The sequence below is a fragment of the Dasypus novemcinctus genome, chromosome 14 (genome assembly GCF_030445035.2).
Source record: "Dasypus novemcinctus isolate mDasNov1 chromosome 14, mDasNov1.1.hap2, whole genome shotgun sequence".
NCBI classification, from domain to species: Eukaryota; Metazoa; Chordata; class Mammalia; order Cingulata; family Dasypodidae; genus Dasypus; species Dasypus novemcinctus.
Genome location: NC_080686.1, coordinates 19,521,436 through 19,665,614, shown reverse-complemented (window position 1 = coordinate 19,665,614; position 144,179 = coordinate 19,521,436). Strand labels below are relative to the sequence as shown.

The 144,179-nt window shown below is 39.2% G+C and overlaps 1 protein-coding gene across 1 annotated transcript; it reads right to left on the bottom strand.

Moving 5' to 3' along the window:
• Nucleotides 1–73,232: 73,232 nt before the first annotated feature.
• Nucleotides 73,233–73,595, bottom strand: LOC101447460 (large ribosomal subunit protein eL27-like). Its single transcript, XM_071207786.1, has one exon. The coding sequence runs from the start codon at nucleotides 73,593–73,595 to the stop codon at nucleotides 73,233–73,235; it is 363 nt and encodes a 120-aa protein (XP_071063887.1).
• Between the last annotated feature and the right edge of the window lie 70,584 nt (nucleotides 73,596–144,179).

The window sequence follows — 144,179 nt, the reverse complement described above, 5'->3', positions numbered from 1 at the left end:
TGTGTAGGGTCCTGTGATTATTAGGCTAATATGTCAACTTGGCCAGGTAATTGTGCCCAGTTGTTTGGTTAAACAAGCACTGGGCTAATAGTAATCAAAGGACATTTATGGACTTCAGTCATCAGTGAGTTTATTGCATAGATGGCTGTTTGTATCTATAATCAACCAAGGAGACTGCCATCAGCAATGAGTGATGCTTTACGCAATTAATTGAATGCCTTAAAAGGGGGAAGTAATTTCATCATTCAGGGAGAATATTCCAGCTTGACTTCAAACAGCCAACATCTCCTGGTAACTCATCAAGGACCTTCATTGGAGTCCCTGGTTTGCAGCCTGCCTGCGGAATTTCGACTTGTGCATGCCCACGGTCATGTAAAAGAACTTTATAAAATTCCAAACTATTTAAAGATATCTCCTATTGATTCTGTTTCCCTAGAGAACCCTGACTAATGTAGGCTCTGTCTGTATTTTCTGAGCCTGCATCCTGTCATGTGCTTTTACTTGCTTATGACATTAGGAATGCCCCCTATACTCCCTATGGAATAGACTTTCTCCTCCTCTCTGGTACCTCTATTGTATGTCTTAAAGCAGGTAATTATTTTCCCAGGCTACTTGACTGACTTGTTTCATACAGTGCTCTAACTGTCCACATACTGCTTCTGTATAAAGGTGAATTCTTGGAGGGTGAGCTGGAGAGGATTTTCCTGTTTTAGTCTTTCAGGCTACCACCCTATAGATTGGCACCAACATTCAGGCACCACAGTACGTGCATAGGAGTTACTCTGCGTCCTCTAGCACTAGGCCAGGAAACCAGGCTCCACATCTCACTGGGGAGTAGGTGGGAAGGGGGCAGCAATGGCACCACAAGCTTTTCCTACTGTAAAGCTGCATTTTAAATTTGGCACGTGTCCAGTTACTGCAACCATTCAACTGGTTCTAGAGTTCTGAGGAAGATGACTTTATCATTTGTTGCGAGGTGTTCAAACATTCTGTGGGGAACGGCACCCTGGAGCATCTCACACCACCATTTTGGTCAACTGGAAGCCATGAAGTCTCTCTGGAGACATTCAGTTGGGAGTAATCTCCTCTCTCCCCACTTCCTTACACTTGGCTTCTTTCTAAGAGAAGTGCTTGTCACACTCTTTTTATTTAATTTTTGGAAATGTCTCTCTGTGCCACTCAAAAGTTTCTGAAAGCATAACCATGTTAAAAGCTTATTACATTGAACTGAATAAATAAAATAGAATTTTGACTTCCAACTGAAACCTAATGCATAGTCTTCCTTTGAATACAAGGTAGAAAAGAATTTTTGTTGACTATTTATAATTATTTTACACCATAGGTAGAGTCAGTCTTAGTCATGTTATATTCAATTACTTAGAAAAATTCTATTTAGATATGATATCTTGAACTGTAGAATTGATTTCTGCCCTGAACTTATGAACAGCAAGTAGATTTCTTTACCCCTTCTGCCTCACCATTTTGCGTGGAATGGATCTGCCTTGTCCCAAAAATAATTAATGAAACTAACTTCTATGGTTTTGAGAAATTATATCAAGTATGTCAAAGGGTACTTTAAAAAAGGACTGACTGAAAATATTCTCTCATCAGCTCTAGATGACAGAAAGAAATCATGATTCATTATCATCTTGAGTGTAACAGTACTTGAAATCCTTATTGGAAAAGATACTCAGGATTTGACCAGCCAATGCCTCTGATTAAGAAGTTTCAGGCAGAGATGAAATAGCAAAACTTTTTTCTAGTTTTTCTTTAACTAAAAAAAACCTCAGACTATTAAACCACAATATATTCTATTTAGAAATATTTGAATGCAGTGTCCATTTATCATTTTTTTTAATTAGAGGAGTTTTAGATTTAAAGAAAAACAATCATGCAGAAAATCCGGAATTCCCACATAACTTCCCCTCCACACACAGTTTTTTCTATTAACACTTTGCACTGGTGTGGTACTGTTGTTACAAATGATGAAAAAATATTATTATAACTGTACTGTTAACTATAGTCCCTGGCTTATATTAGGGTTCCCTTTTTGTGTTATATAGTCCAATGGGTTTGCTTTAAATTTTTATTCTAGTAACCTAAATACAACCTAAAATTTCCCCTTCTAACCACATTCAAATATATAATTCGGTGCTATTAATTCCATCACAGCGCTGTGCAACTATTACCACCAAACCTTTTCCATCAACCCAAATAAAAACTATGTATAATTTAAGCATTAACTCCTCATTCTCTAGCCCAACCCAGCCCCTAGTTCCTTTATTAATTTTGCTCTATTTCTTAAAAATTTTTAAAAATATAAGTAATATTAACAATTGTCACATGCAATTTATCTATAGTTTTCCACCTGTCCTGATCACTGCAGCCTTTTGTTTGCTTCTCAGCAAACTGAGCTCTGACATCCAGTCACTGGCAAGTCTAAGCAGCAAGATCCAGGGTAAGCTGCAAATTCGCTTTTCTGTGTTAAATCTCCAACACATACTTCCAAAATCTAATCGCTGAAAATGCAATTAAACTATGAAAATATGTAATTCAAATATACCCAGTTATATTGATGAAGTTTTAATTACATAGCGTACTAAACTCTGCATACAAAATTTAGGAAAAGCCGCTCCATTTTGCTTCACTATTGTTTTACAGGGAATAAATTGAAGAGAACCAATTTAGGAAAATAATTGTTTATAACAAGTAAAATCCACTGGTGGGGCTTTGTCGAGAACTTTGTCTGACAGAAAACCCACCATGATTAAAGGCTTTGTAGGAGGCAAGGACCAGTATCACAGCTGCGGGAACAAACCTTTGCTGTGAGCAGGCTAAGGCTGTGGGAGCTTAACGCCCCAGGGAGGCTGCTATTAGGGAAAAGCCTCACCGTTGTTAGGGCACAGGGCTCATTTCACAGCTTTCCTACCTTCTCCTTCTATAAGAAAACAACATGACTAAGTTAAAGAAATACAAACTCACCTTAAATGTTAACTGTCAAAGAAAATCAATGACAAATGTAAAGTGATGTCGAGCAACTGAATAGAGTTTTGCTTCCTTCTCTCACTCTCTTTCTCTGTTATGGATTCAGTCACGTCTCCCACAAAAATACCTTCAAGTTCTAACCCTCTTTCTGTAGGTGTGAACTCGTTTATGAGTAGGATCTTTGGAGATGTTACTAGTTAAGGGGAGGCGAAACTGAAACAAGTTGGGCCTTAAACCAATATGAGTATATTCCTTATGAGCAGAAGAAATTTGAGCACAAGGAAGATAAAACAGAATTCTTTTTCAGTACTGTAACACTGCTCACTGGCTTCGCCTACAAACTCAGAATATAGACTTCAATACCGCTTCTCACAGAGTTTCCAGCCTCGGACCTGCTTTGGACGAGTTGAATTCAGACTTGTTAACCCCACAATTGTGTGATCGATCAATCGATCGATCGATAGATAGATAATAGATAGAGAGATAGATAGACGATAGATAGATGATAGATGAGAGGGATAGGTAGATGATAGATAATAGGTAATAGAGATAGATATGATAGGTGATAGATGATAGATTGATTGATAGATGATAGATAGATAAAGGAAAGAGATAGATAAATAGGGAGAGAGAAAGGTAATGGATCGACACATATCCCATTGGTTCTGTTTCTCTGGAGAGCCCTGACTAATTCTGTCCCTCCTTCCCTCCCTTTATCCCTCCATTCCTTCTTTCCTTCCTTCCTTCCTTCCTTTCTTTTCCATTTTCTGGGGATCAATGCATGTCCATTAAAAAAAAACAAATTTCCTCCATTGTGTCAAACTCTTTTCTCAAGGATATTTCTCTGGCATATGTTTTTTTTTTTCATTTTAAAAACAGTTTATTGAAGTATATCATTCATACATGAACGTATATAAACAATAAGTGTATAGGAAAAGCTGTGAATTTACAAAACAAATATGTATGACATAATAAAGGGCTCCTATACATCACCCTACCACAAATACTTTGCATTGTTGTGAAACTTTTGTAAGAAATTATGAAACAACATTGTCAAAGTATTACTAACAACTGTAGTCCATAGCTTACATTTGGTGTATTTTCCCAAACCCACAATATTATTTTTTGGTTCATAAACCACATAATTTATCTAAAGTGTACATCAGTGGCATTTGGTATAATCATCAAGTTGTGTATTCATCACTTCAATCAATATTAGATCATTTTCATTGCTCAAAAAACAAAACAAAACACACACAAAACCAAACCACTATCTTTCCTGTATTAGTCAGCCAAAGGGGTACTGAAGCAAAATACCAGAAATTGGTTGGTTTTTATAAAGGGTGTTTATTTGGGGTAGGAGCTTACAGATGCCAGGCCATAAAGCATACGTTACTTCCCTCACCAAAGTCTATTTCCACGTGTTGGATCAAGAGGGCTGCCAACATCTGTGAGGGTTCAGGCTTCCTGGGTTCTTTCCTTCCTTAGGCTTCTTTTTCCTGGGCTCAGGGTTACTCTCTTCCTGGGGCTTGCCTCTCTTTCCTCTGCGAGCTTACTTCCTGGGGCTACAGCTTAAGGCTTCAGTATCAAACTCCGACATCAAAACTCCAACATCAAAAACCCCTCTACTCTGTCCCTTGTCATGCCTTTTATCTGTGAGTCTCCACGCCCTAATGATGTGGCACAATCAAAGCCTTAATCATAACTTAATCATGCCCGGGTACAGACCAGATGACAAACATAATCGAATACCTATTTTTGGAATTCATAACCATATCAAACTGTTAAAATACCCATATGCTAGCACTACTAATTACAAATCTATGATATGCTTTCACCATTTCTATTCATTTCCAAACATTTACAAACAATTTTTTACCAATATTGCAGATTAAACCTCAGCTTTCCATTCTCTAATCACATTCTTTTCTCTGGTAACTTATATTTTTGCTCTTAATGCCATGCATTTGCTCATTCTATTTGGTTCATAATAGTGAAATAAGACAATATTTGTCCTTTCTTGCCTGGCTTGCTTCACTCAACAGCATGTCCTCCATGTTAATCCATGTTGTCATATGCTTCATGACTTCATTTTTTCTTACAGTTGAATAATACTTCATCATGTGTATACACCACAGTTTGTTTATCCATTTCTCAGTTGATGGACACTTGAGTGGCTTCCATCCTTTGGCAATTATGAATAACGTTGCTATGAACATCAATGTGCAGTTGTCTGTTCATGGCACTCCTCCCAGTTCTTCTGGTTAGATACCTAGTAGTGGTATTCTGGCATATGTTTAAACAGACTAGATTCCAAAAGAAAATGAATGGAGTCCTTGCTATCAGGAAGTGAAGAATAAAAGAAAGATGACATACGCATTTGTAATGATAGAGCATGATTTAAAATTCCCAAGGAAAAGAAAGAAATTTAAGAGACTAATTCACCCTGTGTCAGATGACCCCATTAAGCCCCTTAAACAAGTAACCCTTCCTTATTACATTTTCTAAAGAGTTTTCTCAACATTATAGTTTCAACCACATACCTGACAATCTCCCATGTTCTTCTGCTCTCCCCAAACCCTCCCTCCAATTCCACAGATCATCTGACCCATCTTCCGACCCTAGCCCTTCTCAAGCCTGCAAAGCCCCACCCAATAGTTTCCCTATGTCCCCATCTTATCTCTAGGGAGTGGGTGAGTGCTCATCTTGTCAGAGTGTGTTATTTCACTGGGTGGAGACCCATACAATGAGTGAGAAAGTGTACCCCCATCCTGGGGAGGTCTGATGTTCTCAAACATAGGAAGGGTGTTTCAAAACAGAATTGGTAGCTCCCAATGGGGGAGGACAGTCTAGTGTGGAAAGCCCTCAGCATTGCTGCAAGTATCTGTGAATCTGGTCCTTCAAGCAGTGAAGTTTGTTTGTCACTGTGGGCCCTGAAGGGAAGGGGTGAGTAGAATAGAATATTTGGAAGCAGGGGTAACTGGGGGGTAATGGAAGTGTTCCACAAGATTGTGCAATGATGGATATAGGACATGTTAAATTTCACCAAAAATTTATAAAAGTATATAGTCTAAAATGTAAACCATAATGTAACTGAAAATTTAGAAAATGTACAGTCTAAAATATAAACCATAATGGAAACCAAAATGGAAACATGTTTGGTAGCTATGTTTCAATATCTCTGCATCAGCTGCAGCAAATATAACAAGAACATGTAAAAAGATCCTTGCTGGGGTAGAGGGGAAAGGGTTTGATGTTGGGTATATGGGAGTCCCCTATATTGTATATGTGAATTAAAATTTTTTTAAAAAAAGTGTGTAGAAACTGAGGAAGGAATGAAAGAAATTGCCTTGTCACTATACATACAGGGCAACACCTGTTACAGTGATAAAGGCAAACATTGGGAAAAAAAACAAAGTTTCATCATATTTTTCATCTTTTAATACCCCAATTTATTTTTTACTTTACTTTAGCTTTTCTAAATTAGTATGTATTCTATTTCTAATCTTTAAACCTATCATTACTATTTCATTTTCCTACTAATTGAATTTGGCAACATATTAGGCTTCATTTTTGAAGAAGTTTTGGATCACAGAGGGGTTCAACAATGGCAGGGGAGGAACACTGATGTGGGGTGTCATTGATGGGGGACACATGGTTGGGAAGGAGTTCTCCAGGGCATGTATGTAGGGTATATAAAAATGTGTGATTATTCATTGGGTATTTTCATAGTAGTTAGAGTTACAAATGACAACTGAGGGAGTGGTGAGTTCCTAGCCAGGGGAGCTCTGTCACATTCTCCAATGGAACAGCAACAATCCCCCAGGTGCAAGGGCAAAGACCAGTGAAGAAGGATGAGCCCTTGATACTGATGACTATGCTTATGACCCTGTGTGCTTGAAATTCCATCTAGGCCTAGAGCTGCAGGGTGCCTAAGAGTTACCTCCTGAGAGTGTCCATGTTGTTCAAATGTGGCCACTCTCGAAGTCAAACTCAGCATGTAAATGCATTACCTTCCCCCCAGCATGGGACATGACTCCCAGGGATGAGCCTCCCTGGCACCGAGGGATTACTACCAATCTAGCTGCTGATACAACTAGAAAAAGACCTTGAATAAAAGGGGGAAATGGTAAAGACAAATGAGTTTATATGACTAAGAGACTTCAAAAAAAGTCAGGTAGTCATCAGAGAGGTCGTGTTTATGCACACCCCATCAGGATCCCAGAGATAGCCAAAGTAGATACAACTCCAGGTACTGGTACATCTGTGGGCTATGGAGACACACAGGTTCTACAGTCATGGCAGATGGCTCTGGAGTTCAGTGCCTTGTCAGTGGGCCCTACTTTGGAATAATTTGTGTTCCTGAGTGTGATGGAGATGGACTTAGATGTGACCTTTCTACACATGCCTCCTCTGCCACTTTTACTGAGCCTGTGGTTGACACTGGGGTTGGTGTATACTCAGGAGACTTAAACCTCTGGACGAGCCATATGCCAGCTGGGCTCTGAGCTTCAGCAGAGTTGTAGCACCTACTCACCGGTTTGTTGGACTTACCCAGGTCAGTTAACAGGGAGGTGAAAATGGTCAACTGCCACACTAGGGAACCAAGAGTGCCTATAACTGCAAGCAGGAGAATTACATCCATCAGTCATGTGGGAACTAAGCCCCCTCTCGATTTAGAGGTGGAGTGGACATCACCATCCCAGGGTCCACAGGATGGAGAAATAAAATATGGATTAGAGTGGATTTATTGATATTCTACTATAGAACTGATTCTAGCAATGGAAGAATTTGTATCATTGATATGGAGACAGTGACCCCCGTAGTTGCTGAGGGCAGAGTTAGAGAATAAGAGAGGTGATGTGGGGGCATTTTCGGGACTTGGAGTTGTCCTAAATGATATTGCAGGGACAGATCCTGGACATTATATATCCTGTCATAAGCCACTGAATGGATGGGGGAGAGCATAAACTACAATGGAAAGTATAATCCAGTGGTGCAGCAGTGCTCCAAAATCTATCTACCAAATGCAGTGAATGTGCCACAATGATGAAAGAGGCTGTTGATGTGGGGGGAGTGGGATGGGGTGTGTGGTATATGGGTACCTCTTATATTTTTTAATGTAACATTTTTTGTTACCTATGCATCTTTTTTAAAAAGACACTTAAAAATAAAATGTATAAAAAACAAGGATAAGAAAACAAAAGCAAAAACAAAAAAACAAAAAAAAGAGACTAATTGATAATTGCCTTAATATACTCCCAAGAATAATACCATCTATCATCTATTATCTAACAGGAACTTTTATTTAAATTAAATTAATTGGTTGTGTAGGGAAAGAAGATATTTGGGTGAGCTGGGAGAGAAGATTTAAAAGATAGAGCGAGGGCCACACTATAGGAAGAGGAGGGCCATGTTTGATGGATAGAATAATGGATGTGGCATCTAAGAACAGGACCCTGCAACACCAGGTCTTGGTCTGTGCTTTGACCTGAGCCTCGCTCAACTTCCTTATTCATTAAAGACAGTCACCTTAGGAGGACTGAATGAGGTATTACATGTGAAAGCATTTTGTCAATCACACATACATTATTGTGAATAAATGACTAGCAAAAAAATGATTTTATTTAAATATTGTGGTAGGTTGAATTATGTACCCCAGAAAAACATGTTCTTAATCTTAATCCATCCCTGTAGGTGTGAAACTATTGTAAAGAGGACCTTTTGAAGACATTATTTTTAGTTAAGTTGCAGCCCAACCAAATAATATTGGGCTTTAATCCTATTACTGAGGTTTTATGAGGAGAAAGCCCCATGGAAGAACAGAAACCAGAAGCCATCAGAACTCAGAAGAGACAGGAAAAGACATTGCCATATGATACAAAAGCCAAGGACCCATACATGACTGGCAGTCTGCTCCAAAATGCCACAGTCTTTGGGGAGAAAACATAATTTTGCTTACATTTTGATTTAGGACTTCTTGCCTCCAAACTGTGAGTCAAAAAATTCCTGTTGTTTAAGCCAAACTATTTTATGGTATTTGTTTTAGCTGCTGGAAAATTAAGACAATTTTTGGTACCTGAATGTGGGTGCTGCTGTTGCTGTTACAAATACCTGAAAATGTGAAGAGGTCTTTGGAATTGGGTAATGGATAGAGGGTGGAAGAATTGTGTGTTGCCTGATAGAAAAAGCCCAGATTGCTTTGAAGATATCTGTTGGTAGAAGTATGGATGTTAAAGGCAACTCTGAGGAGGTCTTAGAAGGAAATAATGAATGTGTTTTTGGAAACTGGAAAAAAGATGATCCTGGTTATAAAGTGGCAGAGAACTTGGTGAAATTGTGTTCTGATGTCAGATGGAAGGCAGAACCTGAAAGCAATGAACTTGGATATTATTAAGCTGGGGAGATTTCCAAGCCAAGTGCAGCCTGGTCTCCTTATAGCATATAGTCAAATATGAGAGGAAAGGGATAAGTTGAGAATTGAACTCTTAAGAACAAAGGAACCAGAAATTGATGATTTTGAAAATTTTCTGTCTATCCAGATAGTGTGATCTGAGATTAAGGCCGGAAGCAGCTTTATCAGGGACTGCACTGAGCTCTCAGTAAATGAGTCCCTAGAGAAGAGGTCTTGATGTAAAGGTTTAACTGAACAGTCTTTTGCTAAAGAGGTATGGCTGAATATAAAGCCAGTCAGCCTTTTTAGAGAATGCCAGAATTGGAAAGGTAGTAATCCAGGAAGGATATGTGGAAAGTTTTTTGTCTGATGGTATGGACCCCTTGAACTGCAAACAAAGCCAACAAGGTTTTTCCAAAATTTGGATGAGTAGAACCACTGCCAACCTGGACTGAAAGGGATAGAGATGGGACAAATGGAAGTAAAAGTAAAGTCAAGGGCAGAACCATGTAAGAAAAAGTCTGGACCAAAGAGATCTCCTTGGGCCAAGATAGCAAGCCCACAATATGTATGGAAAGGGTTGGACCCCTTGGAGTGTTCAGGCCATCTGCCCCCAGCAACTGGAGGGAGCGGGCCTTGCACCCCATTGTTCAGAGAATGCCACCACTTGAATACTCAGAGAGGATGGGGCTTGTGCCCAGTGTTTGTAGAGAGCCCAGTCACCATCACAGCACTGGGGGAGGGTGGGGCCTAAGCCCCTGCCTTCTTGGAGAGCCTGGTTGCCATTCCAGAGCTCAGAGATGGTGGGACCTTTACCCAGTCATTGTTCACGGAGGAGCATGGCTATTCCACAATCCCTTGGAAGGGGTAGCTCCATCAGGTCCAGAAGACAAAACATGGATTGACAGATGCCTCCCAGAACTTGAGATCTAACAGAGTTTTCCCTATTGGGTTTTGGACTTGTTTGGGACCTGTGACCCCATTTTCCTTTCAATTTCTCCTTTCTGGAAAGGAAATGTTTATCCCATCCCTGTCCAGCATTGCATTTGGGAAGCAGAGAATTTGTTTTCTAGGTTTCACAGGTCTACAGAGAAAAGAATTTTGTCCCATTAGGGACCACACTCATACCTAGATTTTGATGAGACACCTTAGCATTGTTACTGAAATGACTTTTGGCTTTGGGGATGTTATGATGGAATGAATGCATTAAGCATGTGGGAAGAACATGTCTTTTGAGGGTCCAGAGGGAGGACTGTGGTAGGTTAAATTATGTATCCCAGAAAAACATGTTCTTATTCCATTCCTGTGGATGTGAGACCATGGTAAATAGGATTTTTTGAATTAAGGTGTGCCCCAACCAAATGAGGTGTGCCTTTAATCCTATTACTTGAGGCTTTATGAAAAGAAAGCCACTTGAAGGAGTAGAGGTTGGAAGTCAACAGAACCCAGAAGAGAAAGGAAGGACATGACCATATGATAGCAAAGCTGAGGACCCAAGGATGGCCAGCAGCCAGCCCCAGAATGCCACAGTCATTGGGTGAAATCATCACCCGGCTGACACCTCGATTTTGGACTTCTCCTAACATCAAAACTATGAGTCAATAAATTCCTCTTGCTTAAGTCAGCCCATTGCATGCTATTTGTGTTAGCAGATGGGAAAATAAGACATATATATATATATAGCCATATTTCTTATAACTTATCATTTTTATATCCTCAGAACCTGGCATGTAGTAGACATGAAAAAAATGTCTCTGGAATTGTTGAATGAATAAATAAGTGAATTAAGTAAATTCTGGAGGTAAACTATGCAAGTGCCAAGACTCACATCTTATAAGCTATTAAGCATGTTACACAAGTGTATTCCTTCTAGATAAATAATTTTACCCTTACTTCTTTCTCACTCTTTCCCCATTAGACCCCATTTTGACTGTAGTTTCATCTACAATAAAGAATCACAGTTTTGAAGAGCAGAAACGTAAAATTCAGGAATCAGTCTTTTCAAGTCCACACACTTAAATTTAATGATACCCATAAAAATGTCTTCCCTAAAGAAGTGCAAAGTTTTTTGCTACTTTCAAAATAAGCAGTCTGTTTCTCCCTTGTTACACATTCTCAGCTAAGTAGAGATATCTCACTCCTCAGCAGTTATATAATTTTCCTTACAAATCATCTTTTGCTATTCTTGTGAGTGGGTGTTTACATGTTGAATTATTATGGCATAAAATTCAATTTTTTTCTGATAAACCTATTTGTTTGTTATAGTAGGAAGAGTCAAAACTTATATCACTTCCAGTCCAAGTATAATAAAACCTGACCATGAGGGATATTGCATAATGCATGTTTTCTGAATGCAGTTCTCTCCCTTGCATCCAAAACTGTGGGGGTACAACTGATCCCTTTAATGTTTGAGAACCATTGCCATAAAATACACTTAGAGGAGTTTTTAAATTACAGATTGCAGGATCATTTCTGATTCTACAGGTCTAGGGTGGGTCCTGATAATTTTCATTTCTAACAAGCTTTAGGTATTGCTGATGCTTTGGTTCCAAGATGACACTTTAAGAACCATGGTTCTAGAGAAAGTGAAAAGAAAGACACTAGAATACATACCAAATGTCTTTCCAAATATCTTCCTGATGGAGGATAAGTCCGGATGGAGGAAGAGGTGGGCAGAGGCTATGAGTGTTACGCTAAGGAATGTTCCTCCAGTAAAAGGAAGCCTGAGGGGTGGAGAATAAGTGTTCTGTTCAATAGCCATGCCCTAACGTTGGCACCCAGGCATCCTGCAAGCCTGGGACCACCAGGCACCAGCACTGTGTTGAGGACAGTAGACCCACACAGTGCACTGGTGGCCATGCTGCCAGGGCTGGCTTTGCTGAAGCGGGCACCAACAAGGAAACCAGGATGAAATACACAAAAGAACAGTTCCTCAACTTGCGTGACACATGGAAACCCCTAGGATTAATGGGCAAGACAGTAAAGGGAATGGGAGGCAAGGCACGATGTCCCACGGTGGCATAGGTAAGAGCCACAGCCCATGCAATTTGAGGATGAATGTTCATATGATGGCACTGGGGCCCACAGATGAGTGGAACATTTGGGTTTCAATAAAATATAGGCATTCAGTCTCTTGTCCTTTATAAGGTAGCCATCTCTTTCTAGAACCAAGATCACATTTCAGTATTCCTTTTATTTCTGTTGTATCAATTAATCCAGGGCTTTACCCGGAGCCAAGACCCTCATCTTCCCCAAACCTTAAACTGGTCATGTGATTTTTCAACTTAAAAAGTTTCCATAGTCTTGAATCTCCACAGACTAATTTCTTTTTTTTTTTTTTTTTTTTATTTATTTACTTATTTAATTCCCCCCCCCTCCCCTGGTTGTCTGTTCTTGGTGTCTGTTTGCTGCATCTTGTTTCTTTGTCCGCTTCTGTTGTCAGCGGCTTTGTCCGCTTCTGTTGTCGTCAGCGGCACGGCAAGTGTGGGCGGCACCATTCCTGGGTAGGCTGCACTTTCTTTTCACGCTGGGCGGCTTTTCCTCACGGGCGCACTCCTTGTGCGTGGGGCTCCCCCACGCGGGGGACACCCTTGCGTGGCGCGGCACTCCTTGCGCGCATCAGCACTGCGCATGGCCAGCTCCACACGGGTCAAGGAGGCTTGGGGTTTGAACCGCGGACCTCCCATATGGTAGACGGACGCCCTAACCACTAGGCCAAAGTCCGTTTCCCCACAGACTAATTTCTAAGCCTTTTTGTTTGGCATGTAAGAAACCAGTCTATGGTAGATCCTTGCCACTCAAATTGTTGTCCTTGGACCAGCCTCAACATTGTCTGAGCCCTTAGTAGAAGTGCAGATTCTTGGGCCTAACCCCAGACTTACAGCAGAACCTGACTTTCATCGAGAGCCCAGCTGATTTCTGTGCCCATCGCAGGTGGGGAAGTTCTACCCCAGAGGGCTGGCTTCCTTTCTTTCTCCTCAGTTATGTTTTAGCTATAAGCGGTTGGCAAAGTCCCACCCAGGTCACAAACTTTGGTGACAGTGGAAACAGGGGTATTGACTCTTTGCCAGGTGCAAAACCTGCTTCCACACCAAAACGCGATTCTCAGAAATGTTTGTGCCTTTTCTAAAGCTCTTAGCACCAAAGGGCCAATAACAGAATGCTCAGAGAGAATCACCGTTGGAAGCGAGAATGAGAACATGACTCTTGCTCACTAACAGTAACTGCAACACTGCAATGCCGCTCCCCAGTCCCTGATTTGAACACCTGTGCCTTGGGCCCTCCACTATCCCAAAGAGCCTTTTCAGTGAACATTGATTGCCTCCAAGTGCCGGGAGCAGTTCTGCGGCTTTACCTAGGACAGTGTTTACAAGAAAGGACAGCTGTAAATTTTACCACCTGCTGCAGAACGTAGGGATGATGTTGAAGGCAGAACACAAACACTGTGAAACTGCACGAGGTTTTGGTGTTGAATTATTTACATTATGCCGCCCTTGTAAAAGGAAGATATTCTTCCCATCGTGCAGTTCGACAGAGCTGTGCAGCCGAGGGAAGATGTGTGTTTTAGGGAAGGCAGGCTCTGGAGGAAACCAGACCAGATGTTCTTCCACTCTCTAATTTTTTACACAAAGGACTTAAATGATTATCAAGGGAAACTTTAAAGGCGACAAGTCACAAAAAGTGAAATGCATGGTCTGAGGGATGTGGGTGCCTGTGCATTTGTGTGCTTGTATGTTACCCGTTTTTGTGCTGCCTCAGTGCCTTTGGCAGTTAGGGCTAAGAGTATGTGAAATCTGCGTATCCTCACGCTGCATCAGCCAGTGGGAACCAGTGGGTCCCCATGATGGGTAGTGGCCTAATTATATTGCTTCTTACTTCCCTCTGCCAAAAAGACTTTGAATTCACACAAAGTGACCCCCTAGCAATTATCGCACATTTCTTGACAAAATTCTACCGCTGGTGTCCCTTCTGACATGATGGTTCTCTCAGTGGGTTCCATGGTGTTCCTGCCCATGCAGGCCTCTGATGATCAGCACTGTCATGCCACAATATCTTTGATGACCCAGTTTTTGCTCGGAGTCCTCTGTTCTCCAGAGGACCCAATCCACTGGGGTTGAGCAGACAAATCCAGTCAACAGGTGCCGACCTCATTCAGAAGTTCTCTCTCCTTCCCAACACTGATTTTTTTAAAATAAGTTTGGCTCCTTGAGCTTGACGCTTTCCTTCATTGAGTTTGCTCTTGGGGTGTATCTCAGCCCAGGTACAAACACACGTTGGGACACTCTACTTGACACATGCCCTGATGTGTCTTCCAACTTGTCTGGCCTTGAAAGAAAATTCCAGTGACTCGAATGTCGCCTTCAGGTTTTCAGTTCTCTTTTGGAAACAGTAACAGATAGAATTGAGTTTACTGTATTACGGGAATGACTTCGAAAATAGACAATGAAGCGCAAGTGATGGGTCTTAGCAAATTTTCAGTATTACATTTTTTCATTTGAAACATATTCTCCAAATCAGAAATCTGAATTGATTACTCCATATTAAATTTTTGGAAGTATATCTAATTGAAATGAAAATGATAGTACGAAAGCAGCAATGTAATGAAATTCCCATAAGAACATATCACCGTTAATACCATTGCCAAAATTTATCCTGTGGCCCTTTTGCTCATAAAATTACATTCATTGCACCATGAACTTTAAAATCTGGTGAGTCTACTGATGAAGTTATATGAGAGAAAATGAAAGATATGTGAGAAAAGAGAAAGGAGAAGGGATACAGAGCAATCTGCATGACAGATCAGGGTTTTCTCTGGGCTGCTCTGTAATTTGCTCACAGGACTGGCATTCTCATTCCCTTTTAGAACCGCAGGTGTTGATCCTGCCTAAATGGCATAACAGGATGCCCTTGGGAATGTCCTTGGGGCCGAATAGCATTTCCTATCATTATATCATTGGGCAAAACCTTTATTGATTTGGTCATTCATTTAATGGGCATTTCTAAAGCACCTACTATACCCAAAGCACTATGAGGAAAAATAAGAGACAGTCCTTCCTTGCAGGAGTTTAGGGTCTTGTGGGAAAATGAGGACATGTACTTACATAACTTGAGTATAAAAATTAAGTGGCATTTAAATGATATAACATGGCTTTGAGTTCAGAAAGGGACATTGTTTCTACCTGGGGAATCGGGAGAGCCTTTGTGGAGATGCTAACATTTGAGCTAGGTGTCAAAGAGCGGGTAGGAGCTGCACATTTGCAAATGGGAAGACAAGTTCTGCCAACATATCGGCACATCAAAGTATAAGGTAGCTGGCTGGCAGGAAAAGAGTTGAAAATTAGTCTGGGTAGGTAGTTGATAAGAGATCACAGGTTCAGAGTTAAACTGGAACTTTGTTGGGATGAATTCAGAAGACATGGAAGGTTTCTGAGAAGGAAAGTGGCTCACATATGTTGTTAGCTGCAGGCCTTGGTAAATGCGTCCGCTGTGAGTGTGCGGCCTGGTGACCTGCAAGGGGCAGGCACCTCCCTGTCATTCCAGAGTGGCATCAACGATTTCATCACTGTCATTCTTACTTTACTTTTATTTCCAAAACTCTAAATGTTGCCTCGACTTTAAAAGTGCAAGTTAAAGGGCAGCATGCATTACCATGTTCCTTTATATTAAGGGAAATAAACAGTTTTTATTGAAATTTTAAATTTTTGCCCTTCCTTAACTTAACCAGTGAAAGTCCTAATACTTTTCATGTATTTTCCTAAGAAGCCTCTCCTTGTCTTTGATCATTCAGGTTGTCCTTCTCTGTATTTTCCCCACAGCCACTAAACATTCATTAAGCGTGCTGGCCTGACCTCCACTATATCTGTGGGGTTGACAGAACCCATGGAATCATTTTACCCAAATTCAGTTTTAGTTTTGGAAAGCTCTTTCTTTCCATGACATTTCCAACAGATGATCATCTGCCTTAGATTCAAGTGAGGGGGCCTACGGTTGTACATGAGCTCACCACTGTGAGATATTCCGATTCTTAAATAACATTTCTTTTATCTTGAGTCCAAATTTACTTCTTCATATTGCCCTCTTGTTTCCAATTTTGTCCTCTGGAGCTGCCCACCACCATTCCAGTCTATTCTTTTGCACAAATATCCTTATTCCACTATACCTCCACCCACACACACACACACACACACACACAGAAAATGACTTTAAATACCTGAAAACAGTTACATGCTTCCATCTTCTTTTAGGCTGACCAGCCCAGCTTTGTTACCTGCTACTTATACAAGAAAATTTATAGATATCCTGCAATGCCTTGTCCTCCAGGTAACCTCTAGTTGGTCAATTTCTTCCTCAAAATATAGCACCCAGAATTAAACATATTCCACTGTGGTTTTATCACTGTAAGAAAGGCTCATAATATAGGTACACTATTCCTTTAATTCAGACTACTTTTACCTCAAAGTGCTGACTCACATTATGGGAAAAAAAAGAACAACAGAAGATGCAGAAAGTTATATATTTTAAAGGAAGCCCTGCATAAATGCATAATTTTTATGGCTTCAGTTCTAAGCATGTTTCTACGTTTTATATTGACATAAAATGTCTACCAATGATTTCATTGTCGACATTGAATTATTAAGGACTAGCCCTAATGACCTAAATGTCTTCTTTTTAAAATACTTTAAAGAAAATGTTAATTTTTATGAAGCTCTAACATTTTTCTGTTTAGTTAGAGATTTTGATTCTCTTTTTTGCTACATTTTCAGGAACTGAGAAAGAACTACTTAACATTTTCCCTCCATCCTTTCTTTCCTTCTCCCTTTTTCCTTCTTTCCCTTGGATTACACATAATCTGAATTCTTTTTTTATGAGGTTTGTTGGGGTATGGATATTCTGCAGAGCCATAATAATAGGTTGTTTTTTTTTTCAGATCTCCCACTTCAAAATTCCAGACACTATTACCAACACTGTAAGATGTTATTGATTTGCAATACCTTTCCAGACTCATGTAGTTTATCATGCATAAATGGGGAATGGCAAAAATTTTCAAAACGAAATTCAAGTCGAAAGTTTCCTGCTGGTCATTACTCTTTCACAAGTCAATTGCTGGCTAAAAGTGTCCATTTCTTTTTAACTGGACCAAAGGAGGAGAGGAGCTAAAGTTTATGTTCATATACTGTCATATGTGAGGTTTTTCAAACAGAAACTCACTTCTCCACTTCTGAAATTAAAGGTAAAATGAACTTGGGGCTTATTGGAGTCTTCTTGTAGTTCTTCTAGCAAACAGTAAGTGGTAGGATAATTAGAAATTCCTAATATCTCACTGGCAGGCAAGATTAGCTAGGTAAGCTAAGCAGAAAGGGGTGGGCCCTTGTGGCCATCTTTTCAAATGCAAACAACCACCTGCTTTATGAGTCTGTTGAGGAGTCTGTGTAAATCAGGTGGCTGGTTTTCACCGTCATTTCAATTTCTGAATCTGGGCTTGAATCTTGGAACTTGACTATGGACAAGATCATGTTCCAGTTTTAACTACTGGCTGTGTCTTTGGTCAGACCTTTAGTTGGCATATTTTTTAAAATATTTCTTCTCTTTCCCTGGTCCTCGAGTCTGTCCCTCAACCCCAACCCAAAAGACTGCATTAATTTATGATGAATTTGGATGTGGGTTAGATTTTATTGATATTTACAAAATTCTTTAGGCTTCCACTTCTGACAGTATAATGAAATAGGTCTACTAAATGATGTCCCACTACAAAATTAATAATAGTGAATAAAATGCATCACTGAACGGTGAGAAAATAACAAAACTCCCCACAAGGATAGATTTCCCCTCGGGATAAATTCTAGTTTCTTCACTTGAGTTTTATGGTTAATACTAATGGTTTTCCCAAATGTCTCATAATATTTGGTAGTCTTTTTGTAGTATTAGAAGGAAGGCTTGATTAGAATAGGTGACTAGCCTCTGTTCCTCTGAATTGTTTAGGTCCTTTGCTCCAAAGTTCTTTTCCCTGAGTGAGTACACTAAGTGATGGCTCACTGCTGTATTTGGCCTGTCATTTGGGTCATGTTTTATTTAGCCCTTGGCATGTCATATTGTCTGCTTTCTTCCTTCTAAAATGTTCCCCTAACTACAGGTCCACTTTGAGATCTTTCCTTCTTTACTAGAACCATAGGTATGTATTCTGCTTTTAAACTTAGTATTTCTCATTTTAGTAGATTCGGTGTAGGAGAAGTAGACAGGAGCACTCAACCTCCTTTATTTAATCTCCATAGCAAATCTTGTTTTATTTTGACACTCCAGAAGAGAGTGGTTTTATTTAGAAAGCATAATGTAAGACGGATGGTGAGTGGAAGAAAAAAATCCTGGATTGCAGTTGTTAAATGACTAAAGAAAAAAAAATCTTGGAAAATATGATGGTTTTAAAATAGTTTCACCAGGTGTTGATACTCCTCCTTTCAAGAAGGGAAGCCTAATTCCCATTCCCTTGAGAGTGAGTGGGACTTAGAGACTTTCTTTTAACAAAGAGAATACCACTAAAGTGACAGCACATGTGACTTCGAAGATTAGGTCGTACATGGCAATACAACTTTCTTCTCACTCTGTCTTAGATTACTGACTCTGGGGGAAGTTAGCTGCAGAAACCCTATGCAGAGATCCCAGGGCCAAGGATCTGAGGATTCCAGTCAACAACCTGCAGGGAGCTGAGGCCATCAACTAACAGCCCTGTGTGTGAACATTCCTGAAAACAGGTTTTCCAAACCCTGTCAATCATTAGATGACAGCAGCCATGGCCAACTTCTTGCACAGGCCCTCACTAGAGACCCTGGGCTAGGACCCCCAAACTAAGCTGCTTTGGGATTCCTGAATCTCAAAAACTGTGTGATATTTAATAAATTATTTTATGCCACTAAATTTTGAGGTAATTTGATATGCAGGAATAGATAACTAATAGGTAGGAATTGAAGAGAAGTGGAAATATTTTGAATAACTGGCAGGAAATTAGCCAAACAGAATATTTTAAATCAAGGGTGAGCAATGTGATACCACTAATAAATAATAATGTGTATCAAGCAGTAGATATCCAAGTCTTATTCACACACAAATATTCATTTATGAATATGCACCTCTAGAAAGATCTAACAATTCACAAATTTACATAAAATTTCGTGAAAGGATTCTTGTACTCCCTGAAAGAAAACATTTAGACCCATTTACTATATCCAATGTGCTTTCCACTGATATGCAATGTTACATTTGCGGAGACAGGAAGTGACCTTCCACTGGGCCGTGTCCAGAATCTGGCTAGTTTCTCTGTCATTAGTTGTAATAATTGTTGAAAATAAACACCTTTTTCTTTAAGTTGCCAAAACTGAGTTTTAAATTTATCTCTTGCTAAGCCAGGAAGCATAAGCAGAATTATTTCAACTTTTATTAATACTATTTTAAGGCACTTGTTCTTAATGAAGAGAGAAAATAAAACATTAAATCATTTCTTAGTACTACACAAACATGAAAAATTACCATCACCACATCCCCTTATTTCAGACAGAATACGGATTTTTATGCGTTTTATAAAAATTTGTCATTAAAGTCACAAAAAAGCTTTCACTTTTAATGCTTGTCAGGATGATAAAAAGATCTATCAGCACAGTGGAAAAGAGCAAAAAGGCAAGCTTTATGAAGCCTTCACCCCTTCATCTAGAATCAAGGAACTTTTCTAATTTATAGCGGCACTTGGCTCTGAAATATAGAAAAATATTCCACATCCAGTCATTTTTATTGCAATATTTATGATCTTATTTTTCTCTCACTTTTCATCAATTCTTTTGTCTTTTGTGCAACAGGCAAGTATAGGATATAATAGGGCTGCTTTTTTTTTTTTTTTTGAGAACTAGTAGATATCACCAGATATCTGCTACCAAACTGTTTCTTCAGCATTGATGGCTCAATCAATTCTTAGCTTAGAGCTGAGTACTGGTAACCTGAGGCTCTCGAAGTGATTTAAATTGATAACAAGGTTTGCTCAGTTCAGATACTCTACACAAGCAGTTAAGTGATTTGAGCTTGGAAAACAATTTCTTGTTTATGTATTGTGAATCTATTACTCATCAGTTCTCTTAGTGAAATGTTCATACATACAAAGCTGCTTTTCGTGGTTGGTTTTTTTGTAGTTTTAAATAACAGTGCTGACATTTACTAGTCATCTATAAACTTGTTCATGATTTTTATCATACAAATAAAGTGATAAATTGGCCGTGATCAGGTAAATATGAGCTAGAGAAGTAGTCCATTGCGATTTTGCAAATGTTTTATTTGTTTGATCATTGATTTGTTTTCAGGGGTAGACAGGAGTAGAAAGAGACTCACATCTAACTTTTTTAAAGAGAAGTTGTAGGTTTACACAAAAAGCATGCAGAAAATACAGAAGTCTCATATACCACCCCCACACACTGTGTTCCTTATTATTAATACTTTGTTAGAAACAATATTATTATAATTGTACTATTAAATGTATAGTCCATAGTTTATATTATCATTCTCTGTGTTGTACAGTTCTACATTATTGTGTTGTTGTGGTTTTTAATTTTTATTCTGGCAACACATATCCAACCTAAAATTTTCCATTTTAACCACTTTCAAATACACAATTCAGTGGTGTTAATTTATATTCACAATGTTGTGCCACCATTACCGCTGTCTATTACCGTATTTAACTTTGGTTTCTATAAACCTACTTCTACTTCACTGACGCTATGGATATCAACAGATTTTAATAAAAGATGTACTTGGTGGATTATTAATCATATACTTGCCGGTGGAATCCAAGCCGGGTCCATGCACACGTGGCTATATAGATTCCATTAACTTTTGGATAACCCAGAAAACTCTGCCTGGATAATTTATGTTGTTTACTTGTTTGCTTGTTTTTATAATTATTCTAAGAATTAGGTAAATTAAATAGTGTAAATGAAGAAGCTCTGAACTAGGAACCTGAGTCCCTGGGTAGTGTGAATGCTAACTCCATCTAGAACTTCTGGTAAACTCTTCCTCTCATTCATTCATTGAGCAGATACCTATTGGAAGTTTAATATGTACCAAGCACTGTTGTAGGCATTGAGGATATAATGTAAACCAGGCAGATGAAGTTCCTACTCTCATTTTAGGATAAAACCTCTCTTTGTTCCAATATTCTTGTACTCATTTGAAAATGGCATTGGTATTTCCTACTCCAGTAGGGGGCTTGGAAGGTAAAAATGAGATGGAGTATATGAAAACACATTGGAAAAAAGAAAACACGATGCAAATGCAAGGTATGGTCTTATCTCTAGAGGTGTGCCAACTCTTTGTAAGTCATCTTGCAAAGGCACCCTTAAATAATACCACACACTGGTTGGCATCAGCAACGGGGATTGATTGTCTCATGGGTTTTTGGCTAGAAGACCAACATCAAAGTCCTGACAGGGCTTGCGTTCTCCCAGGAGATGGTAGCATTTGGGCTGTCCCGCCTGCATCACATGCTCATCTCTGTCTCTGTGGTGTCTGCTCCTCTGGTTTCCACTCACTTCTCGTTTCTACTGGCTGCATCTGAATTTTCTCTCTTATAAGGTCTCCAGTTAGACGGCGAAGGCCCAGCCTGCTTCAATTTGGCCTCACCTCGCTAGGATCTTGAAAGATCCTATTCACAAATGAGTCCACACCTTAACTATCAACACTTTCAAAAGTCCTATTTACAAATAGGTTCACACTCACAAGACTCGGGGTTAGGACTTGAACACATCTTTTGTGGGGGACATGATTCAATCCACAGCAAGTGGCAATTCTCTCTCCCCTTCCAGACTTCCACAGCCTCCAGGAAAGGTAAATAAACAGCCCAGTCTTTAACCATAACCACAATTTTAAAAATAAGTCACATATCCTTATGCCTCCGTCTTATCCCTTCCCTGCAAAACTACTTACCTCCACTTTATCAGATTTCAGCCATGTAGGTATCAGCTCACAACCTTCTTCTCCCCCTACAATTTCCTGTAAGCCTATCATCCAGTCTCTAGCTCTCTGAAACAGCTCGATTTGCTTAATTCATATCAGAGAGGTCATGTAATATTTGTCTTTCAATGTCTGGCTCACTTCACTCAACATAATGTCCTCAAGATTCATCCATATTATCCCATGTGTTAGTATTGTATTCCTTCTTACATCTGAGTAGTATTCCATGGTATGTATATACCACATTTTGTTTATCCATTCCTCTGTTGATGGGCATTTGGGTTGGTTCCAAGTTTTCGCAATAGTGAATAATGCCGCTGTGAACATTGGTGTGCATATGTTGGTTTGTGACCTTGTTTTCAGTTCTTATGGGTATATACTCAGCAGTGGAATTGCTGGGTCATATGGCAAATCTATAGCTAGTTTTTTGAGGAAACACCAAACTGTCCTCCAGAATGGCTGGATCCTTCTGCATTCCCACCAGCAGTGGATGAGGGTTCCCATTCCTCCAACACTTATACTCCTCTGTTTTTGTAATGGCTGCCAGTCTGATGGGTGTAAGATGGTATCTCACTGTAGTTTTGATTCTCATTTCCCTAATAGCTAGTGATGTTGAGCATCTTATCATGTGCTTTTTAGCCATTTGTATTTCTTCATTGGAGAAGCACCTGTTCAAATATCTTGCCCATTTTTAAAATGGATTGTTTGTCTTTTTATTTTTGAGATATAGGATTTCTTTATATATGCTGGATATTGGTTACCAAATATTTCCTCCCTTTGGGTAGGTTGTCTTTTCATTTTCTTGATAAACTCCTTTGAGATGCAAAAGGCTTTAATTTTGAGGAGGTCCCATTTATCTATTTTTTCTTTCACTGCTTATGCTTTGCGTATGAAGTTCATGAAGCCACTTCATATTACAAGGTCCTGTAGATGCTTCCTTACATTGTTTTCCAAGGTCTTTATGGTCTTGGCTGTTATATTTTGGTCTTTGATGCATGTTCAGTTGATTTTTGTATAAGGCGTGAGATGGTAGTCCTCTTTTATTCTTTTGCATATGGATATCCAGTTCTCCAAGCACCATTTGTTTAAGAGGCCATTCTCTCCCAGTTGAGTGGGCTTGGTGGCCTTGTCAAATATCAGATGACTGCGTAGGCAAGGATCTATATCAGAACTCTCAGTTTGGTTCCATTGGTCTGTATGTCTATCCTTGTGCCAATACCATGCCATTTTGACCACTGTAGCTTTGTAGTATGTTTTAAAGTCAGGTAGTGTGATTCCTCCAATTCCATTTTTCTTTTTCAATAGGTTTTCAGGTATTCAGGGCCTCTTTCCTTTCCAAAAAATTTCGTAGTTAGTTCTCCTAGTTCATTAAAATGCTATGTTGATTTTTATTGGGATTGCATTATACCTGTAGATCAGTTTGGGTAAGATAGACATCTTAATGATGTTTAGTCTTCCTATCCATGAACAGGGGATATTCTTCCATTCATTTAAGTCTTCTTTGATTTCCTTTGTTGTGTAGTTTTCTGTGTATACATTTTTATATCTTTAGTTAAATTTATTCCTAGATACTTGATTTTTAAAATTTACTATTGGAAATGGTATTTTTTCTTGATTTCCTCCTCAGAATTGCTCGTTATTGGTGTACAGAAATGTTACTGATTTTGTGCATTGATCTTATAGCTTGTGAATTTCCTGAACTCATTTATAAGTTCTAGAAGCTTTGGGTAGGGCTTTGCAGGCTTGAGGGGGGTTAGGATTGGGAGAATGGGTCAGATGGTCCATGGAATTGGGGGGAGATTTTGGGGGGGCAGGTGAACATGGGAGATTGTTGAGTACATGGTTGAAACTAAAATGTTGAGAAAACTCTTTAGAAAATATAATAAGAAAGAGTTATTTGTTTAAGATGTTTGTTGGGGGAGCATCTGACATAGTGTGCACCTCAGGCAGGCTTCTAGGAAGTGTGTTAGTGCTTATCTTCTCATAGTGTGTTAAATCATTGGGTGGACACCCATACAATGAGTGGGAAGGTGCTGTACCCCCATCCTGGGGAGGCCTGATGTTCTTAAACAAAGGGAAGGCTGTCTCTTGAGAGCATGGGTGGCTCCCAAGTAAGGAGGACAGTCTAGTGTGTCAAACCCTTAGCATTGTTGCAAATATCTATGAATCTGGTCCTTCAAGCAGTGAAGCTTGGGTGTGACTGTGGGCCCTAAGGGGAGGGGGAGAGAGGATAGAATAGTTGGAAGAGGGGGTAACTGGGATGCAATTGAAGTGTTCCACAAGATCATGCAGTGATGGATATAAGCCATGTTAAATTTCACCAAAAATTTATAAAAGCGTATAGTCTAACATAAACCATAATGTAAACCATAATGTTACTAAAAATTTAGGAAAGTGTACAGTCTAAAATATAGTGTAAAGCAAAATAGGACCATTGTTAGTAGCTATGTTTCAATATCTGTACATCAGCTGTAGTAAATATAACATCCACATGTAAAAAGAACTTGCTGGGGAAGGGGGAAAAGGGTTTGATGTTGGGTACATTAGAGTTCCCTATATTGTATAGGTGACTTTACTGTGATCTAAAATTTTTTTGAAGACAAAATTAAAAATTAAAAAGAAAGGATGTAAACACTGAGGAAGGAAGGGAAGAGATTGCCTTGCCACTATATATACAGGGTGTTATGGTTAGGCTAATGTGTCAACTCGTCCAGATAATTGTGCCCAGTTGTTTGGTTAAGCAAGCACTGGGCTAACTGTAATACAAGGACATTTATGGACTTTAGTCACTATTGATTTTAATACAGTGGTAAATCCTAGATAGCTGATTACAATTACATCAATCAGGGAAATTGCCATCATCAATGAGTGATGCTTTATCCAATCAGTTGAATGCCTTAAAAGGGGAAGTGGTTCCAGCATTGAGTGAGAATTTCCCAGCTCATCTTTGGACAGCCAACATCTCCCAGAACTCGTCAAGAACCTTCATTGGACATTGATCGGAGCCCCTGGTTGCAACCTGCCAACGGAACCTGGACTTGTGCATCCACGGCTGCATGACAGATTCTTATAAAATCACGTACTGTTGACAGATATCTCTTATTCATTCTGTTTCCCTAGAGATTCCTAACTGTTACACAGGGCTGCACTTATTACAGTGATAAAAGGCAAAATTTCAAAGTTTTATGCTATTTTTCATTTTTTAATACCCCAATTTATTTTTTACTTTATTTTAGTTTTTTTGAATTAATATGTATTCTATTTCTAATTGTTAAACCTATCATAACTATTTCATTCTCCTACTAATTGAATTTGGCAATGTATTAGGCTTCATTTTTTAAGGAGTTTTGGATCACAGAAGGGTTCACCTATGGCAGGGGGGGAGCACTGGCATGGGGTGTCATTGGTGGGGTACACATGGTTGGGTGGGACTTCTCCAGGACATGTAAATAGGGTATATAAAAATGTTTGGATATTCATTGGGTATTGTCATGGTAGGTAGAGTTACACATGACAACTGAGGGAGTGCTGAGTTCCAAACCGGGAAGCTCTGTCACATCCCACAATGGAACATCAACAATCCCCCAAGTGCAAGGGCAAAGACCAGAGAAGAAGGATGCACCAATGATGGGCCCTTGATCCTGATGACCACACTTATCAGTCTGTGTGTTCGAAATTTCACCTAGGCCTAGAGCTGCAGGGTGCCTAAGAATTACCTCCTGAGATCCTCCATGTTGCTCACATGTGGGGGTGGGAATGGCATGTAAGGGAACCTCTTATATGTTTTAATGTAACATTTTTTGTGTTCTATGTATCTTTAAAAAAAAAGACAAAATTTTAAAAATTTATGTCACATAGACATTTTCACAGAATGGTAACACTTTCAGGGTGGACTCCTAGGGGTGTCAGATGTTTGGGTTATTCTGTAGCTTCCATCTATGTTTTTGACAATGAGGTTGGGGAGCAGAGGAGGGCAATTACCTGGGTACGGGCCAGGCCCCCTGGTGCCTGTGTAGTGGTGTGCTGGCCATATGAAGACCACACTTTCGGTCCAGTCCATTCCGGGTTCCTGCAGGTGTGAACCCATTTGTAAACAGGACCTTTCGCCATGCTGTTATTAGTGACTGTGTGGATTCTCTTGTGAACAGGATCTTCGAAGATCCCATTTAGATGAGGCCAAGCTGAATCAGAGTGGGTCTTAATCCAAATGACTGGAGACCTTCTAAGCCTGAGAAAACTTAGATGCAGCCAGTCGGAGAAAGCCACTGACAAATCACCAAGGGGACAGATCACCATGTGACAGTGGCAGAGATGCAAGCCAAGGGACCCCAAGGATTGTGGCAAGCCAGCACCAACATGCTACAGACTCCCGGAGAAATCATGGCCTTTTGAGACCTTGATGTTGGACTTCCTGCCTCCAAAATCTTGAGACAATCAATTCCCATCATTTAAGCCAGCTCATTATGTGGTATTTGTCATAGCAGTCCTGGAAAGCTAAGACCAAAAAAACAAAAACGAAAACAAAACAAAGCAAAACACATGCAGCCCTTTACCTAGAAGGAATTCTTAAATAGTCCATTAGAATGAACTCTTGGATATATATCAAAGGACAACTTACAAAGTATAAAAATCATCTCATGGAAAGTACCAACTTTCTCTATCTTGAGCAAATAGTTTTAAAACAGGAAGAACAAAATATGGTCTTATATATATGGTAAAGCATACCTATGACAGAAAAATTAGGAAATATATACAATAAAAGAAAGGAAAAAAATCATCCCTATGCCCAACATTGGAAACACGATCATGGAAAATATGCTCTTTCTTCTCTGTGTGATTGTTTTTAACACTGCAGTGAGCATACCATAAATTTAATTGTGTATCCTGTGATTTTTACTTAATGTTAAACACAAGAGAAAAACGTTTCCTATTTCTCCTCTTCAAAACTGTAAGGAAATAAAAGCAACATCTTTGCATGCAGCATTTATCTTTGGTCTTGAGAATTCTTTGATTAATGTAGAGGAGAACAGCTGGGAGACCATGTTGCTGCCACAGCTCCAAATGCAAATTGCAAAGGCAATGTCAAATCCATGCTTGTCCTTTTGAGTTTATTCCTAAGCTTCTGCATGTATACTTATATAGTATTAAATATTAGCTTAGAACCTCAGGTTTTTGCACCTATTTAGAAAATCGCTTGCTTGGTTAAATAGAGCTGTGAATTTTAGGACATAATGAGCCCATTTTCCCATGTTGTATATTAACAATTCCATTTTTTTACATAAAGTGCTCACAAAACAGGCATTTTGAATTCCTGAAATAATTTTGCTAAAATCATCATTTAGATTTCTTAACCAATTAGTCTCAAAGAAATTGTTGAAAGAAAAGGAAATAAATCAATGCTTATTTGTTCCTGAAAGGAGAGCAGGGGCCTGAAACTTGGGAGAATTCTTTTTCCTCTCTCATTTCCCAATTTTGTTTATGATTTATCTAGTTAAAGACATTTTTAGTAGATGTTTGCTTAGAGATGACAATGGTTGTATGGCTTTCATTTATTATAATCCAGGTATAACCAGTGAGTCAAGAACTTGTTGAAAAATATAACCTTGCAGACTTAGGTAGTACTAAAATACAATTTTATTTGATCCTGGCCTAGCAACTAGGTCTGCAGATAATGTCATTAAGCCACACCCAAGGAAAAGAAAAGAGGTGACCCAAAACTAGTGACATTCCAACGGAGTCATAAAAAACAACAACAACAACAATCTCATGGAAATTTTGCACAACATTGGAAAAAAGGTATTCTTAAAAAGATGTTAAAGTTGGGGTGGCAGACTTGGCCCAGTGGTTAGGGCATCTGTCTACCACCTGGGAGGTCCGCAGTTCAAACCCCAGGCCTCCTTGACACATGTGGAGCTGGTCCTTGCACAGTGCTGATGCGCGCAAGGAGTGCCGTGCCACGCAGGGGTGTCCCCCGCATAGGGGAGCCCCATGCGCAAGAAGTGTATCCCATAAGGAGAGCCGCCCAGTGCGAAAGAAAGTGCAGCCTGCCCAGGAATGGTGCCGCACACACGGAGAGCTGACACAACAAGATGACGCAACAAAAAGAAACACAGATTCCCGTGCCGCTGACAACAACAGAAGCGCACAAAGAAGAACACTCAGCAAATAGACACAGAGAACAGACAACCGGGGTGGGGGTGGAAGGGGAGAGAAATAAATAAATAAATCTTTTTTTTTTTTTTAAAGATGTTAAAGTTATTTCCAATGAAAAAGTATAGAATATAAACTAAAAAACAACCTTCAACTCTGACTCTCTGTTGGTCTCTGATGGTGGAAAAATACTCAGAACCGCAGAACACTGGGTCAACCACAAGTTTCCTTGCTCATCTGGCGTTGTAGGGGATATGCAGCTATAGTCTTCGTGAGCTGATAACCATGGAGAAATAGCTGCTAAACACTCCACAACAATAGATCTAAAACGTGATTTATAAAAAGAAGTAAAATGTAGCCTGCACTAAAATTAAGTGGGAGAAGAGAGCGAGCACAGAGCAGGAAAGCAGGGGAATATGTTTTTAGTGTGGACGTTGGAGGGAGAAGAAAGTGCTGTGATGTCATTGCAGTGAATTTGTGCAATGGTTTAGTTCTTTGCTTAATGCCATTAAGTCTATGTCCTGAATTAATGACATTAAGTGGGGCCTGGGGTATATTAAAATAGTAATAAATATTCACTGTGGAGAATTTAGAAAATGCAAACATATAGAAAAAAGAAAGTTAAAACCATTTATAATTCCACCAAGCAAACATGATACTAGGTCAGCCTGAATATGAATATGGGATTTTGGAATGTGTGTGTGTGTGTGAGAAAGAGAGAGAGAAGCAGACAGACCGATGGACAGACAGATGTACCAACAGACTAAGGAGGATTTGATGTGCTTCTTTCCTTGACTGTGCGTATAAACGCTTTTTGTTATTGTTCATAATTGGGAAATCAATATATTCCACTTACTCCACAAAATATTAGTATTTTCTTATATTAAAAAGAATAATAATTCTATTTCTGGAGCAGACGTGGCTCAAGCAGTTGAGTGCCCTGCTTCCACTTGGGAGGTGCTGGTTTCAGTTCCCAGTGTCTGATAAAAAAGAAAACACACATAAATAAACAAGCAAAACAAATGGAAAAACCAACTCTGGGAAGCCAATGTGGCTCAGAGATTGAGTGGCAGTTTCTCACATACAAGGTTCTGGGTTCAATACCCGGCCTGGCACCTCAAAACAATGTATATATATTCTATTGCAAGGAGATGCCATGGTTTATTTAACCATTCCCATTTGACATTTAAGTTTTCTCCCATCTTTTCTCTCTCTTGAACAAAAGTGTGGTAAACGTCATTGCATAAAACCTTTTCCAAATCTTCTATTTGCTTATAAAAGTTATTAGAAATGTAATTACTATGATAAATGGCATAAAAACTAACTTTTTTCATCTTTAATGGTACTTTATTACATTTTACACTATTGTCTCTTTTATTTCACAAAGAATGGATACTAACTATAGAAAAATGAGAAAATATAGATAAATGAAGAAAAAAAATTTCATAATCAAAATTCTAAAATCCAGTGATAATCACCTTATTTTGGCTTATAGACTTTGAGCCCCCCTTTTTTTTTTTTAAGAATTATGGAGTTGTCTGCTCTCTGTGTCCATTCACTGTTTGTTCTTCTGTGACCGCTTCTGTCCTTATCAGCGGCACTGGGAATCTGTGTTTCTTTTTGTTGCGTCATCTTGTTGTGTCAGCTCTCCGTGTGTGTGGCGGCCATTACTGGGCAGGCTGCACTTTCTTTCGCCCTGGGCAGCTCTCCTTACGGGGCGCACTCCTTACACATGGGGCTCCCCTACATGGGGGACAACCCTGCGTGGCAGGGCACTCCTTGTGCGCATCAGCACTGCGCATGAACCAGCTTCGCACAGATCAGGGAGGCCCCGGGTTTGAATCACGGACCTCCCATGTGGTAGACAGATGCCTTATCCACTGAGCCAAGTCCGCTTTTCTGTAATATTTTAAAACTTGATAATATGCATAAAGGATTTCTTATATAAAACACTTTTGTGTCATTATTTTTAACAGCTGGGCAGTATTTTATACTGTTAAATGTACTCTAATTTCAATTGACCACCTAGATAATTTTCCCCTTTTGCTATATATGTACGTATATATACATATATACATAGTGCTACGAAGATCTCATACCTATTTGTATTTTATCAGTCAGCTCCTAGGATAAATTCCTAAGAAAGTAATTGCTGGGCCAGGAGGTATGTGCTTTTGAGATCTTTTGATATATTTGCCTAAACGGCCTCTAGAAAAATTGTATAAATTTCTATTCCCACCAAAAGTGTGTTTTTCTACATCAACTGTATCACCACTTTTTCTAAAATTTGTCAGTGGAATAGGTGAAAGACATTTTCTCTGAAATATTAATTTGCAATTATTTGGTTACCAAAGGATGAACATTTGTTATGTGTTTAATGACCATTTCTACAATTGATATTTTCAAATTACTTTCCTTTATTCATATTTTCTATTGGAATTTATCCTTTAACTTTGTAGAAAGTGTACATATATATATATACACATGCATGTATTATTAACTCACTGGTGGAAATACACATTGCAAATATCTTCCAACTTATCTTGACCTTTTAAGTTTGTTCTGATGTCTTTTGTCATACGATAGTTTTGAGTTTTAATGTAGGAACAATTATCTATCTTATCCTTTGTGGCTGTGCTTTAGGCCTTGTTTAAAACTTTCTCTCTGCCTGACTTTACTGCTATAGTTTCCACCGTCTTTGATATTACTTCCAATAGCAACCACTTCTACGATTTTTTTTCTGAAGGTATTGTTGAGATTTGAAATTGGGGATGCCTTGGATCCTATTATTTGAATTCCTTTTTCTAAGGAATTAGTTGCTAAGAGGAACACATAGCACTGTCTAAAACATCTTTGCTAATATTTCTCACATCTGGTATGAAAGATAAAATTTAGAGTCTTCATGTAAACATGCTAGAGAATCTGAGAGTAATGTCAGTGGAATGCGTATGTGCTGGCTTTCCCACATTTGAAAAGGTCGTCCGGGAGTAAAGACTATTGGAGAAGAGGCACCGCACTGTGAAGATTACAAGTCAGCCCCATCGTATAACCGATGAAGATAAGGAGATACAGTAAGTCAAATCTCTTGCTCAAGTTCACATGGCTAGTCAGCAGCAACACTAGCACACAAGTCCAAAACAGTACTTCCAATCCAAAGTTGCTTTGTCTAAAAAGCAGGCAGTGCAAACCTTTGTTCTATTCTGAAATCTAGCTAAGAGGTGTGAGACTCTTGTGTTAAGAAGTTGGTTTCCTCATTATCATGCAAGTACTTAGATCCCCCAAAAATGATGGCCTTCTAATCTCCAGTGCTTTCTCTTAGAAATCAAAACTCAAAGTATAATGAAAGATTAAAAAATTCTCTCTACTTAGCAGAACAGTTAGGTTGATTGAAATATATTTGCCAAGAGGACAAGTCATTAGAGACTTTTTGCATTTATGTTGGCAATTAAATATTAATTTATTTTGTTTCAAGACTTACCATGTGTCAAAAGATGAAATTTAAAATATTTTTTTTCTAATAAGACAAGTCTGTTTTTGATAAATGCAAAAGTGGGATTTGTCCAAAGCTTAGGACAGATAATATTAAAAATGAAGTTAAACCCTGTGAAAATAATACAAATGGATGAAAACATTGCTAGCCCAATATCTCACAAGTAGCAAAAAGCCTTGGGGAAAGGAATTGTAGTAATATTTTCAGGGACTAACTCTAACCTCCATTATGATTGGTTGGGTTTAAATTTTCAAATAATTCTACTCTTAAATATATCAAGTGTTCTTATCCCAACAAGATTTATTTAAGTGTTCTGAGTGATAGAAAATATCAGAACAAATTATTTAATTTTTTTAGTTAATTATCAATATGAATGCAAAATTTCCATTTCCTTCATTTGTAGAAAAAATATTTGCAATACTGACTTTCATTAAGTCTCCAACCCAAGCTCAGTTATTTCCCCTACACTATTCTAAACTATTTTTAGAAGTGTTTCCTGTCTCTTGATTAAAAGAAGAAGATGTTGGAAAATTTCCATGAAAACATTCTTTTCTCCTTTATGTTCCCAAAAATGAAAACATCTTTCAGACTCTTTTTTGAAGGAAGAAAACTTTTAAAAATCCTGTTATAATACTTTCTCCACATTGCTAACTCCAAACAAACAACAAAAGCAAAGAATAATAAATATAGCCTAGTATTTTTTTCTCTATGTTAGTGAAAACATTTATGTTATCCCAGGCCTAAAATTACCGCATTTAAAGCTCAGAATGAAATGCTGCATATATAAAAATCAAGTCAACTGCCAACTCAATGGCTCAGACTTTATATTTTTATTATTTTTTTTTATTTTTTAAGAAGCTTTAGATTACATAAATGTTACATTAAATGTTTAGATTACATAAATGTTACATTAAAAATTCCAATATGACCGGCCTCCTCTGCCTTCCACACTTTCCCACATTAACGTCTTTCATTAGTGTGGTACATTTGTTACAGTTGATGAACACATATTGAAGCATTACTGCTAACCATGGACTACAGTTTACATTATAGTTTATACTCTGTCCCACATAATTTTGTAGATTATGGCAAAATATATAATGGCCTGTATCCGTCACTGCAATGTCAGACAGGACAATTCCAATGCCCCCATATTATACCTATTCTTCCCTTTTCCTCCCCTCAGAACCTCTGGTGGCCACTGCCTTTACATCAATGGTGAAAGTTCTCCCATTGCTAGAATAATAAGTCCATAATAGAATAATAATGCCTACTTTAGTCTATTGCTCATTTCCCAATCCTGAAGATTCTGGGATGGTGATGTCTGCTCTGCTCCTAACTGAGAGGAGGCTTAAATCCCCTGGGCACATGGATGGAACTATCTTGTTTGCAGTTACAGACACTCTCTATTCCTTGGGATGGATACTGTCTGTCACCATTTCCTTGTTAGTTGTCCTGAGTGAGTCCAATTAACTGGAGAGTAGGTGTTCAAAATCAGGGCCCAGATGGCACTTGAATAGACCAAAGATTTAAGTCTCTGGGACATATATTTAACAAGTATGGTGCTTATTATAGGTTCAAATAAAAGGGGCAGAAGAGCCCCAATGGCTCACTTTAGAATCTTCTTCCTATGAAATAAAATTTATACTATCTCCACTTGAATCATGAGGAGAACATTTGAGTTAGCCAAAGCTAATACAAGAATTGAAAGAGAGCATGTGTTTATTATTTATTTATTTATTTTCCAGGAGGTACCAGGGATTGAACCCAGGACCTTGCACATGGGAAGTAGGAGCTCAACCATTGAATTACATCTGCTCCACTACTTTTCTTTCTTTCTTTATTTTAGTTATCAAGGCCAGGGATTGAACCTGTGATCTTGTATTTGAGAAGCTGGCACTCAACCACTGAGCCACATCAGCTCCCCTGAGTTGTTGTTTTCATTTTTTGTTTGTTTGTTTGTTTGTGTTTAAGAAGGCCCCAGGAACCCAACCCAGGATTTCCCATGTGGGAGACAAATCCACTTCCTTCACTCCATTTTTTTTCAAGGAAGGCTACTTCTAGTCATGTGAAGTTAATTTCAAAAGTAAGGCAATTATCTGGTTTAGCAAGAAAAGCAAAAGTGTGACTCAATTATCCAGATATTTCAGTGGAAGTGGTTGAATCATCTGCATATTTATCTGAATTCATCACATTTTTAGGATGAGTAGATATCAAAAGTTAGCAAGGTCTAGAAAAAGACAAGTATTTTTCTTTACTTTCCACAAACACAATCATTTGGAAATAAGGTGAGATCCCACAGGAACCAATTGCTGAGAAAAAGAGAGAGGATTACAAGAAATAAAATAAGAGACAAAATTTGCAGTTAAATCTCAAAGCCCATGGAAGATGCAGCACATTTATCTTGGAAAGAATGCAACAAAAATGAACAAGACCCAAGATATCAGACAACTTCAGCTTGTAAAACAGATTGACATCTGAGTTTTACTCTTTTTTGGAGCAGTCTTTATATGTGCTTTTATTTTCTTTGCAGTTTAAAGTATAATTCTTCCCTATGAAAGCCAAACTGCAGCTTGAATCAAGCCCGATATTTAACTATACCCGGGGTTTAGGAATAAAACTTGTCTTCATTTTGGAGATTGTGTTAACAATGATTCTTTCATTTCTATTCAGAAGTTTCTAAAGCCATCCTTAAAATAGTTCCATAAAAAGTTAGGGATTTTGTTGATCTTTCCATGCATGTAAGGCTGGGCAACAAATTCCAGAGTTATGGATGCACTGTCATGGGCAGAAGGCAAGCCTAAATGCTTCTGTGTTGCTTTGGTTCACAGTATGATCACAGTCCTCATGCTACACTAACCTGCAGTGCAGATGTCCTAACCCCTTTTGTAAAATTAAGTTTGCCTCATTTGTATTTCAAGATAAATTTCTGCAGACTAGGTAAGTTTTTCTGAAGACCAGTGTACCAAATTAAACATTTTTTGAAAATTGGTCTGAAATGTTTTCTTACATATTTTCAGTATTTTGTATTTCAGTTTATTTTCTAGTTTTAGCCAAAAAGTGTCTCTTTTTGTCACTGAACTCACGTGTCATTCATAATTTGTTTTCGTACAAAAATAAACTTGCTAAAAAGTCAAGGACAGGCTTTCTAGGGTTGATTTCAGATGAGATGTATTTAAGTTTAGAGCTCTTCCTCAGTATTTAATTTTTCCAATATTAGATTGCTTTTAATACACATGGTGTTGCATTTATATCTGCTGGTTTAAATTCTGTCATTTTAATTCTAGCCTTTAGTGTGGCAAATTATGTTTTACATTCAATTTAGCTTTGGTAATTTGGAGTATCTGGTAATAGCTAGAAAATAATTCTGTAATTGAGTTTTGTATTCTGTATGGATTATTCCTTATCTATAATGTGCGGCCAACACAGCTTCATTTTCCAGAGACCTTTATGCAAAATAAAGGTTCTCATCATTAGGTGCAAAACAAAACAAAGCAAAAGCAAGCAAGGAAAAAAAAAAAAAAAAAGCTATCCAAACCGCACACAAAATGCAATCTCCTAATTGTTTAGAAAAGTGTTTAAAATTTCATTGGCGTTTTGACGTGAGGCTTCAGCATTGCAGACCTGGCGAATTAGTCTTTTCAGGAAGATAAGTGCCATGCCTTATTAAAAGATGAAATGTTTATCTTGGAGGAAGTCTTCCTTTAATATCCTGCCCAGTGGGTCTGGAAGTTCTTGCAAGCAAAAGCTTTCTGGTGAGATGACAGCCGTCATAGGCAATCTGAAATGAATCACCCAAGGTTTGCTTTTTTGCAGAACATCATTCATCTTTTCTCTCAAACTCCCACCCCATCCACCCCCATTCCCTTCTCTCCTAGAGAGCTGCTTTGGGAACAAGGGAAAGAGCCATCATGCAAGTATGTAACCAACAGAGTTTCCTAATCAGTGAGCTATTTCCAGGCATTAAATCACTCACTTTGGGATTATATCATTCACTTATTGTAGTCATGGACCTGAGCTGTGATTTACAAAATGAAATGCTACATTTATGGGCCCACTGGGAAAAGCAGGGAATAAAGGCACTGCGGTTTCTGAGGTCCCCTAGAAAGCCAATATAATGACAGTGTGCAAAATTAAAATAAAATTAGTAAAATTCTCTTTCCAAAATGTTGACGGCAAAAGGCAAGTTTCCTAACTGTAGGACAGGATGTCTGATCACACAGTAGAAAGAAACTTGGGTGTTCTTTCCAGCTCTTCTCTGGGACTTCGGGCAAATCATTTATCCTTTCTGAACCTGTCTGTACGTATGTAAAATGTAAATAATATTGTATGTACTAACCGGCCTCTAAGGACCAAGTTAAATAATGTGCCTGAAGGCTCGTTCTTAACCATCAAGTACTATATAACTGTGGCATACGATTAGAGAATCCCATTAAAATATAGGTGTTATTGAAATATGGACTTTCTTCCATAATAAAAATTGTTTCCAAACCCCTTTAGCTCCAGTAATATTCAGTATATGGACTGAACTTGGGTGCAGGTAGTTAGGAGGTGACCCCAGAAAACACTATTGAGGAAGTGGAAGAAGTATCAGGAGAGAAGTTCAATAAGTGGCTAGTAACGCACTGCTTTCTGAGATGGGCAACTGGGGCCCTCTACAAATCTGCTGCAACAGCCCTGAGAATCGCCCTGGCCCCCTGAGAAAGGCGGAGGGCTGCCAGAGGGAATTTTTCTGATCCCCATGCATTGCCATCAGCACCACTACTTCCAGGCTGGTTACTGGAGACGAGCCTCAGGGGGTCTGGAGGGTGCGCGCAGGCGGAGAAGGCGCTGTCCACCTGCCGGGGCCTCCACTCAGAACCGCGGCAAGGAGCGGCCAGGGAGCGGCCGGGCGTCTCCCGGGTCCGCCTCGGCCACAGGTCAGCACTGTGAAACGTGGTGGCAATTTTCAGAGAGCCCGCTAAGAAAACAGGACCTGAGATGTCCGCTGTCAGTCCACCTCCCCCGCTTCCTTTTTCAACACGAAGTCATTACAGTTCCAAACCGAAGAGAATAAAGTCACCAAAGAGAGAAAGGAACAAAAAGCAATAACTGAAAGGGAGACCATTTTCACCCTCCCCTCTCCCCCATTTTCTTTCACTTTGCTTCAGGTGAAGGGAAGAGTTTTTATTTGTTCAAGCAGTCTTAAAGAGAAAATTAAGGGGAGGCTTGCGAATACACATAGGGTCCGAGAAAATACAAGAAGAAAACAGAGTGCCATGCCTAGTTTTGTCAAGTGAATGGAAATTAGAGTTTGCCAAATTCTAGGGGCTCGCGAGGCATCTGTTTATTTGACATGATTCTGTTATGTGTCGCTTCTCATAGGTTTTCAGGCAAAATCTAAAAATCCTTTTCTTACTAGTCACACATAGGAAGTCTGCCAGGCGTTTACTGTCCAATGTGTTTTAACTTCCGCAAACAGACAGGTCCTAACGGACCCATCAGATGATGGAAAGTTAGGGTAAGTCACTTGATGTGAATGAGAGCTGTTGCTCGTTGAGGAAGATGGGAAGCTGTCACCCTACTCAACAACCTTGGGGCCTTTAGAACACTTTGCCAAGAACGCTCGTATGGAAAACTTAATGTTCCCATTTTCTCCCAGGACAGAAATACTTAGTGATGGAATTTTTCCTTTTCAACTATACTTCTTGCCTCCCAGAATCCAAGATGGAATTTCTACATACACATAAAGGCAGTGGCCACCAGAGGGCCTGAGGGGAGGGAGAGAGAATATGTGTAACATGAGGCATTGTTGGAACATTGGAATTGCCCTACATGTCCTTGCAATGGTGGGTACAGGTCCTTATATATTTTGTCCAAACCTATAAAATTGGGTAGTGCAAAGTGTAAACCATAATGTAAACACAGTTAGTAACAGTACTTCAATATGTGTTCATCAATTGTAACAAATACACCACCCTAATGAAAAATGTGGTTAGTGAGGCAAAGTGTGGGAGGAGGAGGGGTAAATAAGAATCCCCTATATTTTTGATCTAACATTTATGTAATCTAAAGCTTCTTTTTAAAAAATAATAATCAAAGAAATTTCTACATACAATTTCTTTCAAAATTGTTAAGATGAAATAATGGACTGAATGATCATTCTTTTTTCTCTCAAATCCTTACTAAATTCTTTCTAATATCTTGGGGTTTGTGCTATTGTTTGGGTTTTGTTTTGCTTTTATCTGTTTGTTCGCTTGTTTTTACACATATGTTTCCTTAATCTATACTGGAATTTTGTGGGAATACAAGCACAGCATAAAAGACAGAAAACAAAGTTCCTATTTTTCTTTGGGCATTCCTTACATATTGTCTAAAATATAGACCTACACTACTATAAAACATAGAATTCCTTCTCAATTTTAAAAGTCTTAAGGACTGAATCAATAAAAATAAATGTTTTATAGATTTTCTTACATATTGTTTTAAGAACCACATTTCGATAAACACTTCAAATCTGTTTTCTTTAGCTTCAAAATGAAAACAGGGAGTTCGTGTGTGTAAATGCATCTAAAAATAAACTGCAAACAGTATCAGTCTTTATCAACATGCCCAATTCAGCCACAGCAACTGCATGACATTTGGTCTCCTACCTACAGAGGAACCATCTTGTTTAAATAGAAAGAGCACAGAACTCAAAATACTTGCAATTTTCAAGAACAGCAATGATTACATCACTTTACTCCTACAATCAATCTGGGAGTAGACAGTGCAAGTAGATGGCACTGTTCCAACAAGTTCAGCAGCTGCCCCCTTTGAAAATGTGTAACAACTCCAAAAGTGTGAAACATAATGAAAAAGATTTGCACTGCTACTGCTCTAATTGCTCTACTGAAAAGCACTTGCTTTGATTTTCAGTTATATTTTTTCTCCCTCTTTTTTTAAATGTTATGTTCAAAAAATATAAGAGGACCCCATTTACTGCCCACTCCCTTCACTCCACTCCTCCCACATCAAAAACCTCTTTCATCATAGTGGCACATTCATTGCATTTGGTGAATATATTTTGAAGCACTGCTGCACCACTCGGATAATGGTTTACATTGTAGTTAACACTTTACCCCAGTCCACCCAGTGGGCCATGGCAGGACATACAATGTCCAGCATCTGTACCTGCAGTACCACCCAGGACAACTCCAAATCCAGAAAATGCCCCTACGTCATATCTCTTCTTTCCTCTCCCTACCCTCAGCAGCTACTGTGGCCACTTTCTCCACATCAATGCTACAATTCCTTCCATTGCTAATCCCAATAGTTCCATGGTAGAATATCAGTAAGTCCACTCTAATTCTTATTCAATTCCTCCATCCTTTGGACCCTGGCATGGTTAGGTCCACTCCACCTCTATATTGAGAGGGGGCTTAGATTCCACATGGAGGATGGATGCAATTCTCCTGCTTGCAGTTGTAGGCACTCTTGGCTCCCATGTATGGTGGTTGACCTTCTTTACCTCCCTGGTAGCTGGCAGGGGTAAGTCTAATAAAAACCAAGAGTAGGAGATGCAAGTCTGCTGAGGCTCAAGGCCTGGCTGTCACATGGGCAGTCCAGAGAGTCAGGTCTCCTGAGTATACACCAACCCCAGCACCAACCACAGGTCCAGTAAAAGTGACAAAAGAAGCATGTGTAGAAAGGTCACATCTGAGTCCAATTCCATCACACTCAGGAACACAAACTCCAAAGTAGGGTCAACTGACATGGTACTGAACAGGGTCCCAGAGATAACCAAAGTAGATACAACCCCAGGAACTGGTTCTCCTGAGGATTCCAGAGACCCACAGGTTCTATGGTCATGGCAGATGACTCTGAATTTATTTCTTTTAAATCTCCAGAATCAAGATCTGAGGCTAAACATTGGGTTTGCTGAAGATATCACTGTGTAACTAACTGTCATGTGCACTTCAGAAAAAAGAAGTTGTATCCCCTTTCCTTACTGAATAAGGGGAGGGATTGGTAACTACATAATCTTAGGTTGTTTTGAAGATACTCATTTTAGAATTTTAGTATTTAGTAGCAGAATTAGCCCCCTGGGTGTATGTGGTTGTTTTTGTTTCTTTGTTTTGTTTTTTTTTGTTTTGTTTTGTTTTATTTGTGTGGGGTTTTTTTTGTTTTTTTTTTTTTTTGCTGGGGAACAGGGGAGAGTGTAAGGTATCTAAAGTGAAGTTAATCTACAAAATTAAGTTGCAATAAACATAAGCAGAGTTTTCATATTGTGCTATGATGGACCCATTCTTAAGATTTTAAAAATCCAGCTTCCTTTCCATTCATAGTGTTTAAAAAATTTCCTGCAGAAACAGACCAGATCATCCTACTCTACAATAATAATGCTTTACATTTGTACAGCACTCCAGAGTTTACAAAGTGCTTTAAACTATATGTTATTTCACTTTCTCACTATAGAAACTGGTCCGTTCCTGTAGGTGTGAACTATTTTAGGTAGGACCAGTTGATTAGATTACATCAGTCAGGTATGACCCAGAGTGGGTCTTAATCCTCTTATTTGAGTCCTTTACAAACAGATGAATAAAGAAAGAGGGAGCTGAAGACATGGAGGGAAATCCCCAGAAGTGGAGAAAACCCCAGAAGCCAGAAACTGAAATCAATGGAAGCTGGGAGACAGCAGACCATAGGAGCAGAGAGAAAGCTGGAGGAAACCAGAGACTGAAAGCAGAGAGACTCAGAGGCGAAGGGAGAGACAGCAGACACTGCTATTGTGCCCCGCCATGAGACAGGAGGGCAGGGTCGCCGGCAGCCATATCTTCAAGGAGAGAGCTTCACCTGATACCTGTATTTGGACATTTTTCTCAGTTTCAGAACTGTATGCTGATAAGTTAATAAATCCCTATTGTAAAAGCCAACCCATTTCTGGTTTATTGCCTTGGCAGCCTTTAGCAAACGAAAATTCTTGTCAAGTATTTTTCATACCTTGTGAATCTTTCCTCCTTTCTGTGAATCCCATCTACCTTTATTGCTCAAACTGAGGAAGAATATGGAGGGAAGAAGGAAGATGGGAGAGAGGACAGCTCCACTAGAAAGGAAACCGCAAAGTAGAGGAGAGAGAGATGTGCAGAAAGTCAGATTCCAGCATCCCCATAGCCCCTCAGGACTGGAAGTTCATTGAGAAGGCAAATAAATACCCCAAACTCAGACAGGTTATCAGGACTCAGAACACAGAGGCTATTTTCTGCCTCCCCAAATTTAACCTGCGGAAGTTGAAAGTCCCAAAGACATCATTGCACAAGGCATGGAGTGACCCAGAAAGCATTGGGTGAAAATGGTGTTTAGGAACACTGGCCAGAGAAAGTGCCCCCAGGAGGCATTTCCTGTAGAGGGTACGGCTGTTACCACATGTCCTAGAGCAGGGAGCAGAGGAGCTGAGAGAACCTGTGGACTGCAGGAGGGCCGGCCTCAAATCAGAAGGAGTGTGGGAAACCTAAGACCAGAGGCTTTGCCAACAACTTGACTCCATTCATTCTACTCATGAACAGAGCATTTCACACAATCAGAGTGAGACAGGCCCGGAACTGGAGATGTGGCAATGGCAGCAGAGCTGAGCTCAGAACCCTGGATGGACTGGCGGAAGTTGGAATATCAGCCGGCCACCCAACAGGGGGCGGCCTGAGCCAACCTTCTTCACCAGAGGGCCTCTGCAGACATGACGGGGTAAAGTCTGGGACTTAAGTAATTGAGGGCTTTTCACATCATGTCCCATTTAGCTTTAATGCCTAAAAGATTTTCTGCTGAATTTCTTTACATAAAGCTTTAATTAAAGTATACACAGAGAGGCAGGAAGATGGGTAAATCAGACTCACTTTAGCCTAAGGCAAGACTTTCTTGGTTTCTCTTTTACCAATTCTCTGTTTGCTGGGAACCTTGGGTATCTCTTCACTATAATTTTTTTTAAAAAAGTAGAAAACAAGCAATCAGACTTGCTGAGACTACCAGCTAGTCTCAGAATTTCTTTCCTGCATGTTATCTTTTCTATGCCAATATCTACAGTGCTGCAGACCAAAATCATCTTACTTTATCATCTCCTGATCTCCAGTAATTATTATGATCCTAGCTTCCAAAACTTTCTCCAACCTCCATACAGCAGCTCCTTCAAATTCTCAGCCTGGTGTTATACATTCCAAAGAATTTTCTATATCATCCTTCTGTTATATACTCTTTTTTGGAAACAATTAAACATGTTATCTTTTAGACCCAGCGCCCCAAGCTCTACCATTGAACTATAAGATAACATTGGTGAGAATTAGCCTCATCCTTTCTTTCATTTTGTACAGTATGCCTTTACTGAAAGACTTCCATATCACTGTTTTCTATAAAGGAACAGTAGAAATAGCACCCAACAGCTTTTATGTGTACTATGAAATAAACAATAAATTAAAAATAATTTTGGAATCAAGCTACTCCACTACCTGTCTTCAGTAATGTCAATGCTATAAATTTCTATTTTTGTCATTTTACTTTTTATGTTCATGATGCTTACAAGTAATAGATGAATTGAGTTCTCAAGGATTTAGTAACAAAGTAGCACCATGGAAAGGAGAGCAATCTTAACACCCTATCCTCATCCTGAAGACTTCAGCAGAATTTAATAAGGAAGCGTCTTTAGAGGTTCATTGGTGGACTTGCAGACATAGCAGTGATTGTGAATACCATGTTACTAAGCAAATTGCAAAGGATGAGTTGACAAGGGGGAGGTGAATCATGCCAATTAGTCACATTTTAGATTATTCTTACATTTTTGGCATCGGTCCCTTTAAAAACAAAATCACTGTGCACATAAACTGAAGCTTTGGAATAGATTCCTGTTAACCAGTGTCAACAATGTTTTAATCATTTATTGCTCACTAAGTGTAACAACCAGATGTTCAGATTTTAAGGACATTCCACCCACTTCCAAAACTCCCAGTACAGTCCTAATTACCCACTTTCAGCTTCTTGTTTCTTTGCCTGTGGCTGAAAACATTGTAAAACTGGCACTGAAGTGCCATGTGAGTAAAGCATGTTCGTAGAAGCTTGCATTAACAAGTAGCTAGCCTGAAGAAGCAAGGTGGAAATCCTGGGGCTATGCTCCATCTTCCTCTTCAGTATCCAGGAAGATGCCTTCGTAACAGTGAGCTGTGATTTGAGGGAAAGAAAACAGTTTTTGTAATTAGAGGACCTGTGTTCAAGCCCCAATTCAGCCACATATTAGCTGAGGCACCTCAAGTAAGGCATGTATTTCTTGACAGAGTAGGGATTTTGCATCTGCAAAGTAGATGCAGTTTCCATCTATTAAGGGAAGGATGATGATATTTTCCCCATAACAACCTCAGGACTCAAGAGGATGAGGTGAATCAATATTTATAGGAGTGTTTAGAGAGAACTGTAAACATCCACAGAAAAGTATAAATTGTATGTAGGATCTATGAAAGAATCATATGCATTGAACAATAAATTAAAAAATACAGCAGAGTGGATGTAGCTCAGTGGCTGAGCTCCTGCTTCCGATGTACAAGTTCCAAGATTCAATTCCTGATACCTCCTAAAAATACAAAGGAAAATATATTTTGAAGATGCTTATGATATAAAAGATAAAATGAAAATGAGGTCCCAACAAACACACCAAATAATATCTTCCAGGTCTGGCTGCGTACTTTGTAGGAGTCAGTGCACAATGAAAACGCAAGGCCTTTGTTCAGAAAGCTGGGATGAGGAAAGCAGATGTGGCTCCACCAATTGGAGCCACATATGGAAGGTCGAGGGTTCCATTCCCGGGGCCTCATGGTGAAGACAAGTTGGCCCCCGCAGAGTGCAGGTCCACGCAGAGTGCTGGCCCACACAAAGTGCTGGCCCATGCAGCACGAGTGCTGGTGTAGTAAGATGATGCAACAAAAAAAAGATACAGAGGAGAGATAATAAGAGACTCAGCAGACCAGGAAGCTGAGGTGGCACAAGAGAGTGAGCACCTCTCTCCCACTCTGGAATGTCCCAGGATCAGTTTCCAGTGCTGCCCAAAGAGAAGACAAACAGACAGCAAGCACAAAAGCAAGAGGGGGAGAGGGGTGGATAAATAAATCTTTTTAAAAAATAAAGAAAGCAGGGATGAGGCTTTTTCCTTTCTTCTGTGAATTTTCTTGACCTGTTATGGTGGTTTCCATTTGCTCTTTACTTGCTAACGGATATCCCTTTTGATAGGGGATATTCCAGGGGTGTGTGGAGACCCTCGTGGGGTCTATGGAGACCATCACAGGTGCCAAAGCCTATCCATGACTCAGAGGGAGGAGCCAGCCCCCACCCTCCCTAGGCCCAGGCCCACACCTGGAAGGGAAGGGCAGCAGTGGTTGCTGGGCAGGACCAAGTTAGCAGGTGGCCCAGAAATCCTCCCAGGGAGGTAGGGAGGCTCCAAGTGCTTAGAGGGAGCTCCATTATCCCATTTACAAAAGACAAGTTCAAACACAAAATTATCGAGAATTTCAAGGTGGCCACGGAGGTGCATTAAACCCGCATATGAGGGCCTCTGCTGGGCTCCAGGCCTGTGCTAGACGTGTGTCCAAGAGTCTGGCCCCGTCACTTACTCTGCTTTGTGTCCAGAGTTCTTTCCAGAGAGGCAGCATAGTGTGGTCAGTAAGAGTAGGGACTCTGAAGCTAGATTGCTCGTTTCCATCTGGCTCGGCCTCTTATTAGCTGGATCATCTTGGACAAGCCTTTCGATATATGAACAGTGTGCAATTAGAAAATAAAATATTTTTAAAGATATTATTTATAGTAGCACCAAAAATATCAATATCTAGGAATACATCTAACAAAAGATGTACAAGCTCTCTACAAGGAAAGCTATCAAGTATTTTAAAAAAGTAAAGAAGATCTAAATGGATAGAGGGACAAATAAATGTTGATAATTCAGAAGACTCATTTTTTAAGGAAATTTAAATTCTCCTCAAATTGCTCACCAATTCAAAGCAACCCCAATCCAAATCCAGCAAATATTTTGTGGAAATTGACAAGCTACTTATAAAATACATATGAAGGAAATGTATAAAATATACTTTATTATTTTTTTAAGATTTTTATTTATTTCTCTCCCACCCCCCCACCCCCCCAGTTGTCTGCTCTCTCTGTCCATTCACTGTGTGTTCTGTGTCTGCTTGGACTCTTGTCAGTGGCACCAGGAATCTGTATCTCTTTTTGTTGCCTCATCTTGTTGCATCAGCTCTCTGTGTGTGTGGCACCCCACCTGGGCAGGCTGCGCTTTCTTCATGCAGGGTGGCTCTCCTTATGGGGCGCGCTCCTTGTGAGTGGGGTTCCCCTAAGTGGGGGACAACCCTGCATGGCAGGGCACTCTTCGTGCGCATAGCACTGCACATGGGCCAGCTCACCACATGGGTCAGGAGGCCCTGGGTTTCAACCCTGGACCTCCCATGTGGTAGGCGGATGCTCTATCGGTTGAGCCAAATCCACTTCCCTAAAATAAACTTTAAAAAAATAACAAAGTAGAAGGATGTTCTATGGCATTTTAAGAGGTATTACAGAGCTATTGTGATAGTGACTGGTAGTAATGGTGAAAGAAAAAACAGAGATTAATGGAACAAAATAGAGAATCTAGAACCAGATTCACTCATACAAGTGCTTACTTGATTTTTAACACAAAAAACAAGGGTGAGTGGGTTTAATCCCTAGTAACTCCTAAAAAAAAATAAGGGTGAGAGAATGTTCATTTTATTCAATGATGCTGAGCTAATTAGATAACCATGCGGGTAAAAATGATATTTACCTCTACTTTAAGCTATAATAAAAATATCCATCACAGGTGGACTATTGCTACAGATGTTTACAATAAAACAAAATTTAGGAAATTATTTTCATGACCTGCTGTAGGAAACAATTTTTTAATTAAAAAAACTCTAATTATAAAAAAGCACTAATTATAAAAGAAGTGATTAATAAATTGAACTGCATATCTAAAATACATTTACAATTACTAATAAATAAAAAAAGGACCTGAAACCTAATAGAAGAAATGGGTCAGGGACTTGCTTGAGTAGGCACTTTACAAGTGATAAGATCCAAATGGCCAATAGACATTTTTAAAAATGCTCAATCTCATTAGTCATCAGGGAAATGCAAATGAAACCCCACACACACCAGAATAGCTAAAATGATAAATTATGACAATGCCAAGGGTTAGCAAAGATAGGAAGCAAATGGAGCTGTAATTCCATGTTAGTCGGAGCAGAAATTGGTACAATCCTTTTGGAAACATTGGGCACCATCAACTTTTGAGTTGAACATAAACATATCCGAAGATGCAGCAATTCCAGTCTCCAGGCACACACCCAAAAAGTTGGTTCACAAATACATCGAGAGATATGGATAGAAATGTCTGTGACATTATAATTCATAAGAGCTAATAACCAAAATGTCCATCAATAGTAGAATGTATATAAAAATGTTTGTATATTCATATAACCAAATACTGTACAGTAATAAAAATGAACTGCCTCTGTGTGAAGCAACATGGATGAATCTCACAAAATAATTTTGAGTGACAAACACTAGACCCAAACCCATACATACCATATGATTCCAATTACATAAAGTTCAAAAACAGACAATATTGTATTATTAGTAATCCAAGACTGTGTGTAGTTTTAGGAAGAGGACGAGCTGTTTTAAATATTGGGAAAACAAAGTTGTATAAAATATGGTCTTTTCCCACAAGAATCTCACAGTCTAATGAGATCAGATATATTTATATATGCTTTATAAGCAGAAAATATATAAACCATTATAATTTTCTTATGTTGGACATGGTTAAATAAGCTGGGATCTAAAGATTTTATTTGACACCTGTCATTCTCACAACAACTATTGTTTCATTAGCTGAAACTCAGTTAAGCCGGCAAGGGCCATGTTTCTGTCACAAGTATATGGCAGACAGAATGGAGCAATTCTTTCCATCCCTCCTCATCCCGTGCATATGGAGCCTAAATGACTTTCTCAAATCAGCAGGAAAGGATTATAGGCTAATTTTGATAATGTGAACACCATGTGTTTATTTAATCATCATTCTCCCTCTTTGTCTGTAAAATAATTCAAGCTGAGTGCAGCTATAGTTTTCTCTCTGAGATCAGGAAACCATGATTTGTCTCTAAAAAACAAATAATAGTAACAACAACAATAATAATGACACCCTTAGAATAGACCTCTCAGCTTGTGTCCCACACTGCGTTCAGATGAATTTTATAATAGGAAATTGGGCTTACCTTCTACAAGTGAGAGAAACAACTTTCTAATAAAAATTTGAAAAGCTGCAGACCTTTGCAGATACTCCATTTGTAGCACGTAAGAGCTGAGAAACTACCAAGAGATGAAAATGTCTTTGCTTCATATCCAAGTCTTCTTTAAAGTTGCTTGATTGTTTTGTACAAGGCACTGCATCCTTTTATGTTTTAACAGGGTATTTGTTGCTTATCTGGTTTCAGCTACATTCATATAAAAAGTATTCAATATTATAACCATACTGAAAGAGTTCTTTGCAAGGATCATGCAACTTTGGGTCTGAACATGGTCTTTGCAGCCACAAAGAAAACAAAAGAATAAAAGAACACACCACTTAAACAGATGAGTTGGAAGTTCAAATGCTTTAAGGTTAAAAGTAGTGTGAAATCTTAAAGATACCAAATGATTGAAAACCCAAGAATATGGTTTTCCCTCTCAATTTTAATTACTATATTGTAGAATACAACTTGTATTCCAGATAGTTGATCTTCCTTTTTGTTTCTAGACAAACAACATTAATGTTTAAGGACAGAAAATTGCAGCAAAGCCTCCTACTTTTTTACCCATTTTCATTCCCCAAGCCCAATGACCCAATACAGTAAAATTTTTCATCAATTACATATGAAAGATGTTGGAATCTTTTCTTTGCATTGTTTGGACACCATGCTATCTCTGGAGAATACTTACACAGGAGTATAATTCTTGGTCAAAGGTTATATATATTATGTGAACTTTAGCAGATAGTGTCAAACTTCTTTCCAAAGTGGCTAGAGCAATTTCCAATCTTAACAGATTGATGCCATATTTTTATGTTTTTATAAAAGGTATACATTTTTAATGCTGTATTTAATTATAAGTGTTGCTAATATGTAGATATGCAACTGATTTTGTACAAAGTACCTTGACTTTGTATTCAGTGCTAAATTTACTTACCAATTTTATCAATAACTGTAGAAAATGTTATTTATTTTCTATGCATATAATGTCTTCTGAGAAAAATAATGGTTATGTTCTTTCTTTTTCAATCTAAATACTTTTTAACTTCTTCTGCTTGGCTAAAACTCTAGTACAATGTTGAATTAAATGAATGATAGTAAGATTTCTGTTTTAGTCCTGATATTGAGGAAAATATTTTTAATATAAACCACTAAATATGATATATTCTAAATATTGTTTTCATCACACTACGGAAGTTCCCTTCTAGTCCCAGGTTATTGAAAGTATTTGTCATGAAGAACTGTTAAATTTTATCAAATGTTTTCTATGACTCAATTACAATAATAATGTGGTGGATTGTACTGGTTGATTTTCAAATTTGTACCCAACTTTTCAGAAATGGAATAATTCCACCTTCTCCTGGTGAATTTTCTTCTTTATATGCCACCAAATTTGCCAATATCCTGTATAAAACCATTATATATATGTATTTATGAGAGATATTGATCTGTAATTTCCCTTTCTTATAATGTCTTCATCCAATTTCGGTGTCAAGGTAAGGCTGACCTCATAAAACAAGTTCCTTCTGTTTCAAGTCTCTTGAAGAGTGAATGTAGAATTATGCCATTTCATCCTTAAATGTCTGAAATATTTTACTAGCAAGGCTGTTTGGACCTGGAATTTTTTTTCGTTTTTTATTATTGTTTCATTTTTTGTGTGTAGGAACATTTTAACTTACTAATTAAAATTTTAGTAGATATAGGATTACTTAGATTGCTGGTTTCTTCTTGAAGTTATTTTGGCAAGTATTGTGTCATGAATCTGGTTCATTTCTTCCAAATGTTCAAAGGTATTGGCACAAAGTTGTTAACAATTTCCTCTTTTTCGTATTTTTTAATCAAAAATTTATTTTTAAGTCAAAGTTACAAATTACTCAGTTAATACAAGATAACTACAAGAACAACACATCACTTTCAGTCAGTGGTTATACTCCCCCTTTTTTTTGTTCACTCCTCAATCTTGAGGCATTGGGGATGATGTCCACTCTGCTGCAGACTGAGAAGGGACTTGGCTATTATGGGTCAGAGGAATGGAATTGCTTTGCTTGCAGTTGAAGATCCTCCTTGCTCTGGGGCTGGGCTGGTCCATCCTCATCATTTCGTTAGTTGTCCAGGGCAGACCTGAAGAACTGGACGGTAGGAGTAGGCCCCATGCCTGCTGGGTCTCAGGGCTCCACCGGCAGAGGAACAATCTGAAGCCTTCAAATCTCTGAGAAATATAATTAAACATATAATGAAAATTATAGGTTCGAATAAAGGAAGTAGAAGAATCATAATTAGGGGATTTATAAATGAGTACAACTATGTTATATCAGGTAAATAGCTTTTCATATATTCCCATCTAGAGTCCACAGAGGGCACGTTGATTTCATGAGGCCATGTGGCTTGCCTATGGCGTCCAGATGTCTCTAGAGCCCTCAGGAGAACTATTCTGAATGTCTGTGTGGATTTTACACAGAAGAGATATGGGTATCATAAATCTGTAATTTTGGTTGAATTTCTGATGCCTCATGGCATTAGAAGATTAGTAGTGTCTCTGATGTAGTTAGGTTACATCAAAGAGCCTGCCTTGAAAAGTGGGGTTTTCTGTATAGTATTATTTAATATCTTGTTTTTCTTTCCTTCAAAGGTACATTGGGCTGTTCATGCTTTTAAACTGCATAGACTGGGGAAAGCTAAAACTACACTTTTATTTTGTGCTTAGAATGGGTGGAGCTCAATTAGTAGGATAAAGCTTATCTTTTTTATTCTGTATAGAGAGGTAGATCCAGGTCACCCTGATTATTTCAGAGAAAGTAATAAACTGGATGTGACCATTTTCCCTGTGCATTTACTCTCTCATTTGAAATGAAAATAATTTTTCAAGCATTCCATTTTAGGACATGTTCCCCTAGCTGCCTCTTGGGCACTGCAGTCTTTCTCTTGATACCTTCTTCTAAATGTCCCTCATTGATCCACGAACAGGGCAATATTCTCAGTGACTCTATAATAGCCAGATTCTCCTCAGAACTAACTTTCATTTCTTTGACTCTGTTTTGTGGCAATCCAAAAAAAGAGATTGAACAAGGCAAGCTCCAAATTTTTAGGGAATTGGAAATGACATGGGAGTATATTGGCCTTTCTTCTAAAAGCAAAAGCAACATCCTCAGTGATTTGAACAAAAAACCTCTTCTTAGCAAATACACAGATCTGAAGTGGTCACCGTGCTTTTACTCATTAAACAATTAGTGTGGAATGATGATACTGAAGATGCTTTTACCAGGCAGTGATGAAACAGTGTACTGGGAGGCATAGACAAGCTTTCTTTAAGAGCCTATCAATGACAAATGCACACTTTGACCACATTAAAACCATAATATGTGATTGCTACAGGGAAGGTTATAAACCAGGTGATTCCACACAGCCAGGAGTCACTGACCAGGCCACATTTGGAAATCTCCAAAATTTTAGGGAATATGATGTGATTTAAATAGCCGAATTTTCTTAAACATGCTTACTGTTGTGTGCTAAGAAACATGAAGTGGAAATTATCCTCGTGTTTTATGGCAGAAAATGGAGGAAAGTCAACCCTGATTTCAGAGAGATTTGGTCATATGCAGATTTAACGCATCAGCATCCCAGGGGAGCATGCTAGAAGAACAGATGGTCAATCTCCCCCCAGATCTGCTGAATCCAATCTCCAGCAGAGGGACCTAGGCATCTGTGGTTCAACAGACACTGCAGGTGGTTCTTATTTTTGCCTTCATTTGATGAGCACTGATTTAGAGTAACTCTCAGTTAAATTTTGAGTGTAACTTCTTTAGTAAATTCATTTTCTAGTAAGAAAACCCATTAAGAAATAGCTTTTAAAAGTCTGCATGATTCTAAAGTACTTACTTGATTGTATTTTGTTTCCACTCAGTTGCTTTACCCTTAAAAAGAAGTCATAGAGTGGGTATGGTGTTAGGAGATAGAAAGGGTATAATAGAAAATGAAGGCAGCCAAATTTCCACTGAGGTTTGGGTGGAGGTGGTCATAACATATTCCAGTTTTACCCAGGTCCAGTCTTGTTGCCTCAACCTGCTGAACAGAACCTAAGGAAAATCTGGGGTAATAGCAGGTTTCTGTGCAAACCTCTTGATTCCCTTTAACTGTGTAAATCTAGCTTTTTGTATATTTCTAAGAAAAATCCTAAAAATCAGTAAAACACTTCCAGATCAATTCCAAGTAGGCAAGGAGTGAATCTTAGAAGGAAAAGAAGTTCCTTCAATTACTCAATTAACCTTCTAAGCACTGTGTTTTTGCTATGGATACAGAGATAAGGATTAAAACATTCTACTGAAGATGTTCAATTTTTCCTGAACCCTGTGATCCTCAAAAACCTGTATAGGTTAAGAAATCTTCCATCCATTGTTTTACTGTCCAAGATGGCCTTAACTTCTTCTTAGCTTGATGAAACCTTGAACAGGCTTCTCCTTGTCTCCAGGTCTCTGTACTAGTTTGCTAGGCTGCTGAAAACAATACATCAGAAATGGGTTGGCTTTTACAAAGGGGACTTATTAACTTACAAGCTTGCAGTTTTGAGACTGATAAAAATGTCCAGATCAAGGCCTCATCAGGTGAGGCTTTGTTCCCAAAGACCAGCTACTGGCAATCTCTGGACTTCTTTGTCACAAGGCACATGGCAACATCTGCTGGTCTCTCCCTTCTCTTCCAGGTTTTGTTGTTTTCAGCATCCTGCTTCCATGGCTTTCTCTTTTGCTTCTGTGGCTTTCTCTCTCTCTGTCTGAATTTCATCCTCTAATAAAGGACTACAGAAAGAGGATTGAGACCCATCCTGCATGAGTTAGGTCACATTTTAACTTAAGATCCTGCTCATAATATGTCCACACCCACAGGAATGGGTTCACTCTAAGAGCATCCTTTCCTGGGACCAGACAGCTTCAAACCATCAGAGCCCCTGACTTCCATCACCTGGGCTCCTACAGAATCTGGGCAGAAGCTGTTTCACCTGGCCTCCACAATAAACTCAGGAGGTAACATCAGGTAATGGCCATACTCCATTACTTGACCTTGCTCTCCAGTCCTCTTCCATTAGCTCTCTCCAGTCCTTAAAAACTCTCCTGCCCTCTGCTTCAAGTAAGCTGAGACCTCTCTTTCTTCCTTATTGTGATAGAGCGAGAAAAAGAGAGAGAGAGGGAGAGAGACCAGAAGGCTATATTCAAAATATATGGCTGAATAAAGTCATTCTTGCCTGTTTTTCATTGCCTGGTACAATTTTTCTTTGGCACTACCCCCAAGAAACTTCCTGTTCAGGGGAAGAGTCCAAAAGGCAAGGAAACATTTACAAGTGTTGAAGGTATAAGCATAAGGATGTAAAATCAGCGAGCAGGGTGTCCCGAGGAAGTAACCCCTTAGCTGAGACATTAAGAATACGTGTGTCACAAAGCTGGTCTTTGTCCCTGGTTCCTGGGAGGGAACCTCTAACATCCTTGGAATTTCTGGTAATAAGATTGTCCTGTTATTCATCGTGGGCTCCAGACCACATCTGATAGTTTATGCTAATGAAATGATGCTTGTTGGGAGCTGGCCAGGCTAGAGAAATCAACCACATGATGTGGATTTTGTGGCTTCGAGCCACCTCAGATCAGCCCGACCTGGGGAGTAACAGGAGAGATGTGGGGATGGGCAGGAGGTTGGGTCCAACCAAGTGAACATTGATTTAATCAAACCTGCTTATATAATAAAACTCCAATAAACACACTAGACCCAGAAGCTCAGAGAGTTTCTGTGAGTGTTAATACAAGTCAATTTGTCCGGAGGGTACCACATTCTGATTCTAACGTCTGGCTGTGAATTTGCATATTATAATTGTTTCTTTTGAGGTCCTGAAATAGTTGTCCTTTTATGTCTGGTTTCTTTTACTCAACATGATGTCCTCAAGATTCATCCATGTTGTAGAATGTTTCAGAACTTCAATGAATCAAGTTTTAATTTTAGTTTCAGTAGTCATCACATGGTTAGTTGCTACCCAGTCATACAGTGCAGTAGTGAAGTTTTCTTAGCTGGATGTCTATAAGGACCCAAAGATAAGAGCCAGCAAAATCTTAAATATTAGGCAGAATGAAAAGAGACTGCTTGAAGGAGAGACCAAGGCTTTTATAACTGGAATGACGGTGAGTGCTGGGTAAGAGCAGTGGCTATTTCAACCTTCTAAATCTCTCAGAGTCATCTCAGCCATAAAAGGTGCTATCACTCTGAGACTTGGCTGCACTAGTATAGCAAAAATCTCACCACAGGTGAGCAGATGTCTTCATTCCTAGCAGGATTGCATTCATGTTTGTACTTGCTGGGCAGCCCAGGTGTTTGAGAAAGAGTTGTCATTCAGAGTGATGGTGCTTTTTAAACAAATTGGCTTTAAAATATAAGGAGAACTATTTTGTGGGTTGCACTTACTCAGATTTAATAACATATTATATGAAAACTTTGCATTTCTTAGTTTTTTAAAAAAGAAGAATTGTTACTTTTCTATTGTGAGCCTAGCAATGTGGGGAGAAAGAAAGGAGACTTTTTTTTTAAAGAAAACTACTCTTTGGAATGTTAATGATGCATTTCTATCATGTTTCTACTGATTTTCCTAACCAAATATAAACCAGAGCTTTACCCTTTGTTTAGGGCTAGAATCATCTGCCAAAAGTATAGTTAAACTTAATTTTCCTTCTACATTTAAAAACAATATCTATATATTTTTTACTCTATAATTAAAATTAGGATATTGATTTTGCAAACAGACAGGCTTTTTTTTCAACTTGTCAAACCTAGTGAGTGATATTTTTAATGCTGTAGGAGACTATTCTGGCTCTCCCAGTTCTTGGATAAGAGGTTACAAATATTAGACTAAAAGAAGGCCCTATGGAAATCAGCATTCAACAAAAATTTTAAGACACAGAATAGATCCCAAAGAAGGAAAAACACAGTCAGCTTGAATGAGGAAAACATTTTGGGCCAAAGGTCACTACTAATACTTTCCTTCAAAAATGAAAAAAAAACCCGTGTCTGAAATGAAGGTTCTTGCAATGCCAAAAGCCTAAAAAGAGAAAGTCCAAGGTCAGGCTTGGTGGGGTCTGTCCAGCATCTGCCCTGTGTAGGAGGGGACTGGAATCTGGCTGCTTTGGGTGCTGAAGTTACCAAAGAGGTGAGTTCTCTAGTTAAGCCACAGACGGTCTCTGGAATAAAATGTTGGCCATGGGGCAGGGAAATGATGGAGGGAGAAGGGAGGAAAGGTGGATGGAGAGAGGCAGGGAGAAGCAACCATCCATTCAAAAACAGCTTCCTGGTCATCTGCATGTGCCTGGTGAGGCAAGTTAGTTTCAAAAAAGGGAAGACAAGTCTAAAACCTGACGAAACACGTGGCCACGGAACACGTGGCCATGGCACCCCACCCGGACAGCCCCTGAGGGACCAGGAGAGCTGCGGAAGGATGGAGAACCCAGCCCCGACAAGCCCGTGGAATGGCTCTCGTTCAGGGTCCGGGGAAAGCCCCCAGGACCCTCAAGGGGCCTCAACGTGGGCCCCCTGGGAGCTGCCTTGTGGGGTGACCAATCAGAACAGCACGCCTCGGGGCCCTCCCCCAGGCATCAGCACGGGGAGGACGATGACCAGCTCACTGTGTGGTGACGAGGGACCTCCCAAGCCCAGCCGCCCTCTGCCTGGAGCAGCCAGCACCTACGCCTGGGGGGGTGCGTCATCTGTTCTCTTCTCCCGTTTCTGTTCTCGTCTCCCATTTTCTCAATAAACTACTGGCTTAACTAAACCAGCACGTTCTTAAATTCCTTTCAGCCAAGAACCTAGAGGGATCCATCATGCCCTGAGTTTCCCAACGTCCCCTACTTCAGTGGCACTCTTGCAAAGATCTAGAAAGATACAAGGACCATGGTGGGACTAGAGCCGGGAATGCTAAGAGCCTGTGGTTGGGCTGACATAGTCCCGGTAATGGCAGCTTTCGTCATTATTATTCTGGAGTCCCCTGGTGTCTTTAGGCTGCAGACACAAATAACTACCTCACTGGAGAATTCCCCCGGTGGGGCACTGCTAAGGTAGCATTCGAATCATGGATTCTTGTCTTACGGGTTTGGTGAGTGCGCCAAGAGGACAATCAGTTCTCTGTGGATGGAAAAAAAAGAAGTCCACTGCCGGGTCTGGGAAAGCTGATGCCCGCCCTGCGCAGCGATGGGCCTCCGTGACGCGCCGCCCCGCGTCCCCTTGGCTTTGACGCCTCGGGTGGTTCGGCCAGGCCAGCGCTGGCCGCGGGGCTCCTGCGGGGGCATCCCGGGGCGGCTCTGCCTCCTACCCGCGGACGGCATCTGGCTGCTCGCCCTCCAGGCCCTGAAGGACGCGGCCCTCAGCAGCGTGGGCGGCCTGCTCATCCAGGCCCTGGAGGTGCCAAAGGCGGGTCCTGAGGGCTTCAGCGGTCAGCTGGAGGAGAGGAATCGCCCCTCTGCTTCGCTAGCCGCCTTCCCCGGGCGACACGGCTTCACCTGCCCCCGTTTTCAGCCTGCTGCCTGCCCTCGGGAGCTCAGACTTACCAGCCCCTAGAGCTGCATGAGCCCGTTCTTACAAGTCTCCTGATATCTAAGCATCCTGTTGGTTCTGTCTCTCTGGAAGCCCAGGTAGTTGCTACCTGGGAAAAGTACCCCGATGACCAGGCAGCATCGATCGCAGAGCTGCCATTCCCTCTCTGTTTTGGTTTTCCAAAGGCTGCCAATGCAAAATGCCAGAAATGGGTTGGCTTTTTTGTTTTTCATTTTAAAAACAATTTATTGAACTATATCATTCATACATGAGCATAAATAAACAGTAAGGGGAGAGTAAAAGCTGTGACTTTACAAAACAAACGTGAATAACATCATATGGGGCTCCCACACATCAGGCCAGCACAAACACCTTGCACTGTTGTGAAACATTTGTAACAGATTATGAAAGAGCATTGTCAAAGTATTGCTACTAACTATGGTCCATATCTTAATTTGGTGTATGTTCCCCCCAACCCACTCTTAGGTTTTTTGTTCATATACCATACAATTTATCTAAGGTATACAATCAGTGGCATTTGGTATAATCACCGAGTTATGCATTCATCACTTCAATCAGTATTAGAGCATTTTCATTACTTAAAAAAAAAAAAAACCCAACTAAAATCAAACCACTCTCATACCTATATGTTAGCACCACTAATTACAAATCCTATTTTGTACTATTCACCATTTCTGTTCATTTCCAAACATTTATAAACACCTTTTTACCAATTCTGTAGATTAAACTTCAGTTTTCCATTCTATAACCACATTCTTTTCTCTAGTGACTTATATTCTAGCTAATAACTCCATGAGTTTGCTCATTATATTTAGTTCATAATAGCAAAATCACACAATAATTGCCCTTTTGTGTTTGGCTTGCTTCACTCAACATTGTGTCCTCCAGGTTCATCCATGTCGTCATATGCTTCACAGCTTCATTTCTTCTTCCAGCTGAATAATACTCCATCATGTGTATGTACCACAGTTTGTTTATCCATTCGTCAGTCGATGGACACCTGCGTTGTTTCCATCTTTCAGGGCTCATGAATAATGTTGCTATGCACATTGGTGTGCAGATGTCTGTTCGAGTCACTGCTCTTAGTTCTTCCGGGTATATATCTAGGAGTGGTATTGCCAGGTTACATGGTAGATCTGTATCTTCCTCAGGAACCGCCCAACAGACTTCTGCAGTGGTTGTACCATTCTACATGCCCACCATCAGTGGGAATCTCTCCATATCCTGTCCAACACTTGACATTTTCTATTTTGTTAATAGTGGCCATTCTAATAGGTGTCAAATGATATCTCATTATAGTTTTGATTTGCATTTCCCTAATAACCAGCAATGCTGGACATCTTTTTCATGTGTTATTTTACCATTCGTACTTCTTTAGAAAAATATCTATTCAGGTTTTTTGCCCCTTAAAAATTTTTTTTAGCCATAGAAACTCATTTATATTTAATATTTGCCCCTTTTGACCAAGGTTACTGAGAGATTATTACCAAAAGTCAACAAGCATTGCCCATTTTTTAATTGGGTCATTGTCTTTTTTTTAATACTGTATTTTTTAATCAATTTTATTGATACATATTAATAAAGCATACAACTCATCCAAGGTGTACAATCAATGGTATTTGCCATAATCACATAGTTGTGCCTTCATCATGTCAATCATTTTTAGAGCACTTTCATTATTTCAATAATAATAATAATAAACAAAACATCCAGACAAACAAATAAACAAGAAAGCTCCTCACCTCTCAATCTCTGTGCTTCCCCCACTGTACATAGCTGCTGTTTCTGTCTATTCTATCCAAAGCGTGTAATCCATGACTTTTAGTATCACAATGTTGTACATTCATCATCTTTAAAATTTCAGAACAATTTCATTACTCCAAAAAGAAAGACTCTAAACCCTTAGCATTCCTTCCTCAGACCTACACAACCACTAATCTCCTTTCATCTTTATGAATTGATTTATATTTCCATTTTATATAAATGGAATCATACAATTGTAGTACTATGTATCTGGTCTCCTTCACTTAGTATAATGTTTTCGGGTATTTTTTGTCTGATATTAACATTGTGTAGTATTAACTTACATTTGTTGAACTTCAAGGAAAACTGGTCTTCTATATACAATTCTACCCATACTCATATTTTACATAATATATTTAGTTCATAATAGGGCAATCATACAGTATTTTTCCTTTTGTGTCTGGCTTGCTTCACTCAACATAATGTCCTTCAGGTTCATCCATGTTGTCATAATCTTCACAACTTCATTTCTTCTTACCACTGCATAATATTCCATCATGTGTATACTTCACAGTTTGTTTATCCATTCATCAGTTGATGGACACTTGAATGGCTTCCATCCTTTGGCGATTATGAATACTTTTGGCTATTGTGAATAATGCTGCTATGAACATTGGTGTGCAGATGTCTATTCATGTCACTGCTTTCAGTTCTTCTTGGTATGTACCTATCAATGGTATTGCTGGGTCACATGGCAAGTCTATATTCAACTTCCTTAAGAACTGCCAAACAGTCCTCCACAACAGCTCTACCATTCCACATTCCCACCAATAGGGAATAAGCATTCCTATCTCTCCACATCCTCTCCAACATTTACAGTTTCCTGACTTTTTGATAGCAGCCAGTTTAAAGGTGTGAAATGATACCTCATTGTGGTTTTGATTTGCATTTTCCTATTTGCTAGTAAAGTTGAACAGTTTTTCATGTGTTTCTTTGCCATTTGCATTTCTTCTTTGAGCAATTGTCTTTTCAAGTCTTTTGCCCATTTTCCAATCAGATCCTTTGTCTTTTTATTGCTGAATTGTATGATTTCCTTATATATCATAGATATTAAACCCTTATCAAATATGTGATTGCCAAATATTTTCTCCCATTGAGTCAGTTGTCTTTTCACCCTTTTGACAAAATCCTTTGAGGCACAAAAGTGTTGAAATTTGAGGAGGTCCCATTTATCTACTTTTTCTTTTGTTGCTCGTGCTTTGGGTGTAAGGTTTAAGAAACTAAGGCCTACCACAATATCTTGAAGATGTTTTCTTACATTTTCTTCTAGGAGCTTTATGGTTGTTGTTTTTATATTTAAGTCCTTGATCCATTTTGAGTTAATGTTTGTATAAGGTGTGAGATAGGGGTCCTATTTCTTTCTTTTGGATATGGCTATCGAGTTCTCCCAGCACCATTTGTTGAGTAGACTGTTCTGACTCAGCCTGAGTGGGCTTAACATCCTTGTCAAAAATTGCCTGATGTTGATGTGAGGATCAATTTCTGAGTTCTTGATTCGGTTCCATTGGTCAATTTGTCTGTCATTATGTCAGTACCATGCTGTTTTTACTACTATACCTAAGTAATATGCTTTCAAGTCAGTAAGCAAGAGTCCTACAGATTTGTTTTTTTAAGGTATTTACTTGCTATTCAGGGTCCTTTACCCTTCCAAATAAAGTTTTTTTTTTTGGCTTTTCAATTTCTGCAAAAAATACTGTTGGGATTTTTATTGGGGTTGCATTGAATCTGTAAATCATTCTTCTCGCTGAATATTTCATTTTATTAAAATATAATGACCTTTTTTAATCCCTTATAAAAGTTTTGCATTTAAAATCTATTTTGTCCAATATTAATATTGCTACTCGAGCTCTTTTTTGGTTTTTATTTGCATGGAATATCTTTTTCCAACCTTTCCTTTTTAGCCTGGTTGTGTCCTTATGTGTGAGCTGAGTCTCTTGTAGACAACATGCAGATGGGGCATATTTTTTAATCCATTCTATCAGTCTGTGCTTTTTGATGGGAGAGTTCAGGCCATTAACATCCAATGTTATAACTGTAAAGGCATTACTTACTTCACCCATTTTGACCTTTGGCTTTCAGATGTCATATCATACTATAGACTATTTTTTTTACCCTTCCTAATATTCTTCATTTCTACACTCTTCTCCAAGTCTCTCACCCTCGTTTTATCCATTCAGGCTACAGTACTCCCTTTAGTATCTCTTGTAATTCTTGTCTTTTGATAACATATTCTATCAGTTTGTTGTTTCTCTGTGAAGACTTTGAACTGCCCTTCATTTTTTTAAGGACAGCTTTGCCAGATACAGAATTCTTGGCTAGCAGTTTTTCTCTTTCAATACATTAAATATATCATACCACTTTCTCCTCTCCTCTATGGTTTCTAAAGAGAGGTCAGCACTTAATCTTATTGAGTTTCCCTTGTATGTGATGTTTTCTTTTCTCTTACTGCTTTCAAAATTTTCTCTTTATCTCTGATATTTGTCCTTCTGAATAGTAGTTGTCTCAGGGTAGGTCTATTTGTGTTTTTCTGTTTGGGTGCATTGTCTTTCTTGAATATTGAAATTTATGTCTTTCATAAGGGGAGAGAAGCATTCAGTCATTATTTCTTCAAATAGTCTTGCTGCTCCTTTTCCATTTTCTTCTCCTTCTGGAACACTGATAATGTGTATGTTTTTGCATTTCACACTGTCATTTAATTCCCTGTGACCCTGCTCCATTATTTCCATTCTCTTCTCTTTCTGTTCTCCTGTATTTTCCAGTTCAGATGTTCCATCTTCAGAATCACTAATTCTGTCTTTGAGCAGTTCAAATCTGCTTTTACGTGCCTCTAATCTCATCAATCACGCCTTCATTCCCATAACATCCGTTACTTTTCTTTGCAGACTTTCAAATTGTTCTTTATGCTCACCCAGTGTCTTCTTAATATCCTTTATCTCTTTAGGTATATTTTCTTTAAATTCTTTAAATTGATTTAGGATGCCCCAAATGTGTTCATCATTTGTAATGAATGTACCACACTAATGAAAGAAGTTGTAATGTGGGGAAGGGGGGAGAGGTGCGAGGAGTGGGGCATATGGGAATACCTTATATTTTTTAATGTAACATTTTGTGTAATCTATATATCTTTTTAAAAAATTAAAAAAACATTTAAAAATAAATAAATAAATTGATTTAGGAGAGTTGTGTGATTATCATAGATTAATGTCTTAAATCATTAATTTCTTCAGGATATTTGGTTTGGTCCTTTGGCTGGGCCATCTATTCCTGTTTCTTAGTATGGCTGGTAATTTTTTGCTAATGTCTAAGCATCAGATATGTTGGTGAATTTTCTCTAATGGACATTTTCTCTCTCTTGCCTATTATTATTATTTTTTCACAGCTCTTTGATATTTGGTTCAAGTTATCTTAAGTCTTTAAAATTGCCCAGCTTAACTTACCAGAAACTATACCAGGAACTCACTAATGGGGTACTAATTGGGTGCAGACTTTCTCCCAGGGGTGGGGTAATGAGAGCTCTAAAAGCAGTTTCTATGTAATTTCCAGACTGGCCAGCAGATGGTGCTTGTTGGCACAAGTTTCCACAGAGGAGTATCTTTGTATTCCTTGTTTTTGTTTGGCCAAAGTGGAGATTCAAACTGGGCTCAGATGGCTGATTTCACTGAAGTAAAGCCCCCTGACTTCCCCTCCCTTTCCCCAGTATCAACTGGTGAGGAGGAAGATGTCTGCTGCCCTATCAGTCAGCTTCAATGTGCCATAGGTGTTACTGCTATTGACTATCTTGAGGGTGAGGGAGGGAGCCCTTACTGGCAGCAGGAGGTAACTCACAGTTTGTAGTTTCGCTTTCTCTGTCTCTCTGTACCGCACCCTCCTGGGAGTTGTGAAGCACTGTCCTGGACTGCTGACCCCAAAAGCAGGTCCCTCTCACAGCTGTAGGTGCTTTCTCCATTGTTTTTGTGAGAGCACTGAGCCTTATCTACATAGCCAATGCCATGTTCCCACAATTCCTTCATTTGTCTTTTAATTTTTGAATTGTATGATCTCTTTATCTATCATGGATATTAGACTCTTGTCAGATGTGTAATTTCCAAATGTTTTCTCCCATTTAGTAAGCTGCCTTTTTACTCTATTCACAAATTCCTTTGAAGTGCAGAAGTGTATAACTTTGAGGCGGCCCCATTTATCTATTTTTCCTTTTGTTGCTCATGCTTTGGGTGTAAGGTTTAAGAGGCCTCCACATACTTAAAGGTCTTATAGCTGTTTCCCTACATTATCTTCTAGGCATTTTATGGTCCTGGATTTTTATGTTTAGGTATTTGATCCATTTTGAGTTGATTCTTGCATAGGGAGTGATATAGGGGTCCTTTTTCATTCTTTTGGTTATGGATATCCAATTTTCCCAGAACAATTAGTTGAAGAAAATATTCTGTCCCAGAAAAGTGGACTTGGTAGGCTTATCAAAAATGAGGTGTCCATAGAAGTGAGCCTTTATTTCTGAACTCTCAATTCAATTCCATTGATCAATGTATTTATCTTTATGCCAAATACCATGCTGTTTTGACCACTGTAGCTTTATAAAAAACTTCAAGGTCAGGGAGTGTGAGTCCTCCAAATTTGCTCTTCTTTTAAGGGTGTTTTTGGTTATTTGAGACCCCTTTCCCTTCCAAATAAATTTGGTGATTGACTTTTCTATTTCTGTAAAATAGGCTGTTGGAATTTTGATTGGTGTTGTATTGAATCTAACAATCAGTTTGAATAGAATTGATGCCTTCATTATGTTTAGTCTTCCAATCCATGAACACAGACCATCTTTCCATTTTTTCAAGTCTTCTTTGACTTCCTCTAGCAGGGTTTTGTAGTTTTCTGAATACAGATCCTTTACATTCTTGGTTAATTTAATTCCTAGATATTTGAGTCTTGTTGTTATTGTAAATGGATTTTTTTTCCCTTGATTTCCTCCTCAGCTTGCTTATTACTTGTGCATTGAAACACTACTGATATTTGCATGTTGATCTTGTATCCTGCCACTTTGCTGAACTCATTTATTAGCTCAAGTACCTTTGTTGATATTTTGGGATTTTCTAAATATAGGATCATGTCGTCTGTATATGATGAGAGTTTCACTCCCTCTTTTCCAATTTGTATGCCTTTTATATCTTTATCTAGCCTAATTGTTCTAGCTAGAACATCTAGCACAGTGTTGAATAACAGTGGTGAAAATGGGCATCCTTGTTTTGCTCCTCATCTTAGAAGGAAAGCTTCCCACTTCTCCTTATTGAGTGCTATGTTGGCTGTGGGATTTTCCCATATGCCCTTTATTATATTGAGGAACTTTCCTTCTATACCTTTTAAAGTGTTTTTATCAAGGAATGATGCTGGATTTTGTCAAATACTTTTTCTGCATCAATAATGATGATCATTTGATTTTTTTCCCTTCAAACTTGTTAATATGGTATTATTACATTAATTGATTTTCTTATGTTGAACCACCCTTGCATGCCAGGGAATAACATGCACTTGATCATTGTGAATATTTGTTTTTATATGCTGTTCTAATGAAAACTGATCTAATAAAAATGTCACTTAACTGAATCTAACCAAATATCCCACCACACAAAATAGTTTTATAGGCACAAGAATGGGTTTGCTTTAAAGAACAAGATTTTCTGGGGTCCACAAAAGCTCAACCAGGATATTCTTAGGGTAATGCCCTTAGCTCACTTTATTCTTTTTTGTTATTTTAAAATTTCAGTCATGTGAGTTACAAATATAACAATTGCTCATTATGATAGTTAACACAACAGAGATGTAGTTAAAAAGAAATTGATAGGGAAGCAGACTTGGCCCAGTGGTTAGGGCGTCCGCTTACCACATGGGAGGTCCACGGTTCAAACCCTGGGCCTCCTTGACCCATGTGGAGCTGGCCTATGTGCAGTGCTGATGTGCACAAGGAGTGCCGTGCCACACAGGGGTGTCCCCGCATAGGGGAGCCCCACGCTAAGGAGTGCACCCCATAAGGAGAGCCGCCCAGCGCAAAAGAAAGTGCAGCCTGCCCAGGACTGGCACCGCACACACGGAGAGCTGACACAACAAGATGACGCAACAGAAAGAAACACAGATTCCCGGTGCCGCTGAGAAGGATAGAAGCGGTCACAGAAGAACATGCAGCGAATGGACACAGAGAGCAGACAACTGGGGGTGGGGAGGTGGGGGGCTGGGGAGGTGGGGAGGTGGGGGGGTGGGAGGGGGAGAGAATTTTTTTTTAATATTAAAAAAAAAAAGAAATTAATAGTCTCCATAAGGCACCACCCAATACCACTCCCATGATGGCATCTGTTTCTCATTCTCTACCTTTCTTTGCTTGTACTTACATGCACCATTTTTTTTAACTAAAATGAGATCCTTTCTATTCATATTATTTTGTGATTTCCTTTTTTCCTTAAATATATGTTGTTGCTACCCTTCCAAATCAATACATATAAATTGAATTCATGCTTTTAATAGTTTCACAGTAGGCACTAGTAGGGGTTACCCTTAACGTATTAACCATTGCATTACATGTTGTATTAACTAACAAGTATGTGGGAGGAAGAAGAAATAATCCTGAAGACCTTAATTCTCTAAGACCAAGAAGGAAGAGAAAGCAGTATGGTAAATAAAACCTTTTGGTCAGAAACCTAAAGTGAGAAGATTTCCATCAATACTTGGCAAAAGATTCTTGGGCAGAAAGAGAGTGGCTGGGAAGATACACCAAGGCAGACAAGACTCCTGACAGGCACATAAAGATATCAATGTGTGATGAAGAAAAAGAAATTTCCCTCACCCTGATTTTTTAATTTTCATGTCTTTAAATACTAGCTCTATTGGTCTGCAGTTTCTATTTTATGAACAGCTTTTCAGATCCTTATTCTCTTTATTTTTCATGGATCCTTATTCTCTTTATTTTTCATGGACTATGTATTAGGGATAGACATACTTGGATATTTCAGCTGAAAATAGTTTTCTCTTGATTTTGTAGGGTGCCATTTATTGGTATACTGTTTTAAAATATTGTATTAAGAAATCCACTGTTGTTTCCTTTATGATTTTTACCTTCTAATAAGATGGCCATCCCTGGACTCAAACTATATAAATATTTTTCTAAATTTTATTCTAATGCTTTTCGGTTTTCTTTTTTGTATTGAGGTCCCACTGGAATTTACTTTTGCACAGCCTGGGTGGGCTGTCAGCCCCACCAGCCATGTCAATCACAGACGTTCTCTTTCCTGGAGAGCAATGTCCTTCGCTCACCTTCTTCTTTTTCTTTTTCCTTTGTTAGGTTTCAGTCATTTGAGTTCCAAATGTAACACCTGCTATTTGTAATAATTCATTTTCTTACCATATTAACATAGGGAGAAGTAGAAGCCTAACCTTACTTTCTTCCAAATAAAAAAGCCAATTTTCCAACATCAGTTATTGAAGAATTCACTTTGTTCATTGATTCGTAGTGTGACTTTAACATATTTTAAGTTCCTATATATATGTGTGTATGTATCTTTTTCTGGAGAAATCTATTTATTTATTGCCCTGGAAGTATCATACTTTTAAAAAATTTCTCAAACTTTCTTTTTTTAATAATTTGAGATATAATTCCTTTATTATAAAATTCACCCTTTTAAGCTGTACAACTCAGTGATGCTTTGTGTATTCACAAAATTATGCAACAATCACCACTATTTAATTCCGGCAGCTTTCACCATTCCAAAAAGAAATTCTGCCCTCACTAGCAGTCATTTCTTATAGCCTTTCTCCCCCACTCCCTAGAAATCAATAACCTACACTCTCTCTATGGATTTGCCTATTCTGGATATTTCCTATAAATTGAAACATACAATGTTGAACAGAAGTGGCAAAAGTGGACACCCTTGTCTTGTTTCTGATCTTCAGGGGAATGCTCTCAGTCCTTCACCATTGAGTATGATGTTAGGTACTTATATTGTAATGTCTGACTATGGTCATGTTAATATTTAGTTACACAAATCCCTACCAACAATGTTTTTTTTTTTTAATATACTCCCACAGTTTTTTTCCCACATAAAGTTAAAATTAGAAAATCAAAAAAAGGGGATTCTGGTTGCATTGTATGTATATATATGGCATTAAAGTTGGCCATGCAGGAGCACAGTAGGTATTCTGGTTTTCTTTTACGTCCTTAATTACCAAGTTAGTACTTTTCTTCAAATAGTAACCAGATCTATGTGAAGACATTCATAGGTGAATAGAATAATACATATTGTGTTGTACTACAAATATACAATTTAAAAATTTATGTGTAATGTAAAATATCATAGAATATATAGTTTCATATATATGTGTATATAATGTATAGATAAACATACATGTATATATATATATATGAAATCTCATGTCTACCTACTATTACTAAAACTTTCATTAGGACTAAGGCATTTCTTTATTGAGTTTCTTGGGTTTTCTTACTATTCAATTAAATTATCCTCAAATAATTAGAATTTGTCTCTTCTTTTCCAATATTTATACCACTTATTTCTCTTTCCTCCCTTGTGTTAATGAGAAGTGTCAAAACACTCTTGAATAATAGCAATATTAACAGACATCCCTGTCTGTTTCTCAGTTTGATGGAAAAATCTATGATGTTATTCTGTTTAATGATTAGGAGCAGTTGGCTTTAAATAAATACTTTTAATTCTTTTTAAGAAAAGTTCTTTTCTTTTTTACTTAGAGTTTTTTATCAAATGCTGTTTTGATCAAATATTTTAGTAATTTCACATGGTCCTATACTTCGTTAATATAAAGAATTTTATTGTCAGACTCCTAATAGTGCAGTATCCTTGCTTTTTGCAAATAAACTATACCTGTTCATGGTGCATTTTTAATACACTATACTGGATTTGGCTTGCAAGTATTTTATTAGAATTTCCCCATCTTTATAAGTAAAATTGGCTTGTGTAGCAGTTTTGTGTTGGTTATGAATTTCAAAAATAGATATTAGATTATGTTTGTAAACTGATCTTTTCGCTGAGCGTATTAGAGTGTACCGGATTCAGAGGTTTTACTTTTACTTGATTAAATAATGATTAAGGCTTTGATTGGGACAAGGGGGCGGGGACTCATGGAGAGTAGGGAGTTTGGAGTTCTTTGACCTGGAACCTGGAAAGTTAACACACAGGAGAAAAACACTGAGAAATAGACAGCTCCTTAGACGCAGCAGAAGACCTGGGGAGAGAAACAGAGCCATTCACCTGAGAGTCTGCAGCTGGCCTTGTGGAGAGAGCACAGCTTCTGAGCCCAGAGAGAAACTGAGCCCTGGGAAAAGAGGAACCCAAGAAGCCTGAACTCTTAGCAGACGTCAGCAGCCATCTTGGCCCAACAGGTGGCAATAGATGTTGGTGAGGGAAGTAACTTATGCCCTATGACCTGGTAACTGTAAGCTTCTACCCCAAATAAATACCCTATATAAAAGCCAACAGATTTCTGGTATTTTGCATCAGCACCCCTTTGACTGACTAACACACCTTGTAATTTTCTTTCTTTTCTTTTTTAAGGAGGTACTGGGGATTGAACCTGGGACTTCCTACATGTGGAGCAGTCACTCAACCACTGAGCTACACCCACTCTATGTATAATTTTCATTTTGAATATTGAGTATTTTTTGAGACAGTGTTATAGGAAATATATGTACCTTAAGAGCTAGATAAAATATACTGGAAAACCATTTTTAAAAATATTTTCAAATTCTCCTATTTATTGTTCTGTTCCAAGGAGAAGCTCTTAAAAGACCATGAGATTGCAATGAATGTACCACACTAATGAAGGATGTTGTTAACAGGGGTAAATGTGGGTGGTATGGGGAGCAGGGCATATGGGAATCAACAAAAGTCTTCAAACCATTTAAGGTCTTTTATACAGGAAAGGGATTGGATACTGAGAGTCCATTTTCTTTCTTCATCTCCTTTAAACAACATTCCTCTAATTCAGGACCTGGTTTCCAGACTCATTCCTGACTAAATCACCCCACACTTATTTTTCTACTTCCATTTTTCAACACTATATTGGCTGATGGTGCTACATTGTTTTTCACATCTGTGTATCATCTCCCAAAAGAGATTACTGTCATATTAATTGTATTCTCAAGGCACCATTGCCTTCAAAGCATTGTCACCATATGTTCCATAAATGCCTTGCTAAACTGAAAAAAAATGTATAATTATGCACAAAATGTTTTTATGTTTGATGTTCTTTTGGTATCAAATCACCCTTCCAGGTAGTATTTCATTTCTGCCTTAGTTCTCCCAATATCATTTTTCAAATGGATCTAATGCCGCCTTCATCATTACAGGCATGTTTATTTCCCAGATTCCAGGGCAAGGTCCAAGATATATTTCTCTTTGTATCTTCCACATGTAGTGCAGTACCTGGTGCACCTTGGGTGCACAGTAACTGATTGCTACATGAATTAATAGTGTCTACATAATTATGTAGTCAATTAAGCCTTCAACAGTCACTAATAAATTCAAAGAATTGTGTTGGAATACAATGAAAGTAATTTTCTAGAAATAATGACTCACATATCACAGACATTCCGTAGCATTCCTCACCATTAAAACCCTCACTTAAAACAAACATTAGTCAACTCAAAATAGCATTCATGTAAACATTCTAGCAAGATTAGGTCAGTTGACATCTCATAAAAACATGTTTGAATATAAAGAAAGTAGGAATAGAATGTGATTTTGTTTAAGGTTAGAGTTCAAAAACCTCCATGAAAGGCATATTGTTCTAATTTTACAAATGAATCTGCCAGTTATCACTTGAAATATGGCTTACTTGTTAAATAAAACAAGTTTTAAAAACCAAATAAGATTGTAATATGCTGGCTTTTCCAACTTGAAATTTTTATCATACGATTCTTATCATCTAATATTCAAATACTAAGTGATAATTTGATTACACATAGTTTTGTCCTGACAAGTACTATTTCTAATGACAATTCTAAGGCTTCTGTTCTTTAAAAAGGTATAATTTTCAGAAATAAAATTGTAACTATTTTTAAGGAGAAATTAGATTTGTAGTTCTGTGTATAATCCCTTGCAAGGTGAATAAAGTGTCATTAGGGGCTAAAGAAAAAAAATTAAAATCCGTAAGAGGCAAAAGACATTTCTTGCTTATACGAGAGACAGCAGAACCTGCCTGGCAGCAGTCATATCCAGCCTTATAAGGAAGGTCTATGGAAATCTGAGGACCCTATCGGCCAATTTTCATGTGAAGTACAAATGAAAGGCAAAGAGCTCTAATTGTGTTACAAGGGGTCAGCTACAAGAAAGAGAGAAGATCCAGGGTCAGAAAGTCTAAGTCCTCATGTTCTCCCTTTATCACCTAACTTCCATCCATGCTGTCTTAGTTTGCCAGAGCTGCTATGACAAATAACATACAATGTGTTGGCTTAAGAAACAGGAATATATTAGCTCCTGATTTCAGAGTGTAGAAGTTAGAACTCAAGATGTCAAGGCCATGCTTTCTCCCAGACTGAATAGTGTTCCAGTGATGGCCATCCTCATCACACGGCGATGTCCTCAGCCTCCTCTTATGACTTTGTCTAACCTGTGGCTTCTATATCTTCTGGTTTCTCTGATTGTACCCTCTGTCTCTGTTTAAAGCCTCCAGTTATGCAGATTAAGACTCGCCCTGATTCACTGGCCAAAACCTACACTGAGAATAACATTTTCAAAATGCCTTATTACAATAGGTTCATACCCACAGGAACACAGATGAAGTTTAAGAACACCTCTTGGTATACATGATTCAATTTACCTGTTATGGTCAAACAATGAAGTCACTCCCTTACATCCACCTTTGTCTCCCATGCACCTCTCTCATGCAGTCCTGTCCTCTTAGCTAAACCATGACCCTCTCTGCCATCTCCATGCATCTACTCTGCAGCTGTATGCGGTCAGAGGAAAATCGTAACTGCTGCTGGGTTTTGCTGTAAATTCTGCTCCACTAACTGCTGTGGGCTCTTATGGCTGCCTGGCAAATACACTAACTTTTTTAGTACACTCATGGATACAGGAGCAAACTTGACCCACCATGTTCTAGGACATCACACCAAGATTTGAATGGTGTTTCAGTTTGCTAAAGGCTGCTGGGAGCAATGTACCAGAAATGTGTTGGCTTTTATAGTGGGAATTTATGAGGTTAAAAGCTTACAGTTCAGGGAAGCAGATGTGGTCCAAGTGATTGGGGTCCCATCAACCTGGGGAAGGCAAAGTAGCCCGCACCACAGGAAGCTGACAGCCCGTGCCATGGAGAACTGACGACCTGTGCCACAAAGATCTGACAGCCCATGCCCCAGAGAGCTGGCTCAGCAACAAAGGGAGACACAGAGGAGAGACAGTGAGAGATGTAGCAGACCAGGGAGCTGAGGTGGCTTAAGTGATTGAGCGCTTCTTTCCCACATCAGAGGTCCCAGGTTCCTGGTGCCTCCTAAAGAGAAGACAAGAAGAGAAGACAAGCAGACACAGAAAAATGCACAGAGAATGGAAACAGAGAGCAGACAGCAAGCACAGGTGGCAAGGAGAGGGTGGAATAAATAAAATAAATCTTTAAAGAGAAAAAAAAAGCTTACAGTTCTGAGGCCATGAAAGTGTCCAAATCAAGAGGTGCTATCTCACCAAGTTGCAATTGTGGGTGATCAGACACATGGTAGCATCATCTAAAGATACTCTCTCCAAGCTCAACTGTAGGTTATCAGGCACTTGGCTCACCTCTCCCTTCTCCTCCTGGTCTCATCTCTTTCAGCCTCTTTGGGACCCCTTTCTGTGCCTCTGTGCTCTGCTGACTCCAGTCCTGCCTCCAGCACCTCATTCAGTTTTTTGGGGTTTCATCTCTCTCTGCCGCTTTTTTCCTGTGTCTGCAACTTTTTAGTCCTTTGTTTATAAAGGACTTCAGTAAGGAAATTAAGACCCACCCTGGTCATGCAATCTAATCAAAGGTCCTTAACAGAGGAAATTTAATCAAGAGTTCCCACCTACAGCAGATTTACATGCACAGGAATAGATTAGCTCTAATGGCCTGATCTTTTCTGGGATCCACAAAAAGTTCAAACTGTCACAGATGAGTTGGACTCTGTCTGGGCAAGAGAACTTTACCCTTCAATTCTGGAACCTTTACACTGCATGATTAGGGAAGTACCAGATCCTCCTCTAGTGCGATCAGGACCCACTAGTAATACAAAGATTCAGAACCTTGGCTTTCAGACCTGTCCTGTCAGCTCAGTGTTTGTGTTTAGGGAAATCCCCAACCTGTTCCTGGAATAATTAGGGACTGGGATCCATGCCTTTGGATTGTCCCTGTGTAATCAACAAGGATCAGTACATCAACATTCATGTTAGGGAAACAGCAACCTCTCTCCTGGCAAGACTGGAGGCAGAAGTTGACATTTGTGATTGCTCAGGGTTGATGGCCTAGGCACTGCTCTGAAGCCAGTTGTCATGAACTTTTGCAAAAGGACAATTCCTTCTCTGCAACCTAGGCCATGGGCAATCAGTCTTGAACAAATTAAACCTTATATTGAAAATTAATTTGACATCAGTGATTCAAAATTCTCGCCTGGATTTTTTTCCCTCTCTTTGTAATTTACTTAGATTCCCTGTGTGTTTTGTTAAAATTTAATGGGCAGTCAAAAAGGAACTTAATTCTCTAATTTCAATATATAAGGTTGAATGCATATATGTGTACTCAACTTTAATAATTATGTTTGGATTTATGTCCCTATTTATTTTTTTACTATTTGATCTTTTATGAGAAAAAAGACATTAACTAAATATTCCGAGTGTCATTTTTTTTCTGTGCTAAGTCCTCTGGACATTTTCTGCAGTTTGGCTTCATTTAGTGCTTTGTTACGTAGTAGGAAGAAAAGAAAGGATATTAGATCTCCATTTGGGTTTGTACACATTATTTTAAGCATTCTTGTTTGGTTTTAAATTTTTTAAATTTCATCCTTATATAATCATGACCCGTGCTTAATTTGTTTGCCTTTGTCTAATATATATTTATCCTTTTAATCTCTTTTTTCCTGGCACATGTCTTGGAGATAGCTTATAGTTCATATCTTTTAAAATTAATCCAAGAATCTATTTTATAGATGTTTCCTTTACATTTATAATGTAATGTTTGGTATTAACTCTTTAAATTTATTTTATAATATAAGCTCTTGGTTTTATCACTTCCTTTTTCCCACTATGTTTGCAATATATTCTGTGTAGGTTTTGTCACTTTACTAATTTGAAAGATTTATAATTGATTTTTGATACTGTTGGTAATTTTTTAAAAATTTTTATAATGACACTATAAAGAATTCCTTTTTTTAGTAATTAAAGAATAATTTGAAGTAATTTACTAAATTATTTCTGTGTTGATTTGTTACTCATCAAAAATGTTTGAGTATTTATAATCAATATATACATAAAATTTCTGTAATAAAAATATTGTCCTCTCTACAATAAAAAAATGAGAATGTGAGAGCACTTATATTCCCTATTCTAACCAAAAACTCACAATTTTTGTACAGATTATTTTTCATATAATACAAATTCATAATATGTTGCGTGTTGGTTGTGTAGGACAGAGTGATCCTCTCTTATTGGCCTGTTTCTATCACGATGGACTCCTAGAAGGATGTCCGTTTCTGAGGTAAAAGCTCAGAGGTGAGAAGGAAGGTTCTTAGAGGGGGAGAAGAGCCTCAGGGTTTGCTATCTCAACGGTCCGTCCACTGCCTACTTCCTGCTCATCCACTTAGGCCGTTCGCTCGACCCCGCTGAGGCGGGGAGACAGGGGACCGTGGAGAGGGTCAGTAAGAGTCCAACCGGAGAAGGCGCACCCAAGTACTCAGAGGAGATAGAAATAAGAGTGGAAGATAGGAAAGAGTACCCAAAGTAGGTTCCCTGCATTCTCAACTCCAGCAATGAGGTGAGATGCGAACAGAGCAAAAGTTCTCACACAGAGTCCACTCCGGAGACCCAGGGTTGGTAGCGCAGGTCTGGTTTATTGAGGAAATGCGACAGCTTTTATGGGCGTTTAAGGGGAAGGACCGTGTAAGAGTTTGATTAGATGATATTGGACAGAGTGAAACATACGTCAGAGCTATATGCTAAGTCATTGCCCCAGGGGCCCTTTTCCTACTTTGGCACCTTTTGGTTGCCCCAGGCGCCATTTTGATAGCTCTAGGCGCCATCTTCCGTTAGGGACTTTCCAGTGGTGAGAATTCCCACAATAATATTTATGTTATATAATTATAAACTCCACAGTTGTTAGCCCTATTTCTATTTTTTATTTCTTTATTTGTTTTTAAGGTAGATTTAAGTTTTACTTTACCTTTTCCCACAGACCCTCTTCTACCATCCAGCGTCTCTCATCCCACAAATGCACCCCTTTTCCCAGTCTAATACATGCAGCAGCCAGACACAAGAGACTTTTACATTTTTAATGACTTAAAATATATTTAAAGCCGCATCCTCTGGAAGGACCACTTGTTTTTGCCTGTCTTCTACCTCTCCTCGAACTTGCCCTTGGCCTCGCGCCGGGCCTTGCGTTGAAGAGCAGGGTCTCTGAAACATCCTGGTTGACAACGGTCTCGTCCAAGGGGATATCCGCAGAGGCCACTGTGGGCATGAGGTGATTGTAGGTATAAACGTTCACGGAAGACTTGGTCTTTGACCGCTCGGCGATTTTCTTCTTGCCCGTGGCAGCTGTCCCTTCGCGGGGGCAGCGGTCGATTGCGGCCACCGGCGCAGGGCTGCGGGGGCGTCCGAGGGGCGCCATCAATGCGCTCCACGACCTCGGCTTTGCTTCCCGGGGGGCTGCCGGCCAGCCCCGGGGCCCCTTTCCCGGCTTTCACAGACTTGCCCATTTCGGCAGCACCCGCTGGGCCCTGCAGTAGAAGTATTTCTATTTTCAAATGGATCAAATTCTGACTGCCAGTCCTTCCCTCCTCTTCATCCTTCCATTTTCCATGTTGTTTCATTTCTTGTTTGACCATACTTTACCTTCGAGGTTTGTTCTGAAGGTTTCAGGGTCGCCATTTTCCCCAAGTCTTGGCATGTTGAGTAATAAATAGCTTTCATTCTCTGATTGAGTATGCCTCTTTTCAAGAGTGTTATGTAGCCCACTTTGGAGTGAGCGTATCACTTAGAGAAGCCTACATGGCTCTAGGGATGCTGTGGGACATAAATGTATAGATGCGGCACGTTTTCGTGTTTTCTGTCCTCTCTCCAGCCTACTTTTTTGCCAGACTATTTCTCACTGTAAGGAGGCTAGTTTTGCAGAATGCTAAGAAAATAGACCATTGCTCCTTCAGAGCTTTCCTGCAATATGGAACTTCCCCTCGCATTCCCCTACCAAGGGTGGTCCCAGATTTTCCTTTGGCCTGCCTGCTTCTTCAAATGGTAGTTGCTGATTGTTCTTAAGATTTGAAACACTATTCACTGGCTCTCAGTGTTTTCCCTCCAATTGGCCAAAATTTCACCATATTTGGCAGATGGTCTTCAAAGGCTGTACTTTGGAGTTCCAGCCAATTCTCGATTTCATTGAAGATGTAAGTTTTACTGTTCTTTTCTCTTTGTTTCTAGAGGAAAGAATATTCTGTTTCTTATCAGAAGCCTTCTAATTTCTCTAAGCTAATAAATCACTGTCATCATGCTTGACTACACTCTGAGTCCCAGGTCTCATGCCACGTGTGATAGCATCTGCGAACTCTGAGCGTGCTCAGGAATTGCTTAGCAACCAGTAGCTCTTTTATTCCTTCCAATAATTTGCCCCAACCCTGTCCCGACATGACCCAGCCTACCCTGCCTTAAATAGAATGTGTGGTGCCATGAGTCACTTGAAAATGGTTATCTAACTAAAGAGAAAGCCTGTTGCTTCCAAAGGGTACTACTAATCAAGAAGGAAATCAGAGGCAGGATGCATTGAGTAGAAGGAGGGGAAGATATCAATATAGACAGTAGAAATAAAATGAGTTGTTGATAAATTAAGAAGACAGCTTATAGGTCAACAGGACCTTGGTGAGAAAGGCAAGACAAGAAGGTAGTAATAGAAGAATATTTGTAGTTTTTCGGTCACAAAAACGAGGTGACACAAGCATGCATTTGGAGTTTCACCAAATAAAACCGGGGACCCAAACAAGAGTCAGTGCCAATGCCCAGACCCCATGGTTGCCTTAACCACGTGGCTTTCCAGATGCTAAAAATATTAAAATAAGGAAAATAACATGTAAATAGTCATTAAAGATGGAGCGTCTTAGAGTCAGGTCAATTCTCCTAAGGGTTAAGCTTGGGGTAAATCTCAGAGTTGAGACCATGAGGAAAAAGTTGGCCCACATATACAGGGATCACACTGAGTCTGTGCTCACAGAGGCTCTGGGCATGGTAGACCACATTGCCTGGCTCTGCTCAGAGCAGGAGGGCATCCTGATGGTCTGGCGCCCCTCTCTGTCCTTCCTGAACATTCCCACTTGCTCTTAAGATCCATGCAAACAGAACAGAGACTCAGCAGAAGTGTTTATGTCTTAGAAGTGGCTATTTCTACCTAAGAATGGAAATAAGTGCATTTGGGTGAGAACATGTTTTAAAAATATAAACTTATTTTATATTTTATTGAATACAATGAGTGACATGTTTTACAAATAAAATCAACTTAGTTTCAAGCATCAGATAATTTCTACATGGAATATGTCAAGGTTAAGAGAGAAGTCAATTTTTTCTTCCAAATAAACTTTTTTGGTGAGAAATTAAACCTATAAAATAAAACAATCAATAATGCATATGTGTAGAAAAAATATGAATGAATACCGATCTGCATGTGGATATACTTACTAGAAATAGATAAATAGTAAAAATGTATTTAATACAATTGTATCAAAGCTTTATATGTGGGAGATTTCAATCTCTCAAATAGCAATTAACCTTAATAATGACACATTAAGTATGAATAATAGGTTAAATGATAAATGCCTGGCAAGTCAGGCAAAATAAATCAAATTTGAATTAAGTTCACTGTTAAATATTAGAGAAAAATTTTAACACTCATACAATTACAAAGTACTCTTCACTCATTGGTTTAAAGACAAAACTGTTGCTCTTTCTACTGATGAGCATCCACATTTAACTGAATGATATTCCTGTATATCCCATTTATCAAATATGAGAACTTGGCACAGCCCTCTCACTCTTGTATACTATATTTCTTAAATATCAATTTTATTTTAATAAAAATTAAAAGATGACCAGTATTTACAAACAGACTATATGTTTACCTGGTTTTAAATAAGTAAGAATGCTCAATACAGAGAACTTGTGGAAAAATATAATGGTTCATAAATCTGTGTCTGAGTTGGCATAACATTATCAAACCCTGTGCAGACAATATTAAGAGGACCAGAAACCGAAACTTGCAGAACCAAATCTCCCAACTCATGAGTAAACTGGCGCAGTCCAGCCCCATTCATATTGGAAAGAGATTTACGTGTTATTTTTGTTCTGCCCCAAAATAATCCTAACGAGTGTTCTGTGCTAGATGGAAATGAAAGTAATGGACCTTTGCCATGTGCAGGGGAAAATTACTTTGAAGCTGTACTCAAATAGAGATATTATCTAAAAACTAGTGTCCTGGTCAACAGAACTGGAAAAGGCTAAAAATGAAAGCACCATCGAGCATAGTTCCTCACATTTAACAGTATAATTGTACTTATATTGTCTCTGATTGCTGTGCTTTAAATTTCTATCAAAAAGCCTCTTTAGCATCCCTTGAAAAAATAATTTTAAAATCATGCTTTATTCAATGCTAATAATCTTTCTTTGGAGGAGCTCTGGAACAATGGTCTCTATTATCTCCAAGCTCTACACCAACTTATACTAGGTGTCAAATTATAGAATGAATAATATATCTGGCAATATTCATATCTTTAACAGTTTTGAAAAATTTTAGCTACCTGGAGCTTGGGCTTGGGACTTCTGCATTAATTATATGATGCATATCTGCTCTCCACTGTCAATTAAAATAATGATATGGCTCTACATATTAAGGATGGATTGTGTCTTCTTGGATTCGAGTCATCTAGATCTTGCAATTCTATGATTTTTAGCTGTTTTCTTAGTTTGCTGTACATTAGAAGTTAATTCATTTAGGACATCATTGCTTCAGATCTCTTCAGGGAGAAATACCTATCTTACTTTGAAAATCTATTCTCATGTATAAACTCTAGAACCCTAAAATATTGACAATGTCTGTTGACTACATATTTTGGAAAAACAGGAGAGAAAGAGGACCCTCCCTTCTTTACTTTTATGAGAGATATTTCACTCAGAAGATCAAATGAATAAACAAGCATCAACTTTTTTGGCCTTTTTTTTTTAAGAAGGCAACTTCTTCCTCACTCACTTTGAAAGTAACTCAACCTGATTTATAGGGAATAAACAACTTGGGAGAAATACAGCTATTGTCAAATCTTACAAGACAGCTGAAATTAATTATATATGTGACAAACCAGAAAGTGGGAGTATTTCATAAGGTAAAAATATTCGAATTGAGCTCTCAATCAGAGTAAAGCTCTCAGTCAGTTAAGCTACTAATTACTCACTAGAAATGAACTGCAAAGGTTGTACTATTAAAAGGACAAGACTGCAGAAGGGTTTCTGTCAGAGCTGTTTGAATTAACAACTGCTCAGCCAGAATTCTCAGATCACAGGGACCCGGGCAAGTACAGTCTATTGAAAGTCCTTGGTTGCCAGCCCTTGAGACACCTGCGTGTTGTCCCTACGGATCGGTCCAGAGAGCCCGGGAGGATAGCTCCGGGCATGCGTGAGAGACTACGAGAGGACCTCGGACTCCTGGCTCTCCTGGTTGCGTCACCAGCAGCAAAATGGAAACCCTGGATATCCTTAGCTACACTGATCCAGGAGAGGGGCAGCCACACACCACCGTGAATGCCCTTGCCTAATTCCCAGGCTTTGATCAACTCTCTCACTGGACCTGAAATGCCAAAAAAACAGAAGAGGGGAATGTGAATTTACTCAGTGCCCACTTGTATGCCTGAGCAGGGAGCCCTGCACTGGGCAGGTGGAAACCCACTTTATCCTCCTGAGAAGCCAGTCACTTGGTTATTCTCAGTACTCTAGTCCTGAGGCTCAAAGAGCAGCAGGAAAATCACACAGTTGGAAAGTGACAAAATCCAAATCCAAAACCCAGAGAATGAAAGAGAAAATGGCAAACAGGCATGTGCAATTAATTTTTGAAGTCCCAATATCAAATAAAAACAATGAATATCCCTCCCAATGAGAGATCCCAGGGAGGATATCCTAGGAAAAATGACCAATATTCCACTGATTTACTCATCAATTTTAAGCCTAGAAATCTCCCGTCTCTCCTTTTCTATCCCTGCCTCTCTCTCCCTCTCCCTCTCTTCTCTCTCACTGTCTCCCCCCACATCCACCTCTCTCTCTCTCCCTCTCCCTCTCTTCTCTCTCACTGTCTCCCCCCACATCCACCTCTCTCTCTCTCTCTTTCTCTCTCTCTCTCTCTCTCTCACACACACACACACACACTCACAGTCTCACATACCCCTCCACTCTGGTGCATATTGTACCCTATTACCATTATCCATTCAAAGTAACAAACTTAGAGATCCATGTTGCTGCAAGCATCTTCAATTTCAATGGCAGCTGTAATGAAACATCCATGGGTTCCATTTTCATAGAAAGGCATGAAAGCCTGTTCAATCATGCTATCTCTGTGGATGTCATTATCTTTTTAACCACTGTATGATAAAGGCAGAATTTCTTTAGTCTTCAGGTAAGATTTCATTTATCTATGTGAGTCCTACTGGGAGAGTTAGCGCTAAGTAATACAACTACCACTTAAAAAAGCTGCAAACTCCTGTTTGGGTAATGCACTTATCAGGCTACTAACCTTTCAAAACATTGGCCTTGCCTTCAGGTAGGGAAAAGTAAAGACAGGTCCCAGGAATCATTCATTTCTCACCAAATTAGTTCCATGCTGGAGTTTTCATGACTTGACAGAATTCATTTAGTTAACTGCTGTGCGTTTGCTGTGAAAAACAGAGCTTTGCTGGGCTTACAAGCTCACAATCTTCCTTACAAAAGTAAGGAAGTTTACTTTAACAATTATTAAAGTATATCAAGATATACGAGAAAACGGACTTGGCCCAGTGGTTAGGGTGTCCATCTACCACATGGGAGGCCTGCGGTTCAAACCCCGGGCCTCCTTGACCCATGTGGAGCTGGCCCATGCGCAGTGCTGATGCGCGCAAAGGAGTGCGGTGCCACGTAGGGTGTCCCCCGCGTAGGGGAGCCCCATGCGCAAGGAGTGCGCCCCGTAAGGAGAGCCGCCCAGCATGAAAGAAAGTGCAGCCTGCCCAGGAATGACGCCGCCCACACTTTCTGTGCCCCTGATGACAACAGAAGCGGACAAAGAAACAAGACGCAGCAAATAGACACAGAGAACAGATAACGGGGGGAGGGGGAGAATTAAATAAATAAATAAATCTTTAAAAAAAAAAAGTATATCAAGATATAAAAATATTTTAATACACTCATAAGCTATGGAACATAAGACCATGAACATCCATAAATTTGCCCCCACCCCCTATTTATAATCTAGGATATTTCTAGATTATACAGCTACTCCTGCTCTTTTCCTTTGGCCAATGGATTGTGTCCAGGTTTTTGTTAATATGAGCGGTGCTTCTACATTCATTCTTTTTATGTTTCCTGGGACACATAAGAGCAGGACATTGCCTATGTCAAAACCTAAGGGTGGAATGGCCCCTTTGTACAGAGTGTGAATGTTCATCTTTACAAGACAGTGCCAAATTGTTTTCTGAAGTAGCACACCAGTTTGCACTTCCATTAATAGTGTATAGGACTTCCCATTCATTAGCACACATCATTAACAACTCGTGATTTTATAAGATATCTTAATTTTAGGCAATCCAGTAAGTGCAAAATCATATCTCATTATGGTTTTAATTTATATTTTCCTAATTTCTAATCAGGTAAGCATCTCTTTTTTTTTCACTATTCACTTTTTCTTTTCAGTGCAATGCCTGTTTATGTCTTTTGTCCTTTTATTCTAAGAGTCATTGGTCTTTTTAATTTTTGGTTTGTATATCATCTTTATATATTCTTTATTTGCTATGTATTGTGTGCTGAAAATGTCTTCTTTCAGTGGGTGTGGTTTGTTTTTGCACTTTATTATGTTCTTTTGATGAAAAAAGTCCTTAATTTTGGTATGCTCCGATGTGTCCATCTTTTATTGTATAGTTAGCTAATTTTTGTCTTATTTAAATAATCTTTCCTATCCTGAGATGTTAAATATTATTTTCTTTTAATGAAAAAGGCCCTTTATTTTGATATGATCAGATGTGTCCATCTTTTATTGTGTGGTTAGCTAATTTTTGTCTTCTTTAAGTAATCTTTCCTACCCTGAGAAATTAAAGATCTTTCTCTTTAATTTCTAACAGGTTCAAATTTTGTTTTTCACATTTACATCATTAAACCATCATAAATGTATTTTGTGTGAGGTATCAATCCAATTTCATTTTTCCCATGTGATTAAGCCATGCCACCCACCTCTGTCCAATGCCAAATTTCCATATATACCCAGGTATGTTTCTAGGCTCCCTATTCAGTTGCATTTTCAATCTGTTCAGCTTGGTACAAAGACATGTTGCCCTCTTTGCTATGACTTTATAATAATTCTTGATAGCTGATAGGGATAGGATATCCTCTTCTCCCTTTCTTCTTCAGCAAATTTATCTTGACTCTTCTTGGGCCTTAAAAATTTTAGAGTCATCTGTATCAAGAGTGTGCAAGTAATTGTCTTGAATCTGTAGAAAACATTGGTGGTGATTTGATATCTTAATGACATTGGGTCTTCATAGTTATTAAAATTGTGTAGTTCTCCTATTATTTATGTAAGTATCTTCTAAAAATTTTTTATAGTTTTCTCCATACAAGTCATACAAAATTTTATTAGTTGTACCTTGTATTTTCTGTTGCTCCTGTAAATACTTTCTTATTATTGTCAGATCACATTTTCTAAGTTACATTAATGCAATTAATTTGTATAATTCCATTATATAACAGGCAGAGTGCTAAGCTACCTTATTATTTCTAATAATTCATAGATTGTTCTGGGCTTCTAAGTTGATATGTTATATGCAAATAATGACAGTTGTTCATTCTTTCTATATATGTATATATGCAATTTATTTCTTTTTTCCCCTTACTATTCTCTCTATGATCTCTAGCACATTGATGAATAGGATTGAAAATACTGAGCATAGTGGTCTGGTTCCCATTCTCAAAGAGAATTTTTCTAACATTTCACCCTCAAAAATGATGGTGTTTACTCTAAATTTTAGTTGCTGCCCTTTACTGGTTAGAAAAATCTTTTCTATTAATGTTTTGTTTACAGTTTCACAGGTTTTCAATACTTTTTTTAACAGCTATCAAATGGCTTTTCACCTTCATTTTGTTCCTGGGAAGAATGACATATAGTTTATCTAATTCTGTACTTCATGGCCCTTGAATTCTTGGAAAAAAAATTTGAACTTGGTTGTAAATTATTACATTATATAATGCATTATATTAGCAAACTAGACTCAGTTTGCTAATTTAAGACTCTTTTAATCAATATTCATGAAAGAAATTAAACTATGATTTTTCTTTCTTGTGCTGTTCTTCCCAAGCTTATACTAGTTTCATATCAAGAGTTGAGAAATAATCCTTCTTTATGTACAGTCTGAAAAATTTGTGTGGATTGGAGTGATCTATTCCTTGAAAGTTTGGTAGAACCTACTTGTAAAACCCAAGGCCTGATACTTTCTTCCCGGAAAGATTTCTAACTATTGATTCAAATTTTCTAATGATTATTGGGATATAATTATGATTATTGTGTTAAGGTTCAGATTTGCTGTTTCTTCTTTTTTTGTTTGTTATTTGTAGGTTTTTATTTTTTTGTTTTTAATTTTTTTGTTTTTTGTGTGTGTGCTTTTATTTGGTTTTGTGCTATTTCTTCTTCAGAGAGTTTTGGTCAATTACATTTTTCTTAGAATTTATTCATTTTGCTTAAGTCAGTGGTTCCCAAGCACAAGTGATTTCTGTCCCACCCCTACTGCCAAGGTATATTTAGCAGTATATGTAGCTATTTTGGGACTGTCACAGCTTGGGGGAGGGATGGCATTTATTGCATAAAGGCTAAGGATATTACTAAACACCCTACAATGCATAGGACAGCCCTCTCACAACAAGAAATTATCCAACACTAATGTCAATGGGACAGAAGTCGAGAAACTTTGCTCTAAGTATTCAAATTTATTGGCAAAGAGTTATAGTATTAGTGTTCTTTTTAATTTCAGCTAAATATTTTTATGTCCCTGATTTAGTTTGACAAAAGACTGTCAATGCAATGTACCAAAAAGGGGTTGGCTTTTATAAAAGGGATTTATTTGGGGTAAAAGTTTACATTTCCAAGGCCACAGAAAGCCCGAATTGAGGCACCATAAGAGGTTCTTTCTCACCCAAGTCAGCTACTGTTGATTCTCTTGTCCAGAATGGCCACCGATGTCTGCTGAGTTTGAGCTAAACTGAGGGCAAACCATGCTTGTCTCTTTCCAGGCCTCCTTTATCAGTCTCAGTTGTTCAGCATTCTTCCTGAAATCAAGTGCAAGCTGTTGGGCATATGGCTCCTCTCTCTTTGGGTCTCAGCTCTTTGAGCCTCTCAGGGACTGCTCTCCATGCACTCACTTGTAGGCAAAACTGCAGGTTTTTCTATCACATGGAAGAATCAAATATAGTGGCTTCCTTTCCTGTACCTGTGTCTTTCTCTTTGTGTCTCTGTTTTTATCAGACCCAGCAAGAGGGCAGAGGCTTAACATGAATCATGCCCCACTAACATAGTTCAATCAAAAGCCAAGAAAAGCAACCTTATCAAGTAGTCTGATCAAAGACCTCTCAATTGAATTTAATGCAATCAGAGGGTATCCTACCCATAGGCATAGATTAGTATAAAAGTATAATCTTTCTCTTTTGAGATTCATAAAAACTTCAGCCTGTCACAGTCCCCTTTCTCATTCCTAATGTTAATTTATGACTTCTCTCTTCTTATTTTCCTGATTAACAATTGTCTTGTTTTATTAATATTTTCAAAGTAACAACTTGTGGCTTTGTTGCCTCTCACTATTAAATATTTGCTCCTATTTTCTTTTGGTTTATTGGTTGCTCTTTGTTTTTTCTTTTTTTTCTTTCATTTTCTTCTAAGGCAAAATTTAAACCTTTAAATATATATTTGCTTCATTCCACACCTTCGATTCAGTTCTAAGTATTTTAATTTTAATTACAATTTCTTCTTTTAATCAAAATTATGCAGGAGGGCAATTTTTAATTTCTAAGGATACAGAAGTTTTCAATTTATGTTTTGGTTCTTGGTTAACACTTTAATTCCTCTGTAGAAAAGAACATAGTCTGGGGGAGTGGATGTAGCTCATGGATGAGCACCTGGTTCCCATGTATTAGGTCCTGGGTCCAATCCCCAGTATCTCCCTTAAAATAAAAAAAAGAACATAGCCTCTATGACATAGAAACTTTGGAATTTGCTGTGACTTGCTTCATGGACTAGTTATATTGTCATTTGTGCTAAGTCACTAAATGTCCCATATATTCTAGAGAAGAGTATATTTCTTCATATTGTTAGGTGCAAGGTTCTATATACACCAGTAAACTAAGTTTGTGTATTGTATTGCTCAAATAGTCTATACTTCTAGTAATTTTTCTGTATATTTGACATATTGATAGCCATGACTGAGCATTCTAACCTGTTATTCCCTGCAACTGTTATCTCAGAACTAAAATATATTCCACTTTAGAACAAAAATGCAGTGATGTGGGTGGGAAACTCTCAAAATTCCTAAATTTAAATTCATTAAATGTTTCCATAGCATTAAAGATGCAAGATCTAGAGACAGATGACTACTACCAACATTTATCATGCCATTGTCATCATCTCTAGTTACATAAATTATGTGACTTAGAAATGCACAATCTAAGATAGGGCTCAATAGATTGGGGGTAGGAGAACTGGCCTCTTCAATCCACAATTATTTTTTAAACTAATGAAATATTGTGAAAATGTACTCAATTTGGGGAACTATTTGAATGATGGCATCATACTATGGTTTTGTGAAATGTTTGAAATCTTACAGACAAAGATACTCACAAAACTATCAGATTGTAATGCTCTAGAATCAACCTATACGAAAAATGTGATATCTGCATGTTGAACTGGAATGGGTGGAGGGAGCAAGCATAATTTTAATTCCTTAAACTTCACATCAAAAATTATAAAGAAGACTTTCTCCAGTGTTTGCTATATCATCTTAATGCTTATGATGAATAAAATATAAAGGAACCTGAAAAAAATGATAAATGATTAGAAAACTAGAAAAAAGGTTTCTTTGCTTCTTTGGGGTTCACAAATACGATATGTGAACAGTAGCTGCTACTCTATATGAAACTATTGACTAGAAGGTAAATATCAGAATTCATAAGCTACTTGGTTAATTTTTAACACATTGGATTATGTAAATCCTCTTCTTTTGGACTTTTCTGTATATCTCCTTTATTCTCATAGGTTTCCTGAGAGAGAAGTAGAGACAGATTCTTTTAAGCCTGTGTATTAAGTGTGTACTTTAGGATATAAGAACACTAAACTCTAGGAAGTTAGAAACCTGAGCTCCTTGACCCTGCTCCAGCACCCTCTCTACTGACTTTCACAGGAAGTATATTTCCTTACTCCCTTTAGCCTTCAATGATTTCATAGACTACACTTGATTGACCATGATTTTCTTCTTGAGGGTGGCCAATGATTTCATCCCTTAACGTTTCTAATTCTTGTCCCAAACTGCCAACAAGAGTAGCTGGCTACTTTAGAAATGTCCATAAAGGATTATTTTCCAACCCTGTGATATTACTTTGAGTCTTAAGAACTGTTCATATCTCAGAAGTAGATTCAATTTCAGCTTTTGTGCACAAGAAAGACAAATCCCTATGGTAACTGCCTTCTAACACTTAAAACATTCTTCTCATTTATTGATTGATTGTTTTTAAATTGGGTGTTGTAGGAAAATTAAATGTAAAAATTAAATTATGGTGGACTAGGAAACTTGGTCATTGTAAATAAAGATGCTTGAAAGATAAATCTCTACATTCTTACAAAGACCATAGAAGAGAAATAGGTGGCTTTAGGATGAGCTCCTTCTTATACCTTCTATTCAGCTCAAGTTTCCTGAAATGCCTAGAAGTCATCTCAAGCACAGGTATGGTATGACATGTATAAAGCAAGAATGTAAGTGGGGATGTGGCAGTTGGATTGAAAATTTGGATTAATTAGTAAACACTCCTAAGTAAATTTCGGCCAAAAAAGCAATATTTTTATGACTATGATATGATATGAATACAAATGAATATGATAATTTAAAACATTGAATTTACACTACACTGATTGAATTTACATCATGGTTTTCAAATGTATATTTCATTCTATTTCGGAAACATTTAAATGATGACTAAATTAACAGTCTGAATTAAGGATCTCTCAGCTAGTCTTAAAAGTGAGGGCTGATAAAACAGTACTAACTGGTATGGAGACTGATGCCTTATAAATTTTTCTTCATCCTAGTTTTGTTGTTGACAGTCTGTACAGGAGTAAAAAAAAATCCATTTGGGTTTCTACACAATAAAATATTTAATTGTAGAGATTTGTGAAAATATATATATTTCCTTTAATCTTGGTATCCTGTAGAGGAAATTTTATGTTAACCCCCTTCTGCAGAACTTTCTCTCTTCTGGGAATAAAATTTCTCATTCTCTTCTAAGAGCCATCCCTTCTCCACTTTCCAGCCATGTGATCCTGTTGGAATACGTAATCCTGTTGAAACTGACCACACCACAGCCCAGTTCAGATGTGGTTGGGGATCTAGATTTGGCCAATCAGTGTCCATAGTAATTCAAACAGGGGTAGTTATGTGAGCCAGGCTAGGTTTATCAGAGACACCAAGATTTTAACTGGGACCATCAAGAAAGAGGAGCACACATTTATCTTGGGGATAAGAGCTGTCAAATACTAATATTGTAACTCCTGATGGCCCTCTTTCCCACCACACAAAAAGAACTGGCCTAATAAAGCACCTAACATGGTGTAACACAGGAACAAATGATAAAGAAACGGTTGTCATGAAAAGACATCATTTGAGCTTCCAGTTCAAACCATGCTTGAATTCTAATTCTTTCCATTCTTGTTCTTTTGGTTATCTGAGTCAACAAATTCCCTCTCCATAATGAAATTGGCTGAGTCGAGACAGGATTTGGATTAGTGATGGTCTCTTCATCCTCAAATGAAGAGAGGCCACTCGATTATAACATTTCTCAACATCTTTTAGCTCATTTTGATCTGTTTTGTGAGCTCAACTTTTGAGCAAGTTTTCGACTGTAAGGAATTATTCTGTTCCTTGTTCGTTTTTCTTATAATGACTTTATGTGGGATTTTATACTGACACTTATCTGTTGATCATTTTTTTACATGAAATTGGCTTTCTTAAACTTTTAGTATGTCCTAATGTGTGTACAGGTGTTTGTTTTCGTGCATGGAAACAGTCTTTTCTGAAGTAACAAGATCTGAAGCTACTATATTATTTACCACTAACATTTTTTTTTTTTGCATTCCTCTATCACATGGAAAGTCTGCTTTTTGAAAAGATGGTATGTTTCATTTCTCTTTTCAGATCTTTTGCCAGATCAGAAATGTTACGGAAGCCATAGACTACTCCCTGATCCTCATCCTCATGTTACAAATAAGGAGAACTCTGTTCTTTACCAGCCCTGTCTCTCAGAGACTTCTTTCTCCCTGTTTTAATTTTCACGATACTCAGCCATCATTTTCTATGTCCTGTGTTTGCTTCCATGGAGAAGATGGCTTGGAGATATTTTTATTTCATCATTTCCAATAGCATGGCTGCCTACATTCTTGGGAAAAAATTTCTGAAGTTGTCCTTAACTTTGGCTAGCTAATGATGCATAATTTAACATTTATTAAGTGCATAATAGAGTCTCTTCTAATTATTGTTTCAGAATTCAGATCAGGAAAAAAAATTTCCTCTAAGATTAATGAATATAATTTATTAAACAGTGTTCCACGATCTTATTTAGAGACTATTTACAATGATATACCAAATTAAGTTTTCCCAAAACAATTTATATACACCTTACCAATATTTATGAAGCTAATTTAATAATATGCTGGAACAATTTATGCAAAATTCATATAAAGGAATGGGTAAATGTTTAAAATTCACTACATATAAATATAAAGTTTTCACCAACTGTTTTAAGCTATAAACTTCAGATTCAAAATCATTTGCTACTTTCATTCCCCTTATTAATTACATGATATCCAGTGTTTTATTTAAACCTGCAATTTGCTTTCCATGAAATAAAGTTCAATATTCATACACAGATGGTATTTTAAAATCCTTAAAAAAAGAACTATCATTGAGAAAACTAATTTAACATGCCTGGCTTACTGAAAAGTTTTCCAAAGTAAATAAGTATACTGAACATATTTATATAAGCACTATATATTGCTGTAAATTTGTCAGCTATGTCTGTTGAAAAACTGAGTGAACAAAGGATTCATCCATGACCCTAACTCAACTTGGACTCCCATATCATCCAGAGATAATATTCTTTTCTTTGTGCAACAAAATTTCAGTTACCAAGTAGGTTCACATTTTCTTAGTTAAATGTATATTTTATTTTAACCAAACTCAACAAGAAAATATTTCTCTTTCAAATGGGTTCTAAAAACATCTTTTGACAATGTATAATCAGCTTCTGCATATACCCGTCTTTATATTATTAATTAATTACTGCTAGAGTATGGTAAGCTATATAGTCTTTGTCCCCCACTCCCTGCACCTGCTCATCTTTGACCCCTCGTTAATCTGGCATCCATGGAAGAAAAGGAACTAGTCAAACAGAGTCAGGTAGAGGTAATTTAGACAGAGGAAACAATATTTGCAAGGGCACCAAAGATGAAGAAGGCTTTTTGTTTGAGAAGCTGATTGGAGGTCAGTATGAATGGGAACCTTTTATTTTTTTTAATGTAACATTTATGTGACGTATGTATCTTTAAAAAAATAAAATGCTGGGAAAAAGAAAAGTGTATTAGAGGAAAATGCGCTGGGAAGTTAGAGCCCAATCAGGCAGGGTATTAGAGACCAGTAAAATGGTTTGGTGGTGTTTTTCTTCCCAAGAGCAATGGAAATCCACGCAAGGGTTTTTTGTGGAGGAGCAACATGATCTGATGTACTTTTTAAGAAATAGTTATGGGAAGTGGATGAGGCTCAAATGATAAGGCCTCCGCCTACCATATGGGAGGACCCGGGTTCAATCCCTAGGACCTCTTGGTGAAAAAGAAAAAGAGAAAGTGTGCCTGTGTGGTGAGCTAGTGCCCGTGTGGCGAGCCAAGTGCCCACATGAGTGCCTGCATGGTGAGCCGAGTGCCCACGTGAGTGCCCGCATGGTGAGCCAGTGCCCGCATGGTGAGCTGAGTGCCCACATGGTGAGCCGAGTGCCCATGTGAGTGCCCGCATGGTGAACCAGTGCCCGCATGGTGAGCCAAGTGCCCACATGAGTGCCTGCATGGTGAGCCGAGCGCCCGCATGGTGAGCCAGTGCCCACGTGAGTGCCCGCATGGTGAGCCAGTGCCCACGTGGTGAACTGAGTGCCCATGTGAGTGCCCACATGGTGAGCCAGTGCCCACATGAGTGCCCGCATGGTGAACCAGTGCCCACATGGTGAGCCGAGTGCCCACATGAGTGCCCGCATGGTGAACCAGTGCCCACATGGTGAACGGAGTGCCCTTGTGAGTGCCCGCATGGTGAGCCAGTGCCCACATGGTGAACTGAGTGCCCACATGAGTGCCCGCATGGTGAGCCGAGTGCCCTTGTGAGTGCCCGCATGGTGAGCCAGTGCCCACATGGTGAGCTGAGTGCCCATGTGAGTGCCCGCATGGTGAGCCAGTGCCCACATGGTGAGCCGAGTGCCCACATGAGTGCCCGCATGGTGAGCCAGTGCCCACATGGTGAACTGAGTGCCCACATGAGTGCCCGCATGGTGAGCCGAGTGCCCTTGTGAGTGCCCGCATGGTGAGCCAGTGCCCGTATGGTGAGCCGAGTGCCCACATGGTGAGCTGAGTGCCCATGTGAGTGCCCGCATGGTGAACCAGTGCCCACATGGTGAGCCGAGTGCCCACGTGAGTGCCCGCATGGTGAGCCGAGTGCCCTTGTGAGTGCCCGCATGGTGAGCCAGTGCCCACATGGTGAACTGAGTGCCCACATGAGTGCCCGCATGGTGAGCCGAGTGCCCTTGTGAGTGCCCGCATGGTGAGCCGAGTGCCCATGTGAGTGCCCGCATGGTGAGCCAGTGCCCACATGGTGAGCTGAGTGCCCGTGTGAGTGCCCGCATGGTGAGCCAGTGCCCGTATGGTGAGCCGAGTGCCCACATGAGTGCCCGCATGGTGAACCAGTGCCCACGTGGTGAACTGAGTGCCCATGTGAGTGCCCGCATGGTGAGCCATGTCTGCACAAATGAGTCAGGCAGCAAGATGATGGCACAACAAAAGACAGACAAAGGGAGAGTCAAGGTGCAGCGCAGCAGAGACCATGAACTGAGGTGGCACAATTGACTGGGAACCTGTCTCCACATCAGAGGTCCCCAGGATCAAATCCCGGTGACTCCTGGAGAAGAAAGACAAGAAGAGAAGACAAAAAGAGACATAGATACACAAGATCACACAGCAAATGGGCAAAGATAGCAAAAGCAGCAGAGCAGGAGAGGGGAAGGGGAAGAAAATAAATAAGTAAAATAAAAGGTTTAAACAAAAAAGAAGTAGGTATGCAGACATGTCTTTCAGGAAGCAAGAGTTGCAGCAAGAGTCAGGAGTGAAATCCAAGTGAATGTCCCTGGAAGCCAGGAGTAGGGGGACGGCTGTACAGTCACAGAGAAGTTGATGGTTGAGCTACCTGCTAATTACTGGATGTAATGGAGGTATAGTGAGGAGGGAAAGAGAAGATTCAAAGATGAATCCTAGAATTCTGGCTGGTGTCATTTTGAGAATAACAGATTGGGTGATAGACAACTTAAAAGTTATGTTTTAAATATGATAAGTTTAATATGCCACTAATGTCCAAGTGATAATTGGCTATGAGTATCTAGAATAGGTATATTGGGAAGGGTAGTAATATAATTCAGAAAATCTGTATTTCTTTCATTTCTTAAATTTTTTTATTGGAGCTGTTGTAAATTTACAGAAATACTAGGCAGAAAGTACAGATTTCCCATAAACCAGCCCCAAATACAGTTTTCCCTATTATGAGCATTTTGCATCATTATGGTATCTTTGTAACAATTGGTGAAACAATATTATTGTAATTATATTTTTACTATTGTTCATAGTTTACATTAGGGTTCACTCTTTGTGTTGTACAGTTATATGAGGTTTTTAAAAAATTTTATTCTGGTACCACATGTACAACCTAAAATTTCCTATTTTAACCACTTTCAGGTATACAATTCGTGGTGTTAATTACATTCACAATGTTGTGCTGCTGTCACCACTATCTATTACCAAAATATTTCATTATGCCAAACAGAAACTCTGGACCAATTAAATGCTAATACCCATTTCCCACATCCACCCTTGTCCCTGGTAACCTGTATTCCAGTTGCTGACTCCATGAATTTGCATATTCTAATTATTTCATATAAGTGAGATCATATATTTTTCTTAAGTGTCTGGTTTAATTCACACATGTCTTCAAGGAAAAACCTGCTTTTAAATCCATGTTATATATGGATATGAGTGTATTTACATTATGTATATGTGGTATATATATCATCATATATATAATCAAATATATACGCATAAGGGCTTCAATTACTTATATTGTGGGGAAGTGGTATTTTAGTTTTCTTTGAAGAGATTTGAGTTTTATGATAAATGAAAACATCATATGTATTCTACAGATGGGTTACAAAAAGTAATCTAAGATTTAAAAATAATTTTTGAGGTAATAGTCTTAATTAGATGAAGGAATCATAAAAGTTATTTGGACTAATAGGAGATTTCTAGATGTAGACAAAGAAAAAACATGTTGTACTTCACTGAAATTAACCAGGTGGAACATCTTGGGATTTTAATTGTGTCTTTGTCAGTTTGTCAATTATCTATCATTCTTGGTATCTTCAAGTAACTCAGGGAAGAAATGAGACAACTTTCTTTGGCTTTGGTATCATTTCTATTTTGCAAGAAAGGCTTACTTTTGACAGCTTTTAATTTTTCAAGAAGATCTTTTGACTTCAAAAAAGCTACAAAGTGTTCACTTTTGTTTTAAGGAGAATTAAAGTGACAAGCTTATATTAAAATTTTGTCATGACTGGACTTCAAATTTGAAGAATTAAATGAACAATTCATTCAGAAATATCAACTGACAAGCCAGGAATCAAAACCAGATGAATTAGATGTGATAGCCTTTACAGTGGTGACTGTAAGGTTGCCTGCATCCTTTGATTTCTTAACATGTTTAATTTTATGCTAACTTCAAATTATCAGAAAGCAATATAAGGGAAGCGTATGTGGCTCAAGCAGTTGGGTTCCCATCTACCATATAGGAGGTTCAGGGTTCGATGCCCAGGGCCTCCTGGTGAAGGCAAGCTGGCCCACATGGAGTGCTGCCCCACATGGGAGTGCTGCCCCACATGGGAATGCTGCCCCGTGCAGGAATGACACCTGCACAGGAGCACTGCCCCACGCAGGAGTGCCAGCCAGCATGGAGAGCTGGCGCAGCAAGATGACGCAACAAGAGACACAGAGGAGAGACAGTAAGAGACGAAGGAGAAAAAGGGAGCTGAGGTGGTGCAAGAAAATGATCGCCTGTCCTCCACTCTGGAAGGTCCCAGGATCAGTTCCCAGAGTCGCCTAATGAAAATACAAGCAGACACATAAGACACACAGAGAATGGACACAGAGAGCAGACAACCGTGGGGGGGGGGGGCGGGGGAAGAGAAATAACCCTTAAAAAAAAAAGAAAGCAATATGATGAAAAATTGGACTGCACTATAGTTGAAGGGGTTGGAGACAATCCATAGGATTATCAAGCTCATTCAAATAAACAATGGGGAGAGCAGTTGTGGCTCAAGCGGTTGAGTGCCCACCTCCTACACAGAAGGCCTGGGGTTTGGCTCCCAGTGCCTCCTTAAAAAAACAAAACAACAAGCAAAACAGACGACAAAACCAACTCAGAGAAGCTGATGTGACTCCATGATTGAACACAGCTTCCCACATATGAGGTCACAGGTTCAATCCCCAGCCCCCGTACCTAAAAACAAAACAAAACAAAACAAAAAAAAACACTACAGAAATTGGAAAATAAATGAATTTCTTTTGAGAAGTAATGTGATAAAATAATTACCTTTGCTGATATGTAATAAAACTCCCATATTTACTAAAATAAAAGCTGACATTGCATAAAGGGGACACTGTTGCAGAAAAAGTTATATGAAAGAAACTGGTATGTGTGCATGTGTGTGTGTATGTGAACTAAACATTCCTTCAAGAAGCATTTATTTAGTGTTTCCTATATGCCAGGCATATGGAGAAAGGGAAGGAAAGGGAGGGGAGGGGAGGGGAGGAGGAAGGGAAGGAGGGAGGGAAGAAGAACAAGAGGGAGGGAAGGAAGAAAAAAGAAAGAAGGAAGAAAACAAAGAAAGGAAGGACGAAAGAGGAAAAAAGGCATAATTCCTGCCTTTAAGGAGATTAAAATCCCATAGTTGAAGGCTATAATAGGATTTATCATAGGCACCGGTGGGTGGGGGCATCTAGGAAGGAGCAACTGCCCTCCCCTGCAGGAGAGCAGAGCTGCCACAATAGGAGGTGGTCCTTAGCCAGCATTTTGCTAACCAACTAGATCAGCTGCTGAGACATCAAGTTCCAATGCCAACGGGCTTTCCAAACACCTGGGTTCATATCTCCCACCATCCCAGCTCCTCTCTTTCTAGCTCAGATCCTGAAGGAAACTCTCAAGGCTTGTTTCCTCATCATCGAAGTGTCATTAATAACAGGAACCACTTCCAGAGCCTCATAGAAATAAAGGAGATGGGTCATGGAAAGTGCCCGGCACCTGTCAGGGCTCAGCTGACGGTAGCTCCACTTCTTTGAGTTTATAGCTCTAATTGGACATGATGTGGAAATGGAAAATAAATAGAGCAACACAGAGTGGCACACAGGATGCAGGTCACAGCTCTGCCACTAACCAGCTGTCATCTTGAATAAGTCACCTAAATCCACCCTCTGTAAGTTTTCTCATCTACAAAATGGAAATAATGATGACCGCCACAAAATATTGTGTGCTTTTTAAGTTTTGAAGCTTTAATGTTAATTATTATAACCTATCAGCATTCTTGTATATGAAAGCACAATAACAAGGATAATGAAATACCTGATTACTGTATTTTATCAGGTTTTATATCCATAAAACTTTAGAGAAATGTTTCCTTTGGCTACTACCAGCATAGGCAAATATTTCTAAGTCTACTTTAATTGTTCACATGCCTTGATAGTCTTCCTCATTATCATTCATATAACTGACCATGAAGATATTATTATTAGAAAGACCTTTATCATTACTCTTGTATTTGTAGCTTTTAAAGCTAAGTATCAAATTGCAAATCTTGATTACTGATTTTAGTTTACTGTCTGTAATTTTTATTTGGCTAGGGATATTTTTGATGGCTCAGGTATTTTAGTCCAATATTCATCTTTTGATTAAGAAATCCCTCTAACAGTTGTTAAAGCCATATATTAAAACATTCCTGTTTTCCTCTTGAAAACAATCTTCAAAATTAGGAATAGCCAGTAAAGGTTCCCAGCTGATGTCCAACTTTGGATGTCAGAAAAATTCCATTTGCAGGTGATTACCTAAATAGATAGATAATAGTTAACAGATAATAGATTAGATTAGATAGATAATAGATGGAAGAATGGGTGTGTGGACAGATGGATGGATGGATGGATGGATGAGGTAGATAGATAAATACATATATATAGCTAGGAGAGATGAATGATAGAGATTAGTGATAGATACAGTTGAGATAGATGATAGATTATGGTAGGTAGATGATAGATAGATAGATAGATAGATAGATAGATAGATAGATAGATAGATAGATAGATAGATAGATAGATAGAGAGAGAGAGAACTAAAGATAGAACCTATTAAAGAGCTTTAGTACTTGAGCCCTTGATTTTGGAGTAGAATGAAGAGTTTAGTAGGATGGGGATGGACAGAACAGAAAGCTCCACCCATCACCCAGTTTGATCTCGCTTACAACACAGATGGACCGGAGCCAGTCTGCAGTTACCAAAAGCTGGTCATCAAACCTTTTGAGCTGCAGCTGAGTTTACTCTCAGAACTGGGACAAGTTGCCAGAGGACTCTCTAGTCCTCCTACTGGACCGGGAGTCAGAAATACAGTTCTCACCCTGTGCCTTTACCCCGCAGGGAGGGATACATTTTTAGGTTGTGAAATCAACTTAATGCAGTTCCCCAGCAATTTAAAAATATTAAAAAATAAAAATATTAAAAATGAGATAACATAGAATAGAAGACATCAGAATGCATCATATAAGGGTAAATACTGTTTTGTGAAACTTGCTTCAATTATCTAAATCCATATACATGTACTGGACTGTGAAATAGAATGAATATAAGTTGGGGTCTAAAAGTTTTTTTGGAAGCCATTCTTCTAGCACCAACTATCATGGCCCTAATCAAATCAGGGCTTCATAACTCTTTCTTCCAATGGCTGCTGGTGGTAAGTTCATCAAGGGCAAAAGTATTTGAACACAATGACATGTAAATAGAATACATTATTCTCTTGTTTTCTAAAGTGGGAATTCATGCCTCTCCTTACCAAGGGAGTTAAACTGTTTCCTTTTTCCCACACACATATCTAAATGGATGGCTGGATTGTGGTATTTGCACTTTTACAAGTTTCCCTCCCTGTCTTGGAACATACTGTGTGCATGCCTTAGAAAGAAATGGTGAAATGATGCCTTTACACCCTACACTTCTGCTTCCTTGTGACTTCTCACAGCTGACCACAGGGAGGCTCTTTCATGTTCAGCATTGACCCAACTGCAGCCAGCATTGGGGAAACTAGTGGGCAATATGTAATTTTGGCAAGGACTTTCTAGAATGAGAAACAAAGAAGTAGAAGGGAGTTTAAGAATGGCTACTTGTTTCCTTCGGAAGATTGACCCAAAAAGAGCTCTAGGGTAGAAGCCTAGAGAAAGTTGGGTTCATGTATGTGAATTGCATTAGGGACATCTCATGTCAGCAAGTCCCGCCCTGTTAGACACCTACACTCCCCTTCTCAACCCCATGTCATCCATCTGCCCTCAATTTGTAGGTTTGGTGTCTAGCCTCACTTTTGTTTATCTTGACCCTACATCCCTCTTCTTTTCTCTATTCCTCTATAGAAGACTGAGTTTACTAATCTCTGTTCAACAGTCCCAAATTTAGGTACAGCCTTATTGCAAATTAGAAGCTTTGGCATGTTACCAGTGTACTTTTGTCTCTTCCCTAAATCTGACTGTATTTTAACCAATGGCCCCCTCTCTCTTTCTAGAGAGCTCGTTGATTTTCACAGGCTAAACCCAAGCCTCTGTTGTCAGAATATCTCTGTTACAGAAAAACTATCCTCCCACATGCACACTCAATAAATCTATAAACAGACCATCACACACACACACTCCCACACATACCACTTTCTGATATTAGCACAACATATGCATATACAAGAAAAATGGAAAGAAAAAATCCTACATGATTAAAAGCGTCAACTAAATGTCAAAGATCAGGGGCCTCTTGAGAGTGATGTAAACAGAGAGACTCAACAGAGTATGCTACTTAAGGTGATTTTTTCCCCTCTTGTGCACAGGATAGCTGAAGTCTGTGATACTGCCTAAAGGCCACCAAAATTCCCATACAAAGTGAATTCTAAAGTAATGATAATGAGCAGGACTTCTCTGAGAACGCATAGGATTTTGGTAAATGTGTGAATTCTTCTTTTACTAGTTACTTTTTATCTTATTGAGGTATAAATACATAAAATAAGCAGCACCCATCTACAATAGACAATTGGACAAGTTTTAAGAAATGTATACACTCAAGAAACCACTGCCAAAATCAAGACATAGAATATTATTATCACTAGTGCCCCTTTGCAGTGCCTGCCTCCCTCTGTCCCTGGCACTAGGCAAGGAGGTATCTGCTTTTTTGTCACTATAAATTAGTTTGCATTTTCTAGAATTTTATATAAATGGAGTTACGTAGTGTACATTATCTCGTATCTGCTTTTGTCATGCAGCATAATGATTTTGAGATTTCTCCTTGCTGTGGCTTTATCAGTAATTTATCCCTTTTTATTGCTGAGTCAATATCAACTTTGCTTAGCCCATTGATGGACATTTGGGTTGTTTTTCAGTTTGGGGCTATTACCAACAAAGCTGCTGTAAACATTTGTATACACGTCTTTGTGTGACCTATATTTTTACTTCTCTTGAGCAAATACATAAGACTGAAAAATGTAGGTCACATAGCAGGTATAAGAAACTGCCAATTGTTTTCTGAGTGGTCGTATCCATTTTTCAGTCCCACTTGTGTCTAAGAGTTTCAGTTGTACCACATCGTACGTTTCCCAAATTAAACCAAGTCATTTTATAATGCAGTCTTCTTCTACCAGAATATTACTATAAACGTAAAGAGAAAATCTCTAGAAAATACTCGGAATAGTTCCTCCCACAAATTGGGGCCATCCTCCCTGTTCTTTAAAAATCGATGGACTACACGTTTGTCTTCATATCGCCCACACACATAACGCATTCACAGACATGTTTCTCTCTGTACAGGCAGATACACTCTCCCACCCGGTCTGGAAGCTCGCCTGGTACTCTCTCAGGGTGGGTAAAGCTATGTGCTGAACAAGGGAATGAGGGGCTGCGGTTGTGAGGGAGTAACAGAGAGGCTCGGTCGCCTCGACTTCCTGATACAGAGAGAGAAGATATGTTCATTCCTCCTTTTCCCCAGCCCTGGCGTGGACTGGGTTGGCTGCCCACAGGCCCTACTCACAGAGAAGCTGGAATGCTTTGCATTGGCAGGCTTTTTATTTTACCCATCTTAATGGGTATGTGGTATTACCTTATTTTCATTTCCCTGATGACTAAAGATGTTAAAGATTTTTTCATTATCTTATTTGCCATTCATTTATCTTCTTCTGTAAAAGGTACTTTAAAATATTTTTCACTTTTTAAGAGGGTTGTTTGATTTCTTCTTATTGAATTTCACTAGTTTTTTTTTTTCTTCTGGGTGTAAGCCCTTGGATAGATACGCATATTCCAAGTATTCTCTCCCATTCCACGCCTCATTTTTTCATTTTCTTGAAAGTATCTTTAATTTTGATGAAGTCTGATTTATCCATTTTTCTTTAATGGTTAATGCTTCTTGTGTCCTAAGAAATATTTGCCTGCCAGAAGATTACAAATATTATTATGGTTTCTTCTAGAAGTTTTGCAGTTTTTGCTTTTATATTTCTGTTGATGAGATGTTTTGAGTTAATTTGGGGGTATGGGATAAGCTAAGAGTTGACATTTCTTTTTTTTTTTTTTTTCATATGGCTATCCAGTGGTTCCAGCACCATTTTATTAAATGACTTTCTTTATCTCATTGAATTGAGTTGGAAAATTTGTCATAAATCACTTGGCTCTATGGCACAGGTCTATTCTGGGCCCTGTTCCATTGACTTAGTTGTCCTTTCATCATTACCACACTATCTGATTCCAGTGGATCTTCCTGGCCCAGTCAAGCCTTCAGGTTGACTGAAGCCCTCGCCAATGTGTTGATCGCAATCTCTTGAGAAATTCCAAGTCACCACCATCCAACCAAACCACTTCAGTTTATTACCTGTAGACTGTTATTACAGTAGGAAAAAAAATTTATTAACCACTGAGACTCTCTTCCTACCAACATAATAAACTGAAAGCAATATCATATTCCAAAATGAGCTCCAGAGATTAGTGTCACCACTGAGGACTTGAATCCTCTAGGGGTGGTGATTCCCACCACGTCCCCATTTGACACATCTGTCAGGCCTGGGCAGAAGAGAGTTGGATCTTGGTGAATGATAGTGGATTACCATAAACGTAATCTGCCAGTGACTACAATTTCAGCTGTTTTTCCAGATAAGGTTTCATTACGAAAACAAACCAACCCAATTCCTGGCACCTGCTATGCAGCTATTGAGCTGACAAATATAGGAATTATTCTGGTGTGCCTTTAAATACTCCCATATCCTGTGATCAATGTCAATGAAAAACTCCAGCCATCCAGTGCAGGAAGGACAGACCCTTCAGGAATGAAAGTCGCAGTCACCCCACAGGCAAGAAGGCAGGTCAATATGTTTATTATACATGAGATGGTTGGAACCTGTAAGGTGGCTTTAGCATTTGGAAGAATGTGTATGGGTGTCAAGTTGCCAGGAAGCAAACTGTAGTGGCTTTGATATGAGGGAAACTATGTTTTCCAGAATTCCCTTCCCTGTATCTTTCCTTTCAGGTAAGCAACAAGAGCTATTTTGTGCAGGATGTGGAAGACAGAACTGAGAAGTTACCTTGGTTTTATGATTGCGTGGTTGTCACAGGTGCACCAGGTGCTTTTATGGCTCACCAATGCGCCTGCTTCTCCCTGGCCCATCTCGTTGGAGTGGGGCAGCAGCTGTGCCTGCAGATGCTCTACCTTCCCCTGGATCCCCCTTCAGCTTTCCCTGTGCCTGCGGGTGCTCCACCTTCTCCTGGATTCTCTTTAGCTTTCCGTGTGCCTACAGGTGTTCCACCTTCTCCTGCATCCTCCTTCAGACTGGCCCGGGCTGTTCCAGTCCATTCTCCTGCTCCACTCTTGTGTAGAGGTTCCAGTGTATCCCCACTCCCCCCACCTCAATTTATAATCCTCGTTCCTTCCCGCATGCCTGCCCTGCAGACATCAGGCTCAGCACAAGGCTTAAAGACTACAGGCCACATAACCACTTTCCACAATCACATAAGGTCAAATACTTCTAATAAATGCCTTTGTAGATATATATTTATATATCACATTATTTTTATAAAATCTTAGTGGTTCTGCTTCTCTGATTAAAGTGTCACTGGTATACTACTTGATATGGAATTACATTTCTATAAAATAAAATTTCAAGCAACAATTTGTGAATCTTTGTTCACAAAAGTATTTTTCCCCCCCAAAAAAAATTGTAATGAAAAATTTCAAACATACAGAAAAGTTGAAAAAATTGTACAGTGAACAACCATATACCACACTTAGATTTTACAGTTGTCAACACTTTGTAATATTTGCTTAATCACATATATACATACATCTATACATCCATTAAACTCTTATATTTTGATGTATTTCAAAGCAAATTGCTCACATCAAAAGTGTTTTTTGCTAATGTCTATGTTGCAAGCAAGATAGGTTAGCTGCTTTTGCTTTTGTTACAGTAAGACTTGAATTTAAATTATAGTTTTCATTTCAAATTTTGATTGGCACCATTGTAAAGCAAAGACTATGCATTGGAGCAATTTATATTCCTATGTCTAAAGTTGATCTTTAAGCATTTTCTGGGTAGGAAGATGCTAAATCCACATTATCATCCATCAGGCCAATTCACTGTTATTCCACTCTTTTAAACTGTCTGTTATTGATAAATTTCAACAGATACTGTATAATTTTTAGCTGTAGACTTGAAGATGCTAAGACTTGAACCCCCTGTTGGGTTGTATCTTTTTTGTGTCCTTGCTTCAGTAAGCTCTGTATTCCCACTGACTCCCAGGGGCACAAAACTGCAAATGGGAATCTGTTTGACCTCGTAAACTTCTCTTTGAGGCTTAGACACATTGATATCCTACTGCTAACCAACTGCCACCATACCTATAATTCAGATCACAGCGCACAAAAGCCATATCCTTTTACAGAGCTTTTAACACAAGCAGGACAAAACCCATTTAAAAACACATCGGCATATTATTGATTGTGGCCTTGGCAGGGCCTTTTGTGGTTGGCAGCGTGCATCATGCTTCTTGTAGCTCTCCCCACTAATTTTCCTCCCTGGCAGTGGGGGATAAAACACCAGCTGGAGTTAAGGAGAGAACATGTCTGACAAGTTTATTACCCAGATGCCGAGATGGAGAAGGCAGAGCTACATCAGACAACACTGGGTCTTTTGCTAAAGCATTTATAGGTATGCTTCTTTCTTACCACAGGGGTGGTTTCAGTGGGCTGTGTACTGTACTTACTTTTTAGGACTGCATTGATTGGCACTGCTTTTATAGAAGACACAAATAAACTCTATTAAGATAAATACCAAGAACGCTTCCAATGAGTGTTCAGCTACCAAAAATAATCTAGGTGGTGCTATTTCATTGTACAATTATATTGCTGCTAGTTAGTTCTTTAAAAGACATAAAGGAAAAGGAACAATGGGACACATCATTATGTGACCAAGAAAAGGGTAGGAGCATATGTAAGATTTCACCGATGTAATTTACCTTCTATACCTTGAGGCTTACTCTGCAAACTCAAGTGGTTCCTGTATTTCAGCTCTATAAGGATCTTCTTGGCCAACACTCTCCTCACTTCTACCCCCTCCATTCCACAGACTCATTTGTCAAGGTGCTGATTTTCAAACCCTTTTGGAATCTCTCCATTCTGAACTTTTTACTACTTATCTCTGCTTACTTCTCAAAATAGTTCAACCTCAGATTCCAGGATACAGAGTGAAATGATTCACTTCCCTCTCTCCAACACTCTTTATTCTCCCCTTTGGAAAGCCCCCATCAGCCCCCCTCCCTTCGCTGCCCCACCCCCCACCCCCCAGGTCCCCAGGGCTCACTCTGGGTTCAGGTGCTCTGAGAACAGACATCATCTCCAAAGGCTGACTCCATCGGCATTCAAGTAACGCACTTTATCTCTCTATCCAGGCATTTTCTTCCTGGCTTTATTTAACATGCTACTCTGGGATTTCAAATAAAATAACAGCACTATCCAAACACTTTTTGGAAAACTTACTATTAACAGAATTTAGCTGTCTTCGCACCCAGAATACTTATAATTTAACCAGAGGGCCACATATGTATCTATGAAATGACTTCCAAATACCCAAAGTATACATTTTAAAATCTGGCTCCTGGGAAAAAAACATTTTTATATTTAGTGACTTTACATGGGTCTCTTTTTTTCTTTGCCAACTCCTTCCATTCATCCTATTCCAGCAAAACCGAAACCAACACACAATTCACAAATTATTTTTGCCCTGAGAGATTTTTTTGTCCTGAATTCTTTGAATATTTATTTCATACTTTTACTTTGCTTATATTTATCCACCCCCAAAGTAATGCCAACCTCAAAATGAATTTATGAGGTTAGAAGTCAGGAGAGTGCTAATGGCAGAGCAGAATGGTGATTAGAAGCAGAGGCCAAAGGCTGCTGCAGATGTACCGTTTATTAACATGGTGCTAGTTGAATGAGTATTTTATAATCAACCCTAAATCTGCCTTTCCTTCAAGTTTGTCTTGTCCTCTCAGACTACCTTTCCAGTTTGCTCACAAATGTAACAAAAAAATAACATACCGAACACACTGATCTGAGACAATAATGACTTTCATCATGGACTTATTCTAACTCTACACTCATGATGTTGTTTCTAATCAGGTGAACAATATTAATCATCTTTGGACCGAAGCAATTTCTTCCAGAGCTCTTTCCATGGGTCAGCTTCCTGACATGCTGCCATGTGACATGGTTTCATTAGATGATTCTTTAAAAAGCATCTGATGAGGTTTCATTTGAATCTCTGTTTGGGGAGGATAGATACCAGAGGTCTTGAGCACTAAAGCCACAGTGCAGTAATGACTCCCATAATTAATACAATTCAAAGAGCTCACCTGGGTGGCATCACAGCCCTCGTTCCAAGCTTGGTTAATAATCCTCAGTTACTGTAGCCTATTCATCCTGGTGCTGTCATCATAGCTGAAGGATATGGAAATGTAATTAAAGATGGAATTTTTTCATGAGATCTTTTAAAAATTCATGTGCTTTTGCTATACTTCTTAGGCACATACACACACAAAGTTTCTTTATCAGAAAGAGTCATAGTATTACGTGTAACTAGGACAACACATGTGAAAAAAGGGAAACCAGTGGATAAACAAATAGAACAAGTAAACTCTTTAGTCCTCGATAACTTCTTTTTTCAGTGGTGCGATGGTTAGGTTCACATACCAAATTAGCTAGGTCATGATGTCCAGTTGTTTGCTTAAGCAAGCACTGGCCTGATTGTTATTCTGAGGATATTTTACAAGTTTAAATCATTAGTCAGTTGAGTGCCTCTATGACTGATTATATCTACAATCAATAAAGAAGATTACCTTCAGCAATGAGAGAAGTCTCATCCAACCAACAAGACCCTTTAAGGAAAAACTGATGATTCGGCAGTCAGAAAGAATCATTTGTATCTCTACTTCAGCCAACCAGCTTTTCCTGTGGAATTGATCAAGCCTTTCATTGAAGTTCCCAACTTGAATCCTTCCCTACAGAATTTGGACTTGCCAATCCCCAGTAACATGAGCCAAGAACCAGTTCCTAAAATCTCTCTCTCTCTCTCTCAATATAACCTGTTGGTTTTGTTTCTCTGGAGTACCCTGACTAATACAGATGCTGGTACCAAGAGTGGTTCTCAAGAAATAGAGTTTTAAGGATGAGATTTCTAAGTTGATTCTGGGGTTTAGAGACCAAGTTCTAGAGACAAGTTTCTCTAATCAGATTTCATTAAAAGCCACAAGTAACCCTATTTCTAATCATCAGGATGGCACTGATAGTCCATGGTATGAATTAGCGATAAAGATATGCAAAGCATCACCATTTGTACAGTTACTCAAAGGCTTATAAGAAGCAAGGTTCTGGGTGATAAGCTATTTAATACCTTAACCAAGTTCCTTAGGGTTGAAAAGTACAATGACGTCAGCTGGTGTCCCTAGATATGTTGGATATAGTGGTTAAAGAAAGGGATGAGTTCAAGGTTTCAAATTCCTAGATCAAGCATTGCATGAAGGACTTGAAAGTTTCCATGTGTGCCCTGAAAAAAATTTAGTTTTTGTAGTCACAGACTTGAGATTTCTGAAACCAGACCCAGAATCTCATTGTGTGAGTGGCTGAGTCATGGGAATTGAATTCCCAACCTTGCAAAGTGTCTGCTGTTAAATACAGGACATGGATTGGGAAGAAATGGGATCTTGAAAATTGGAATAGGAATATATGGACCGATAATGTGGATGGTAAGGACAATGAAACCTTAGATTCTAATGAGTTCTTTTTTTTTTTCTTCCAGATAAACCTGTAACGAGCTGCCTGGAGGAATCAGCTCTCTGATTTCCAGTCTGCGCTGAGGAACCGATCATCCAGGCTTCACCTGAAAATTTAAGCCTGCTGTGTCTGATAAACCTGTAACTGCTTCTCCTGAGGAAACAATCCTCACATCTCCATCTGAAAAGATTAACCCTGTTTTATCAAAGGAACCTGTAATGGAATGCCCTGAAGATAATACACTGCTAATTCCTCTCTGGACCTACCCCTTTTTCCTTCTAGACCTATAACCAGCCCCAAAAGGTGAGGTACAAAGCATGATCCATGAAGAAATCTGCTATGCTCCAAAAGAACTGCATGGGTTTTCCAATTTATATAGCCAGAAATCAGAGGAATATGTATTGGAATGAGTAATAAGGGTGTGGGATAATGGTGGAAGGAATATGAAGTTGAAACAGTTTGAAATTATCGATATGGGCTCACTGAGCAGAGATTCTGGATCCAGTGTTGTAGCTTGAGGGATGAGAAAGATTTCTAACAGTTTGTTTGGGTGGTTGGCTGAAGCATGGGCCAAAAGGCAGCCTACAATTGTGAAGTTGAAATGTCAGGATTGCTCTGGCATAATGTAGATAAGGTGAGCTTAAGGCTTAGAGATTGGAATGTTAGGGTGGTTTTATCATGCTTACCCACCCACGGAATGTCTGGTGGACATACTTTTTCACCAGGACTGTGAGGAATAAATTTGCGAGAGTTTTCAGTCCTTTTTTCCTTAAGAAATTGGCCAAAGAGAAAAATAAAACCTCTCAAGATAGTGAGCACAGGATCATATACTGTCATAGTCAACAATTTTAAAAAAATAATTTTTATCATTTTATATACTCTAGACAAGCCTTAGAAGTGTGTGCTGATTACAAACAAATGAGTGCCATCTTTGGTGTATTAGATTAAAATTAAGAAATGTTGATAGACTATATCAGAAAATGCAAAGGTCTGGGGGTCATAGCTCTTGAATTCTTGAGCTGCTCTCTATTACTTTAGTTGTGTGATTCCATGTGCCTCATTTGAAAAATTGGATGTTTAGTTTAAACTTTAGGATGCTTTTCAATTCTAATGCTTTCATGCCTTTGTGAGAGAGAAGCAGAAATGGATGCAACAGAGAACTGTAGAATACAGTGTACAAGGAAAATAAAAGGATTTCATGTCTATAAAACATAGGTTCATTTGGTAAGGCTATGCCTTAGATTATGGGGAGGAAAAGTGAGCAGAAATTCTCAAAATTGGTAATTCTTATGCTTAAAACCTGTATATTTTATTGCCTCAAATATGTACCAGTAGATACTTTAGTAAACAGAATCATAGATGTAAGGGGAGAGCATTTCTGTATATGTTGGATGTAGTGGATTGAATGATACTCCCCCCAAAAGTATGCCCATATCCTAATACCTGGAATTGGGAATATTCCTTTATTTGACAAAAAAGTGACTATTACTTTATAAAGCAAAAGATGAGATTAAGTTAAGGATTACCAGAGGAGGAGCTTACCTGGACTGCCAGTTGGGCCCTGAATGCAGTCACACATATTCATACAATACAGACTCAGGAGAAAGTGATGAGAAGAAGGAACCGAGAAAAAAGGCATCCACAAACCAAGGAGAGCCAGCAGCCAACAGCTGGAAGCTGGAAGAGAAAAGGAAGACTCCTTCCCTAGAAGCATCAGAGGCAGACTGACCCTGCCAACGTGCTGATTTCAGACCTCTGGCAGTAAGAATAAATTTCCATTGTTTTAAGTCACCCCAATTGTGGTAATTTGTTGTAGCAGCCACTGGAAACTAATACAGTGGATTAGGTTACACTATTTTTTATTATCCCTGTCCTTGTGGGTTTTGCATACTCTCTGCTCTGTGTGTCCATCCGCTGTGTGTTCTTCTATGTCTATATTTTTTTTATTTTATTTCTCCTCCCCCCTTGAGGCTTGCTTGCTGTCTACTCTGTGTCCATTTGCTGTGCACTCTTCTGTGTCTTTGCTTGTCTCCCTTTTTATGTTGCGTCACCTTGCTGAGTTGGCTCTCCACGGAGCTTGTGGGCCGGGCAGTACTCTGCAGCGTGCAGGTGAGCTTGGCTTCACAAGGAGGCTCCGGACACGAACCCAGGGCCTCCCATATGGTAAACAGGAGCCCAACTGATTGAGCCACAGTCGCTTCCCTAGGTTACATTTTGAATTGTCAATATCTAGAGACTTTTTTGAAAGCGATTTGATTCTTTTAACACTGAAACTCAGGCAGTCAATACAATATTCCTAGTTTTAGTCATGCATTAGAGGTCTGACTCCAAAACCATGGCCCAGTCTGCTTTCCATGGACATCCAATAGCCCCCCAGAGGAGTGGGTTAGAGCCCAGCACAAGCCCACGCTATCCCACCCACAAGCAATTTGATTTGGAACAGCTTGTGTAAGCTCTTTAAGCCTTGTTTTCTTCATCTGTATAATGAAAATAATGATTGTTCCTATAGTGAGGATTAAACAATGCATATAAAGCACTTAGTAATGTAGTAATTGTCTGTATATATTAGCAATTCTTATTCTTATTCCTGTTATTATTATTATTATTATTCACTCCCAGTAGCTTTTGTAGCAAATACCTTTTAAGGAACCAGATACTACTGCCAGGCATCTGTATCTATGATATATGTACATTGATAAAAAATTAATCAATTAATAAAAATATATTGCAGGCATATTCTTTTTTTAAAAAAGGGAAGTTAGTGCTGCAGGATGGATTCTAAATGAAAGCAGATGGAGGAGAGCTATTAGATGGACCTGAAGTACACCGTAAACTTTGCACAATTTGTTACATTCAATTATATTTTGGTCACTGTGACCCTTCCTTCCCCTGTCCTCATGAAAACAGAACAGAAATTGATCCTCAGTCCTTAAGCTACACTCTTTACAAACTGGAGTTTTGAGAAGTGAAATGATATATTTGAGAGTGATCAGGAAAGCATAATGATAAATTACAGTAAATTGGCACTTAGAAAAAAATAGGAAGATGCAAATTGAAGTTGATTTGATTAAAAATCTTTTTATAAGTATTATATAAAGAAATATAATCATTTCAGGTATTGTTGTCTGTTAGGTTGGAGATGTCCAGCTTCACAGTTATTGGTAAATCAGTCATGAATTGTAGAAATAAAAAAGAAATGATATAATCACATGTTTATAGGGAACAGAAAAAATAGCTTGATTCAAAATTAATTGTCTCGGGAAGCAGACTTGGCCCAGTGGATAGGACATCCGTCTATCACATGGGAGGTCCGCGGTTCAAACCCCAGGCCTCTTTGACCCATGTGGAGCTGGCCCATGCGCAGTGCTGATGTGCGCAAGGAGTGCCTGACACGCAGGGGTGTCCCCCTGTAGGGGAGCCCCACGCACAAGGAGTGTGTCCCATAAGGAGAGCCGCCCAGCACGAAAGAAAGTGCAGCCTGCCCAGGAATGGTGCCGCCCACACGGAGAGCTGACACAACAAGATGACGCAACAAAAAGAGACACAGATTCCCGTGCCGCTGACAGCAACAGAAGCAGATAAAGAATGACGCAGCAAATAGACACAGAGAACAGACAACTGGGGTGGCGTGGGGGAAAGGGAGAGAAATAAATAAATAAATAAATCATTTTAAAAAATTAATAGTCTACTTCTGTATTCTATCATTCTAAGGAAAGAAGAAAGATGAAACTAGAATACATTAGAAATTTTTTAAAAATGTTTTCTTTCTGATTCTGTAATTGGGGATTTAGAGGCCAATTTGCTGATGTGTCCCATTTTCCACACCCTTTAATTCCCCTATATGGGGTTGCCATAGGTCCTGACCAAAACTAGAACTCTTTGCAGGGGAAAGACCACCCAGTCCCCCAAAGTTGCCTCACCCAAATAATGGGAATGGACTGAAAATGCACCCATGGCCTCACATTCCTAGTCTCTGATACCCTCTGCACCCTTTTCCCAACTAACCCTCCCAGGTAGACATCCGAATGAAGACTAGAAGAATTTATTCTCTGGTCTGTGAAATCTCTTCTGTCAAAGAGCCCTTTTTTTGGACTCCAATCAATGCAGCATAGCCCTGGACTCTGCCATGCCCAAAGTGTGGTAAACTGAGTTATGGAGCCCAGTTTAGACACGTTCTTAATCCTAATCTATATCCTGTAGATGTGAACCCATTGTAAATAGGAGCTCTTGAAGATGTTATTTTTAGTTAATGTGTGGCCAGCTCAATGAGGGTGGATCTTAATCCTGATTACCGGAAACCTTATAAAGAGAAAACCACAGGAGGGAGCCAGAAATTGGAAGTCAGTGGGAACCCAGAAGGGAAAAGAGAGGAGATAAAGACACAAGCTATGGAATCCCAAGGATTGCTGGCAGTCAACCCCAGAATGATACAGACTCCAGGAGAAAGCATGGTCTTGCCAATACCTTGATTTGGACTTCTGGCCTCTGAAACCATAAGCTAATAAATCCCTGTTGTTAAGCCAAAACCAGTTTGCAGTAGTTGTGATAACAGCCTGCCAAACTAGGACACACAGTAATGGATCTTCACCCAGATCCTCAGGGATCCTCCATGCCCTAGCCAAGCTATTTCCATGGTGAAGAGGACCGGTCCCTCACTCAATCCAAGAGGCCTTACTGTAATGCTTGGATTGCATGCAGCCTTCGCAGGCAGTTCTGTGCTAAAAATGGCCTTTGTGAAATTCTGGTTCACTCTTGCTGCTAGTATCTGTCCTGGAGAGCTGTGCCTCCTGTCCACCAAAAAGCTTCCACCAGCTCCAACTGCAGCTCTGGTTAAAGGGCTAAAATTCAAGCTAAACAAAAAAATTCCATTTTCAATCCAGAATCACCCACTAAGATTTTTTTTAAATGCAAAGATTCTAGATCCATCCTAAACCTTCCTTTACAGAATCAAACTTTTGAAAAGTTCCATGAGCAATCTCTCTGCTCAGCCAAGGATACCATCTTTTCTATGACCAGCTACCCCAGTGGAGCTCAGCAGGACCCAGGTCACCTTCTACCTGCTTACGATTGCCTCATGTTACGGATTCCTCTTTAGGGGAGCATCATTCAAATAACCCCCACAATCCCAGGTCTCCCAGCTTGTGGCACTGGACACAAGCAGAATCCCATGGAAGCTGTATTCCAGTAATTGTAAAAATAGCAGGTTCCCTGTGTGGAGAACCCCTTGGTATCTCTGAGACTAAAGCATTTAAACTTTACCTTTCAATGGATAGATGTTGAGACAGTTAGTGTGGAGCAGCTTACACATGGACCAATTTGATCACTTGGGCAGATCACCAGAGTGAAGAATTCATCTAATGGAATCTCCTTTCTGGAATACTCTAGCATGCAGTAATGAGCTATTGCCAAAGAAACAAGAGCAATAGACTAGATTGAGCAAATGCCAGACTGGAAAGGTATTGTTGAGAAGTGATTGGCAAGATATGGAGACAAACTGCCTTTGAGAGACAAGACAATGGTGTAGACACAGATACTGTCTGTATATGGACAGCCAGGAGCAAATCTGATAATAGGAAAGATGATCACTTTAGACATACAGATTAAATTTGATGGAACTCTCAAATGTATCAAGAGAGTAAAGAATATGTCTCAAAAGCTGGGTAATTGGACCTGGGCTTTTAATAAAAAGTTTGTAGAAATTCAGCCATGAGGAGGGGGATGTCTAAAACTTCTAAGTCAGATAAGGAAACTGGGTCAGTCCCACTATCTGCCATAAAATTCAAATTTTGAATAAGAAGTAGGGTCAGGAGACAAGGTAAGAAGGGGTAGTTGTTGAGTTCCCACAATTTCAAGCTTCAGTACAGGAAGAGAGGAGAGATTAGGTACCATGGTGGCTAATAATGTGGACAGAAGCATTGATTAGGGTGCCCCACCTCATTTGACATGAAGAAGTTGAAAGCACTAATTAATCCCTGACACTGATATCACAATCTAAATGCACCCCAACTGACACACTTAATATCCTCTGCTCTGGATAAATGGATCTGTGAGTATTGCTTTCAAGGCAAATTCAACTTCAGAACATTCCAGATAAATGGATATTAAATCCATCACAGAGGGGTGGACTACATAGCAAAAGGGTTTCACAGTGCTGTAAAGCTGGAGATAGAGACATCATTCCAGAGCCTCTAGGCACTGTCTTCACTTTCTTGCTGAAGGTGGAGATGAGGTTTAAAGACTAATTTGAGCCAAGAAACAGGGATCGTTAACATTTATCGCCAATCCCTTTAAACATAAGCACATAAATTATTGGCGTCAGTTCTTCAAGGGTGAGGATATAAGCCTTGAGTGTAAAATCTTGACTATAATTGTTAACTTACCAGGGCCAGCACCTTTCATATAGTCACGTCCTATTATCGCAATGTCCTTAAGATGTAGGCAACATTGTTATCCCAATTTTACAAAGACGAAAACATGCCATAGAGGTGGGAGTGACTTGCATAACATTTCACAACGAGAAGCAGGGGATCCAGGATGTGCAGGCAGCCCATTGGCCCCAGTGCCTGGGCAGCTGACCACTGTGTCCCCACCCAGTGAGACCGGCCTCATGGTGCTGGCCAGCACAGTCTTGCCAGGTGCTCTGGAGCTCTTATGATGCCCCTGAACCACCTCTGTGTGGCCGCTTTGCTCCCATGCAAAATTTTAAATCTCTGGCTAATATAATTAGGAACTTAACTGAACCTCGCAGTGGAGGGGTGTTGTTCAAAGATACGGCTTTTCTCAAACCAGCCCCTTTCTCGGTGTGCTCATCGTCCATGAATGCCAGCATCTTCCCAAGAACCCAGACAAACTGTGAGCATTTGAGATTATTTTGTGACTCCCAAAAAGAGAAGATTATGTTTCTAATCTATTCTTCCAGGTGTGCTTCCTTTGATTATATTGGTTTCAGTTGAGGGGACCTTGATTAAATTACCTGGTAAGAGTAGGGCTTTGATTCAACCACGTCAATGAGGTGTGACTCAGGATGAGTACCTGTCCCCTCAGTGGGCCAATATAAATGAACATTCTCTCAAGAAGACACACCAGAGGAAAGAACTTTGTCATTTTAATCTTGCCATGTGACAGAAAGGAGAAGGTTCAAACACCTAAAGCCCCAGGGAGAGATGTACCATTTGCCTCATAGCTTGCAGCTAACTTGGGGAAGAGAGCCAAGACTGCTAGAGAAAGCCCAGAAAGAAACGAGCTCTCTGCCAGGAGAGAGAGGGAGCCCTGAGAGATGAGCGCTAAGCAACCTGCAGCTGAGAGAGAGGAAGCCAGAGGGGAAGGCTGAGCCCTCACAGAGATCGGCCACCATCTTGCTTGAACACGTAGCAACTGACTTTGGTGAGGAAGCAACCTTGAGCTGGATTCATTAGGGTCTTGTAACTGTATGTTTTTACCCCAAATAAATACCCTTTCTAAAAGTCAACAGATTTCTGGTACTTTGCATCAGCACCCCTTTGGCAGACATATACCTTCAATAATTTTATCTCGCTCACTTTTGCTCCATTCTTCAAAGTGGTCACCGTTCTACAGAGTGGATCCAGAGGTGTTCAACAGAGACTTTCCCTCCTCCTTCCTAATTGCCCCGACCTGGTTGAGCCAGGCCCTCTTCATCACCTTCCTAAATGCCACTACCTGCCTCTCCTCTCTCCCTGCTTTGGTCCTACCATACTCTCCTAAAGAACAGGGTCTTGTTGAATCATTGCCCTCCTCAGAAATCTACAGGAGTTTGCCTTTGGAAAAATTCAGTTATGTAATGAGGTTTTCAAAGATCTGCCTTATTTCAAAGTCTTCAGCTTAAATCCCTAGTTTTGTTGCCTGTGTCTTCTTTTCCTCTATTCTGTAAGCTAACCAAGTTAAATAACATGCTGGTTCCCAAATACATCCTAAAAGTTCTTACTTCTGTTTCTTTGCTTATTCCATTTTTCTACCTGAAAGGTGTCCTCTTTCCCCAATTCTCCTGCAGCCTATGTCTGAAGCCTATATTTCTCTCGAGGTGCAATTCAAGTGCCCCTTGCTCTGTGAAGTCTTCCTGAATCTTTCCACTGAGTTCCCACAGCTCTTTCCTTACATCTCAGTGCCACTGTCACTTTCTCCCTTGTTATGGCTACCTCTATGTAGATTTTATCTCCCTGAGTGCATTCTAAGTTATTTGGGATTCAACTTTTTATCCAGGGAATTTAGCATTCTGTCATTCTGCATAAAGGGAATTTTAATTTTTAAAAAAGTCCTTTGATTTGTTAGCATGGGAGGTTTTAGAAAGGGGTAGAAAACCACAGTAAAATTTGGAATCGGAACTGTGTTTGGATCCTGGCTTTGACGCTGATGTATAATACCTCACTTATCAGTAAGTCAGGTTTCTGCAGTTGTAACCAGCCAAAATCAGAAAGTGAAGGGATCATCTGAGCTGAAAGAAAACGAATGGATGTGAAATATCTGAGCATGGAAACAGGAGTTAGGATTCCCAACCAAATGCACATGAAGCTACTTTTGTCCTGCAGGAAGTTGAAAATGCCATTTACTGCCTGACTTTGAAACCTCAGCTTCAATATGTCCAAAACCGAACACCTGCCCTTTCCTCCTGCTCCTTAACAGGGAGCACAAAGCCATTCTCAGGCCTCCTTTCTGATGGCCTCTTCCTTAAAGCATGGTGTGAGGCCATGGATATTAGGATTAGCTGGACCCTCTTGAACAATTCAGTTTATTGTACTTTATTTCAAGCAAATGGAATCAAAATTTTCTGGGTTGGGGCTCCAAAATTTGCGATCATGACAATCTCCCCAAGAATTATTATAGAGATACAAACAGCAACAAAATTTTGAGAATTACTGTTCTATTATAGAGGTCAGCCCATTGCCTGTTCTTTTATGGTCCTTGAGCTAAGAATGAATCTACAGATGAGCATTTGCAATCAATTTAACTATAGGGAATGCTTTCTTTGAAACCCAATTGAGTGAAACGTTATGACTTGAAAAAAATAATTCCATTCTTTTTATTTGTAGACCTGTACTACAAAAAATCATTGTACTCAATCATTATTATTATTATATTTTGAATTTCTTCAAAAGAATAATTGCAGAAGTTTGGCTTTGCTCTTATTATTTATGTACACACAATAATACCCTTGATTCTTCCTCTTGTTGGCAAAGCCTAAATAATTTACAGTCTGGCTCTTTACAGAAAAACTTTACCGACTCCTGCTTTAAAGCTTACTAACTTAGTACAGCAAATCTGTGATAATCAAAGGGTGAAAACAACTTTCATCCACATACCCAAATTTTAAAAAATCAATGACCTTTTCACATATACATGGTTCATTTCATTCCCCTTAAGGAAAATAACAGAACAACCCTTACAACTCGCTATTCTTTAGGCCAGATGGATTGGTTAAAGTGCATGGCATAGAAGAGGGGAATCTTAATTCAAACTGTACATTCTCAACATATAGATAAAAGCCAAGTCCCCCAAATCTTACCTTTGAACACTCTAATAATTTAGAGAAAGACCCAGCATTTACACAAACATTTCTGAAGAGAGTTTTAATCAGAGTATATGTAAATGCAAAACACTTTAATTTATAGCAACTAAGAACTAATTTGAGAAACCTTAAATGTATATCTCTGTCTAACAAAAAAAATCTCATAGGGGAGTCTGCCTTCTGATTATGACTTTCCTCAATAATTAAAGAGTTTGATTCAGGAAAACCTTTGCCTGCTGGAGCAGAAGTTTAATGTCTAGAATGTGGCTTGTTTTGAAAAAGAGGCATGTTTAGAATTGTTTTCCTTGTGTTGAAACAATATATAATCCATGATACGGGAATTGATTTCCACTACCTTCCCCCATTTCCTATGAGAACTTGATCTTGCCAGCTGTGGTATTTTGCTAATCAATGTTCTTTCTATTTCTTTGTTTGTACAAAAGTCAACTTTGCTCATTCAACATGATTCATTTTCTTTTTTTCCTGTTTATTATAGTTGTTCTTATTGATGGCAAATAGGAAGCTCTACGGAGAAGATGAAGGTTTTGTGCTGCCAGGACATGACATTCTAAGGATAGATTACAGCTAAGGAGATGCGGCTGGGGCGGCTTGCACCCCGACGCTGACGGGGGGGGGTTTGGAGGGGTCAGCTGGCCGCAAAGGCGTCTGAGGCTGCGGCAGACAGCCTCAGAGGGGCTCTCAGGCGTGGAGGGCGCGCGGCGAGGGGAGAAAGAATGCCGCGGAGACCAGGTCTGGTATGCAAGTCCGGTTTATTAAGGAAGTGCAGTGGGTTATATAGAGAATGAGGAGGGCGGGGTAGAGCAGGAGGAGTGAGGGCTACGGGGCGGCTGGGGATTGGCAGAAACTTGTGGGCGGACTTGTGGTTTTGTGCTGTTAGCTGTTGCTAGGGAAGTGGGCAGATTTCAGGTTATGATGCAACAAGGAGATGAGACTAGAGGGAGAGGAATTGGCAAATACAAAGCAATGGGGATCCATTTAATGTAGGACCACACAATATTGTCTCAAAAGTCCTTGTGGAAATGCCTGTGTATAAATCCACAGCCATGAATAGTGTGAGACAACATTGGGGAATGCTTTTAAAATGAGCAGGACATTAAACATCACATTTTAGAAAGATTTCCTACAAAATTCGCAAAATAAAAAAGGCTCTGGTACTCGAAGGTGGTACACTTTAATTATCTCTAATAAAAATAGCCTGCAGTATAATAAACTGTTCTCTAGATTTTGAACACCCAAAGAAGAATGGTCCCATCTTGTGTGCTCAGGGTAATCCATTGGGGTGTCAGAAAAAAAGGAATCAGAACATCAATTTGCATTTTAATCTCATCTTTTCCGTTATTTTCTCTATTTTATAATGTAGAGTATGTATAGCATTATGTGTATATAAATTATAAACACAGAATTATACTAATACAAGGGTACGTGTGAAAATAATTTTTTACTCATGTGAAACATGATCAGAAAAGTTTGGAAGATACTGTTGTAGACATAAATTTTCAGAAATAGGATTAAGTACAATTTTACCTCATTGTGAAGTGTGAAGCAGAGTTGCAACAAAGGATCATCATCTCCTTTTTTCTTGAAGAGGAACACATTATCAATATAAAATTAATGAAACATATGAAATACATTCCAATGTGTATAAGAAGCAAACTGGAAAGAAAGTCAGCTTTCCCTGAAGGCTTTAGACTGACCTCAATTAACATTCAATATCACTTAATCTGCAAACCATATTTATCACATCATGTTTTCTTAAAATTGACTGTAGTAATATATATGTATATTATACATACATGTTATATAAAATGTCATTTAGTCACTTTTAAGCATCCAATTCAGTGGCATTAATTACATTCACCATTTTTGCCATCACTTTTTCATCACCCCCAACATTAAACAATAATTCCCCCTCCTTTTCTCTCCCTAGCTCCTGGTAAGCTCTAATCTGTTTTCTGTCTCTATGCATTTGCTTATTCTAGGTAGTTTTTATGAGTGGAATCAGGCAATATTTGTCCTGTTGGGTCTGGCTCATTTTATTTAACATAATTGTTTTCAAGGTTCATCCTTGAAATGTTGCAGCATGTATCAGAACTTCCTTTCTTTTTATGGTGGAAAAATATATATATACATACACCACATTTTGTTTATCCAATCATCTGTTGATGGACACTTGGGTTGTTTCTGTAGTAGGCTGTTGTGAACAATGCTTCTATGGACATTGGTGTTTAAGTACTGGGTTGTTTAAGTACTGGGTTGAAGTCCTTGTTTTTTCAATTCTTTGAGGTATACACCTAGAAGTAGAATTGACTGATCATATGGTAATTCTTTGTTTACGTTTTTGAGGAGTCACTAAACTATTTTACCCAGAGGCTGCACCATTTTACATTCCCACCAGCAATACTGGAGGGTTCCAATTTTCCCACACCCTCGTCAACACTCGTTATTTCCCGATTTCTTTTTAAAACAGCCATCCTCATGGGTGTGAAATAGTGAATCTGCTTTCTTAACCTCTAAAAGACTTAGGTGCCCAGGCATAGTCCATCTCTCCCTGGTTAAGATGGTCTCCATGATGACACGGTCACTTTCTTTCAAGCTCACATTGTGGTCACAGTAGCAGGTCCTATCATCATTTCTTCAATGTAATTTAAAGATGTAAAAGCCAACCAGGCAACCATGAACTTATCAAATGTTATGTTATTTCTAGATGATATCTGAGTGCAGTTTCCCATTGTTTTGTATTGCCTCTGCCAATTGTATAACTTGTATTCAGAAAGCACATCCACACTCCTTGCAAAAGTCAGTGAACCTGTATGTTGCGATTTCTGTCTCACAGTGGCCTTTGACATGCTCCTGCCCAATAACACTTCTTTGTTTTCTCCTGGAAGCCTTACACAGTTCAGGCACTATGAGTCTACCCTGAAAAGCATGGCTTTCTATCAGGACTTGCCATCTAGATTCCTGCATATGACAAGATCAAGGTTATTATGTCTCTGACTCTTTGCAGCTGTATGACCTTCAAAAACTTACCCCTTCATCTTCACTTTCCTCATTTTTAAAATGTAAATTATGATGCCTCACTGAAGATAAAATGTGATGATAATATATGCAAAAGATGTTTGACTATAAAAAGTACTCCTAACATAATCATTACCCTACCGCTCCTTTTCATCCTTATTAAATATTCCCAGATTCTCTTTTTTTTTTTTTTTGAATTTTAAATGATTTAAATTATTTTTTTTTTATTTTTTTTTATTGACTTTGTAATAATATTACATTAAAAATATATATGTGAGGCCCCATTCAACCCCACCCCCCCACCCCCCCTCTCCCCCCCCCAACAACACTCGTTCCCATCATCATGACACATCCATTGGATTTGGTAAGTACATCTTTGGGCACCTCTGCACCTCATAGACAATGGTCCACATCATGGCCCATACTCTCCTCCATTCCATCCAGTGGGCCCTGTGAGGATCCACGATGTCCGGTGATCACCCCTGAGGCACCATCCAGGGCAGCTCCACGTCCCAAATACGCCCCCACCTCTCATCTCTTCCTGCCCTTCCCCATACCCATCGTCCACCATGTCCACTTTTCCCAGATTCTCTTTAAACATCATATTTAAGTCTGAGGAATATCTAGAATACTCAGTTAGACTGTATTTATTACCTGTACTTTGTTCACTATTCTGTAGATATCTGAGCTCAATGAATATTCTGCTTAACACTCTTCCTGTTTATTTTCACTTAAAAATTACTAGGAATTTCCTCTGCTATGATTGTTTTACCTGTATTATTCATTTATTTCAATTCACAGTACACAGATTTTCTGGACATGTGTTCCTCTGATCAAGATAATAACTATCTTGATTCAATCAGCAAATTTCTTCCAATTCGATTCTGTTTGAGATGCCTAAGTCCAAAATTCAGTTGTGGTCTGTGTCCTTTAGAAACTTTCAGCCAAATTGTGAAAACAAGAATAATTCCCTGGGGAAAAAAACAAACAAAAATTTCAACATTTTCCCCCAGCATTTAGGCTTAAAAGGATATTGTTTCTTGCCTTCCCCAAATAGAGGTTTAACCAATTCTTCTAATGATGTCAGAGGCTTTTTGATATAAGGAAAGTCCCCAAGTGCTACACCTGTTAGCACTTAGAATGGTTTTGTTCTCATCTGATTTTAATGTAACCAAAACCTGCTGCCTCCAACCAGTCACCATATGTGAATTTTTGTTCTTTTATTTCCTGGTCTTATTTAAATAAGATTTAAGGTATCAAGGAAACCAACTAATATGTTTTGCTTTAGCCAGAAGGAGTTCAGATCTCGAATTGAATACAGGTAGCAAAAGCCTGTCTATAATATTTTTATGTAAATGCTTCTCTTAAAAAATCTTGCTTGACTGTATCCCGCAAGAGATTTGAGGCAATTACCAAAACTATTATGTTCCTTCCAAGTAGATCATTAATTGAAAAAGCACCTTTTTAAAAAAAACCTGAGACTAGATATTGCCATACCTCTCACTATGCCTAAGCACACTGGGACATTGGCCCTTGACCAAGATTTGTGTTACCAAATGGGTGTGGCAAAATCAGTATTGTGAGGAGTACCTTATATGACTAACTTAGTGGTACAAAGCCTCAAGACTTCAAGTTCTGAGCAGATGACCACAAACAGGGTTTGGTGTTGAAATCAAAATTTATGACAAATTTAACCTGATCGATGTTTTTTAATCTGTATCACCATTTCATTACACAGCAGTGTGAAAATGTGAAAATGGCAGTGGAATTGAACTGAAGGAAAAGGTGTTTGAAATGGATATGGTGAAGGGAGAGGAGTAGGAGGTGTTTTGAGCACAGGGTGGTGTAAGAGAGAATAGACTGCACTTGGTGACATGGTCATCATGCTGGAGGAGAGAGAAGAGAGAGGGTGCCAGGAGGGGCTTCAGATGGAGGTGGGAGTGGGATGCGGTGGTCAGGAGGACAAGAACCAAAGGGACTTGTGGTTGGCATTTGGGTTGGTGTATACTCGGGAGACCTGGGTCTCTGAACTGTCCATGTGACGGCCAGGCCCTGGGCTCAGCAGACTTGTGGCTCCTACCCTCTTGTTTGTTGGACTTACCTTGGCCAGCTGACAGGGAGGTGAAGAGGGTCAACCACCACATCAGGGAGCCAAGAGTGCCTACAACTGCAAGCAGGAGAATTGCATCCATCACCCATGTGGAATCTAAACCCCCTCTTGATGTAGAGGGGGACTGGACATAGCCATCCCAGGTCCACAAGATGGAGGAATAGAGTGTGGATTAGAGTGGACTTTCTGGTGTTCTGCTGGGAAACTATTGTGATTAGTAAGGGAAGAAATTGTAGTAGTGATGTGGAGAGGGTGGCCACGGTGGCTACTGATGGTCAGGAAAAGGAAGAAGAGATATGGGTATGGGGGCATTTTCAGGATTTGGAGTTGTCCTAGGTGGTGCTGCAGGGACAGATGCTGGATGTTTTGTGTCCTGTCGTGGCCCACTGGGTGGACCAGGGGAGAGTGTGGACTACAATGTGGACCACTGTCCATGTGGTGCAGCAGTGCTCCAGAGTGTATTTGCCAGGTGCAGTGGATGTGCTGCAATGATGGAAGAGGTTGTTGATGTGGGAGGGGTGGGGTGTGTGGGATGGGGACCTCATATTTTTTGAATGTAACATTTAAAAGAAAATAAAGAAGAAAAGAAAAAAGAAAAAAAAAGAACCAAAGGCATAAATGTGGTAAGAAAGCCCACGAAAGAAAACGATAAACCAGTCAAGTAAAGAATTACCGAAGCATTGCAACCTAAGACTTTGAGTGGCAAATAGTTGCTGTGTTTTTGAGGTAATAGGGCAGAAGAATCAAGGGGAAGTATTTTAAGATATTTATAATTCAAAATATGAACATCAGAACAGGTGTTATGCCAAGAAGAAGGCTCTCATTTAATACAGTCAGTCTAGCAAAAGCTAGGGGTTCTGATCACATCCTCAACACCCCTGTGGCTCGCCATGCCCATCCTTTGTTTCTGGGGAGTCCCGAGTCCAGTGTTTCAATGAGTGGCTTTCCTGAACCAGCACCAACATCTGAAGCAAGTCAGGACAGTGAGAGTCGTTGTCAGGTGGAGTGTGTTCAATCTTCAAGAAATCAGAGGTCTATTCTCTTCCTTGGAAAATTATACTTTTAGAGCATGGTTCCATGTACTCCATGAGCTTCATAGAGACTGAATCCTCTTATATGTCTCTATATTCCCAAAACCTAGCAACATGTCTGGCTCATGTTGGGACCTTAATACATGTTAAATAAATAGATGAATAAGTAGACAAATGAATGGACAATTAGGCTGTCTTCTAAGCTCCTTTAGGACTTTTAAAATTATACTACCTTAGAATCAGGAAATTTATCCTTTATAGGATATGGCAGGAATTTGTTTTAGAGATATACACTTCTAACCCCTGCATACAGAATTCTGTCAAACTCAAAAAGGACTTATGCTGTATATACTTTCTTGAATGCACAGAGGAAATCACAAAAGGAACAATTTTTAAAGAAGTTCAGTGAAATTATTAATGAATAATAAGGAATGGAGAGATTCAAATATCAGTTCCCTACTTATCTTCTTCCGTGAATGCCTCCAAATTCTCCTTTCTTTTTAAGGTCATTAGAAAACTTTGACAATGAAAAGGATTGTTCACATTGATTTCTCAGTTAAGAAAATGTGTTTACAGTGAATGGACACAAAGATCAGACAATGGCGGGGAGGGGGAGATAAATAAATTAATAAATCTTTAAAGAAAAAGAAAAGAGAATGTGTTAAATTAAATTCTAAAAATATTATATTGCTCATTTGGTAGCTCATACAGTATATATTTGATAATTACACTTTGAATTAAATAAATGGTTCTTGTTGTAAAGGAAAGAAAATATTTTCATGACAAACAAGGTAAAATAAAAGTGACACTAATTGCACTATGTGGAAAATATAATTTTCATTTTGTTCCTTTGAAAAATTTTTGAATTTCTGAATTAAATAACACAAATTCGAAGTCAGCCACTTGTAATTTATTCAGATTCAGTTCAACAATGTAGTCACTTATCCATGCTCCAGAAACTTTCAATTTGAGAAAAACATGACAATTGCAGTGAACTGATTGTTTCAGCTAATCACTACAGCACTTTAAAAAACAGACTCTTTTCATTCATCTCAGTTTCAACTCAGAATATTTTTGCTATTCAAATTTTATTAGTTTCTTGGAATGATACATCTCATGAAATCATATTACTTGAATGTCATTTACATAATTGTCATTACTGATAATTGCTGCTTTTAAAATGAATTAATTTTGAAATGAATGCATGAATAATGTTTACATGTTTTCTAACTTCATATTTTAGTAAATATATATCAAGCATGTCACCAAATTATGATTTTAATCAGTAAACAAACTATACTTGTTTTCCTAATACAGTGAGAATCTTGCCATCAGTGCTGAGAATTCAGATGCCTTTGAAAAATAAATTTACATGAATTTCTATTTATTTTACAAAGCAAACCATGTTATCTCATTTTGTTTCCTTAGCATATTGCTTCTTCACAGAGAAAATTGGAAATAAACTCTTTTTTTCTACAATTATTTCAATTATTTATAATCCCCAAATCTTCTGATTCATTTTGGATTAGAAATATAGAAGAATTATCCTAAGAATGGGACCATCCAATGGGGCTGAGATTATGTATTTTATAAATAAATTGAGTCTTTCTACTCTCCTTCCTCTTGCAAAATTTTTGAAACTATAACTGAGTTACTTATGGGTTCACAGTGTTAAAAAAAATTCAATCAGTTAGTATTGAATAGCAATTCCCCATTTGCAAATGGCACAGAATCCAACCAGAAGACGATTCTTCCCAAAAGATGTACTCAGAAGGCAACCAGGGTGTCAGAAAGGCATACAAAGGAATGTTATTGTAGCTGAGCCAAAGTCATGAGCACCTAGGAAAGTTTTATGCATCTGTAGTCCAGAAACTTAGTTATTTTAAGATTTCTTGCCATGGAGGAGGGGCTCTTTTGAAAAGAAACCATTTAGGGAAGCAGACTTGACCCAATGGATAGGGCGTCCGCCTACCACATGGGAGGTCCACGGTTCAAACCCCGGGCCTCCTTGACCCGTGTGGAGCTGGCTGATGCGCGCAAGGAGGGCTGTGTCATGTAGGGGTGTCCCCCTCATAGGGTAGCCCCACGCACAAGGAGTGCACCCCGTAAGGAGAGCCGCCCAGTGCGAAAGAAAGTGCAGCCTGCCCAGGAATGGTGCCACACACACGGAGAGCTGACACAGCAAGACAAACACAGATTCCCGGTGCCACTGATAAGGATAGAAGCAGCCACAGAAGAACACACAGCGAATGGACAAAGAGCAGACAACGGGGGGGAGGGAAGAGGAAAGAAATAAATAAAATATAAATCTTTAAAAAGAAAGCATCTAGAGAGAAGGCAAGGCAGAAAACACAGACAAGAATGAGAGAGAAAGTGCATCCTAGAAAAAGGCGAAATGGCAAGATGGTTCAGTTTAAGTATACACTTACCATCTCTCTTTCAAAAAATGGCTGAGTAGGAACAAGATCCTGCCCGAGTGAGCTGTTTAGGGAACCCACAGAGCAGGAGGCTTCAGGGCACCGCTGTGGAGACAGCTGGAAAAAAAGATAAATTGCTCAAGGTAAAACCCTGGATTTCCTGCCCTTGAGGTTGGAAACTGCAGGCCAACTAAGGCCCACCCTCAAGGCAAAAAACCTCTGTGAGCCCCTGCTCCCCAGGCCACCCAGCAGGAGGGAGCGTTCACCAAGAGCCGGAGGGTTCTGGCGAAGGGTGGAGAGGGGTTTCTCCTCTGTGGGTTTGGTTGCTGGACTCTCTTTGAGCTTTGAGGAGCACACCAGCTAGCTCGAGGTGGCACCAGGAAGACGGGAGAGGCAAATCTTCTCAAGCAGCCCAATTTACCTAGCCACCCTGGGATAGAAACTCGACCTGGGAGTGGGCAGAGTTAGGCAATCGACTAGTCTTGTGCTGAAAACTATTAAAATTTCAACTCTCCTAAGGGAGGTGGGCAGTAGGAAGTGCTTAATAATCTCCCAAGAGCCTGGGAAGAGGGAAGGTCTGGGAGAGGGTTGAGAGTTATTTTTCTGCTGTCAGTTCATTCACTAGGTCCCATTTGAATTTCAAAAAGGAACTCAGCCTGAGTGAGAGAGGTGAGAGGGAAGCCCCTCATACAGGCTATTGTGTCCTGCTGGTCTGGTAGAGAAAGCAATAAGAATAGAAAGGGGACAGGGACAGACTCTTAATCAGGAGAATTCATTCAAATACTAAGAGTCAAACCTGCTTTATTACTCAGCCAAAGGGTTGCTGATGCAAAATATCAGAAAATGGTTGGTTTTTATACAGGGTATTTACTTGGAGCAAGATGGCTGCTGATGACTGTGAGGGTTCAGGCTTCCTGGGTTCCTCTGGGCTCAGCTCCTCTGGTCTCTCCATAAGGTCAGCTGTAGACTCTCAGGAGAACAGCTCTGTCTCTCTCCCCAGGGCTGCAGCTTAGGACCAGCATTAAACTCCAACATCAAAACTCCAACATCAAGAACCCCCAGCTCTGTCTTTGCCATGCCTTTTATCTGTAAGTCCCCACACACCCAAGGGTGGAGACTCAACACCCTCCTGGCACAAGAGGTTTTCATAATTACTTAATCAAGTGCTCCTATGAATCTGATATATTCTAATATGCCCAGAAAAAAATCAGTTTACAAATATAATCCAGTATTTTCTTTTTGGAATTCATCAGTAACATCAAACTGCTACACCTGCCTAAGGGAAAGTGACTGGATAGTTTTCTGAAGAGCTAACTGACCTAATGAGAAAGTTTAGCTCAATGGAGGAGTTTCCACCTTGAATGTATGATTCCCAGCCCCACTTAGAATAGTGACCCACCAGGATATGAACATCCAACTAATACTTTAGGACAGGGCAAACATAGACATTATTTTTATATTAACTTCCCTTGGAACTCTTATTTTTCCTAAAAGAAAAAAAAGGTTACTTTTTTAAAAATTCAACTTAGTTCACTCTCTAAAACCCACTTCAAAACCTGCAAAGAGAAAACTGCAGGGTAATTGATTGATGAACACTGGCAACCTGAGAAGCTCCACAGGGGCCTAAGAGGGCAGGCTGTTCTTAGTTTTTGTTTGCCTGCTTCCTTGTTGTGTTTTGTTTGTTTTGTTCTCTTGTTTTCCTTTCTTCTTTCTTTCACCCCCCTCCCTTTCTTTTAATTAGGTGCTGTTGGCTTATTTCTTGTTTGCTGTGCTTCCTCTTCCTTGATTTCCCCTTTTCTGTGTATACCAATTTTGTCTACCATTGCTATTTCTTTTCCTTCCTTCACCTTTCTATCTTCTGCTTTCTCTTGTCATTCTTACATCAGACCTCTTTTTGTTTAGACCTCAATTTTTCTGGTTTTTATTTCTAGCTCATTTATAGTTTTCTTTCTTTTATTAACTTTTCTTTTTATCCTTTCTTTTCTCTTTCCCTCTTTCCACATCGTTCTGGCCTTTTAATTCATTCTACATATTTTTCTCTAATCGGTTTCCCATTTAATGTAGGTACTCCAATTTCTTATTCCTATTACTCTGTATTGCTTACTTGAGTTAAATATTTATTTTCCTAGGTCTCATATGGTTCCTCTTCTAACTTTTACTATTGTTATTATTATTAGACTTTTTCATTTCTTACCTCTTTCACTTTCTCTGACCCTAATCTTATTTGTTCAAGGGAACATAGAAAACAGTGAGGAACTAGAACAAGAACAAAGTGTCAAAGAGAAAACCTAGCATTCACACAAAAACAGCAGCTAAAGTACACCCTAGAGAGAGAAGTTAATCAACTGAACAAAACCATCAGGATGAAAAGATGACCAGATGGCAACAAAAAAATTACAAACCATACCAAGAAACAGGAAGACATGGCCCAGTCCAATGAACAAACTAAAAACCAGGGAGAGAAGTAGAACATCAAAAAACTAATCAAAGCTGTCCAAACAAATATCATGGACTAATTTAATGAAGTGAAGGCAGAGACAAAGAATATTAAGAAGACATCGGGAGAACATACTGAAGTTATTGTAAACATACATAAAATGATAACAGATATGATGGAGATGAATGGCACAATCCAAGAAATGAAAAAAACACTGGCAGCACATATCAGCAGATTTGACCAGGCAGAGGAAGGAATTAGTGATGTGGAAGGCAGTACATATGAAATCAAACAGATAGATAAAAAGATAGAAAAAATCCAGCAGGGACTTAGGGATTTGAATGACAACACAAAATGCACAAACATATGCATTATAGGCACCCCAGAGGGAGAAGAGAAGGGAAAGGGGACAGAAAGAGTGTTGGAGGAAATAATGGCTGAAAACTTCCCAACCTGTGGGAGGAAGGGCACCCGGCTGGCCACAGTAGCAAACAGTGCGGCAAGAAGTGACACCGCCTCTGCCCACTGTGCCTAGATAAGGTGACCACGCCTGACTAGGCCTTTGCTGCTAGCGGCTAGCCGGCGCTGCCCTCCCCCTTTCTATCTCCCGCCTAGCCCAACATCCGGCCAGCTCTCACTTCCCCTTTCCCCTCCCCTATTCCGAACCTCTCAGCCAGCCCTCTGCCTAGCAACCGCTTACAATCACCTATCAGAAAGCAGTACCCACCTGCACCTATCAAATCTCTCCATGCAGTCCCCAACCAATCCCCGTCCCTATAGATAGCAGAGCTAACCTGATATCTGCCCCCGTCCCTAGTAACTGCTTACGGCAACCAACCGCAAGTCGCCTTTAGCTTAAGCCAATCAGAGCCCTACACGCCACCCTAAGCCCAATAAAAGTGTATACCCTTCCGGAATAAACCAGACTTGTGCCATCAGCCTGTCTCCATGAGTTTCTTTCGGAATCTCGCATGCCCTCCACACCTCGGAGCCACTGAGAGAAGTCGCAGAGGCCTCCAGCGGCTCCTCTCCCCCCGCCGGCACCAACCCTTTGAAGGAGATGGATGTAAATGTACAGGAAGCACAGCACACCCCAAACAGTATAAATTCCAACAGGTCTACTCAAAGACATACTTGTCAAACTGTCCAATGCTCAAGACAAAGAGAAAATACTAAAGGCAGCAAGAGAAAAGAGAACCATCACATACAAGGGAAGCTCAATCAGACTAAGTGCTGATTTCTCATCTGAAACCTTGGAAGCAAGAAGGCAGAGGTATGACATAGTCAAGGTACTAAAATAAATAAACTTCCAGTCGAGAATTCTCTATCCAGCAAAGCTGGCATTCAAAACTGATGGAGAGATCAAAATATTCACAGATAAACAGAAATTAAGAGAGTATGCCAGAAAGAATCTTACCCTTCAAGAAATACTAAAGGGAGTTCTGCAGGTTGAAAAGAAAAAAACAAGAGAGAGTGGGAGAAGAGTGTAAGAACAACTAAAAAGACAAAAAGAGAAATAAAAACAATATATGACATGCACAAACCCAAAGAAAATATGGCTAATGTAAGTAATTCCTTGAGAGTAATAACATTGAATGTTAATGGATTAAGCTCATCAGTCAAGAGACACCGATTGGCAGAATGATAAGGAAATATGACCCATCTATATGCTGTCTACAAGAAGCCCACCGTAGACCCAGGGATTCAAGGAGGCTGAAAATGAATGGTTGGAAAACAATCTTACAAGCCAATAATAACCAAAAAAAAGATAGGAGTAGCTATACTAATATTGGATAAAATAGACTTTAAATACAAAACTATTGTAAGAGACAAAGATGAACACTATATATTAGTAAAAGGGGCAATCTTTCAAGAAGAAAGAACAATCATAAACATTTATGTATCTAACCAGGGTGACTCAAAATACATGAGGCAAATACAGGAAAAACTAAGTGAAGAAACATAAGCCTCTACAATTATGATGGGGGGCCTTAATGCACCATTATCACCATTAGACTGACCATCTTGATAGAGAATCAATAGAGAAAAAGACTTTGAATAATACATTAGAGGATCTGGACCAAATAGACATACATAGAACACTACACCCAAATACAGTGGGATATACATTCTTTGAGTACACATGGATCATTCTCCAAGATAGACCACATGCTAGGCCACAGAAAAATTCTCAATGAACTCAGAAAGATTGAAATCATACAAAGTAATTTCTCTAACCACAATGGAATGAAGCTGGAAATCAGTGAGGGCCAGAGAACCAGATTAGGCACAAAGATATGGAAGTTAATCACCACACTCTTAGACAAACTGTAGGTCAAGGAGGAAATTTCAAAAGAAATCAGTAACTACCTTGCAAAAAATGAAAATGACACAACATATCAAAACCTATGCAATGCAGCAAAAGCTGTACTGAGAGGAAAATCAAAGCCATAAATGCATATATCAAAAAAGAAGAAAGAGATAAAATTGAAGACCTAACTGGACACCTGGAAAAATTAGAAAAAGAACAATAAACTAACCCCAATGGAAGGAGAAAGAAGGAAATAACAAAGATTAGAGCACAACTAAAAAAAATAGAAAATAAGAAAGCATTAGAAAAAATAAACAAAACCAAAAGCTGGTTCTTTGAGAAGATCAATAAAATTGACACATCCTTAACTAGACTAATAAAGAAAAAAAAGAGAAAAGATGGAAATACACAAAATAGGAAATGAGGAGGGGGATATCACCACTGATCCCACAAAAATAAAGAGTATCATTACAAGATACTTTGAAAAAGTATATGCCAACAACAAGGTTAATTGAGAGGAAATGGATGAATTCCTAGAAACACACAAGCAGCCTACATTGACAAGGAAGAAATCGGTGACCTCAACAGACCAATCACAAATAAAGAGATAGAATCAGTCATCAAAAACCTCCCGACTAAGAAGAGTCCAGGAACAGAGAGTTCACAGGTGAATTCTACCAAACATTCTGGAAAGAACACAAATCCTGCTTAAACTCTTCCAAAAAAATGGAAGTAGAAGGATTGTTGCCTAACTCATTCTATGATGCCAAAATTACCCTAATACCAATGTCAAACAAAGATGCCACAAGAAAGGAAAACTGCAGACCAATCTTTCTAATGAAACTACATGCTAAAATCTTCCACAAAATACTTGCAAATTGTGTTCAACAACAATCAAATGAATTATACACCATGACCAAGTGGGCTTCATCCCGGGTCTGTAAGGATGGCTCAACATAAGAAAATCAATCAGTGTAATACACCACATAAACAGATCAAAGAAAAAATTCACATGATTTTCTGCAGAAAAGGCATTTGAAAAAATAAAGCTCCCTTTCCTGATAAAAACACTGCAAAAGATAGGGATAGAAGGAAACCTGAATATGATAAAAGCTATGTATGAAAAACCCACAGATAACATCATATACAAAGGTGAAATCCTAAAATCTTTCCCTTAAGAACAGGAAAAAGACAAGGATGCCCACTACCACCGCGTCTATTAACATTGTGTTAGAAGTACTTGCTTGAGCATTTAGGCAAGAAAAAGATATTAAAAATATCCAAAATGGAAAGGAAGAAGTAAAAATTTCACTATTTGTAGATGATGTGATCTTATGCATAGAAAGCCCTGAGAAATCTTCAACAAAGCTTCTAAACCTTATAAATGAGTTCAGTAAAGTCACAGGCTGTAAGACCAATGCACAAAAATCAGTAGCATTTCTGTACACCAATAATGAGTAATCTGAGGAGTAAATCAAGAAAAAAATACAATTTATAATAGTAACTTAAAAAATCAAATACCTGGGAATAAATTTATCTAAAGAGGTAAATGAATTATACATAGAAAACTGCACAACACTGTTAAAAGAAATCAAAGAAAACTTAAATGAATGGAAGAATATTCCCTGTTCATGCATAGGAAGACTAAATATCATTTGGATCCTACCCAAACTAATCTACAGCTTTAATGCAACCCCAATAATGATCAACAAAGTATTTTTTACTGAATTGGAAAACTAACTATGATATTGATTTGGAAGAGCAAGAGTCCCCAAATAGGAAAAGACATACTGAAAAAGAAAAATTAAATCTGAGGAATCATACTACCTGACTTTAAAATAAACTACAAATTTACAGTGATCAAAAATGCATGGTATTGTCACAAGGAAAGACACACTGACCAATGGAACCAAATTGAGAGTTCTGATATAGATCCTCATATATACAGTCATCTGATATTTGACAAGGCCACCAAGCCCACTCAACTGGGAAAGTATGGGCTCTTCAACAAATGGTGCTTGGAGAACTGGATATCCACATGCAAAAGAATGAAAGAGGATTACCATCTCACACCTTATTTAAAAATCAACTCAAGATGGATCAAAGATCTAAATATAAGAGCCACAACCATAAAGACCTTGGAAGATAATGTAAGGAAGCATCCATAGGACCTTGCAATAGGAAATGGCTTTGTGAACTTCACTCCCAAAGCATAAGCCAAGAAAGAAAAATAGATAAAAGGGACTTCTTCAAAATTAAAACCATTTGCACCTTAAAGGAGTTTATCAAGAGAGTGAAAAGATAGCCTAATTTATGAGAGAAAATATTTGGTAACCATATATCTGATAGGAGCCTAATATCCAGTATATATAAAGAAATCCTATATCTCAAAAATAAAAAGACAAACAACCCGTTTAATAAATAGGCAAGTGATTTGAGCAGACGCTTCTCCAAAAAAGAAATACAAATGGCTAAAAAGCACATGAAAACATGTTCATAATCACTAGCTATTGGGAAATGCAAATCAAAACTACAATGAAATACCATCTTACACCCATTAGACTGGTGGCCATTAAAAAGCAGAGGGCTACAATATTGGAGAGGTATGGAGCAATGGGAAGCCTCATCCACTGCTGGTTGGAATGTAGAATGGTCCAGCCATTGTGGAAGACAGTTTGGTGGTTCTTCAGAAAACTAGCTATAGACTTGCCATATGATGCAGCACTTCCACTGCTGGGTATATACCCAGAAGAACTGAAAGCAAGTACACGAACAGATATATGCACACCAACATCCATAGCAGCATTTATTCACTATTGCCAAAAGTTGGAATCAACCCAAATGCCCATCGACAGATGAATGGATAAGGAAATCGTGGTATATACATACAATGGAGTATTACTCAGCTGTAGGAAGGAATACATTACTATGCATGGAATAGCATGAATGAATCTTTTTTTTTTAAGATTTATTTATTTATTTATTTATTTATTTATTTATTTATTTATTTATTTATTTCTCTCCCCTTCACCTCACCCCCACCCCAGTTGTCTGTTCTCTGTGTCTATTTGCTGCGTGTTCTTTGTCCGCTTCTGTTGTTGTCAGCGGCACGGGAATCTGTGTTTCCTTTTGCCGTGTCATCTTGTTGTGTCAGCTCTCCCTGTATGCGCCATTCCTGGGCAGGCTGCACTTTCTTTCATGCTGGGCGGCTCTCCTTATGCGGCATACTCCTTGCATGTGGGGCTCCCCTACGGGGGGACACCCTTGCGTGGCATGGCACTCCTTGTGCGCATCAGCACTGCATGTGGGCCAGTTCCACATGGGTCAAGGAGGCCCGGGATTTGAACCACAGACCTCCCATGTGGTAGACAGAGGCCCTAACCACTGGGCCAAGTCTGCTTCCCATGGATGAATCTTAAGGACCTTATGTTGAGTGAAGTAAGCCAGGCACTGAAGGACAAATAATACACGACCCCTCTGATATGAATTAAGCAAATCAAGTCAACTTAGAGAGCTAGAGTCTGGAAGATAGGTTTACAGTGAATAGAAAGGGATAAGAAGGTTGAGTCAATGTCAATATGGGCAAAATCTGTGATACGATGGAAGTGTGTAGTTGTGCAGTGAAGGGATATGACGGGAGTGTAGGGATACTATTGGGTTGAGCAGTGTAAGCTTGACGGGGGTAGAGTGGGGAGGATGTATTGAATGATTCATGTAACTGGGGGGAGGGTTGGGGGAACGATCAGGTGAACACTGGGGATTGGTGGGTACGTGGTTGAAACTACAATGTTGAGAAAACTCTTTTGACAATATGACAAGGAAGGGTTACTGGTATAGGGTGTTGGGTGGGGGACATTTGGTTCAAGGCACATCTAGGGCAGTCTTCTACAGCATGTGCTGCGAGTGATCATTTTGTCATAATGTGTTGTATCAGTGAAGGGAGACCCACATAATGAGTGGGAAGGAGTTGGACTCCCATACTGGGGAAGTCCAATATGTTTTCAAACAGAGGAGAGGGAGTCTCTTGAGAGCATGGGTGGTTCCAAATAGGGGAAGACAGACTAGTGTGTCAAGCCCTCGGCATTGTTGCAAGTATCTATGAATCTTGTCTTTCAAGGAGTGAAGACTGGTAGACACCATGGGCCCCAAGGGGAGGGGAAGGGAAGAATAGAATAGGTGGAAGAGGGGGTATTTAGGGGGCAATGGAAGTGTTCTGCATGGTCTTGCAATGATGGATACAGGCCACATTAAATTTCATAAAAAATTTATAAACATGTACGGTCTAAAATGTAAACCACAATGTAAACCATTGACCATGGTTAGTAGCTGTGTTTCAATATTTGTACATCAGTTGTAATAAATATATCATCCACATGTAAAAAGGTTATAAATAGAGAAGGGGGCAAGGGGGGAGGATGTTGGGTATATGAGAGTCCCCTATATTCTGTATGTGACTTTACTGTGACCTAAAACTTCTTGGAAGACAAAATGAGAAAAAGTAAGACACTGGGGAAGACATGGAAGAAAATGCTACTGTACATACAGGACAACAGATAGTACATTGAAGAAAGGCAAAATGTCAAAAAAAAATTGTTTAATATTTTTCATTTTTTAATACTCCAAGTTTTTTAAAACTTTATTTTAGTTTTTCTAAGTTATTATGTATTTTATTTCTTATGTTTAAACCTATCATTAGTATTTCATATTCCTATTAATTGAATTTGGCAATATTCTTGGCTTCATTTTTTAAAAAGTTTTGGATCACAGAAGGTCTGCAACTATGGCAGGGAGGATCATTCGTGTGGGTTGTCAGTGATGGGGGGTACATGGGAGGAAGTTTATCTGGGCATACATATAAGGTATATAAATATGTTCAGATGTTCATGGGGCATTGCCACAGTGGGTAGAGATTCACATGACAACTGCAAGAATATTGAATTCCAATCCTGGGGAGCTCTGGCACATTGTCGAATGGATTAACAACAATCCCTCAAGTGCAGAGGCAATGACTAGGGAACAAGGATGGTCTGTTGATGGGCCCTGAGTATTGACAACTATGCTTATGAGCCTTTGCTTTTGAAATTGAAACTTAGCCTAGTGCCGTAATGTGCCTAAGAGTTACCTTCTGAGAGCCTCCATGTTGTGCATATGTGGCATCTCTCTCAGCCAAACTCAGCATATAAATGCATTACCTTTCCCCAGTGTGGGACATGATTCCTGGGGATGAGCCTCCTGGCACCGAGGGATTATTACCAAACACCAGCTGGTGATGCAACTGGAAAAAGACCTTGAATAAAAGGGGGAAAAGGTAAAGACAAATGAATTTATATTGCTAAGAGACTTCAAAGTGAGTCAGGAGGTCATCAGATAGGTAATGCTTATGAATATCTCAGCAGGATCTCATAGAGAGCCAAAGTAGATACTACCCCAAATAGTGGGGATCCTGAGGGCTCCAGAGACACTCAGCCTCTACGGTCATGGTAGATAGCTCCAGAATTTGAAAACTTGCCAGTGGGTCCTAATTTGGAGTTTGTGCTCCTGAGTATGACAGAGTTGGACTCAGATGTGACTTTTCTACACATGCCCCTTCTGTCCCTTTTATTTGAACCCATAGTTAGTGCTGGAGTTGGTAGGTATATGTCCAAGAAATTTGTATCTCTGAGCTGTCCATGTGTCAGCTGGCCCCTGAGCCTCAGCAGAGTTGTAAAACCTACCCTTCAGTTCATTGGACTCACCCAGGAGGTAACAAGGAGATGAGGATGGACAACCACCACATCAAGGAACTGAGAGAGTCTACAACTGCAAGCAAGAGAGTCCCATTCATCAGCCATATGGGATCAAAGTCCACTCTCAATTAGAGGTGGAGTGGGCACCACCATCCCAGAATCCTCGGGATTGGGAAATAAAATATGGACTAGAGTGGACTTATTGGTATTCTACTACAGACTTATTGTGATTCTAGCAATGGAAGTAATTACATCATTGATATGGAGACTGTGGCCACTGGAGGTGCTGAAGTCAGGGAGAGGGAAAAAGAGTAGTAATATGGGGACATTTCCAGGACTTGGAATTGCCCAGAATGACACTGCATTGACAGATACAGGCCATTATATATCCTGCCATAACCTACAGAATTTCTGTGTGGCAGTGCTCCAAAATGTGGTCATCAATTGCAATGAATGTATCATACTAATGAAAGAAGTTTGTTAATGTGGGGAAAAATGGGAGGGGTGGGGAGTGGGGCATATGGGAATCCCTTATATTTTTTGCATTACATTTTATGTAATCTAAGTATCTTTTAAAAAGAAATAAAAAACATATTTTTAAAAATATGACTTTCCAAGCAAGACTCGTGTGGGTCCAGGTGATCAACTCCAATCTCATCCAATCAAGAAGCCATAACTGGATTTGTAGGATCTTGGAGAAAAGAATTTCAGGGTCTCCTTTGATGAATTCTAGTGACAATGTGGGATGCAAGCATTGATGTTTGAGAAATCAACTCTGTTCAAGTTGAGACTGAGTTGGACCTAAAACACTCATTGGGGCCAGCTACCGCATCTCGTAGGGACTGTCAATATTTGGACCCATAAATATTGTGTTTGTCCCAGAAACGTGGGCAATAGAGTTGGAAGAGGAGAAGAATGTGGATGAAGAAAGAAACCAAAATGACTTCCCAGGTGATCCACTTGAGTAGTTTCACATTGTTAGGATGCCAACAACTAATTCAGCTGACCTTGCTTCATAGAATATGGTGTGATGAGGAAGCATATTTTTTTTTACATCAAAGCAGGTTCAATTTCACTTTTTCTAGAAATCAGAGAATCTAAACCTCTGCTTTGTTCTCCACCAGAGTACATATTATATCAAACATATTGCTTATTTTTTTGGAGTTATATACATCTCTTGGTAAAAGTGAAAATTTCCCATAATAAATGTATGGCATGATAATAGTAGAAACATGGGTATGATGTTAGAAGTGTTATTTTTGTGAATAGCTTCAAAATATATCATAGGACCCAATGGAAATGCTCTCTGAAAAGTCAAACAACTTACGCATTTGGAGAATGGCCTTTGGCCGCAGTCAAGTTCAGGGTATTTGACCTTCTAATCAATTTGTCTATATGTCTGTATATTATTTGGGCCCTTTGTCATGTAATGTACTTCTAAAAGCCCAATATTGATGTATGGAAGGGTGGAAATGAAGACAAACAACCCCATAAAAAGAGAGAAAAAAAAGCTTCCATTATATTCAGAGCAATATGAGACAGTCAACTCATACAACCAACAGATGAAATTGAGTATTCGTATACTGGTATATCCAAATGTAACCGGATTTGTATAAGGTTCTTGACTATGCTGCAGAAATGAATTTCAAGAGCATGTCAGGTTAGTTAGGTCAGTAATTTATTAAGGTAAGGAAGGAAGAGAAATGGGAGAAAATAACAGATCATGAGTCCCAGGTAGAGAGGAAGGGGCTGAAAAGTGATAAAGCAGGATGATTTACAGACTACAATTTCTCATTACAGATTATAAATGCTCAGGTTTTACTTGTATGGCCATCATGGCAGGGGGAAAATGGTAAGAACAGGGCACAGAGGGCAGGAACAGACAAACGGACTGGCCGCAGGACAGGCACTGGAACAGGGAGAAGGCAAGAGAGTGCAAGAGACAGAGATTCAGCCCTTACGCTTGCTTTTTGAACTATTAATTATTCTGCCCCTTTACTAATGTCATGGGTGAGTCCCAGATGTTTGCTGTTTTGATTCATTACCCCACCCATCAATCCCCCAGGAGGGTCCAATAATAAGGCCCCTGGAGAATATCTGGGGCTACTCCTGGCTTCCCGAGGAAATCTTGATCTGAATGGCAGAATTTCACGAGGGTCTTCCTGCAGCCAGCTTGGAGGTACCGAATGGCACGTGGACTTCTTGCCAGGTTCCAGATCTGTCTATTGATTTCCTATCTAGCCTGCTTCACAACTATCAAATGAAAGGAAATAATGATAAAGGATCAAATAGTATATATCTCAACTATATAGAATCATATGGGAAATCCAATGTAAAGTTAACTACAATTTACATCACCAGGAAGCCATTTATAAAACCAATTATCCAGTGGAAGACATACCAATAAGATCTAATTTCAAATTTTTGAAAATATACTTCCTTGTGAGAATAGTTTTTAAAAATATATGCTAATATTCTCTCCCAAATCTAGCTATAACATATACATATCTGTTTAGCCCTAGTTTGTTTAGTTTTATTTTTCTTTTGCTGTGTTTTGTTTTTCTTATTAACTTCAGAGGGAACTGCCTCATTCTAACATTCATACCCGGCTAAAGAGTTTGGACAATCTCCTAAAGTAAAATGATAATCCATAAACATTTGCAAATGACACACATTCTGTATTTTCAAATGAATTCCAATACAAGTTGGACTGCAGTCTGAGCCCACACTGTGAGCACAGACAAAGGGGATAACAGAATCACTAGCATATAGCCTTTTCAAAAAATGTAACAAAAGAAATAAGCAAAATATAACTACACTCCAGTAATTGTCCCCATTTCATGCTGGTCCATCTTATTTTTGTTCGGTCTGTGCCTTTACCATTGTTGTATGCTCTGGTGTATGTTGGTGCTTCATTATGTGGGTCTTGCTTTTTCCACACTGTGTTGTTCAGAGTCTATCGAGCCGAGCAGTGGAAAGGTTTTACAGAGGGTAGTCATATTTCCAGATACATCTTTCGAAAAGACAGCTGGAAATACCATAGAGAATGTTCTTAAGTAGAGAAATGTAAACAAACCATTTTATGTTCTTTAAGGAAAAAAAAACTTTTAAAAAACATAGAGTCCTTCAATACCTCAACATTTCCTGAGTGCCTGTTGAACTAGATCAGGCAAGTGGTTTTCTTTAAAGACAGAGCTCTGGTGTTTAACGATAGCGCATCTGTCTTTGTAGAAAGAAGAAAGATATCTCATTACTTAAAAACAACACGAGTTTTCACTCTGCTCTGGGCACTGGGCCACGTGATAAAAAGCAAGGAATATAATAAACTATATCCAGCAATAGATGATGAGGATTTAAACGAGGGCAGAGGTGATGGAATTGAAACAGAGAGAAATGTGCGTCAGCTCTTCTCCTCAGTGTTCATTAATTCACACACGGCAGGAAGTGATTGGAACTGCCCGGGTTTGCTGGGGGTTGTGTCTACCTGTGATAGCCTAGATTAGCCGTTTATCTCAGATTCCTCTTCTTCAAAATTAGTGCATGCAACTAAAATCTAATTTCCTTGTTACGACTAAAGAAGACTCAGTGAATCTGGATCTTTTTCTTAGTTAGGAACACAATGTCTCATCTAAAGCCTCTGAAGATTTAGAGAATGAACCTCAATTCACATTAGAAGAAAAACTGTCATTTTGTTTGTATTGAGTGACAATTTTTAAACATCCTTCAAATCCTGTTTGAAATCAACAGGGAACTGGAATAAGCTAGCGTTCGTGCAAGCAGAGTTTATGCAAACCTTCGCTCACATTTTAAATAAATCTGAGGTAATTTTCCAACCTAATTTGCAATCTTAATGAGAAGAAGCAATTTTATTCATGAGGTTTCCTTTAATTCCAGTGATCACCTCAAACTATTAAGGATATGTGCAAAGAATTTGTTATTCATGGCACTTTTTTTTTTTTGATTGGCCTCTATTGAAGTCCCATTCTTTTCTCAGGTCCATGTGAAAGGAGCTATTGTTCCTGATAATTACTCAGCTGCTCTGTGCATAGTTTTGTCTGTGTTATATATGGCTTAGCAGGTTTTGGTTTTGTTTTTCTCTAAATAGAAACAGCAAATAAACAGAGGCAGGGAATTTCTAAATGTAAAATCTGCCGATTTGTAATTGAGAAGTGCAATTGTATATTGCAGTAGTATTTCCATTTGGTATAGATGATAAACGAACACTAATTCATGTAAAGCATTGTTTGGAGAAGAAAAATAAGAAAACTTCCCTTCAAGAGCCATGAGACAACCATTACACTATAGTAACACTAAGGAATGCAGCAGTTTATGTGCTTCCCTCTCTTGGGTTCGAGGTCACCCAGGAAGTTCAATACCTGAGAAGGAAAGTAAAAGGTGCTACTAGGAATATTGGGCTAGGAAGGACAACTGAGAGCTTAGGTCAGCTCTCTTTCAGGCTTAAGAGAATATAACTGGGGGTTAAGAATTAACAAATAAGTATGATTACTAAATCATCAAATAGATTCCTTTATATTATAAAATAGCCAAAGGTTAAGATCTAAAATTACTGAAGCTAGCTAGACTGATCTCCTTTTCCCTGTCTACGGTTACTGGAGACTTAGCTTTACTCTTGTACATACTTACTATTGTAATGGTAATTCTAGACCCACCCTACCCTTGTTTATGGTTATTCCAAAATTAGTCTTACCTTTTTGTATACTTACTGTTGCCATGGTAATTCTAGACTGACCTTTGTTCCACATACCCCTATCCCAGAATCTTGTGGTTTGGTACCCACTCCCCATCCTGTTCAGCCCCTTAATGTTTATTAATAAAGGAACCTGTGCCAGCTTCACCTCAATTACTCATTAGCATCCTGATGTTATAAAATATCAGAATTTCTGCAGTTCCAGGAGGCAGCTGTTTGGGGCCACTGACGGCTACTATCCTCTTTGCTTGTGCAAACAAATCAACTCTTTCTCTCTTTGAAGCCGGGTATCTCAGGAATTGGTCTTTAAGGTGCCTCAGGAGGAAAAGAACCTGCTTTTGCTCGGTGTCAAAAGGAACATTCTTTCTCCTTTGTCCCACTTTCCCTCAAAGCCTCTAGACCTCAAGGTGGTCAAATGTGAACTGGGGACCCAGGAGAAAGGAGTGCCGGAAACCTCAGGATCCCTGGATCGGGCTCTGGGCAAACACTTCACAGGGACCCGAAGATTTTAGGAAGATTATAAGGCCAATTTAGGGCTTCTAAACATCCCAGGCTCTCTCCTCCTAGGGCACCTGGCCCAAGCTACTCTGATTTCTTCTAACACAGTTAGGGCTACTGTTAACTGTAAATAGAACAGAGGGTGTGAGGTTCAGCAACATAGAAAGACTCTTCTCAGGAAACTAAAAAAATTCCCTGAGTAAATGCCATTTTTAAGCTCTTTCCTTACCTGCCTGGTAGCTCCTTGGGGGCAGGTTCCTTACTTTAACTTGAATTTATGGATAATTAAGTGTAAGAATGAGAACTCAAGCCTGAAGACTCAAACCTGGGCCTCAGGCGAGATAAAATTCTCCTGACAGCCTTAGCTTCTTCATCCATTTCTTGGTCCTCTGGATTATTGCAATAGTTTACTAACTGATTTCTTCTTTCCAAATTGTCTTTTTATCCTAATCTATTCTCCATACCACCACCAAATTAATTTCTCTAAAACCCATCCCTGATTATTTCATTTTCCTACTTAAAATTCTTCAGTACCATCCCATGGTCTTGAGTATAAAATAAAAAATTGTGCAACATAAAGAAGGTCCTTCCTAACTGACCCAGCCACAAATCCCACCATCTTCCTTTTGCCACCTGTGCTCACCACAGTCTCCCAAGCTCCCCTACATTGGCACAAAATGTTTCATCTACTTAGAATCCTCTTTTTCATTCTACTGGCCCTTGGCGATTGGACTTTGACAGCCTGCCCTCTGAAAGCCTTCCCTGACCACTTAGCTGGATGGGAGGCCTCTCGCTTTAGCACCTTCTGCTCCTTCCATCCACCACAGGCTGCCATGGGCTGCACATTGTCTTTTCACATCTCCCACCTTACATGGTGACCTCTTCTGGCGAGTACCATATCTTCCTCATCTTTGAATCCTCAGTGCTTAGCAGACTACCTGGCAGGGAAAGTCTCCAATAGGTTCATCTCACTCCTTAACCCACATTTATTGCCAGACAAGTGCGCCTGTGGTGAGAAGAAAGGGCGTGACAGGCGAATGAATTCATGAGAGGAGAGGGGGGATTCCTGGACTTCTTCAGTGCAGTATGTGGGCACAAGTCAAAAAGAGGTCCAAGACCTATTTTAGCAATTTTATTACTTTACACTGTGCCAGCCCCACAGACTCTGAGACTAAATTAAGGATTTTTTGGCTTCTTTTGTTAATAAAACTGGATTCTCAGACGTTAGCCCTTCCAGAAATAGTAGTAATGAGACAGATGCTGATGGTAGTTAAAACAAGAGGATAGTTGATATAAAAAGTTGTCAAAATTGCCCCGTGTTTACAGTATTGCAGAAAGTGGTTTTCCTCAAGGAAGAGAAATGGGAAGTAGGGGGATGGCAGGAAATCTCAGGAATCATTTCTGTATCACAATCCTGACGGCTTGTTTTTAGCATGGCCTCAAGTGAAATATACACATGAAAGACAATCGGATAAGAATGTCAATGCAATGTATTAACTTTTTAATTAAAATCATTTTTAGATAAGTAATACTGCATTGCCATTTTTGAGTCATGAATTAGACAGGCTATAAAATATGGATCATTTTAAGACTACCATGTAAATGAGTCAATAGTGATTGGGATATTCAGAGTTTAAAAGTCAGGAAGCCAATGGGCAAGACAAAAGCCAATAGCATCTGCTAGAAATGACCTCACCATAAAGATCATCAATTTCCCTGATAAAGTAGATAGGAATTCTCCAGTATGGACATGCACAGAAATTCACTTTTCAAAATGCTTGTGCTTACACTACCTTTTGCTATTTTATTAGAAGCATCTCATTAACTTCTTATTGACTGTGCTAACAAGTATGTTGAAGGTGACAGTAGAATTTAAAGACAGAAGACCTGAGTTTGAATCTTTTTTTTCAAATTCTTCTTTGTGCTCCCTCAGTGTCTTGAGTTTGAATCTTAAGCTACAGATTGTTAGCAGTGTGATTCTGAGCAAATATGTTCTGAATTGGTTTCTCAGTTTCTCGAATGTACATGAAGGGAGTAGCTGTTGCCTTGCCTGCTTCTGCAGCTGCTGCACAGTTTGGGGGAGAAAGAGCATGTGAACCGGCTTTGAAATGGCTAAATGTCAAGTCTAAAGTACTTTACAAATTAGTGTTTTCTAGTAACTTGCATAGGATAGCCATTCTGACCATTTGGCCTGGGTATAACTTTACCAAGAGTTCACAAATATTGGAGATAAACATGGGTAAAAGTTCATAGACTGGGTTTAAGAATTCAGAAGTGGAATCATTTGAGCTCAAGGTATAACCACAAGTACAGATTTGACATTCCTGTGAATGGTTTGTCTAGGAGGCTTGAGGTTAATGGGTCTATATCAGGACTGGTAGGAGGGAGGAAGTCAAAGTCTTCCTGGATTGTAAAGTAAACAGTAAAAAGGAGGTACAAGTGGATGGCATGAAGGAGGGGCATTTTTACATATAGGACCTGAATTAGAAAATAGGGCAGTAGAAAAATTTTCATTGCCTTCACCCCAGTGAAGAGAAAATTGGCGACCTTCACAGGGTAGGGAGGGGTGGGGAATTACCGGCACTTTAAATTTTGACTCCTCACCATTTTAAAACTAAATACATCTGAATGTGATTTAGAATGAAGAAAGTGTAGCCCAAGGGTTACTCTCTGCACAGGAGAGTGGACTCACCACAACAGCTTACTTAGCAACTTGCAGTTTTTCATGTTTTCTTTTCCTCAAACATAGTTATAGCAGTTTGATATAGTTATGAATCCCAAAAATAGATACTGGATTATGTTTGTAAACTGGTCTGTACCTGGGAATGATTGAGTTATGATTAGGGCTTTGATTGGGCCACATCAGTAGAGGGTAGAGTCCCCACCCTTAGTGGGTAGTGACTCACAGATAAAAGGCATGGCAAAGGACAGAGCTGGAGTTCTGATGTTGGAGTTTGATGCTTATGTCTTAAGCTGAAGCCCCAGGAAGTCAGCACACAGAGGAAAGAGAAGTAAGACCCAGGAAAAGAGGAACCCTGAGCCCGGAAAGAAGCAAGACTTAGGAAGAGAGGAACCCAGGAAACCTGAACCCTGGCAGACGTCAGCAGCCATCTTGCTCCAACATGTGGAAATAGATTTTGGTGAGGGAAGTAACCTTTGTTTTATGGCCTGGTATCTGTAAGCTCCTACCCCAAATAAATACCCTTTATAAAAACCAACAGGCTTCTGGTATTTTGCATCAGCACCCCTTTGGCTGACTACTACAATAGTTTTAAAGAGTTGGGGATGATGAGCTCTGGATCTTTGAGCTCAATGCCTTTGTAGAAGAATGAAGGCAGTGTGCAAGGCGTGAGTCTTCTTTAGGTTTGGTGTGACTGCCGAAGCAGAAGAATGTGAAAATGTATCTACTATGGGACAAAAACAGAAGCTTAGCAGTCAAACAAAGCTCATGCTGAAGGGAATCCACTGAAGCACTAAGAAAAAATAGGCGGACCATTTCAAATACCACAGAGAATAGGAATGTACGTAGTGTTTCAAATTTTACTCCAGCAGAATAAGAAAGGAAATGTATCCTAGGTCCCAGGTAGTCCTGTGATTATTAGCTGTGGGAAAGAGAGGCTGCCCACCAATACTGAAACAAAGGTAAGCCCATAAAAATGGCCTGTGTGGAACACGAAATGCCTCTGAACCCAGAAGTCACCGTGAGGGTGATGGAAGCCATCATCTCTCACCAACCATTGTAGCTGTATCCAAGTGCCTGGAGAGGTAGGGGCTGCCCCCTGGAAATCTCTGGCGATGTAGGAAAAGACCAAGTGAAACTCCACGGAGTACAGACCATGATTAGAAGAGTCAGCAGGCTCTTGCATTCTGATTTCTATTAGCTGGGTCCTTAAACTTTCCCTTACTGATCCCTGACGTGACCTCATTTTTACTGGTGTACGGGAAATAGCACGAGCTTTGGTGCCAAATGAATCTTGGTTTAATCCCAGCCACAGTATTTATTAGCAATGCAAGAAAAATCACCCCCAGAGATCCATTTTCTTCATCTGTATCTATGGGACTAATTAGGGTCAATTAGATAACATAAGTATCTTATATTAATGCCCAATTTGTAGACCCAAATACCACAATGCCTGGCTTCCGCTTCCTAGCACTACAATTCCAGCCTTAGTTGCTTATTGCTAGCCCCAGACTTCAGTTATTTGGATATAATTTCTCCTGTACTTGAAATTCAACCTTTTTAAGTAAAATTTGATCAAATTCAGGTTTCTTCTCTTTTCCCCCCATGAACCTTGGGTCACCAAGTTTAGTTTGTTTATCCATTTTTTTCTTAATTTTTACATGTGTTTGGTGAGAAATCTTTGCCATAGTCCCAAGGAAATAAATCCTTGGCTAGTAAAAAGTGTGTTTGTTAAAAATAATAATAATAAAGTTCAAAAGTAAGTTTAAAATTTAAGTAATGCAAAAATCAGAAAAGGTAGCTCAGCTTTTAGCGAAATTTTACATCTGTAAATGCATTTGGGATTTCTCTCAACTCCATGCAACTTCAGGAAACTTCAAAACACAAACAAGAAGGTTTCAGTTGGTTTGATTATATTTTTCAACTGAGGCTCTTTTACATTCACTATCTTTCTCCCTGCGGTTTTACACAGCATGGTGTTATTCCCTCTTGAATGCTTTGCCAGTAGTTACCATAATCTACTAGCAGAGGGAGAACAGTGTTTTACTTAGGATTTCCATGGGACAGGTACCTGGAGTCAGATTAAAATCTTAGTTTTGCACTCATTAAAATAATTATTATATGCAAAAACCATTTTATTGAACATGATTTTGATAAATAATACCTAGTTATCAGGGAAACGGACTTTGGCCCAGTGGTTAGGGCGTCCGTCTACCATATGGGAGGTCCGCGGTTCAAGCCCCGGGCTTCCTCGACCCCGTGTGGAGCTGGCCATGCGCAGTGCTGATGCGCGCAAGGAGTGCCGTGCCACCCAGGGGTGTCCCCCGCGTGGGGGAGCCCCACGCGCAAGGAGTGCGCCCGGGAGGAGAGCCGCCCAGCGTGAAAAGAAAGTGCAGCCTGCCCAGGAATGGCGCCGCCCACACTTCCCGTGCCGCTGACGACAACAGAAGCAGACAAAGAAACAAAAAAGCAACAAAGAAACAATACGCAACAAATAGACACCAAGAACAGACAACCAGGGGAGGGGGGGAAATTAAATAAATAAATAAATCTTTAAAAAAAAAATACCTAGTTATCATTTGGCATTCTTTTCGCTAACACTGAATTGTTTTGATTTTCATGCCAGCCCCTCATTTACGTAAACAAGTTGCTAGGCTTTTTTTTGGAGGTCTGGGGATTGAATCCAGGACTTCATACATGGGAAGCAGGTGCTTAACCACTGAGCTACATCTGCTCCAAAAGGAGAGTTGATTTTTTCATTTGTTTGATTGTTTGGTTTGTTTTAGGAGGTAAGGGGAATCAAACCCGGGACGTTTTACATGGGAAGCAAGTCCAGCTCTGTTCCCACTCCCTATTCTCTTTCCTCAGTGTTCAGCCCAAGGCTGGCATTTTCTCCCAGGTGCGAAATTCCTGTCCATACAAGCAATTGCCATTTGGCACCAGTACTTGGGGTCTATGATAGCCTCCTACAAGGAATGATACAGATTGCATGAAAACCTAATATGCATGGTTCACTCATCTGAGCTTTCCGAGCCCTGGACACTGAACATAGGATCAACCTCAGGCCAAGATGTCAAACTGAAAATCCTTAGAGGCCAGGAGGTCACCAAGGAAAAGAGAGAAAGCCAAGCACCTCCCAGGACAAACTTCTCAAAGCGGAAAATGCGGCCGGCAGAGGTAAGAAGGGGAAGGGTTTTCTCTTTTAAAATCTTTGTGCAAAATGTTCATTTGGGAGCTGGGTGGGAGGTGTTCATATCCAAGCTCTCACAGTGCTATGGGAACCATTTTGATAGTAAAATCTCACAGGTTTCCATAAATCAGCGGACACTTGTTTTCTGCTACCCCAGAGATTTCAAGTAAAATGGCTACTGAAATGGACCCTAACAGTTACCACAGACCACGGTGCATCCCTCCCCAGCCTTAGCACTGTGGGTTCCTGGTGTTATCCTCATGATGCCCCAGAATCTGAGCGTGACCTACCATCTTTTCTTTCTTCTCCACATTTCCTCTCCAGCATTTCCATGGAGCCCACTTGCCAGCCCCACAGTCAAGCTTTTCTCTGTATCTGCTTTCAATGAACCCCTTGTCCAAGGAGGAGCAGTCACTTCCTTCATCACAGTTGCCACGGAGTGTGGAGGGTTTGGTTGTGTGTGTATGTGTTACAGAAAGAGAAAAGTAGACCCTACTTGGAAACTGGATTGGGGTCAGTTTCTCCTGCTCCCCTGAACTAGGGGTTCGATCTACAGCTCAATCGGTTGCTATGCTGTTTCTCCTTTACTATGTGTCTTCCATCTTTCAATTCTCATTATCTGCTACAGCACGTGGAGTTCTTCATACAGCTACAAAAATAGTTATGTGTGTTGAAAGAAATACTCTTAGGAAGGTCTCAGCCAGATATCACAAACTGCCCAAGTCTGTAAAGCCTCAAGCAACAGTGTACCTCACGACCCCAAAGACTATCTGACCATAAAGCAAACCACAAGTTAAAGAACTCAGTTAACTATCTCCCCTGAAGGACAAATGGAGCACCCCGAATATCCACCAACCACAAACTTGTCTAACCTTCTTCTTTTCCTATAAAAACCCTAACCAGGAAATGCCAAGCCAGGGCAATGATTTGGGTTGCTGCCTGAATCTGTGTTCCCTGAATCACTATTCAGAGACCCCCAAATAAATGCCTTTGTTGCCTACAGCTTAGTCTGTGATTTCTCAGTTGACATAGACTTTCATCGCAGGAGGACATCTTTTGCCAAAAGCACATTACAAATCATTAACTCACTCCTTCTTTGGAGTTATTTGAGGATTTAGCGGTCACATATTGAAGAATACTATGTTCTTATTTACAAATTTTTCTTCTGGCTGCAATCACAATGGACTAAAAGTAGCCTGTCATAATGTATGCCAGTCTGTGCTCTCATAT

What these genes read in the sequence shown, in the direction of transcription:
- LOC101447460 (XM_071207786.1), bottom strand. Translation starts at nt 73,595, where the DNA reads ATGGGCAAGTCTGTGAAAGCCGGGAAAGGGGCCCCGGGGCTGGCCGGC.